The sequence below is a fragment of the Pavona decussata genome, unplaced genomic scaffold (genome assembly GCF_977016875.1).
Source record: "Pavona decussata unplaced genomic scaffold, jaPavDecu1.1 SCAFFOLD_48, whole genome shotgun sequence".
NCBI lineage: Eukaryota > Metazoa > Cnidaria > Anthozoa > Scleractinia > Agariciidae > Pavona > Pavona decussata.
Genome location: NW_028145470.1, coordinates 4,612,521 through 4,756,208, shown reverse-complemented (window position 1 = coordinate 4,756,208; position 143,688 = coordinate 4,612,521). Strand labels below are relative to the sequence as shown.

The window sequence follows — 143,688 nt, the reverse complement described above, 5'->3', positions numbered from 1 at the left end:
TAGGCTCGACATCTAGGCAGGCTCAGCTCCTAGGTTCCAATTTGGCTTGGATACTCCTCTAGCCTGAGAAAATTGAACGCATAAAAACTCAACGAGAGGAGCGAGCCGAACGCGTCGTAAAAAATGGTACAGAGACGGGATGTACCCCGTCCCCTTATCTCTTCCATTCCGCACTCGATTGGCGCCGCTCGATGAGTTTTCGGAACGGAACGCTACGAATCGTACTATTGATCTGCTGCAAAGGCTGCTGTTTCTGGTATACGAGTCGATAACATATCGTAAAAGTCTGAACATCAATGCCCAGGTTATATTCGTTCAAAGAACTTTGTATTAGTAGGGGGCTTTTTCCATTAAATTCGCTTGAATTTTGACCGTTTTATTTGTTAAGTAAAAACCAGTAATTAACTGTGTTTGCAAGCGGTTACCGCGACAAAAAAGAAGTAACGGATCCTATAGTGAAGGATCTAATCAGCAAAAAATTGTAATATACTTCCCTGACCGTGAAATCAGCCTTGCTCTTTTTTTAGATTATTTATTTTATTTGTGTTCCTTTTGCCTTGATGCATACGCATTTTTTCCAATTTCCTTTTCAATGGAGATAAGTTTGTGACAGCACGCAAGTAGGCGAGGGAAAGCGCCTTTTCAGAAGCCAGGCTAGATCTACATTTCTTTACTCCCTTTAATCCCCTTTTGAGATCAGCATCTACTTTCTCCTTACAATATGACTACTTTATCAAGCATACAGGTCATGAGAAGATGGAAAATGATCACCAAAGAAAAATGTCTTGACTGATCAGACAAATTCTTTCGACAAGTTCCACACGAAATATATTTGAGAACAATGTGGAAAACATGCATGTCGATATTAGGGTTTCAAGGATTAAAGAAGCTAGCAACAATTTGCACCCTTAGCAGATGCTGGAGCACTATGATATCTAAGTTATTCTGCATCAAATTAAACGCACCGTCTTACTCTTAGCTTTGATATACACACATGGGAATTAAATAATTTCGGATGACTTTGTTTAAACCTGATATCTTTTCGGTACAGCTCTCTCTCTCTTTTTTTTTTTTTTTAATTTCTTTTTATTTAATTGCCTTTTACAATTCTTTACAAAGAACAACATTAAACAGAAAAAAAAGACTTATCGATAATTGACAAACCAGACGATTAAAGATAAATAGATGCCTAAAATATATAATGGTAATTGAACTGAGTGGAGTGCAATTTGGTCTGAAATCATACGTGTGATTTCAAATCGAACAAGCGCGCAGCGCGAGTTCGATTTGAAATCATAAGTATGATTTCAGACTAAAATTGCACGACACAAAGTTTAATTAGCACTTTATTACACCTATTTTGAAATCACACAGTTTTTTGTCAATGTTAGTATTCTATTTCTATTATTTCATTTTCATTTTGAAAGGATGTGATTTAGAGCAAAAAATAGTGCGATTCGTGAATAAATCGCACTGCCGAGAGTCAATCAGATTGAAACGATCGCCACTGATTTCAAAATGGGTTTAATAAATGCTGTAATAGTTTACAAACAAGACATAATGGAATTATCGATACTTGACTGTTATGACAAGCTGTGCAATATACAGCTGCCGTTTTGGGTTGTTGGTGTAGAGTTTTTCAGGTCAAACCAAATAACGCCCTCCAGTTTCACCCGAAAACAATTTGTACAAAATTTAATAACAAATTGTACACGTTCCAGACCGTTTTGAGACTGTAATTAAAATTCTAAAGATAATCAGCGGGTGGACTATTAAAAATTTAAAAGTTATTTCCTCTGGGCAAGTTTAATTTCCAGAAAAATGTCCATGTTTTTTTTTAAATAAAATAACCCTAAGGACAGAGAAACTGTCTCTATTTTTCACTGCTTGGGTTTCCTGGTTTGAAATTTTGATAACATACAACTCACAAGAGAGAATTTCTTCTTCAATATTTAGTAGTTTCGGTGACTTTTGTAAACCAGTCCTTGTTATCTGAGTTATTTATTAGACAGAAAGTTAAAACTCATCATGAAAAATGTAAGTATAAAATTTTCAAATTTTTAATTTGCCAGGCCTTTTGCCATAAATAAATTAATACCAACGTCACTTTAAAAGCCAAAAACGTTTTATCAGAGCTAATAGATGAAGGCGAATAAACTTATTAAATAATCTGCAGAAAATATCACGTATTCTCTCCAACGTAAAGTATTAACCAGATTTCAGCATTCCTCTCATAGTATCCAGCTTTCTCCGTCAAGCTGATCATTACTTAGTTACTATGCTAATTCCGAAAAGATCTCTTACAAGTTATTTCATTAACAATAAATAAACTGCGCTGGAAACGTTTCCAAGAAACACTATTAAAAATTCAGTAAGCTCTCTCTTTACCGGCACGTTCAACTGAACAAAGTGCAAGGACCGTTTCTCGCTCTTTTGACATGCAAAGTAATGGCAGAATAAAACTGAAGAGATCGAGAATCGATGAGACTTCTATTTCTTACATTCGTTTGAATTTACCTAAATAGTTATGACAATCGTTCGTTGTGCTTATCCCTCGGCGTGTTTGACATAACTTACCTAGACTCACTTGGAGAATTCACTCAGCACCACTTACGGAATTTGAAACAGCGGTTTTCTTGAGAATCAGTTTCGCAGGAGTTCAAATATTGCTTTTAACTGACTACCAGTAACAATAGGTGGTACACTTTACCACTTATTGGTACTCGTAGTCAATTGAAAGCCACCGATTCTCTTCCATAGTATTTGAACTCAGTCTCCCTGCTTGCCGGCTTATAAAGATGTGTAAATTGTATTAGATATGAATATATTCTTAAGATAAAGATTCAGTGTCACGAGATACCTTTGCGTGGTTTATTAGTTTTTCTTTTAAGCTTACCAACATTTAAAATGCTAATATACACTTAAGGATGTGAGAGAAAATTCTCCTTTTAGTCAGTTTGACGCCTCCATGCACTTCTTCCTTGAACAAAAACTTGGGACTGTGTCAGAGTTCACCTGATCACTTTTGGAGCGCAAACGATAAATTTATCCGTCCAGCATAAAAAATCGACATTGAAAATATCGAAAACATAGACAGCATTTCTGAAACGTTCTGCTCACTGAATAGCTTTCATTTCAATAATTATACATTAAGATTACTTCCACAGACTCCAACCCACCTCGCCTTTGTACAGCATTATAAACTACACCACAGGAAAGTACTACTCAATAACTTTCATTTGAATGGTCACAATTTAGGATTTCATCCACAAACTCAAAATTGAGTACCACCTTGTACAGCATAATAAACAGCACCACAGGAAAGTACTGCTCAGTAGCTTTTATTTGAATGGTCACACTTTAGGATTTCATCAGTCCACAAACTCAAAATTGAATACCACCTTGTACAGCATAATAAACAGCACCACAAGAAAGTACTGCTCAGTAGCTTTCATTTGAATAAATTTCATCCATAGACTCAAAAGTGAGAACAACGTTGTAGCCAGCACGACAATCCGGCCGAAAAGCACTGAAATTGCTGAAATCGCTTTCATTTGAATATTCATACTTGTAAACGGACTTCATCCACAGAACTTTAAAAGCCTTTAACGCATCTTCAGTTCATGATCTCCAGAACTTCTCCTGAAGCCAAAAGAGATTACTAAATCAAATCCTTTTACGCTTTCAAACTGAAGTTATTGTAAACACATTGCCGTTCATAGCTTCTATCTCCGGTGTAGTTTGCCCAGTCTCTATATTTGGCGAAGGAGTAGTAAGCATTCTTTCCCGAACTTGGGGAGATAAAGTTCCGTCGTTTGATCGGCCGAAAATTTTCGCAATGCTGCCACGACTGAGTTCAAACGATTGATTCCGCTGAAATGAGCTTCGTAGGCGGCGATTCAACTGCCTTGCAAGAATTCTATCGTTCGAAACGCTCTTTTCTCGTACGGAAATCCGCTCAAAAATTTTTCTGACGGGCCTAATATCGTCGTCCGTTACACGGCAACATTTGGTTATGTAGGCCTTGAAAGCCAAGCGAAATTCCTCTATACATATGCTATAGACGATTGGGTTGGTGCAGCTGTTGGCATATATGAGCATTTCTCCCCATACAAGGACTTTTCGCCCAGACTCGAAGTCGTTGGTAAAGTCACTCAAGACCCAAAGGATATGGTTCGGTAGCATACAAACTGCGAAAAGTAAAACCACAATGGCCATCATTCGTACGACTTTCGCCACGTCTCGGTCTTGGACTCTATGTGCTGCGGTTAGATTCTTTCGATTCTCGCGAAGTTGCACCGCGATTTTTACATACACCAGCGTGATTATCGACAGAGGTATAACATATTGAAAAACGAATATAAAAACTGTGTAGATGCGACTGTGAAGCTTCGACCAAGTCTCTTCGCACCTTGAGTTTCTTTTTGTTAAAACTATAATGTAGGGGAGAACGAATATTAACGAAACAACCCAGATTACGGCGATTGTTATTTTGGCGCGTTTTCTTCCCGCTGGCATCCGCATCGGGCGCGAAATGGCTGAGTACCTGTTATAGGCTATCGCTGTAAGAGTTCCAACGGATGCAAAAGTACACATGGTCATTATAGGGTAAATAATGTGACATAGAAACTTTCCGAACGGCCAAATATAGCTGTTTTCCTGCACCGCAACGTCGAATGGTATACACAGTATTGTGACAGCGAGATCCGCTACGGCCAAGTTCATGATGTAAAAGTTTGTCGATGTGCGGAGCTTTTGTTGCCGACAAACGACCAAACAGACCAGCACATTACCAATTATGCCAGTAACGAAGATCACAGCGTACAATGTGAGTTTTACTGCTCTTATCGCTTCATTTTCTTTCAGCGAACCGGCCGAGGCTAGACTATCTTTGGTGTTGTTTTCCTCCATTACTTCTAAACAGACCCGATAACCATATGTTGTTCAGTTCTAAAACTCAGCGTGATATAACATGGCACAGATCCACTCCACTCAGCGGAGCAGGTGGCGATAAAAACAACTCAGACAACTCGAAAATGTCGGACGAGACAGTGAGCTCTGAATAATAAACCTTTTCCCGCGACTGAGAATGTCCTCTATTAATTGCGAGTTGATCCGCTCATTATATAGACCCAACGTTTTCTATCTTCTTTGAACTGCCTGCATGAAAGCCAGTATAAATCTTTTCCATTACAACAGAAGCGCCAATCAATCACACATCATCTACACGCAAACCTTGAGGCACTTTTTCGCTGGTCTAAAGACAGTTATAAAGTCCTTAGAGCTTTCCGAGGTTCAAAAGCTTGAAAATAAAAATCTCCTAAGGGCGTAAGGCTGTAATTAGAAAAGCCAAGAAATTTTTAAAACCTCTTGGAAAAGTAGCAATTTTATGGTTTTTGGTTGATTTATGAGCTAAATTGACACCTACCACTAATATTAAAACAGGGTTAAAATGTAAACATGACGCGTCTGAGTAAGAAGAGCGTCTGCTAAAGCAGTAGGAGAAATTCAAGGCATAATTGTTCGAAAAAAAGCTATAACAATAGTGCTGAGATTGACAATTCTGATAAGCATGACCTCGTTCGTCCTTTCCTCCATATGCCGATCTTTAAAGATAAGGTTTAAAAATTTTAATCTGCAAATTATTCAGGGGGTCAAAACCCTCAATTCAAAAGAACAAATTTATTTTGCCTTAAGAGTGAAAGGCCTCCAAAATGTTAAATCCCTGAGGTGGTCTGAAAATTAAAGCGTAAGTGATTTTCTTCCAAATTTCAAAACAGGTGGAAAATAAGTTCTCCAACCGCAGACCAATCCTGAGTCAATGAATCTGTCCACATTTAGGTTTTATTTTGTGAATAATGACTATTTACCTATTTTTAGTCAATATCCCGTTGATTTAATAACAGATATATCTCCAGTTCCAGGTATAAAAGCATGATTGTTTCATTCTGCCCTCCTTTGTGGGTTGTCTTAAAAAATTGATTATTATTCTCGATTTCGCATCCTTTGAAATCAAAATGTGGCGCTGAGTTTTAACGGAAATTGATTCGGTGTTGTTTTTAGGTTGCATGTTGCAAACACTTGTTAACTATAATAGGTAGGAAAAATATCTCGAAGAAACGAGAAAGAAATGTATTGAGATTTTGTAAAACTCTTTAATTCCCATCGCTTAATCTTCCTTAGTTACATATTACGTATTATGTGGTTCTAACTTTTTAGTCTTAGCGTGGAAGAAATCCTTAACTATGAACGTCCAAAGGAAAGTCGGCTATTGAGCAGTACCTGTCTGTTTATAATGCTGACTACATGTTTGTTTTTGTTAAACGTTTGATCTGTAAGTGAAACTGATTCTAATTGTGACCATTCAAATGAAAGCTACTAAGCAGTACTTTCCTGTGGTGCTGTTTATGATGCTGTACAAAGGTGATTCTAACGTTTGAGTCCATGGACGAAATCTTTACGTGTGGTCATTCAAATGAAAGTTGTTTGTGAATGGTGATCTCCTTAACATATGGTGCTCTCTATTGTTCAGTATTGGTGAAACGAAATTCGGGATATTTCTTTAGTGTTGATCGTTGACATTAATTGAGGAAAAAGGCGGAATAAAACAGAAAACTCTAGACGCCGCTTTGATGTCATAAATCCGTTACATGGAATGTATGCCACCCCGGGAGTTGAAATGAAAACGGCATGAAATAATTACAATAATGAGAGAAAAGGAGAAAAGGACACCTGCTTCTACTGAATGACACGGAACGCGACAAGAGCGCGATTAATACGTCCAAAGAGGTTTTACTGAGATGCCGCCAATTGCGTGCAAACTACAGACTACAAATGCGCCGCGTGTCACACGAAGAGAAGGGCCAAAATAAATGAGCGCGTTTTGTGTACTTGTTATTTTTCATTCTAAATCGTTGTACACACAAAATATCAGATATTTTTTTTAATTTAATGGAGCTGGACTAAGGTTATCAGTTTTCAGATCAATTTGAAGAGAGAAAGAGGAAAGACTAAAGCAGTTTATATCTTCAGTTCCTGTAAAGAGTAGAAAGCAGATGAATGAGTCTCCATTGTATTGTTAAAAGCGCCCTTTTGGCAAAGATGAGAACTGCCTTAGAACCATAAATATTTTAGTCTTATATTCTGGGAGGGGTTTTAAAAAGTATTTCCCCAAAGCAATACATGAATATTATATTTTCTTCATTTAATTGTCATGTATGATTTAAACATTGTAAACATGGCGAGAATTCCGGCCGATTTACAAACTTTCGGTAAAAGAAAATTAAAAATTGGTTACCACAGTGAGAGGAAGCTTTAACTCAGTGAGATTCTTCGATTTAAAAAAACGCAAAACACGTTACTTTTTTTTTTGCAGTTTGTTTTGTTTGTGGAAACGCATTTCGTTCAGTCGCGTTTAAGGTTGCAGGCCGAACAGGAAGGAAATACGAGCATCCGTCAGGTAAAGTGCAAGTACAAGATATACACAATTAATTAATAACCATTAAATGGGTCACGAAAGGAAGAAAAGCTTACATTAAAACGGTTTATCAGAAAACATTTGACCCCTACGAATAGGCTTATGCCCAAAATTGCTAACTTAAGCGACGTATTAATGAACAATTTTCCCTATTTCGCTTGTTCTGTGTTCCTTATCTTGGGATTCAAATTGACGCATGTTCAGGGCCGTAGGCAGGCTTTCAGAAGAGGCGTCCCCCGAAAATTTGAAATCTAGAAGCTCTGAAGTGCATTTATTTTTAGTACTTTTTCATTAATATCTCTTAAAAATATAAGCCTCGTCCAAGTGTAAAATGGTAGCCTTTTTATTGCTTACAAGTCAACATTATTTATATGCGCTCCTTGACCGTGTGATACTCGAACCACAGTCGTTTTTGCGGGAGTCGAATTATCCTCCTTCCCACGACTTCCTTGAAAACGACTGTGTGGGAGGCTACTGTTGCTAAGGCTCAGTCGTTTGGTGGAGGTGCATTCAGATATGGTTCAGTAAACTGCTCAAACAAGCAGTATCAACTCGAAATTCATCAGGTAAACTTGCTATAGAGCGGTTTCCAATTGAGTGTCGTAAAACCAAAACCAAAACCAAAGTAATTACTCTGGCCAATCGCAACAGATGTAAACAACCCAACGAGCCAATCAGAATTCGAGGCAAATACATGTAACTGGCGCCAAGCGCGGGAAAACGCTTGCGGCGAAAACACGATTGGTTTTGGTTTGGATTCCCATTGGTTGAGAAAGTGGCGCGAGTTTTGGTAATGCAAAACCAAAGCAAACAAGAAATTACTTTTGACACTCAATTGGAAACTGCTCTAATTAAATGTACGCAAGAAGCTATATTGGTCGAAAGACGGTGGGGAAAAGTGGCCAACATGGAGAAGTTGTAGCCTGTGAGAGCAGAAGCCTTCTCCAGTGTTTGTTTTCACCTTCCGCTCTTTTTGCAGGCCTCTCACCTTTTTTAATTAACCACGGCTTTAACAGGGCCGGGATCAGATGTCTGCGAAGTCACTATTCGAACATGTCTACGTTGCCGCATCGTTTCAGTCGCATTTTCGGAGAATGCAGCTTATTGACACACATTTAATTTTGAACAAATTGCCTTAGGGAATCATCTGAATTTTTTCCCCTAAATTTGCTCACCTTACGGCGATTAAGCTTTCAGGGCGCAATTGTAAACTTCATTTCGGAATTTTTTTTTTCAACTAACAATATATATATTTTTTAATTTCGGGATAAACTTTAGACGAAACAATTTTTAAAAAGTAATTCCCCAAAGCAATACATATAAATAATATATTTCTTCCTTTGAATGTCGTATAGTAATGACGATAAATATTTTCAACAAGACGAGAATTCCTGCCGATTTTTGAACATCTGGTAAAAGAAAATTAAATATTAGTGATCGCAGCCAGAGCAGGTTTTAACTCAGTGAGATTCTTCACTTTAAAAAAACGCGAAAAGCTAGTATTTTTGTTTTGTTTTGTTTTGTATGTGCAAATGTACTATCTTGGGTTTCCGAGCAGGAAGGAAATTTGAACATCCGTCAGGTGAAGTGCAGGTTCAAGATATACAGTTAATTAATGACCATTACATGGGTCATGGAAAGAGGAAAAGCTTACATTAAAACGGTTTATCACAAAACATTTAACCCCTACGAGTGGGCCTTTCGTCCTTTGCCAAACTGCTGACTTGGGCGACATAAGGATCGTTACGTTCGCTTGTTCTGTATTCCTCATCTCAGGATTTAGGTGAACGCATGTTGTACACTGACCAAGAGCTTCAGTGAAACCCTAAACCTATTGCAGGCCAATATATTGATTTTTCATACTCTGTTTCATTAGACTTGATTACTAATATCCTTACCGCTTTTCAGACAAAACCGGCTCTAAAATCAAGACCTCAGGATGTTTATAATCCCTTTTTAAAAATTCAGTTAGTAGACAAAACGTTATTAAGCGTTCAAAAAGAAAGTGGTTCTACTATTTTCCCAATATTAAGTCTCCGAACGGCTAAAAAAAACCATTTCCTTGGAATTTTTCCGAAGATCGGCGAATACTTTCAAAGATTACTGAGGAATTTCCGAAAACTGTTTTGACTATACTCCAAATACATTTCGTGCTCACCCATGCAACACTCAACAAACGCACCAGGAAATAACTGTGAATACAACCCGTGGGATACCACAGAATATGAAACGGCTTTCTTCTTTCTGTTCGGCTGTATTCTCCATGGAATGGGGAAAAGAATTGAAAAAGGATCGTACCTAGACGAATGGTAAGGGCTGAATTTGGACGAACCCGCGTCATGCCATTGACTTTGACCCAGTGCCTTTCACCTGGGTCCAGTTGAAAGTGACCGGTTAAAATCGTTAAAATGAACTACCTAGAGCTGGGCTGAACGATGAAATATTATCTTCCAGCATATACGGGAAAGAAAATGTCACATTTCGGCTTATGTTGGATTTAAATGGTTCATCGGCTCTTACATAAAATGCTCAAACAAAAAAATTGAGAAAACCAAACTGTTTGAATTTATTGGATTTGCATTTACTCATCATACAGTAATAGGCGAGGATAAGGATAACGATAAACGAGGCTCATTAGTTTCGGGACCATAAGTCTTTACACCAGGGAGGGGGGGGGGGGGGTAAAGTCACCTACGATGACAGCAAATGTATGCACCTGGGTGAAGAGAGACAATGTGGAGCAATTGTTTCATGCCCAAGGAAACAAAACGACGACGGAAGCTACTCTAGGCTAGATCCCCGGGAGGTGGGGTACTCAAGACAGTTTTATACGAGGAGGCTCAGACAAGAAATGTAACCCTTTCATATACCTTCCATAGGAAATCAGGAAATGGTAGCCCTTTCACTTACATACAGTAAGAAACACTCTATCTTTTTTCGTTGGGCCTTGTTCCAGCTATTTCTAACTCCCCTTTAAAAAATGATAGTTTTCACCACCCAAACGTTCTATTTGATTGTATTGGTATTTGGTTGCGAATAATATTTGGAAAATCGACCGTACATTGGAGCTTGGAACCAATGGAACGAATTGAAATTTTAGGAAAAAATCCGCTGTCCTATCCAGGTTTCCGATCCGCTCCCAATATTGCACAGAATTGCACAGAACCTCCAAAATGGAGGACAGCCATTTTGTGTTGGTTCGGGATGTGTCGTTGTCTTGTGCCGTTATTTTGCTTGCTTGGTTAATTGTTAAAGTCTTAGTAACAATACTTTCGCGTAAAAGGTAAGAAATTATTCACCTAAATAATCCGGTAACATTAACTTAAGAAAAGAAACGTTTACAAGTGAGGTGACAAAAGCATGACCGATGTATGCATGATCGCATGATACGTACACAATGTTTAATTTGTATCGTAATGAAGTAAGCAGTGTAAGCCATTGCAAATAAAAGGCTTAAAATTTTCAAACTTCAACTGGATTCGAACTATGACTGATTTTAGAATGGTCTTGGCAGATTCGATCTGGCAGATTTCCTGAAGTTCACTTCTCTTCGATATTCCTCATTCATGTTTAATACAGCTTTTATTCTCCCTTTGTTAGGTCAATGCCCCCTGGTCCTACACCTAATTGGCTCTTTGGGAACACAGCTGTTTTCCGTACCAATGTAGAAGAAAGGCATGTGCGACTCCTGGAACTGCACAAGAAATATGGCAAGGTGGTTCGGATTCAAATGGGAAGACCTCCATTATACGGAAGAGATATCTTCTCTATTGCTGATCCTGCCTTGTGTGAAGAAATCCTGAAATCTAAGAGCTATGCAATCTCAAAACTCACACAAGCTCGTTTTCAAATGCTTCTCGGCAAGTATGGCCTCAATGGCTTGGAAGGTGAAATGTGGAAGAAGCACAGAAAACTTATCATGCCATTGTTTCATTCTGGTTTTCTGAGTTATGCTTTAGACGTCATCAGTGACAAAGCTCAAATTGTAATTGAGAAATGGAAAAAGGTGCCCACTGGATCATCAATAGAAGTTTTCTCGTTTGTTAAAAATCTTGGTCTTGATATCATCAGCAAGGCGGCATTTGGTTATGATTTGAAAGTGCAGGAAAAACCTGATGACAGGCTAGTCAAGGTTTGTTTAGCTAGGGGTATCTTCTTTTCATAGGGGTGGGATTGGGAGGGGTGGTGGTGGGGGAGCTGAGGTTCTGCCCTAAGGTCCAAACCCTTACCCTTTTATATACCATTTTTGGCACACAAGGGAATAACCCTTTCACATACTTTCCATGGAAAATGGTACCCCTTTCACAGACCTATAGTAAAAAAACTGCATCCTTTTTTGTTCGGTCTTTTTGATAAAATTTTGAAAAGGCCCTTTTAAATACCCGAGTGACACTTTTCCAACCCTTTTCTATACTCCATCTCATAAAATCCCTATCTTTATTTATATCTCCAGCCTGACAAGGTACCCTTTCAAGCAAAGGCTCCTTGTATAGTCCATTATAGCGAGTACCCGTCAGGTTTCTTTTATCTGTTTTTTGTTTTGTTTGTTTGTTTGATCTTTCCATTTTTAGGGGAGACGTATTACTCTCCTCCCTCCTTGCGACTCCCCTACAAATAACTCTGTGGGAGGCTGGCCAAAGTAGAGAGAATGCGGAGAAATTTTGATTCCAAGGTCAAATTGTCACTTGTATCCCACATTTTCCACTGAACTCTTCAATATTATTATGGTATGTGCATAATAATGTTTATGAGATCAATCATTTTCTTTTCAGGCTGTGAATTCTTTTCTGAGACATGCTGGTGACATTGCATTCTTGGCACTTCCAAGGCTGTGGTCTTGGATGCATCCTTTCAAAGCAATTCATGTCCATCAACACCAAAGTGTCCTGGACAACCTTGTAAGACAGATAATTAAGCAGCGCCAGGGTGAGGACGATGGCGATGATAAAAGAGATTTGTTGACGTTGTTGTTGAGAGCGCAAGATCCAGAGTCCAAATACAAACTTACAGATGTGGAAGTACATGATGAAATCCTGGCCTTTTTGTTTGCTGGGTTTGAGACTACTACGTCACAACTGTGCTGGATTTTATACCACCTAGGTGAGTACAGAAGCACAGTGTAGACACAGATGAATAATAATAGGTCAACGTTAAGTGTACTCCCGCCACAGGCACCCCCACACAGCCTGTGCATAATTTTAGCTTCTATAGCACAAACTGAAAGCAACCAGAAGTATTTCTTCCCCCGCCCCCCCCCCCCCCCCCTCCTAGATGGGATGTCACTGAATATCCACTCCCCAGCCACCATCAAACGGATGCTACTCCAGCATGGTGTACCCAGCATGAAGTGACAAGTGGCTAGAAGTACTGCTACTCTTTGCTGGGTGAAAATTATGCTAGTCCATCACAGAATACCCAGCATGAAATGCTACTTACTCTCCCTCTCCCCCAAAGGAATGCTGGCTAGTGCATCACAAAGTTGCCTCCAGTATTGCTGTTAGGCTTCATTGATGGCTTTTATATACCTAAGGAAACAACATGGTAACTAGCCTTGAAACACCGACCCTTTGATCTTATGATCGAAAGTCAGATCAATGGTAATAGCCTGCAAACAAGTTCTCTGATTGCAGTCTCTCACAAGATCTGTTTGGGGTGTGACAGGGTTTGTACGGGTCATGGAAAACCTGGAAAGTCATGGAATTTTAGAATTTCGTTTTCCAGGCCTGGAAAGTCTTGGAATTTAGGTGTGGGTCCTGGAAAGTCATGGAAAATGATGTTTATTAAAAAGAACAAAATAAATTGGTTTTTTTGCGAAGAAAATAGTAGAAACAAACCCAAAATGAAAGATGATTTCCAAGAAAATGGTCAAATTTAGGTCATGGAAAACTTGGAGAAGTCATGGAAAAGGTCATGGAAAGTCATGGAATTTCAAAAGCTCAAAAGAGTACGAACCCTGTGTGAGCAGCAGGCAAGATGAAAGCGGCAGGAGGATTTACAAGTAGTTGCTCATATTTCTCCTTCTGCCCCGTCCCCAACCCTGCTGTAATCCTCTTGCAGCTTGCTTCACTTGCCACTAGTGCCCCAAATAAGTCTTGTGTGAGACCAATATATAGCATGTTCCCAGGCTAATCAAATGTCTTACACACCAACCACCACAACTGACACCACGTCTCCACTTATGATGCAGATGTAGATGTCAAAAGACTTGTGGGCTCTGACAAAAAAAACCTGTTTTCCTTCTTTGAATACATAACAAATCCCCTTGAATCTTATTTTCTTGTGATGTTCTTGTCATGTTGTGTTCTGATTTGTCTTGGTTGTATGGTTCATTCCCAGCTCAGCACCCTGAAATTCAGGCTTTGGCTCAAGAAGAAGTTGACCGAGTACTTGGGGACTCAGATGTGGTGACTTCAGAGATGGAAAAGGAACTCAGATACGTAGCAAATTGTATAAAGGAGTCTCAGCGACTTATTCCTGTAATAACTGGCTTCAGCAGAGGAGCTGTTGAAGATACTGAGTTAGCAGGTAAGGTTCATTTAATATTTTGTACCAAAGATGAAGAATGCTCTTACTCAATTTTCATTGCTCTGGGCAGAGCATATAAAAAGGAAATACTTCTGTTCAATTCATAGGGATTTTCCTTTTTGGACATTGTTGCCTGAGAAGGGGACTCTCATGTACAGGTGTTAAGGATGATTGCTGGTCGGAACCTATACCAAACTGGGGAACTTATACCAAAATCGTATATGTTTGTGTGTCTTGAATTCTTTTACATCTCAAAGAGGTACTAATATCCTTTCTGGCAAGTAGTTTCCTGGCTTGATCCCTGAAAGATATTGAGGTAACTTTAAGTAGTGGTCTTTTTAAACTCTTAAAGAAGGAATCAGTGCCTGAAATTAAATGTGGAAAGTCAGAGCCTACAAAATGCTATTTTAAGTTACCAAGCTTCACTGGTCCCCAAATCAAGAAGTTTTCAAGCTTGTATTAATTCTTTATTGCGTGTATATCGATTCTAGAAAATAAAGATTCTGTGAATTTAGTGTATCGAAGTACTAGCAAAAAGAATCCACCATGTGCTCTCGGTATCACTGCATGTCACATGGGTAAACAAACTCCCACCAATAGCGTAGCTCCACTGCTCACTATACAAACACAAACAACCCTCAATTTCTTGATTCGCTCTGACGAAGGGCCAACGCTCGAAACGTCAGCGCTCGAATCTCTTTACGGTGGCCAATTTACCTTTAGTTATCAACTCTGTTGATAAACCAAACATTCGTTTCTACTCCCCACCGACGCAGCACCACAGTTTCTTTAGAAACTAACCCCCTTAAACAAACTCCAGACCACCGCCTGGTAGAAAACTCCGAGTCTTTGCCACATTTGTGTTAAGGCTTCTGTCTTTGTGTTTGCTTTCTTTTTGGGAAGGATTTCACATACCCAAAGGCTCTGTACTTTTTCTGGATTCATACGTCCTGCACCATTTGGAAGATTTGTGGGATAATCCAGAAGAGTTTGATCCAACGCGTTGGGATGACAAGATGGCTGTTCACACCTTCTCGTTTCTTCCTTTTGGTGGTGGAAGCAGGCGTTGCGCCGGTCAGCCTTTTGCTGTGGTGGAAATGAAGGCTGTGGTTGCATTGATTTTGAGAAACTTCACACTGAAGTTGGACGAAAGCAAGCCTATTTCCACTGAAGTGAAAATTGCGCTTGGACCGCGGGAAATCCATTTCTTTGTCAGTAGGAGGAGATGACTTTGTGAAAGCAGTTGGTTTCAAAAGTAGTCAGGGAGTTAGCGGAGTTAGTGCTGACTGTGTGTGTCAAGTATAGAGTGGATGGTGTACTCAAGGGTCTGTCCAGGGGACGGGATCAAATCCTAGTGGTATGAACGATGTTTGTCCCATGAACCTAGTTTAATAGCTCCCACGAGTCTCCTGTAGCTCAGTGGTGGAGCATCCGAACTAGTAATCGGAAGGTTTTAGGTTCGACTCCTGATAGGAGAACTCAGATTTCCTTTTGCCGAGTATGTCTGTGTCACTCACTGAATAAAACATCATTGTCAAGGTTGCTCTTTTCGCTCAAGGATAGTCTATTGAGAAGAACACGCGAAAGCACGCGAAAATCCCCAGCCGCGGGAAACGTGACGTGTGCGTGGGCGTCTTTTGCGCGCGCTCGCATGTTTACCCCGCTCTGCATTCCCCGAGCGAAAAGAGGGACTGCTTGTAGTTTTACTGGGCCGGGTGAGGACAGTCCTGAAAGAGATTGTTGTTATTGACTGACATTTGAAAAACCCTAACGGGAGTTATTCTCCGTGCCCACTGGAAATCCGAAACGTTGTTTAGTCTCTCTGCTGGTCGTTGACTTGATTGGACATTAAGTCATAATGGATGTTATTGGCCTTAAAGACTCAAAGAGTGATCTGTCTGTTTTGGTAAATTTCAATCTTGTTTTTTTTTTAGGTCGAATTGTTTTTGTTTATTTCATTTGTCGAGGTAAAGAAGGGGTACTTTTTAGAGGAGCATTTGGGTGGCGCGAGTTTTGCTCCTCGCATGCGTTCTTGTCCAGCCAATGCGCGTTGTATGTCAAAATCGTACTCATATCGCCCTAGATCCCCGTGAAATTGTTGCAAAACTCGTAGGTAGTTTACACGACCAATTTGAAATCACACTTAAAATTATTGCTAAAATTGTTTCAAAACCCGCATTTGTAAACGGTCGCTAGATTTGTGGTATCCGCGTGATAGTCTCAGGTAATAGGACATTGTCTTTGTTGCAACCCGATATCGACGAAAGGAGACCACCAGAGTGTAGAACACTGCTCTATTGTAAACAGTCTTTTTCAGGACTACCCCCCCCCCCCCTCCACGGAAGATCGCATTAGGGAAAATAACACACACATACTAAAAATCTTAGGTCACATTTTCGATCACTGAAGTTAAAATATAGCTGTTGTATGACAAAGCAGGAGGCGATTAACTACTGTGCATGTAGTTAGTGATGCTTAGTATAGCGCAGTTTCAGTTGAAGAGGTTCTCATTTTAATATACGTAGTTGTAGTGTATTAACCAATGATGGTGAAAAGTAAAGGGGAGGAGAAGGGTGTGAAGGTGCTGATGCGGAGCGGACGTGTTTTGCTGTGCTCCCGCAAAAGATGAAATTTTGTCTCAAAAAATAGCTATAATCGTTATCTTTTCAAGTTACTATATTTATTATTTGTGTGTAGCTCTACTAGTTATCGAAATTTGCAAATTATGGTAAGAAAAAGTCATTCGAAGCAGCCCAAACACCTCGTGGCAGCTCATGGCGCTGAACAAGCTCACCAAAGCGACGAAGCTTTTCAAGGCGACGAAGCTCAAGCATCTGTGGATACAGAAGAGTTTGTCTCTTTACGATCAGTTCAAGAAATGCTGAAAGTACAAGAATCGATGCTACGAGCGTTGTTTGATTCAGTCGTGAAATCACTGACGGCGAGAGTGGATGGTGTGGTTGAGTCGGTTAATTCCCTCAAAGCAAGTTTGGAGTTTTCCCAAAAAGACATCGAGGAACTTAAGCCCTTTGCGTCTAAGCTTGAGGAAGCCAAGGACGAGATTGATCAGTTAAATTCAGACCTGGCTCAACAAGAGCTAAAAGCGGAGTATCTAGAAAACCAATCGAGGAGAAATAATATCCGTATTAAAGGAATTGCCGAAGGTGAAAAGGAGAATTGGGATGAAGTTGAATCGAAAGTTAAACATGCCATCAAAGCTAAACTTGATTTGGATGTCGACATTGAGAGAGCTCATCGTGTGGAGCGACGGAAGAAGAGAGGCAGTGCCAACGCAAATGAGCCACGCACAATAGTGTGCCGTCTTCGCGACTGGAAGCAACGTGAGCAAGTTCTAAGGAAAGCTCGGAAAGAAAAGCCCGTTGGATTACACATCAGTGAGGATATCGCGTTCGCAACTCTGAAAAAGCGGGAGGCTCACCTTGAGAAGTTTAAAGCTGCTAAACAGGCGGGTAAAATTGCATATTTTGTACTCGATCGCTTAGTCATTCGAGATAAATCATATGACTAGTTTATCATCCATGCCATTTTATAATTTGGACGATGATGAATTTCGGCTAACTCTCATTGAATTTATGAATGGCGGTACCATCAATTTTGATCCTGATAGATTAGCTCAGTTAAAGTTTAATCCTTTGTTATGTGAATCCTATAAAAATTTCAGTCTTTGTAAAGACAATGATCCAGATATGAATTTTTATTTAAAAAACAATAGCTGTGAATACTATACTGAAGATAGCTTCAAAAACATGTTAGCCGAAAACGAAAGTCGCCTAAATTTAAAATGCAGTACCCTTGAATCTAGCCTTTCGTTCCTCCATATGAACATTCGTAGTTTAAATAATAAATTTGATAAGCTTACAAATTTTCTAGGCCAACTTGTAGTGAAATTTCCTATCATTGGGATTTCTGAGACTTGGCTTGATGATTGTTATCATTTTTCCGATATAGCGGGTTACAATTTTTTGCATAAACCTAGAGTTGATCGCATTGGTGGAGGTGTTGGCCTTTACATTTGTGAGCATTTAAATTACAAAGAACGTCATGATCTAGGCTTCCCTGGGGACAAATCTGCTGAATCCTTGTTTGTTGAAATTAATAGGACAAAAGTAAAGAACATAATTGTCGGCATTATCTATCGACCACCCGACTCGAAGTTACATGAATTTCTGTCTGACTTGGATCTAGTACTTGGGAAAATTTCCAAGGAAAATAAGCTTGTATTTTTAATGGGTGACTGGAATTTAAATCTAATTAACCATCATTGTCATAAAGCGACAAGTGATTTCTTAGATTTGTTGTACTCTAGGATGTTTTTTCCACTAACAACACGTCCCACTAGAATTACGGCGAACAAAGCTTCGTTAATAGATAATATTTTCACGAACGATCCACTTCGTCCCTCAATAAGCGGTCTTTTTCTCAATGACATATCTGACCATTTACCGATATTTTCACTTATCATGTATAATAATACTACCAGTGATAAGAATAAATGCGTATTTTTTCGTGAAAAAAATGCGCATAATCTAAGTGTATTTAAAGACGAGTTAGGAAGATAAACTGGACTGAAATGCCTGGTTTAAATGATCCTTCCTGCGCTTATGAACTCTTTGTTGGAAAGTATACTACAGTTTATGATTAATGTTTTCCACTCAAAAAAATGAAAGCGAAACGGTTCAATCTTCGTAAGCCTTGGTTTACTAAAGGACTGGCTAAATCCATAAGGAAGAAAAATATGTTATATCAGTCTTTTCTTAATAACCCTAACTCTTCCAATGAAAATGCATATAAGTCGTACAAAAACAAACTTACTCATTCTCTTCGAGTTGCTAAACGTTTATATTATGAAAAACAAATTGAAAAATTAAAATCAAATGTCAAGGCTACCTGGAAAGTTCTAAATGAAATCCTTAATAGAAATAAAGGAAAGCGTAGCTTGCCATCTATATTTAGGGCAGATTCTCGAGAAATTTCCAATCCAAAAGATATAGCTAATTTCTTTTGTAAATATTTTACTAATATTGGCCCCAATTTAGCTAGCAAAATTCCTGTATCAGAAAAGTCGCACAATTCTTTTTTACCTCCAAAACTAGTTAATTCAATATTTCTAGATGCTGTAAATGAGCAAGAAATTATTGAAATATGTAGCACTTGTCGTTCAGGTACTGCTGTAGGTTATGACAACATTTCTATGAACCTAATTAAAGAATCTATCGATTTAATTATTTCACCTCTTACATGCATAATTAACTTATCCATCACTTCTGGAATTGTACCAAAACAATTAAAAATTGCTCGAGTTATTCCTTTATTTAAATCTGGTGAGCAGGATATATTTACGAACTACCGACCGGTGTCTGTTTTACCAGCATTCTCTAAAATCCTAGAGAGAGTAATGTACAATCGTCTTTTAATGTTTCTTAATAATCATAACATTCTCTCTGACAATCAGTATGGTTTTCGCAAGCATCACTCCACCGCTTATGCTCTTGCTTGTTTATATGACAAAATCTCTTCCGCCATTGACAATAAGGAATGCACAGTTGGTATTTTTATAGACTTGTCCAAGGCCTTTGACACCGTTGATCATAACATTTTGATTTCAAAATTAGAGCATTATGGTGTTCGTGGCACTCCACTTAGATGGTTCGAAAGCTATCTAAGCAATAGACAACAATATGTGGAATTTAATGGCGTTAGGTCGGAGTCTTGCGAAATTAAGTGCGGGGTGCCTCAGGGTTCTATACTAGGTCCCCTACTTTTCCTACTCTATATAAATGATCTGTGTAACGTGTCGAAGGTCGTGGACTTCATTCTTTTTGCAGATGATACAAACATATTTTTCTCCCACAAAGATTTTAACTTGCTTCCTGGAATCTTGAATTCTGAATTGCTTAAATTAACTCATTGGTGTCGAGCAAACAAACTGTCCATTAACTTTAAAAAATCAAATTTTATGGTTTTTAGACCACCCCAAAGGAGGCAAACACTTGATATATCTATTCAAATTGACAACAATGCAATTAAACGTGTGAAAGAAACAGTATTTTTAGGTGTTATCCTTGATGAGCATTTGTCATGGAAGCCTCACATTCTTAGTGTTTCTAGAAAAATATCAAAATCAATAGGTATTATTTATAAGTCTAGTTTTTGCCTCCCCAAAACCTCCTTACGTTCCTTGTACTATAGTCTAGTTTACCCTTACTTAATTTATTGTGTTTCTGTGTGGGGATCGACGTATCAGTCTAATTTAAATCGGATTATTGTTCTGCAAAAGAAGATAATTAGAATAATATCAAAAGTTTCTTTTGATGCTCATACCGGTGTTCTTTTTAAAGAACAGGAGATTTTAAAATTCTCTGACATTTATTTATACCAAATAGGTAAATGTATGTATCTTTTTAAAAGAAGCTTACTTCCAAATTATTTTCGTGATATGTTTACTGTTGCAAGTCAAATACATTCTTATAAAACAAGAAATTCCAACCTTTTCTATATACCTTATTGTCGAACTAATCTTCGAAAATTCTCAATTCGGTTTCAAGGTCCTTCGTTTTTCAACTCGCTAAGTCGTGAAATTCAAAACAGTGAAACTATCAGTTTGTTTGGCAAAAGACTTAAAAAATTCCTTCTATCTAAGTTAAATTGACTCTTTGTTGAGCTACACACCTTTTCTTTACCTTTTCTTTCTTTTCTTCCTTTCCTTTTTTTTTTTTTTTTCCTTTTCTTCTTTTAAAAAAAAAAAATTTAATTGGAAATTTCAATCAGTACCCTTAACTTCAATGGTTTATCCAATAGTTCTAGGAAGCCTATAGTTAATAAGCCCCCGGCTTCTATATAGGCTTCCTAGCCTTTAACACATTTAATATTGTAAATAGTCAAGTATGAATATTGTAATAGTAAGAATATTGTGTGTCGTCTATAATGTATTTATGTTGTATTTTTTTTGTTAATGGCAAATAAATTGAATTGAATTGAATTGAATTGAGGGAAAGGGGGATGAAAAGAGAAATTATTTTAGTCGTCGAGGCATACAGTGTTCAGACTTAAACTTGCCTCAATTGACCTTAATGAAGCGGTTTGAAGAAACAGATTCTCTTGCGATTGGAAATCGCCTTTATTGTAACATAGCGGTGTGTTAAACTTACACAAGTTATAGAAAATAAGCTGTGACGTTATTTATAAGTATGAAATTGTAAAAACGCCGTTAAAATATTTTTACAAGTTACAGTTGTATATAGGGCTTTCCTTTAGAATTTCCAGTAAACAAATCTATTTTACTCGTTCATTAACACGCTCCCATCTGGCCTTGGAGGTCACATGATACAGCAGTGGATGACTCGCATCGCTCTGCATCTGGGTGTTCTTGGTTTCGTCATCCTCGCATACTCAGGGCCAGATAATTGAGATGGGAGAAATATTTTTAAGACGAAATCGGTGCGAAGAATTCCCAGTAAAGTGTTAAAAGTAGAGTAGTGGAGGCAGGGGCTCTTCCATAACTGTTTCATCAGTAGGGAGTTTAAGAAGCTACTACGGCGACGGCAACGAGAACGTCACAAAACAATAGGATATAATGAGAAAAACAAAGGCCCGGCACGTACGTTATAAATTTTGCTACATTTCTCCACCTTGCTCGGCCAAACAAGAACGTGAAATAACCAAATTCAAAGTTTTGTGGAGAACGTGAGCACTTGACGGTAATTTTTTTTGATCTCTGTCTCAACTTGAACGCCGTTTCCACCTGTTCTGTTACTGGATAGTTCGGCCACATTGTACAAGTTGAACGAATTGGAATAATTGCGAAGTAGTTAAAGTAACGCGAACTTATATTTTCAAGCGACGTTTACGTTGTGGTTTCTTAAAGTCCCTAATATTACCTTTGCATGCAGCACAAAAAAGATTTCCAAAATAGTAGAGATAGTAGTAGGTAGGAGTAGAGATTGAGGGCCCAAGAAAAAGAGGAAAAACGTGGCAAAGCTAGGCTCGTTGTAAAACTCAGCAAGCCGTTCCATTTCTTTTCGAAATAACTTTAAGCGAGGGATTGCGTTTCTTTCACGAAAAAGTGCTCGTAAGAACGATAACAACAATAAATTATAAACAGTAAGTCCCAATGTCAACTTGCATAATCTCTTCACTGTTTTCTTTGTATTTCTTTTGGTACTAGTTGGGAGAATTTGTTTACACATCAAGACATTTCATCTTTGGTGATCATTGTATTTATTCTCATGACCTGGAGATTTGACTGTGTTGCGATCTTGTAAAGAGAAGTTAGATGTTGATCACTATATATTGCGGCTTAAAGGGGAAGTATCATGTGAATTCGATGTCATTTCAGAACCCCCAAAATGTTTGTTTGTTAACTGAAAAATAATTGTCTAGTTTTGTTATAAATTATCACCCCAGTGCAATGAGTTGTTGATTAGTGCCTCTGGCCAGAGATAGTAGGTTGGAGTGGATTGAAACTTGAAGAATGGATTGAAACTTGAAAAACATAAGGCTAATGTTTTTCAATTTCTCGCATTTTTGCTTCCAAAATGCGCTAGAACAGATCATGAGTTGTTCCTTTCAAGAATTGAGTTTATCTCTTTCCTCTCCAGCATTTTTAACAAAAGATACCAAAAACCCCATGATACTTCCCTTTTAATAGACCATTCTCCAAAATGGCGGCAACAGATTCGAATGAGTCAAAATTGAACTGAATGAAAAACTGTTACCAGCACTGGAAAGAGCACCTTTACTTTAGTAACCTTGCAAAGTTTCAGCATATTAGGTATTACATCAGCTTAGGAAATGTAAGATGAAATTTGACAAATTTACAGACGTTTGTATGACTTGGGGTATACGCCATATCCCCAGTCAAACAAACGTCTGTAAATTTTTCATTTTTCAACTTACATTTTCTCAGCTGATATTACACCTGATATGCTGAAACTTTGCAGGGTTACTAAAGTAAACGTGCTCTTTCCAGTGCTAGTATACGATTTTAATTTGAGCTTATTTGAATTTCGCCTTGAGCACTATTTGCGGTTTGTCCGTCACAACAAGCCGCGATACATTATAACGTAACGAGTTTTTGGTCTCAGGTTAAACACTTTCTTACGCTGGAATATTTTTCAAGGACATCAACAGGGTGAGCCTCAAAGGTATTGTGGCAAAAATAATTTCCTGTTGACAACTATGGTAAACCTTAAAAGATAGTTTAAGGCACCTGTTTTTTTGATGATTTAGCGATGAAAATACCAGTCACTTAAATTGACTCGCTTCCAAAGTGTGGAATTCACTCTAAGAACTCGAGTTTTCTTTACGAAGAAGCGGCAAGTGTACTAGTGCTTCGTTCAGATGGAGTATAGCTTAGTTAAAAAGGGAAAGGTAAAATATAGTTCTCGAAGACGAGTGTTCAGTGCCAATATGTAGAAATTATTCCAGACGTTTCGGGCTTAGCCCTTCATCAGTGGAAAATCTTTTTCCACTGATGAAGGGCTAAGCCCGAAACGTCTGGAATAATTTCTACATATTGGCACTGAACACTCGTCTTCGAGAACTATATTTTACCTTTCCCTTTTTATAAGTACAAGTGCCACGCAGCTAACGGAAATTTTCCCGTTAAACTTTTATCATATAGCTTAGTTAGTTGGTATTTAAAGGAATCTAGGATGATGCGCCACGCTGTACTCAGATCTCGAATACATTATAATGCATATTACGTTATGTAATATAATGTATTTATATTATATGGCTTAACTGGTCAATGATGAAAAAGAGCGTCCTGATTGGTTCACTTTGGGGTTAGTATTTTGCAATACTGTGTTTAGTGGAAACTATTTAAAAGGGTTCCGTTGAATTCGGGAACATTCTCCCGTAATCTTTGGCTTATAATTTTGGCAGAGTTTATTCGAAAAAGGCATGCAAAGGTTATGTGGAGGATTCTTAGTCGAATGCGTTTGCCGATAATGATGTACTGTGATGCACTACAACCACTATTGTGAAAAGTATATTAATTAAGGTGGCTCACAATGGTTTCCAGCACTTTCCTTCAGTAATAATTTGATCGTCCTTTATCAGTGGATACTACAATAATGGCATCAAACAAATGCCTAAACTTTGGTTAACAAGTTATGGTCATTTTTCGACGTAATATGTTACCATAGCCGCAATGCAACCTGTTAAAAACAGCCCTAATTTTAGTTTTAGGTAAATATATCTCAAAACCGAGCTTGGTGACCCCCATATTTGTTTTACTATCGAATTGTTATCAGTAATGTCAAGACGCTACTTTTTACAAATAAAAGAAATTGTATGAAGGGGTTCAGAACCACCTTAACTTTTTGAATTTGAATCATTTGGCTTTTAAGAAGGAAGAGCAACTAAACGACTCTCAGAAAACCCCATATAACAAAGATGAAGACCAACAACTGAAAAACTCCACCCACGTATCACATGCTCCGGAATGCGACACGTTGCTGAAAGGCGAGTGCTCTCCTTCCCTGAAGTCCTCCTTATACTGGTTCAGTTGTATGTTATTCGCGCTTACGGGAGCTGGCCGGTCTATTAACGATTTCGTTAAAACCTACTTGGCGACTCGTACGCACAAAAAGAGCTGCTTTGACTTAAACAAGCTTTTACAGTATTTCGTTGGCGATTCAGTTTAGTTATGCAATTAAAGTATCGATTCATTTTTTTGCCGAAGCTGTGCAGTTGGTGGTTTATTTAATCACTTTTTCTTTCTTCTTTTTTCTTTTTTTTTTTTTATAAATATTTCTCGTAGTCTAGTGGCTTTGAAATAAATTCAAGCCTTAGAAACTTGCTGAAATCGAATTAAAATCAACCCAACAATGACTAAACGAACAGCAGGTACTGGTGTATGTTGCATTTTAAATTGCATTGAAAGATGAAAAATATGTTGAAGTAGACAAAGTGCACTCGTGCCACAGGTAACCCATTCGATCGGTTTCGTTTAGTGATCACAGGCCTACCATGAAAAGTTTTCTGTTGATATTCAATTATACACTTGGGTAGAGACAATGTGGAGAAAAGTTTCTTGTCTTAGAAAGCAACACGGATTCAGAAACCATACTTAAAGCACCAACCTTAAAATTGAAAAGCTGGCACGCTAAACAAAAGACTACCGCGCGTCTATCACTTTTCCTTTGATGCGCTAAAAATGCGACCTAAACGCGTCCTAAATGCGACTTGTAAATCAAGTGTCTGATTTCTAAGGGATATGTAACGACACATCAGAATGAATTAACGGTACGTGCTTGCTTTGTTAAATTTGACTCTGCCTACTTTAAATTCTATGGCAACTAGTGAGTTCCATTCTCTGTTTATTCATCGTTCTATTAAAACCTTGTAAATTATGAATGATGTTTTGCAGTCTGGAATCCATGATTGGCTCAGGGAGGCTTATTGAAATAGATCGTTTCTTTAGAAAGCGGGGTGAATTACTAGGGAACTGACGTCTGTGTAGCTAAACATGAAATTTGCCTGAAGATCTAGAAATCGTATGAATCGCAGTGAAAAATGTTATTGCAAAACCAAACTGGATTGTGTTGGGTACCTTAGCAGTTTGAGTTGCCGAATTGGAAGTGTAATTTCTTAAAAAAAGTCTCCAAGATGTGTTGTAATTTTTTCAGTTGATGTTCGTTTCAAGTTCTTTAGAAATAACTGATTATGCCGAAACGTATCAGCAAGAAGCGCCACTCGGTGCATAAAGACAAATTCAGCTATATTGGACCAGATCCTGGCAAACGTAAGTAAGACTATGTCAGGTATTTCTCTAAAGCCAATTACTTTTATTCTTGTGTTTATTAATACATAGCAATTTGCATTTAAAGAGTTAAAGTAGTGTTTCTAGCGGTTTTGTGCAAAGAATTTGCCTTACAATGGTTTGGGGGATTCTTCACCGTACCGTAAACGTAAATACGTTAATTGAAAAAGGAGCTCTATTGGCAAATTCTTTTCTTTCTTTCTTCACTAAGTTGCGTCTCTACTCGAAAACATTAAGACTCACAGATATAGTTCTTTACATAGCAATTGACGGTTTGTAAATGTTAAAGTTTGCAAGTTAAATTGAAAAACACATCAGCTGTATTGAAAATCAGCATAATAATATAGACTGATATCACACATCACTTACTGACTCTTGTCGATATCGATAAATTATTTACAACGCGCAGGTATATCTCTTTTCACAGTAAGATAAGTTTTAGTCTTGTTGAATTTGTTTATAAGTTACTAAATTATTTCTCGGCAAACCACTACAACCCCCAAAGGAGCAAAGAAATTACGTTTTAAATGTAAACTGTAAGAGAAACATTTTTGCGTAACGGCCGTCAGGCGGAGAATTCAGAGTAGATGAAGGCAAATATGGCGGTGACGTTATTTCACGGTAAGCCAATGTTGATTCTATACTTATAAGCGTGAAAGTGGAGCACCAAACTAAGGCAATGGCTTAATACATACATACTGCAAAAATTGTTTACTCTTCCATAACTCTTTCCAAAAAGTTGAATGTATTGTAAACAGATAGTATTTCTTTACGTCGCTTATATTTTACAACGCCCATATTGACATCAAATTTATCGTATCTTAAGATCACTGAGAGATGTTAGGAAACTGAATCTCATTCTTCGAGTTTGTGATACCCTCCATGATGCAATAGGCTTCTTTCGATATATTAAAATTCAACTTTATAATGAGGATTAGAAGAAACAAACAAAGGAAACTGAGTAATCATGTTTATTCACTTTTGTTGTTTGTGTCCTTAATATTTCGAAAGGACCCTATTACCCAAGTTGTGAAATTATTTGAATCTTAATCTGAATATGGTTGAATATGGAAAATCTTCCGATCGGAAATTTTACAGATAAATAGAAAAAAAAAATAATAATAAAAATAGAATCGATCGTCTTGAATGATTCGAGCATGTTGGTAGTAATAATCCGTTGGGAGGCCTCGTTAAGCGGCGGTGTTTGAAATGTTTCCTAAAATTAAGAGAAAGACAGTAGCTATCCAGACGAGATCTGTGATTGGAGAACGAAACAATAGGTCATTGGTTGGGAACAATGGATCCCCCACAAAAAACAATGGGAGCTACAGTACTAGGGGACCAATGAAATAAGAGGTCTGGAAGAGGTACTGTACTATCCAAAATTAATTGTGATTTGGAGGTTTTCCATAATTATAATTTGCGGCATACGTGCGCTGTTGGAAACACAACAGGTGTTATCAGGGTCATCTTTTATGGTCATGTTATACCATCATGTTACATTTAGGGCCATTTAATATGGAGTAAAGTGGCAAATTAAAGAAAACATTGAGAATGATGTATTATTCAGTAATGACACAGGCAAACTCGAAAAAAATCTAAGTGCTCCCATCAGAAGTCGAACCTAAGACCTTCTGATTACTAGTTCGGATGCTCTTCCACTGAGCTACAGGAGACTCGTGCGAGCTAAGGTCATTAAACTAGGTTTATGGGACAAACATCCTGCATACTGCTAGGATTGAAATGTCAATGAGTGGCATATGCGCAATGAAAGGAAATGTGATGTATCATTTTAATCCCGGTGAAGAAAACATTGGTCTGCCTCAGTTCTAATGATTGACGAGCCGGGCCACGAAATCTAGCCACCCCAATGCAAGCACTTAATATCCAATAATCCTCCCCCCGCCTTGAGGAGCCAAACCTAACGCTGGGCACGTGGTTAGCACGTGGGATAAGATCATAGTGTCAGTGGTTCAAGGCTAAGTTGCTCTCTCCATTGACGTATTGCGGTTTTCTTAGTAACAAACTTTAGTCCACATTGGCCGTTTTTAATGTAGAGACGTTAAGCCGTCTAAGACGATAATGTGGTCTTGAGTCGACATTAACGTCTGCTATGAAAACGGAAAATAAGTGAGTCGCATTTATCGTCTGATGGTTAAGTGCGCCGTTAAACCTGAGGCCATTTTGATTTTGAAAGTAGTGATTTGCGAACTTTTTTGGGTTAAGCTTTCTGTGAACTTTTTTGGGTGCGAAGTTTCAGGAGGAATCCTTTTAAGGGTTGTTAAAAAGTGTAACTGATAAATGACGAAATATATAAATGACTTTATTTAGTGCCAAAGCATTTAGCACTGTAGCGCCAATTGAGGCAAATAAACAAACTGAACATAACGTTTGTTAAGAATCCCAACTGATAGGAGACAAACCAGTTGGCTATTTTTAAAGCGTGGCCTTGGATTTGAAAACTGGGATAATCGTGACATAAACAAGCGGTCATAGTACGGATTACAAGTCAGCACCCTAACCACTAGGACATGCCGCCTCCCTTATCCTAAGTTCCTAGACTTTTGTTAAACTAAATGAATAATTATATTACGTATATTTCCTTGTTGTGAGAGAAACGTGATGTTTTGTTTTAAAATTAGCTTTTAACGACACTTTTAATGAGCAAGATAAAAACCTTGGTTAATTGTTAATTAGGGATTAGCGTTAATCGGCCTTCGAACAACTGGGCACTGGTCAGCCTGGGTCTGATTACATCAAGCACCTTCTAGTGGAATTTTTCTGTTACCACTGCGTTCCAGAGAATTACTTCGCGCTCTCTTTGAGTTCCTGTTACTTTGGTTTTGGTTTTACGACACTCAATTGAAAACCACTCTAGATATTGCTTTTCGCTGAAACCTTTAATACTAGGAAAGGATTGGCAGGCTTTGACTTATAGTTTCTTCTTTGATAAGAATGGAAAGCTGGCTAGGACGTCAGCTCTTGGTTTTTGACCCCCGATAGCGCGTTAGAAAATCTTCCTCCCTCACATGAAAAGACAAGAGAGACCAACTACTCCAAGAGGACTGGGTGCCATTCACCGACCAGATGCCTCGGTCCCGCGGTCAGTACCGCGAAAATATTTTGACAACACAATGCATTAATAGCGGCTGGCCTGTTATTCGACGTCTTCAATATTCTGTAATTATTGAATTTAGAAGGGATCCTGAAGATGCCATGGTCGACTGGAGTTCTTTGTTGTTAGATAACAGATCAGCGAGGAGTATTTGTATTTGCTAGTGAAGCGTGATGAGATTAGCAACAAGAACTGCGCTCGACTTGTTCAAAGTTGTATACTATAGCTACGGCGGAATTAGAGATAATTTATCTCGAAGATAGTTCCCAGCTGCTTGATGACCCGGAATTAGGAAAATCAAATCTTCTACGTAGTTTGCTAGCTTAAACGTTTTAATCATGGTTGGCCGTGGGTTTTCGTTTAGCCGTGAAGAACAGTTGTACGGTAAGAAAGCGTTAAGACTTGCATGGAACGCTGCACTTAATCTAAACTGTTTATATTAAGTTGTTATTATTGATTTTCAAAGTCCGTTTTCAACTTTACTTTGTCGTAATATCTTCTTAAATTAGCCATGATGGGCAAGAAAGCTGACAGCCTAAAGGAACTCACCGCACCAGACGAGTGGGAATTAGTGGAGAGTATTGGAGAGGGAACTTATGGCGAGGTCTACAAAGCAAGGAACAAGATCACCCGCGAAATAGCGGCTGCGAAGGTTATTGATTCCATCCACGAGAAAATCGAAGAAGTTCTACCCGAGCTGGATATTCTAAAGAAGTATTCTACTCATCCCAATATAGCTGGTTTTCACGGGGCTTTTATCAACGTGGACACCAAAAGACATGATCAACTTTGGCTTGTTATGGAGGTGGGTGTTTATCTTTTGAAAACTTTGCTCGTTTGCTTGATGTTGAAGTCAGATAAAGAGGAAAATAAATTTCTGCAAAATGTGAAAAATGGGGCTGTTTTCGATCGTTTAAAGTGGGACAAATATAACGTGATCTGCCCGCTACCATTAAAGTGAGAAAAAAGAAGTTAGGTCCTTAATTAACACAATTAACAATGAATTTGAAATTCATTGTTAATTGGGAATTCAGTTCCAACGAACCATTACATTTGTTTGCATTTTTAATAGATAAGTTGAATGTGCTCAGCAGACCTGCACTTTTCACAATGTACTTGCCAGGTTGGGGGGAAGGGTGGGGGCCTGCCTCTTGAATCCCTTCGTTATTTCAGACCAAAAATTAATATGTGATTACCCCTTCCCATTTTCAGACTAAAATACGTAATTTTCACCGCTCATTTTCAGAACTGTCCCCTAGATAGATGGTAGAATATCCATTGACAGACCTGGGCCCAGTTGTTCAAAGCCCAATTAAGCTAATTTTGGATATTTAACGCAAACTTTGACTTGAGTTTAATTGCTAATCAATAAAGACTCTTCCAAAAGATTTTTCTCCCTCAGTTTTTACTTAGACTTTTCTTTACCTTTAGCTCTAAATTAGCCTTTAAAGCCATTTTTAACAAGGGCAATGAAAACCTTGGTTAACTTTTAATCGTGGATTAGTGTTAATTGACTTTTGAACAAGCCGACCCTGGGGCCCATTTCTCGAAAGTCCTGGTAACTTACCGGGCCCAATAAGTGATTTTGGTGATAAATGTTTCTTAGCAGAAGTCAATTTTTGTTAGCTTTGAATACTAAATTTTAAAATCTTATAATTTTATGAAAAAATATTGGCTAAGTACCATGTCTGTAATCACTCCGTAATTGACCAAGAAAACATTCAAAAATATACTTATCGGGCCTAGTAACTTACTGGCCTGGCTTTCCGGGACTTTAGAGAAATGGGTCCCTGTCCCCTAGACAGATGGTTGAATACTCATTAACAGATGAAGACCCATTTTCTCAATAAATGGGACCACAAATATATATCCTGAGAATCTTTACCCTGATAGGTGAATAATTTTCAGTCTGCAATCTGAGTTCTGCCAACAGGAGTTGAACCTATGACTTTTCGATTATTAGTTTGGATGCTCTACCATCCCACTGAGCTACAAGAGACCCTGCATGGACATTATTGAGGTCACCTCTCCCCCTATTTGAAGTTGAATGAATATCAATAATTGCGTCGTAACAACTAAAGGGGCCAGAGGTCAGAAATGTTAGAGAAACCGTCTCAACTATTTTATTAAATGTTTGTAGCAATTTTATTAATAATTTAATACTATATCCTCAGCTCTGTCGTGGTGGATCAGTGACAAATCTTGTGAAGAGCCTGCGGAAAAAAGGAAAATACCTGGATGAAGACCTGATTGCTTACATCCTTTATGAGACACTAAAGGTAAATATTACATGTTTTGAAATGCTTTTCTTAGTAAGAGTTTAATGCTGGGTACTGTTGACTAAATAAACAAAATGTTTGCTTTTATATCAAGGACTTGTTATTCAGTGGGCATTACTGTATAGGTAGTGATTTTTTAATAAACCTGCAAGATTTTGTGGAATAATGTTGAAGAGCTGTAAGCTAAATGTTCTATTTTTGTTTTATTTTTAGGGAATTGAGCATCTGCATAGGCATAATGTGATGCACAGAGACATCAAGGGACCTAATGTCATGTTAACAAACAGCGCAGAAATCAGATTAATTGACTTTGGTAAGTACAGTTGTTGTGCCCAGAAATTGACACTAGTTACAGTCAGTCAGTCAGTCAGTCAGTCAGTCAGTCAGTCAGTCAGTCAGTCATCAAGAAGGTATCAATTAAACAATTAATCATTGATCAATGACCAATCAACTAACCAATCGACCAACCAACCGTCAGTCAGTCAGTCAGTCATGCAGTCAGAGGTGGTCAGTCAGCCAGCCAGCCAGCCAGCCAGCCAGCCAGCCAGCCAGTCAGTCAGTCAGTCAGTCAGTCAGTCAGTCAGTCAGTCAGTCAGTCAGTCAGTCAGTCAGTCAGTCAGTCAGTCAGCCAGCCAGCCAGCCAGCCAGCCAGCCAGCCAGCCAGCCAGCCAGTCAGTGAGTCAGTCAGTCAGCCAATCAATACATAAACAATTATTATCAGTTATCACTGACAGTTTTTCTGTCAGGATTCTAATCAACAACTGGTAAAAGCTGTCCAAGTTAGGAAAAGTAACTGAGAAGATTTACAATAAATGAACCATTCTGTACCGCATTTTCTTGATGGTAGGTGTGTCAGCAGAACTGTCCAACATTCTAATGCGGCGGAACTCATCAGTAGGCACTCCATTTTGGATGGCCCCAGAGGTGATAGCATGTGAACAACAGCTTGATTACAGTTACGATGTTCGGTGTGACATTTGGTCGCTGGGAATCACAGCGATTGAACTTGCTGATGGTGTCACACCACTTTCAGATCAACATCCAATGAGAGCTCTGTTTAAAATTCCCAGGTAAGGGCATCTTGCTTTGATATGGGAGATATAATGAAAGATACCAATATTATTACACTGTTAGCACAGCCAGATATGTGTGGTGTGTTGGTGGCTGTATTAATGTTCTAAAATTTACCTGACTGCTCTGAACTCACACAAAATGAAAACTGTTGTAAGGCAGACATTTCTCTAAGGCAACACCAACTGAAGAGGTGCCTGGAAAAAAGTCCCAAGTGACTTCTGATAAATTGCTAGATTCTCCTTCCAAATTGCCTGGTATTTGCTTGTGAAACAAAAAGGAGAATTTAGCCTAGGGCCTTATTCCCACATCCCTTCAACTGGTTGGCTTGCCAAATTAAAGCCAAATTTTACTTGTTTGTCTACAGGTAACTAAACTTCATTTAAGACAGACTCCTTTCTAAGGTGGACATATAGAATTGAGCACAATGGTTTTTGTCCAAGAGAGGCTTGGGGTTACAGTGTATTTACATAACATTACCTAAATTTGCATGCATTAGCAAAAGCAACATGTTAAAAAAAAAGTTTAGGACTCTGCATGTTGTTTTAATCAGTTGTAACACTGATTTAGATAATAGAATGTGCAACATGTACTTAAGAAAAAAACAAATTATTGTTTTAGGAGTAAGCCACCATCTATGAAGAATCCAGAAAGGTGGTCCCATGAATACAGAGATTTTATTGCCAAGTAAGTCATTAAAGTACTGGTAAATTATCAATAAGTACAGTAGTCAGAATATTCCATATAAGTATATTAAGTCTGTACCCTGTATTCTAGTGCTATTAAGGTTAATAATTGTTCTCATTGTAAAATAATGTAAATCGTGGATGCTTTTACAGTCAAAACTCCACTTTATTTGACACTTGTTGTGCAGACAGTGACTGAGTATCTTGGCTCGAAGCTTAGTACATGTATTTGAACCTGGAACAAATCATATAAAACCCAAACACCAGGCATTAACTGTTGGCATCATTCATTAGAGTAGTGTCAGATTCTGACTGGCCTGAGGTCAGTTTTTTCCCCCATGTGATTTTAATTCCCTTGACAAAGGTTGTCTCCAAACAACTATCTCTCTCGACCCAGGTGTAGCTATATGCCATTTGAGAGATTTAGAATTGTGTTTACGGTAAATGGCAGAGACGACGACGTGATCATGTTTACCCTATATTTGCCGCTCGCTGTTTTTATTTTCTCAGTAAAATTGAGTAGTTTTGCATTAGCATGAAAGGTCAGAATTATTTTACACTATTCTTATCTATGCACTAACTTTTTCAAGAAAACATAAATGCAAATTTCACGTTTGCCGTTTGCCGTGAACGCGATTCTAAATCTCCTTATTTTTGAGTTAAGCCCTTAAGCCACGTATTTTCTTACAGTTCTCTTCATATTTCTTTATAATGCTACTACTCGGGACAGTTTGTTTAAACATCAAAGCATTTTCTCTTTGGCGATCATTTAGTTTATTCTCATGACCTGTTTGTTTGATCAAGCAGTGATATTTTAAGGAGAAATTTGATGTTGGTCACTATAATTTATTGGACTTGAAGGGTTAATCTACAGTATATACCTTAACACTCTGGGCCCAGTTGCTTGAAAGCCAATTAATGCTAATCCACAACTTAAATTTAACAGAACTTTTCATCTTCCTTGTTGCAAATGTTTGTAAAAGCTACTTTTAAGATAAAGTGAAAGAAAAGTCAAATTCAAAACTGAAGGGCAGAAACATTTTGGAGAAAGCTTTATTGATTAGTAATTAAACTGGAATCAAAAGTTCACACTAAGCCTGTGTTAGCCTTTATATCATGCTTTGAACAACTGGGCCCTGATGTATTGTTACATGTACAAACATAATTGAAGGGGTGCCTGGAAAAAAGCCCTAAGTGACTTCTGATAAATAGCTAGATTCTCCTTCCAAATTTCATTGTATTTGCTTGTGAAATAAAAGGAGAATTTGACCTTACATCTAAAGTCACTTAGGGCCTTATTTCACGCACCCCTTCAATTGATAAAACTTTAATCAAAGCTGTTGATGTTGATGCTGCAAGTTGCTGTACGCATCTTCAAGAAGTGTATTAAATCAGCTGATTTACCTTAACTGATTGACGATACTTGTAGAGACTTTTCTCTGGAACAACTAATTCCGTATTTTTTTTTTAAAGTTTTTATCAGTTTAATTAATAATTTTTAGTATTTTTGATCGATCATTATGTATACACTGTACTTTATCATGTGCAGTAGTTAGCTGTCTTTTAACAGATTGTATAATAGTATTGATCAATCGTATGTATATTTTATGATGTAAAGTAGTTAGGTGTCCCCAATTAGCGTACATTCTAGTATGCTAAGAAGCTACAACAAATTAATAAGGTTTTCGTTTTTGATTTTTTCTTTTTTTTTTTTAATTAAGATACATGTAGTCTTGTCTGAAAGTGTCATTTCTTATGTGTTGTTTTTAGATGCCTGATAAAAGATTTTGAGACAAGGCCTCATGCAAGTGAACTGTCAAACCATGTATTTGTTCGTTGGGTTGAGGGAAAGAGAGAAACTGTAAGTTAACTGACTGTTTGTATAATTAAATATTATTAAATGTTCTCTTAAAACTTGTTAATAATTCATACAGGAGATACAAAAGAAAGAAGTAGTTTGATGAATTGGTTGTACATTTCACCCTGATTTAATACACCGTCAACTTTTTAAGCTTTCCTGTGATTTATTTCCTTCTGATAATTTGTGTTGTCTGGTTGGGTGTTTTTCCACTGAGATATTGAGCACTGGTGGTGAGCAAGGGGAGGTTAAGTAGAGGACGGTTGAGTAGAGTAGAGTTCTGAGGGCCCAGTTGTTTAAAGCCTGATTAAGCTACCGGTAATCCTGGGTTAATGTGATCTTTGGTTCGTGTTTAATCACTTATTTTGATAAAGATTTTGCCAAAGATTTTTGTCGCTCAGTTTTGAGGAAGACTTTCTTTACCATTAGTTTAAAATTACCTTTTAAGAACATCCTTCTTAAGCAAGCTGAAAACCTCAGTTAAATTTTAGTTGTGGATTAACGTTAATCTGTTGACTTGCGATCAACTGGGACCAGTTGAGTCAAGTTGAACAGTCAGTTAACTTGAGCACTTGGCACAATAAAAGCAAACAACAGTGAAACCTCAATTTTACGATATGGCAAGGGGACAGCAAAATCATATTGTTAAATCGGGATATCATTGTCAACGAACTCCCGATTTAGAAATAACTTTTGTCAGGACACAGAATGTTGATCGTTAAATCGAGAATTTCGTTAGATCAACGATCATAAAATTGGGGTTCCACTGAAATAAAAAAATAACATAATACTGTAAAAAACAAAACAAAACGAAACAAAGATATATGCAATGGCATTTACCAAGTATCATTTACTGCCAGCTGACTGATCATGGAAATTGTGTGTAACATTACTTACAGTGTACCCGAGTGTATTATTTTTTAAGTGTTGAATTCAATCAATAAAATATACAATGTAGCATTCACCTTAATATCAATAGTGGTGAAATTATTCTTCTATACAATAGTTTATAATCAAAAGCGTATGTTTTTCACATCAGTTATAAACAGTTTATAATTGAAGGTCTGAGGGCATAACCGACTTATGTCGAATTTTAGCGCGGCTTTCAATTTCGCACGGATTTGTCCAAATTTTGGCTCTCCCTGGTTTGGAAAACATTTCGCGGTTTTACAATCGTGGACAAAACTCCTTGACAAAACCAAACACGAACAGAACAAAAACCACTTGCTTACTAATCTCCCTCACACCCCCTCCCCCTATGCAACGAGAACCGAACACAGACAGCCAAAAAACCACTCACTTACTGTTTCTCCCTTCATAATTCTACAACAGTTACTTCTCCCTTCCCCCCTCCCCCTTATGCAATGTTGATGTGGGAAGTGATGCTTGCCAGGAAACTGTTCGTGACCCAAAAGACAACATTGAGTCAGGGGGAGGGGGAGGGGGATTTGGTAGTTTGCTTGTCTACAAGTGAACGCGCTTGGAAGGCAAATTTTTGATAGGTTTTGTCCACGTCAGACTCGTTTTCCAAATTATCGGTAGGCTAAAAGTTTCCACTGTCCACGAGCCGTGTTTAGTCGCACCAGTTGTTGTTTCTATAAGTAACGTTTGAGATGATATCATGGTTTGCTTTTGCGGGTTGTAACAAGCCCAAAATAGATCAAGGCAGTCGGGATAAACAACTTGCGTATCGTACTGGCTAGTTGGTTTCGCTTTTGTTTGGTGAAGTTTGTAAACGCACCGACATCTATGGATCTTTTGAAAAGTTATGAAATTGAGGAATGCAGTTCACAGGAACTGGTGGAAATGTTGTCCAAAGAATCCCTCCTTGGTAGTGATGACTGTGCCGTGATGAATTCTTCAATTCGATTATCAAATCCCGCGGGAGCATCAGAGACAAATCCCGCCATGTGCAAGGTGTTTTGCAAGCCTTAGTTGTGGTTTGCCAGGCTTGAAATTCGGTATGTAACGATTAACTTGACAATTTCAAGGCAATGATTCAATAAAAGTACGATTAACATAGATTTTCAACGGTTAACACCGACTGCTGGTAAAAAAGAATAGATAGTCTTTACCTTTTAATAGTACTGCCGTTAATCGTTGTTAATCGTTGAAATGGCTACATGTCTTCCTGTTAATCGTGTAGAATGCTAGTATTTTGCGTTATGAAGAGTAATATGTCGACAAATGGGACAAAGCTGGATTTTACGCCAGGAAATGGACACATTTTCTCTTGGAGGATGTAACTGTTTACATTTCGGACATTCCTGTCACGTACGTAGTAGTTTGTAACAGAATCAAATAAAAGCGTGACAGCATTCTTTTCGTTGCTCCCGCGAAAAACACCGCTTTCGTGTGCCGTGTTTCAAAGACAACGAGTGTATATTGAATACAAGTATTTAATCCTCAGTGCATTGTCCCTTTGGTCATCCAGTGTCTATAATGTTACCGATTGTATCTTTACAAGATGGTAAAATTTCTCAATGGCATTAATACGAAACACAAAGCGGCGTGAAAAAATACTGGACAATGGTTTTCAATCGAATTGCGGTTCACATGCAAAAGTTTGCACAAATCCGAGCTACATCGAAAAACGGGCTGAAATTCAACATAAGTCGGTTATGCCCCCAGCCCTTCAATTGAATGTTATTATACTGGAGTGACCTTAAATAATATATCCTCAATTATTTTGTTTCTACGCGTATCCATGCTTTCTAATTTAGACATAATATTATTCACTTGACACTGGCTACTTTAATTTATCACTATGTCTAACTTAATAGTGATGTCAATTTTTCATTAATATTGAATGAAAAACGTTTATTGTACCTTAGTGAAAATAATGACAGGGTTGTGCTGTTTGAAAGATATATTTGCGAGGAAAAGGGAAGATGCATTTGTTGCTATTGAAGCAGTGTCATGAAAATTTGCTTTACGCTTATCTTGTGAAGTGGATGTCAACCGATGATTATGTGTTGGCATTTTTGTTGTGGAGTGCTTTAAATCCTTATTAATTGTGTCGAGTGATAACTTGATGCGCAGACTAGTGGTGGACAGGAACACTAAACAATATCTAATATATTATCTTAACTAATGACCAGTGTAAAAATGTTGCAGCTTCGTCAAAAGTTGATGAATTTAATGGACAAACAGTACCAGGGAAGAGATGGGATAATGGACGAGGCAAACAATGAAAAGGAAGAGAAATCACCAAGGTTTGTCAAAGATGAATTTCACATGAGGTTTATGTTAGGTTAAACTCATGAATTAATAATGTAAAATGACTATATTGAAATTAAACCAAAAAACATTCATTATGAAATCCAGACAGGGTATGATTCAATCATATGCACCTTTTAAAAACAAATCCCATGTAGGTTGTATATTAAATTTTTGTTTTCCAGTTGCTCAATATTTTTCATTTTATTGTAGAATAATACATGAACTTAAAGCACAGTAATACTTTAGTTAAGAGGAAATGATACTTAAATAGCTATTGTAACATGTATATAGTTGAATATCATTCTATGGAAATTGCCAAATTAAATAAAGTGTTCAGTAGCAATTTGTGTAAAAATAATATGTACAAGTTGGTCCATTTGTTTTGGGTAGTTAATCTCTGCTAAATTCATTGTTTTTTCTTAAATTAATTTTCAGTTTTTGTTTGCCATTCTTTATGGCAATCTTAAGTCTTAAAAATGTTCATCATCAATTTTTAGATATCGTTTATACTATTTTCCTCACTTTTACATGAGTTTTATGTTTGCTCATGCAAAAGAAAATTCAAAGGTACTAATTTCTAAATAATGTCCTAACACAAAATTTGATGTAGGATGAATGCAACAGTGATATTAAGAACTTATGATTATAATTTTGGTTCTTGTTATGGTTGAGTTGTTAACAATAAACCTTATTTTGGATCAGCTGTTTACTCATTTTTTTACAACTTCACATTCACTGTATAATTTGTAAACATTTTACTGTTCAATTTTGCATTATTCTAAACCTTCCGAAAATAAAAGAAACCATTCCCAGGGTGATTAATCATCATGGATTGTTTTCTTTTTATTTACAATACATTGTCAGAACTTTCAATGGAACTCTTTGAAAATAAAATAATTATTGTGCAAGTTGGCTCTTAGTTTGAATAAGGAAGTAATAAAATTATTTTTAAAATTATTTTAAAATTATCCTTTAAGTTCTATAGTAAGACCTCTAGTCATGCATGTAAATGTGGTTCTAACTTTTGAGTCTGAGGATAAATCCTTTAGTGTGACTATTCAAATGAATGTTACTGATGAGTAATTTCGTGTGCATGTGGTGCTGTTTGTTTTTTCAGTTTCTTAGAAAATGAATTTTATTAACGAAGTTTGATCTTAGGTATTACCGGGAGTGAAAGGATTTTTTAACACTGTATTTTTTTTCACTTTTGTAATATTTATTGTAGTCCTTTACCTGTGCAAAACAAACCTCCAGTTCAACATAACAGTCAGATGCTTAAGGTGGACAATTTAGCAGAGCTTGGAAGTCTCACAGAGGTTTGTTATTATAAGCTTTGAATCACTGTTGGCAGCAAGCAAATTAATTAATTCACCTAATGGTTTGTTTCAATTGATATTCTGTTCAGAGAATTGATTAAGCTTTTTCAGTATTTGAAGTGGTTTGGAGCATGCCAAAGTTTATGGCCACAACTGTTTGTATACTGTGTTAAGGAAGTTTATTGAAAATTGGTCCTTTTGTTTGTGTCACTTAAATAAAATGGATCTTTTACCAAGGTTTACTTAATTAATAGCTCACATCATAATAACCTTACTTATACTGTTTGGTGATGTACAAATAAGACGCCAACTGAAACTCATTGTCTGTAAAAGGTTTTGTTAAAATTATTTTAAAGCTTTAAGAAAAACATCACATTATACCTAATGTTAATATTATGAAAACATCATGTCTCATCTTTGAGATGATTTTGTTTTGTTTGAGTCTGTGGATGTTTGCTATAATTTGCCTGAAAACATCATATTACCTAGCTAGAGAATAGATTTTTAAACCATTTTAACTTTATTTGCCTTTTATTCAGATATGTTAACATAATATGGAACAAAGAAAATTAAAATAATTATATAACATTTTTTTGTGAGGTCCAACAAGTCCAGACAATTAATATTTACTAGTAGTATTCAAAGATTAGGGAGTGTGTTTGAGGATCTCGATTCCAGGCTGTCTCTCCTTTGCCAAGTTGATGTCATCCACCCCTGCAAAATCTGCAGGGATGCCAGATACGCGTCCCAAGATCCGTTGAATCATTCATTGATTGTCCCACACAATCTCAACTCCAAACGCAATTAGTAGTGCGTTCTTACTACGTCAAATACAATAATGATTTTTACCGCAACTGTTTCTAATCTTGCAATCTGATTGGCTAATTTTCGGCTGTCGATAAGAGTCTAGACAACGCTGCTTGCGTCAATCAGCGCGCGGAAATTTTGACAGTTATTGTAAAAATTTTCTTTGACGTTGATATTGTTGTAAAAAACAAATTGAATATGGTTTAGCGTTGTCTGCACTCTTATCGACAACGATATTCGTCATCACGGTGGTCAAAATTTGTTGTGGACTCACGAGGCGCACAACATTTTGACCACTGTGATGACGAATATTGTTGTCGGCTGCGCCTGGTGAGTCCACAACAAATTTTGACCACCGTGATGACGAATATCGTTGTCGATAAGAGTACAGATAACGCCAAACCATATTCGATTTATTAAATAGACTGTGACATGTTTTGTTTTTCTGTTGACAGGACATTATTCTGAGTCACCTGCTTGGAAGATACCTAAATGACCAAATCTATACTTACATTGGTGATATTCTGATTGCCATTAATCCACTCAAGACTTTGACTTTGTATGCCCCGGAAGTAAGTTTGAAAGCCTTTTTTTTAACTAAAAACTAATTTTTCAATTTATTTAATTTACAGACTGATTCAGATTATCATGCAGGACGTTTCTGTAGTCGAATAATATAGACAGGAAAGGCATTTCATGACAGCTCAAGACAAATGATTATACTTCAACATTCCTTTTTTATGTTAACCAGGGTTTGTTCTTTCTTTCCTCTTACCTTCCTTTCTTTATGCAGCAAGCAAGCAAATACAAGAACTCCCAAAAGAGTGCCTTACCACCACATATTTACATGATAGCGGACATGACTCATCAGGCAATGGTTCATAACAAGAACCCTCAGGTAAGGAATTGTGTAGGTTAATAACTCATCAATGTCACTGGCAAGAGCTGGAAAAATCTGCTAGCTAAATCAGTGACCTGAAATAACAATTAGCTTGGTAAATTGTCACAAGATCCCCTTTTTCTTGGTACAGCCCAAGATATGTAACGCAGCTGAGCTATATACATCTGTATAATCTTCCTTTCGTTACACGACCTTAACTACTACTACCTGTAGTAAAGCTGTTTCAAATAACGCTAGTTCTGTTCAATTAGCAGCCATAATGTTGTAATTTGGGATTTTCAATTTTCATGAAACTTTGTTGTGACTAATTAATGCACTAATAATAAGATTGTTTTCAAAGATTAAACTACTATGGTTGTCAATTTCTGTTTGGAAGGTTAGACCATGAACCCCATTTAAGTAAGTCTCCAGCGATGGTCTAGCAATTTTCCATCTTTTTGTATGCTGGTTCCCCCGTCCCTTGGTTCAATGTTCCTCTGCAGACAATAGTGCATAGAAATTCAACATTGAAACTCAACATTAAAACAAGGGAGGGGAGTGACTCCCAAGAGAATTGACAAGGATTGTAGAGTAGTCTTACGTTAAGTCAAAGGTTGATTGGAATAATTTTTCCTTTACCATGCCCATCCCTCACGTTATTTTTCCATTTTCTTTGTACCATTCTTTTCCCGGAAATGAACACTTTAAATTCATGAAAGAGCTGTTGAGAAGCATCTGCCAAATTTCTTCTCTAAAGTGGTTAACATGTACAATGTAGGGTGTAGATAACAATATTGTACTTTGCCTTGATCATTTCCACAAATCTTTAGTGCTGCTTGATTAGTGGAGAAAGTGGAGCTGGGAAAACAGTGTCAGCCGATTACTTAGTGCGGCATTTGGCTGAACTTGGAAAGGTATGTTCATTGTTCATGCACTACACTCAGGCTCTGAGAAATCCACAAACCAACATCCATGGGAGTAGGGAAATTTGTGGGCTAGCAAGTTAAGTCACTATCTTACTATTCCACTGGTCTAGAATATGTTAATTCAATTAAACCTGAATATTAGGTACTTGAGAGAACTGTTATGGAAATCTTGCAAAAATGCATATTAAGAGTACACATAACATCCAGTTGGGGTGGAGGTGGCGGTAGTAATACCCTGGTTGTGCAGAAACAAAATGCCTGCTATACTGGCATTACGCGTGGTGCTGGGGCTGATTCATTTATTCCAACTGTATGCTTCGCCGATTGATAAAACTATCCTTGCTAATGGAATAGTTTAAGTCACGACGACCGCGTTACATTGTTTCCCTTGTGTTACACGACTCAGACTATCACCGGAAATTTTAGCCTCCCACGCAGACGTTCTTAGGGCAGGAACGCGTGACGAACCCCTAAGAACGTCTTCGTGGGAGGCTACGGAAATTCCATTACGATAACGTAAGCTTCTCAATGACCTCTTTTCAGTCTCGCGTCGTGGTCTAAGACTGTCAAACAAAGCACGATTCCTTCGCCAGGAACTCACCAATTTCCACCGTTTTAAATGTCGGGTGCTTCTTAGAAGTTATTCTTTCGATTTACCGCTTCAAAATGGTGAAATTTTCGTTTGAAAACAGCACACTTGAGTCCACAACATGTTAACAATATGGCGCGACAATTTAATCCGTCTTTAATAAATATATCAAATGATGCGTTGACGTCACACAGGTAGGGGTGAGTGGGTCCCCTCCCTCGTGATCAAAGGGACAAGAATGGATGTTGATTGGCCTGCTGTTGTTGAAGACAATCAGAACAATGCATCCCGAGTAGGAGAGGGGAGAGTTTAATGAATAAATTAATGTACCGATTTGTGGCTATGACGAAGAAAAAAAAAAAAAAGAAATCGAACCGTTTTTAGACACGGTATGCCCCCTCAGGGCATCCCGCGTAATAAAGGCCTAGATTTCAAGCAGAATGGAATTGCTTATTCTGACAAAACTTGAAAAGAAGAGATTGTTTGGTAATACTATGCCTCATAACGGAATGAGAGGATTACTTTTTGTCTCGTAATGTTTTTTACAGGCTGGAAACAGAACACTGGAGGAGAAGATTCTTCAGGTAAGTGACTTCGAAACATTAGAGAAAGAGATTTAGAATTGAGTTTACGGCAAATGGCAAACGTGAGATTTGAGTTTCTGTCTTGAAAGGATTGGTACATAGATGCAAATAGTACAAAATAATTCTGGCTTTTGATACTAATGCAAAACTACTAAATTTTAGCGAGAAACTGGAAACAGTGGCCAGCAATATAAGGTAAACATTCGCATGGTCATTTCAGCTGTTTGCCGTTTGCTGTAAACATAGTTCTAAATCTCTCTATTGCTTTTTAAAAACCTTGGGTACTTTTTTCCTATGAAATAATTTAAAGAAAAAAATTGATAAATTTCCTGAAAATGCCAGAGGAAAGAACTGCTCACTTGCTTTAATTTCATGGTAACACTTAAGGCTTCATCCAAAGTTAGATATAATATCCACCTGATACAGTGCAATAAACATTACTATAGGAAAGTATTTACAATATGTGCCTTAAGCACTCAATATTCATTTGGACTTTTATACATTGATCCACGGATTTATAATTAACTGAGAAAAATACTGAATGATATATTGTTTGGCTATCAAGGAGGAAAAATACTTAGGTATGTCCAGGTTAGATGTAGAGTACCCAGTTGTTTTTCCTGTGAGGTTTGTTTATGATTAGATGACATTATATTTATTTAATTTAGTTAATATTTTGCTTGGCAGGTCAATCCTCTGATGGAAGCACTTGGAAATGCTCAGACAGTGATTAATGACAACTCCAGTAGATTTGGAAAATATTTAGAACTTCATTTCACACCAAATGGTGCCCTTACAGGAGGTAAGGCCAGGCACTCAGTTGAGGATTGTTCTTCAGCCAACTGACTGGCAGCCAGCAATCAAACTGTGGGTCAGTTGCTTGGTTGGCCTGTACATGTAGGTCTGTTAGCACTCATTCAGTAAATCTGGCATCCAGACAGCCTGTCAATATTAGTTTGTGGCCAGCCAAAGGAGTGTAGCCATCTAGTCTGCCTGCCAGCCAGCCAGCCAGCCAGCCAGCCAGCCAGCCAGCCAGCCAGCCAGCCAGCCAGCCAGCCAGCCAGCCAGCCAGCCAGCCAGCCAGCCAGCCAGCCAGCCAGCCAGCCAGCCAGCCAGCCAGTCAGTCAGTCAGTCAGTCAGTCAGTCAGTCAGTCAGTCAGTCAGTCAGTCTGTCAGTCAGTCAGTCAGTCAGTCAGTCAGTCAGTCAGTCAGTCAGTCAGTCAGTCAGTCAGTCAGTCAGTCAGTCAGTCAGCCAGCCAGCCAGCCAACCAGCCAGCCAGCCAGCCAGTCCGCTAGTTGCATGGTTATCTATATGATTGTCTTTTGTGTGTTTGAACATGAAATGCTCCATCCCTTTGTAATTTTTATTTTTAATTAATAATTCTCAGTTTGTCACAAGTCAGTCAATGAAGCTCAACACTCCATCAGGTTTAAATGTGCTAACAAGAACCTCTTGATATTATTAGCCTGCCAAATAGTCAGTTAATTAATATATGTTATTCAAATAACAAAAGTTTTACACTAGTTTTGTTAATAATATTGTGCTGATTTTTGTTGCTTTCGTTGTTCAAGGGATACTATCAGAATACTTACTGGAGAAATCCAGAGTTGTTTCACAGTCTCAGTGAGTCATATTACTACTTTATTCACTTTACTGTTAACATTTATTGCTTTCCCATTTTCTGAAAGATATCTTGCAACAGTTTTAACTCAGCTCTATTATAAGTTATGCTAGTCTGTCAAATCTGATGTTTTTTATTCTTGTAACTCTTTGTCATTTGCTGAGTGACAAAACTGCCATCAATAACTGGCACCAAATGGTGAAGTGGAAGGCCAAGCCTGAACACCAACTAGGGTCTTAAATAGCTGAGGAGGAGGTGCTGCCTTTAATGTGACATTGGCAATTAGAATCTTTACTGTGTGGCTCTGATATTCATCCAGAATTGGATCAAATCCCTTGTCTAGTTTGCAGGTGTAAAAGGACTAGTTTGGGTGCCGATGGCATCCTAGTGCCAACTTGTGGCTGGCTAGGTAACTAGGAGTCTTCCAATAATGGAAGTTCAGCATGTATTACAAGCAGTACATAGTAAAATGTAAATTTAATAGAAGTTGTCCAAGTGCTGAAAATAGAGAAGGAGAAAGAACAAGTTGAATTAGCGTACGCTTCTTAGACTGATTGGCATAAAAGACACACTTCCAGTAATGTTAATCAAGGCTTTTTTGTTTGTTCATCATCAGAGGAGAGAGGAATTTCCACATATTTTATTACATGATTGCCGGTCTGGCTTACAACAAAAAACTGGAGAAATACTCCTTCAAGTTATATTCACAACACAAGTAAGGCATATTGATAATGGAAATTTACTAGAACTTGCAGGGAAGTAGAGGGTTTACAGTGTAGTTTTTTTTTGTCAACACGAAGTACCTCCTTCTACAAATGTAATTAATCCACCTCTGGAGCACCTTGTAAAGATATTTTTGCTACATCAAAATCTTAAGTTACTCCACCAGTAATTGACTGTGACATCTAAAGTTGGGAACAAGAGGCTCCCTTATCCTATATATAGGCCCCATTTCTTGAAAGTACATGTAGCAAGGCTCTCTAAGACCCTCCCACTACAGGACCCACTGGGTCCTCACTAGCCAATGTATAGAATAATAATATTTCCTATATAATATGGCAAGTTTTAAGAATTCAGACATTCTGTGAGTCCAAGATTCTCCTTTGACTTTAGTTATAAATACCAAGTTTTCAACACTTGGTTTAAATGACTGACCACTCAACACCCAAGATGTTGGATGCTTTGATAAGTTGATGGCTCATTCTTTTCTCTTATCCAGCTACCTCCAAACAGGTGGGAGGAACCTACAAGATTTGGTTTGTACCCTGGGCAACAGACGCAAGTTTGAAGAAGTTCAAAGATGTTTTGATATCATTGGTTTCAGTCACGAGGTAAGAAGCAATATTAAAGCAAAATTGGCACCATTTAAAGTAAATAGTGTTTAAATTACTACATGTATTATATTTAAACCAAACCTTCAAATGGTGGTTTGAATAAATGGAAATTCTTCAGATAAGTAAAGATGGTTAGAATAGCGAAAACTTGTTTTGAAACTAGCTTTGTGTCTGATACTTAGTTCACTTTAACTGTCTGTGAGTTTTTTCTCCTTAAGTTAAGGAAGGAAACGTTTTGGTGGAATGAGATGAGTCAAGTTTAAAGACTTACGCCCCTCCTCTTCCCGGCAGGAAACATTTTACCCTGCACTACTGCTTAAGCTACCATTCTGTAGGTTAAAAATATCAAGTGGATATGGGGATTAGTTTCTTAAGAAACAGTGGTGCTTCATTGGTGGGGAATAGAAACGAAAGATTGGTTTTATCAACAGAGTTGATAACTAAAAGTAATTTGGCCATCGTAAAGAGATTCGAGTGCAGATGTTTTGAGTGTAACCCCTTTGTCATTCGCTCTAATGAAGGGCTAACGCTCAAAACGTCAGCACTTGAATCTCTTTATGGTGGCCAGCGTACCTTTAGTTATCTTAAAAATGTCAAGGCCCCTAACCAGGTCACTTGGTAAGTAACATTATCAATCTGATTCAAATGACAGGAAGTATCTCAGCTGTTCTCAATCCTTGCTGCTGTGATTCATCTTGGAGACATTCATTTCACAGAAGATGAGTCAGTTTCACATTTGAGTGACAAGAGTATGGTCAGCAATCCACAGGTTCTACTTATAGGTTTGTACAGAATGTGAAATACCAGATACTTATACTTTCAAAATACTGGGCTTGTTTACAACACTTCCTGGATTGTGTTGTTCCAGGAAATATCCCTACCCCTCCCATGGAAGACTTTTTAGTTTGGACCCCACACCCCTCCGGAAATTCAAATTTTAGCCTCATACTTTCCCTAAAAAATTTTGGCGTTGGAGAGTGCCCTCCCCGTGGAATGTCCAATAATGTTCCATGGTAGAGGTATGGATATTTTCTGGAACCACACATATTTCCAGTTTTCATTACTCCCTGGGGTTTGAGCATGGCCAGGTTATTTTCCACTATAATTGTTGCTGATTGACAAGAATCCCCCTACCATTCTGCCATGACCACAAAATTTTTTCCTGATCATTAGTTTTACTCTACATGCATGCTGTATCCCCACCCCCCCTCCAAAAAAAAAAAAAAAAAAAAGTATACCTGGTCAATGCTTTCTCAGAAGTTCCCAGAGAAATGAACCCTTTCACTGAAATACGCTTACCCTTGTGCAAACTGCCCCACCCTGGCATTTTTACATGTATAGATAAAAAAAAAGCCTGTATTCATAATAGACTCATAAAATATATGCCTGATATAGGTACAACCTTGTTTGGTATCATTACTGATTTTTATGAAACGACATGATTTCCCCCAATATGTTCTCTGTTTGCCTTTTGGATACTGCTACTCTTTGAAAACCAATCCATTTTATAGAAGAATTTATGATGAAGAGTTAATTACAAAATTAATAACAAAGAAAGCTTATTTTTTGTGAAGCATGGTGAAACAAGAGCAGAAAAACGTTTCCTTTCTCTTACCTTTTAATGCCCTTCACTCCATCATACCTGTTTGCTTATTATGCTAGGCCTATTAAGTCATTGTGGACCTAATATTCTAACTTCAGTGAAACTGATACTGCCCATTGGCATATTTGTTTCATGATTTCAAATTTACTCACCATTTTGTTTCAGTTTCCTCACTTTTGGGTATCAATGCAGTGGAACTCAGAGATGCATTGACAACAAACAGCAATGTAACAAGAGGTATGGGCAATATTACAAAATTATTTTATTATCATGATTGTCGATCTTTATTTAATCAAAATTTCCTTTTTAGAGTGAAAACACTTAATTCACTTATTGCAATCTTATTTGTCATGAGTAGAGTGTTTATTTGTTTTAATTCTAGGAGAAACCATAGTACGGAACAACTCTGTAGATCAAGCTATAGATGGCCGTGATGGAATGGCTAAGGTATGAAGTTTTTACGAACAAAAAAAAAATGAACAATGTGCGCAAAAAAACGTTTTCAGGCTCGGTAAAGGTAATGGAAGTTTGAGAAACAGGGCCCTGACCTCTAACATTCTATGCTTTAAATGAATGTAAATATATGAAAAATATATTTTGAACTGCAGATGAAAGATCAAATAGAAGAAAGATCCTCGCAGTTAGTGTGCAACTTAATCAGTCGCGAAAAGAAAGCCTAAAAAAAAATTCAGGCTTGAACGGGATTCAAACCCATGACCTCTCGATGCTGGTGCAGTGCTCTACCAACTGAGCTATCAAGCCAACTGGGACGTGGTCATTTGTACAAATACTGGTGGGCTTTGTGTTAGAATTTTGAGGTACTATATTGACCAGACTGACAAAGTATGTTATATTTACAGGCACTCTATGGCAAGCTGTTTAGTTGGATTGTTCACAGGATAAATGCTTTACTAAGGACTGACCGAGGACGTTTGACAGTGTATGTATATTGATGTTTTTGTGGCAGAGTAAATTGTCCGCTAATGATCACATTTGTTAGGTGGGCACCTTGCATTTTGCTTCTTAGAAGTTGTTGCCAAAACGTGCAATATAAATACAGTTTGAAAGTGATTATTTGTTCTAGCTGGCTCATCCAGGGGAAGTTGTAATGGGAAAAGGATACAGTTACAAAGTAGTTCCACGTTCTGAAAAAAAAAAATCATTTTTTTTATACACAAGTCTGTTTTTGTTTTGCAGCGATAATGATTACAGAATCGGTATCCTGGACATTTTTGGGTTTGAAAATTTCAAGCGCAATTCGTTTGAGCAGCTTTGCATAAACATCGCCAATGAACAGATCCAGTTCTACTTCAACCAACAGATTTTCTCTTGGGAATTGGTGAGTTTGCTTTCAATTTCTGCATAAGTGTTGTTGTACTTTTTTTTTACCTTCTAATTGAAGGCTCGCATAACAGACCTACGTCGCATTTCAGATCACTTCTTGTTTTTTTTGGTCAGATTCACCGGAGTTTTTGCATGTGGCCTTGAATTCCTTCAGGAAACATTGCTCCAAAATGTTGCGCTTCCTTTTGTGATAAAAACAGAAATATCAAATAGAAGAAAGATCCTCGCAGTTACTACGCAACTTAAGCAGTTGCAAAAAGAAAGCCTGAAAAAATTCAGGCTTGAACGAGATTCGAACCCATGACCTCTGAGATGCCGGTGTCGTGCTCTACCAACTGAGCTATCAAGCCAACTGGGAGCTGGTCATATTGTGAGCTCCCAGTTGGCTTGATAGCTCAGTTGGTAGAGTACTACACCGGTATCTCAGAGGTCATGGGTTCGAATCTCGTTCAAGCCTGAATTTTTTCAGGCTTTCTTTTTGCAACTGCTTAAGTTGCGTAGTAACTGCGAGGATCTTTCTTCTATTTGATCTTTCATCCGCAGTTCAAAATATATGCTTCATATATTTACAGTTATTTAAAAACAGAAATCTTGCTCATTATCATAGTTTTTTATTGCAAACGAAGCGCAAAGCAGCGGATAAATCAATCGAGCAACGTTTCCTGAAGGAATTAAAGGCCACATGCAAAAACTCCGGTGAATCTGAGCTAAAACAACAAAAAGAAATGGGACATATGTTATATATAGGTTATAGGTTATGATTATGCTCTGAGCTGTTCAATTATAATCGTGTTAAGGATAACAATATTTCAGAATCAGTTTCATAATTGCATGGGTTGTGCTTCTTTTGTAGTTAGATTTCTCTTTAACAATTAGATTATGAGCTCGAGATTTCTATCGCGTGATAGCTGATGAGGGTGCAGCCCGAATCAGCTATCACGCATAGAAATCGAGAGCGAATAATCTAATTGTTTAAGTATAAATCTACTAGTCGGTCAAAACTAAACAAGTAAATTATCTATTTCCTCATCGCAGACACTTCGAAAACGCGACGAAGCGGCCGCCATTTTGTTGAAAACCGCTACTCACTATCTATCACAGAATAGATAGTGAGTAGCGTAGCCAATCAGAGAACGGCATTCGTGATAGAACACTAGTAGATTTATACTAATATCTCTTAGATCTTGTCCTATTTTGGAATATGAATGCACAGAACAATCAATTTCAAATCCTTTAAATCGGGAATTTAGACACATTAAAATGCAAAATGTTGCTTAAATTTCGTGTGTTGACAAGAATTATAGTGATACATACAGCAGTTGAAACACGCCTCTAAAAATCTATATCCCAAGACTACACTGCTTACTGATATTTTGGAATACCGCCAATCGAACACATTTTTAGTTACCGAGAAAAGGATCATAATTTCCTTGATCTTTCCTTGTTACCATTACTTCCTGTCTTCTTCTTCAGTTTTTAATTTTTTTTGTAGGAAGAGTACCGTTCCGAGGGGATTTCTCTTCAAGAAATCACCTTCACGGACAACAGGCCCGTGTTGGATATGTTTCTGCAGGTAGGGGTCAGTGTAGCCTGCAAATACAGCTGCCTCTTGTCCTTCTGGTCAATAGTGGCGTTCTGTCTGCCATAAAAGCGTTTTGCAGTCTGAATTTTAGTAATTGTCTACTTTTTCACTACTTTTGATAATGAGGGTTTCAGTTTCTATCAACCATCAGACCATTTGTATGTAGAATAAATTCAGGCTCTTAACCTAACTGTGAATTTCTGACTTAGTTTGCAACTCAAATTGTCAAAGTCAGTCACCAGCTAGCCTATATAAAGAACCACTCTTTTTCTAACTTTTGTTACTCCTGGATTCAAACCATCACGAAACAGCAATCTTTTTAACTAAACAACTGTATTTTTTGAGAACTATTATACTCCCACTGATGATCACACTAGACATACTACTGAGATTGCTGTGTCAAACCATTTTTTTATGATTAGGAAAAAGAGGAAGCTAACAGACACCAATACTGTAATGATGCAATTACTGATTTGTGTTTTTGCACTAGAAACCCATCGGTGTACTTGCTCTGTTAGACGAGGAAAGTCGTTTTCCTAAAGCAACAGATTTCACCCTTATAGGTATGTATAGTATCAAACAAAATACAGATAAAGTCACCTTTATAATACTACTCTACATTGAGTGGTCAGGTTTTCAAGTCATACAAAGTTCTACAACAGCAACAAACAAAAAAAAAAGTCTTTATAAAGAAACAACGAAAATCAAACAAAACATACGTAACCAACGCAATGAACCAATCAGAAATCGAAGCTAATCATGTAACCGGTGCTTAGCGCGGGAAAATGCGTGCGAGCGAGGCACGATTGGTTTTGGTTTTGGTTCTCATTGGTTGAGAAAGTGGTGTGAGTTTTTCTAACCAATCAGAATGCAGTGAATCGAAAGCCAAAGCAAACGCGAATTACCTCGACACTCAATTGAAGACTGCTCTAAATGTCTTGCTATAGCTGGCTTATTTTATTTAATTTCTAGATCATGATAGTGGTTTTTTAGTTGTATCTAAAACGTTTCAGATTGAAGAGATACACCAGTAATAACGATGTCAAACTCTGTATTTTGTCAGTGTGTGTGAATTCCACCAAAACCTATTAACATCACTGGCAATATTAATTACTTGTTTGCAGAAAAATTTCACAAGAACATCGAAGGCCCATATTACGAACAACCTAAAGAAAACGATGTGTACCCATCATTCGTCATTGTACACTATGCAGGACGGGTATGTACTGGCTTGAATGGATACATACTCTTGTGTATTTGTATTGATCGAAGGACTGTCAATAACAAACTCAAACTTAAAGTAATCACGCTAACCAAACGGAACAGATATAAACAGCGCAATGAACCAATCAGCTCGAAGCAAGTTTATGTAACCTGCGCCAAGCACGAGAAAACGCATGCGTGCAAGTCACAATTGGTTTTGCTAATCAATGACCGAACGAAAGCCGATTAACGCAATTCCCCAATTAAAAGTTAAACAAGATTTTCATTTCGTTCGTTAAAAATGTTTTTAAAACTGATTTTAAGCTAATGGTAAAGAAAGATGTAAGTCAAAACTGGGGGACAACAATCTTCGGAAGAATCTTTATTGATTGGTAGTTAAGCTTAAATCAAACTCCACGTTAACCCAGGATTAGCTTAATCAGGCTTTGAACAACTGGGCCCAGTTTTTATTTTTACAAAAGAACCAACAACAAACTCAACCCAAATAACGATAGACAGGTTTCATCAAACCCTTGCCTTTGGTGTGAAGCTTGAGATTTGATCCTCATGCAGTACTGCTCTCTGGACAGCACTGAGCACAGAGTAGGAGACATCAGCTTGGTTCCTGCGTTCTGCCTATCATTGCTTGTTGAATTCTACTCCATTTTGACTTGGAACCTTTGCAAAATAACAATACTTTAATTTGCTAACTCTATTTAATCTCTTTAGGTGAAGTACGATGCAACAAACTTCCTTGAGAAAAACCGTGACACTCTTTCACCTGACATCATACATGTTCTTAGATCCAGTGGTAAGTGCAAAAGCTGGATTCGTGATCGCAGCTGAGTTATTAGGAATACGTTCTCCTATGTTATTGTCGTTTCTCTCAGAGTATCATGGGCGCCGATTAGTTTTTCAACCCAGATCCTTTCACAGTATAAGTCTTTCGGCTACCAATTATTTGTTTTTAATAATTTATGCTTCTCTCAGCCTACACAGTTTTGGGAAGAAATATTTGTAGTTTCAAATTGTGTTAAAAATCAGTACAAATGTGAAACTGAGTTCGGCCAAAATTTGATTCTTTCTAAGCCAGGGATGGGTATCTGACTGTCAATTTGAAAAGGTAGGTTGAAATGACAGAAGGAAGTTACAAATTATAGAAGTTTTGTTATGTACCAGCTGATATTCTAAGGGGGATATCAATAATAGTTCTCTGATTCGTCAAATTAAATAGATTCAGAAAATCTTTGATCCTTTGTACAAAGATTGGCCAAAACAGCTCTTGGAACGTTATGACCTCAGTTTGTTTTGTTTTTGTCAGAGATTCTTGTTGTGTTAACTCTGTGTCCCTGTTGTTTGATTTTTTTTTAACAGATAATCGTCTTGTCAGAACACTTATGCAGCATCCCTTGTCCAGATCAGGTTGGTTTTTGGAGTTATGCCCCCTTTTAGATTGAGGGGTGTTAAGTAATGTTTAACACACGAGCAGCAGTGTTTAATCGGGATTTAAAACCACGAGGCGCAGCCCCGATAAAACACGTGCTTTGAGTTTTTTTGAACGGCCTCAAAAACATTCCTGGGAAAGCGTGTGTAAAGAGAGTCATAACAAAGATGCTTTTGTCAACGTTGGAAATTAGCATACGAGAAAAACATTAAACACCGTATACTAATAAGGAGGAGGTTTTATCGGGTTTTAAAACCACTGCGCGTGATGTTTTATCGAGCATTTGATAGGTCAATGGGCTTATGAATTATTAATGAGTTTTTGAAGGCTTATGCTCTAGGGCTTCCCTCGAACAAACACCTTCTACCTTGTTCATTCCCAAGATGTTTTCATTCCCTTCCTTTTCCTCTTTTTACTGGACTGCACATCCTCTCTTTCCAATTTGTTGCATAAATGAGTACCGGAGATCCTTTCTAAGGAAAATGTGAAACCTAACAAATGAAATACTTTAGAGCAACCTCGTAATGAAACACCATCCAATCCAGGAGGTAGTGGCAATGCCTTTTGTTGCTTCACACTGTAGAAACCAAAGCTATACATTGGCATTGTAGAACCTTCTTCTTCATTTAACCCAGTAGATTTATCAGACTTTACTTTACCTCACTTTAATTCACCCTATCTTACGTTCATGTACCTTTCTTTTGCTTATCTAAACCTTTATTTCTTTTGCAAGTGTGTTGTTTGCAATCTCGTCTTTACAGACTTCTCCTCTGTGTACTCTCTTTTTTTCTCTCTATCTTGTACTCAGATCGCTCTGATTACGTCACTGATGACGACACTCGCACAACTGATCCCCACTGGTGGAGGGTGAACAAACCCCTCCCAGAGGCCAGCGAGGCCTTGTTAAACTACAGACCTAAAGAAAACTGGCTGAAAGGAGTTCTTCGGAAGAGAAAGAGTTACGGTGAGAAGGCATGGCTCCTCACAAATTTCTTTACCTTCCTCTTGATCATCTTTTCATCTTTCAGCAAGAATCTCTCGTCTCATGTAGTTTTACCAGAATCTCGCGTCTGATGTCAAGGCTGTTATTTGCATCTCCTTTCCCACTTATCTCATCCATTTTCAAGAGAGTGTTGTGTTTCACAGTAACCTGCATCTTTCAAAAGCCCTATTTCCACTGGACCCTTATAACCTGGAGCTGCATTGGTTTTTAGGGTTGGGAGCATTGTTCTGTTTTTCGTTCTTTTGGCCTCTCGACCAACCTTATAAGACGTTGCAAACGGTGCAAATCGCCCTGTTTGTCAAGATGATTTCTTTTCTCCTTTTAGAAACCTTTCATCTTATTCTGCATTAATCTTCCCTCAATTACTCAAGAATGTCGCCAGTGTCTAAAAACTACAGTCTTCTGTCAAAAACTCTCTATCCCTATTACCTACTCCTTCCTCTGAGGTTACGTCTTGGCTCTTAAAAGCTCACTTGCCTGTATAACAATAGCGAGGTTGGAAATCAATAACTTCTCTATGTGCTTAATCCTCGATTTTCCGGTGATCTCGTGTGATGTGAAAACGATTCTAACGTGTTTAACCCACTCGAGAGTCAAGCTTTGATTCTTTTTGAGTCTGTGGATGAAATCCTAAAGTGTGACCATTCAAATGAAAGCTACTGAGCAGTACTTTCCTGTGGAGTTGATTACTATTCCGTAAAGGTGGTTCCAACTTTTTAATCTGACTTTTTCAAAACCAGTTTGCGCTTGTAGGCTTTTGACTAATGCGTAATTGTGGCTTTTTATGATGACACAACTGAATTGATGGTATGTGATGGGCATTTTTATTAGTTTCGGTGGTGAACCTGAACCTTTTACTTGGAGAAACTGCATCAATAGTTTTCTACATCTCACCTACAAACGAGAGTACATACTGCTTCCTGCCACTGTAGTTTCATTCCGTATACTGCCCTCGGAGATGGTATATTCCTGCATCTCATTTCAATTTTAAGCCTATCAGATGCATCAATTACTTTTGTGTTTTTGGTATTTTTAACTATAGGTGCTGCAGCAAAGAAGAACAGCTCACAACCACCAATGATACAGGCCGAGAAAGAAAGAGTACGAAAGACAGTTCTTGTTTTTGTTTTAGTTCGTTAATACTGGAATAATTATTTAGAGCGGTTTCCAATTGAGTGTCGTAAAACCAAAACCAAAGTAATTACTCTGGCCAATCGCAAGAGATGTAAACAACACAACGAGCCAATCAGAATTCGAAGCAACTGTATGAAGCAAATGTAACTGGCGCCAAGCGCGGGAAGACGCGTGCGGCGAAAACACGATTGGTTTTGGTTTGGATTTTCATTGGTTAAGAAAGTGGCGCGAGTTTTCTTAACCAATCACAGAGCGTAGCAATGCAAAACCAAAGCAAACGCGAAATTACTTTGGACACTCAATTGAAAACCGCTCTAATGTTATGAGATCACTGTGAGAATATATGAGTAAATGAAATAGGGATTAGAAAGAAGCTACAGTAGTTAGTTAACTCCCTCCTTCTAAACCTTTTTAACGCCCCTTTTAATAAGTGCACTCTCTCCCAACCCTATCCTGGAAGCACCCCCACTGCCACCCCCTTAGCTATCAAAGTTCTTTAGCACCCCAGGCTGTAAATCGCGTCATTGCTGTACTCACAGATAAGCTCTCAGTTGCGTATTTTTAATATGCAATACGGTACGATCAGTTAGTTAATGAATGAATAGCCAAAAAAGTAACGGCAGGAAGGCTTAAAAATGAAAGAATGAAATGATGGGACGAAAGGACGCTCTCTTGAAATAGTTGACTGAATCATCAAGCAAGCAAGAAAGTATCAATCAATCAGTCCGTCCGTCAGTCAGAGAGTCAGTCAGTCAGTCAGTCAGTCAGTCAGTCAGTCAGTCAGTCAGTCAGTCAGTCTGTCCGTCCGTCCGTCCGTCCGTCAGTCAGGTCAGTCAGTCAGTCAGTCAGTCAGTCCGTCCGTCCGTCCGTGCGTAAGTCAGTCAGTCAGTCAGTCTACCAACTATTAAATCAAACAAATAAATAACGTGTATGATTATTGAAGGTCACACCATCGATCATTCAGTAGTTCCATCAATCACTTCCTAATAGTCCATAAAGTATTTTTATTTTATTTCTCTAAAACTAAACAATATCAATTCTTTTGTATTTAGCATTTTTACGAAAGTAGTTAGATCTGACATTTGAAAGGCAACCTAAGTTCACCTTGTTTTTCATCTAGAAACGCAACGCTCTTTTGAGTTTACCAGAAACAAAGCAGACTTTAACTGCTGCTTCCACCTCCAGATGGCAACAGACGGTCTCTGTGCATTTCAGGGTAAGTGTTGTTAAAGGCCTTCAGGGCGGGATTGCATAAGGCATCTTAAGGTGGGAGTTTTCTGCATATATTCCCTGCTTTCCAAAGGATATTCTCGCGGGGGAATTGATGTACTCTTTTCTCTTTCCTATAAGTTAGTTCAAAGTGTGTAATTATGTTTGGCCTCAAAGGTTATAGTTTTTGTTGAGTTTGTTTGTTTTAAATAGGGTATAGAGATTTTGATCCGCCTTTTGTCTGAAGTAGGTTAGTTTTTTGTGCGTTTAATAGTTTATATTTTGCATACTGAAACGGTTTGCCCGAGATTGTGGTGCAAAACAAAATACTGTCTACACTGCGCAACAGAACTGCAAATTGAACCTTGAACAGTTTGCTTGGACTTTTATAGCTAGACAATGTCTGCTTACTTCGCCAGTAAATTAAACTGTACTATACAACAGCTTAGCTTTACATGTGTACTTATCAAGTTATGAATGGGGCCTTAATACTTTCGGCCAATGCAAATAAATGTTACAATATGCTAAGGACAAGAAAGCCATAATGTTGTGAGCTAAGCTACAACCAAACAATTGCTTTTGCTGACCTTGGAAGGATGACTACACAGTAGCTCCATTGAGAACAACCCGCCATGAATGGCTCGCTGAGAACGAGTAGCGCACGCGAGTCACGTGCCAAGTTAACAATATTTTACTGATCTGTCAGTAAAATCTAATTTAGTTTCTCACTGTTTTGTTTGTTTTTATTTCGTTTCTTTAGTATTCATTGCGAGATCTTTTGGCGAAGCTGCTGCCGGCAGAACCTCATTTTGTGCGGTAAGTTGGTTAACCGAAAACAGTTTTCTTTCAAAACCTGACAATTTTTCAAATCTTAAATGTTAAACATACACTGGTAAAATGAATCTAAAATAATCATGTCGCTTTTGCTGTTGTTTTATGTCAAAGGTGTATCAGACCAAATGAGCAGATGGTTCCTGGCAAGTTTGACCAGGATAAAGTCCAAACTCAGCTTAAATACACTGGAGTACTGGAAACTACTAGAATACGTCGACAGGTTAGGCATCTGTTAGGGATAGAGCGGTTTCCAATTGAGTGTCGTAAAACCAAAACCAAAGTAATTACTCTGGCCAATCACAACAGATGTAAACAACACAACGAGCCAATCAGAATTCCAAGCAAATACATGTAACTGGCGTCAAGCGCGGGAAAACGCGTGCAGCGAAAACACGATTGGTTTTGGTTTGGATTCCCATTGGTTTAGAAATTGGCGCGAGTTTTGTTAACCAATCACAGAGCGTAGTAATGCAAAACGAAAGCAAACTCGAAATTGCTTTCGACACTGAATTGAAAACCGCTGTATCTCGTACTGCTTAATTAAATAACAGCTGCGTAGTGCTAAACAGTTTTCGGATATACTGAAAAGGTATAGTGTTGTGTGCTATCTAAGTGATGAATAATTTCGTTGCTTTTCAATTTCTTTATAGGGATACTCGGAGAGGATCACATTTGCAGAGTTTATGAAAAGGTCTGTTTATTATTGAGTTTTTTTTTTAGTTTCATAATTCAGTCTTTCTTGTGATCATTTTATGTTTTTGTTTTCCCGTTTTCAAAACGCTTTGTGATTGCCGCTATTTTTATTGGTAATTAGCCTTCTGTTGCATGTTCCTTTGGCCATTTTAATCTTGTTAGCTATCCCATTCTCAAAGTGTCTGTTCTGTTCTTCTGTTATTTTCAAAGCGTTTATTTTGTCGCCAAAGGAAACGGGGGAAGACCACTGTGTGGTTTAAAACATGACATACTAGAGGGGTGTTTGCTATTTGCACAAACCATTCGTTTGGAAATTGTAGTGTAAACGTGAGATGGTTTAATTTCAAGTTACAGAAAACGGAAAAGATAAAAACTGGACCTAGTCCGACGGGAAAGACTTAAAGGAGAAGAAAATGCATCACTCCAGTCGATAGTCCATAAATATGTAAAACTTTTACAACAAAACGATAGTGTGTATGACATTTAGGTTTCCAACCAGAATTTCTTTCTACCCCCCCCCCCCCCCACCCCTCCCCACCTCCTTCTGTTTCTTTTGCCTTTTTCTCTTTTTTCCTCCCTGCATAAATCGTTAACATCCTTGGTAACACGCAGGCAGACCTGCCTTTATCGAATAATCCCATTCTCTTAGATACCAAGTCCTCGCGTATCCACTTCACAAGAAAATCCCGGGTGATCCAGCGTCCTGCAGTGAAATCTTAAAACAGAGCAAGGTAGAGAACTGGGTGATGGGAAGAACCAAGGTCTTTCTCAAGTATTATCACGTGGAAGAACTGGCCCGGCTTCTGGAAATGTACAGAAGGAAGGTCGTCACTTTGCAGACAGGTTGGTTTTTGATTGACAAGGTTGTTTTGTTACCTTAGTAACGACGTTAACGAAGGCGAGTAGATGACATCATAAGTAGACTGATAGCGGTAGCCAGTGGCGTTCTTGGACGTTGACGTCCGATGTCGTTCTAAACATGCTTTGGTGTTTTGTTGTTGGTTCTCGTCCTTGCTCTAAGAGGTTTTTCTCCGGGTTCTCCGGTTTTCCCCTCTCCTCAAAATCCAACATTTCCAATTTCCAATTCGATCTGGAATCTGAGGGCCACAGGTTTGTCGGTCGTAACAGACTGTTAAGTGTCCCCTCATGAAACAAATTTGGTTTTTTTTTATTTGTTTCATTGTATTTGGTACAAAAACAGACGTGTTATTTGTTGTTTATTGACAATTGCTATTGACAATACTGGTATGTTTAATACATCCCATTTTCTATATTGCTCTTTCGACGCTACACTAAATTCTTCTTCACTTATGAAGTAAACAGTATTGACCTGTTTGAAAAAGTAGCCTCTACTCTTTTCTCTCTTCATTAGCCGTCAGAGGCTGGATTGTACGGAGACGGTACGAAAAACTAAAGAGGGAAAGATATCACGCCGCAACTGTCATTCAGAAACGTAAGTTTGTTTCTCCAAGTAAAAAAGGTCAAAGTTTTCACTGTAGCGAGCCACAGTCAAAATTGAGTTTTTTTCCATCTGTATAGAATTTCGTACGTCATACCTTCTACGACATAACAAGAGAAACCACAGGAAAGTGCCGCTCAATAGTTTTCATTTGAATGGTCACACTTTAGGGCTTCATACACAAAGTAAGAATCAACTCTTGCGGCATAATAAACAGCCACCACAGGATTTAAGACCGGCCAATAGGTCAGGTTTGAATAATCATACTTTAAGCATTTCGTTCTCAGATTCAAGTCAGCACTATGTCGTGTCAGCGTAACTAACATGCTTGCTGTTTTGTGGGTTGCCTGGCAGATTGGCATGGTTACCAAGCCCGAAAATATTATCAACAGCAAATGAAGAGAAGAAGGACAGCTGCTGTGGTGATTCAAAGTGGTGAGTCCCTGTCTTAGAGAAAACATAGCTTTCTCCCTACTTTTTAGCCGCAAATTCGTGTAGTATGATATGCTGAAATAATAAGCGTAGCAAGAAGTTTTTTATAGCCCTCAAGGGGTAAAAGATGACTACAAACTGCAAGTCGAATTTAGGCCCCAAAGTACGTTCCACACACTGTGATAGAGCTGTTCAAATGACTCTCGCAACTATCCCCTCCGTCCCTCTACCCCCCCCTGGTGGGAGTATTCCTCCAGGTTTATCGGTATGTGCCACCCCAAAGGCAATGGGTTTAACTTGTGTTGGTCTGAAATTGCGTCAAAAATTTTGTCATTTTGATCTGTTTGGGTGTGATTTTGCGTTCTGGATGAGATTAAGTATCTTTTTATCTTCAGACGAAAAAAAATAACTGACGGAAACAAGTCGCCAATAAATATCATTTGACACGGTAAAGTGCGCTTTTGCACTTCAAATACACTTTATTACTGAGTGGTTAACTTGTACGTTTGACAGCTTACCGCCGTCTTATTCAGCGAAGAAAGTACTTGTGGTGGTTGAAATGGTATCACATTCAACAGAAAAGAAGAAGGAAGAATGCGATCAAAATTCAAGCAGGTAAGATTAATCATGGGTGTACTTTTAAAAGGTGAAAGCGCCTTCGTAAGTAATTGTCTTAAATTCTCTCTTCATCCTACATATACCGAAGAAACACGATTTAGTTTGCCGGTTACCTACACTACTACACCGCCGTTGGGATCAGTCTGCCGTCAGTATTTTGTACCTACACTACTGCCTACCACCCACCCACCCACCTACCTACCTGCCTACCTACCTGGCTACCTACCTGGCTACCTACCTGCCTGCCTGCCTACCTACCCACCCACGCACCCACCCACCCACCCACCCACACACCAACCAACCAACCTACCTATCTACCTACCTACCTTCCTACCTACCCAACAAGCAGCCCATCCACCAGTGTATCTAGCTACCCAACCACCTATATTTGCTTCAGGTTTGAGTCGTTCTAAGGTGAGCTATGTAGTTGAAAAGAACAAACCAAGGAGCAAACGAAAGAGCACAGATCAATGATACTGTCTTTTGAACGAGTGACTCGGCACAGGCTTGGTGCTTTGCCTCGAGTTTTGCCGGATCAGGTGCTTGGTGCTTTGCCTCGAGTTTTGCCGGATCAGGTGCTTGGTCAGTTTTCTAGCAGTCAGTAGACAATTGCTCTTATGCAACACAGCTTTTATGCGAGAATGCAATTATAGTTAATTAAGTGTGACTTGGGAATCTGCCTTTTCTTGCAGTGGTGCGTTGTTATCTTGCAAAGAAGCGTTTTCTGCGTCTTCTTCATCTTAGACACAAGAGCGCCACCAAAATTCAAGCAGGTGAGTCATCACTAACACGCGATCAAAATGAGACCTTATCAGGCATTTGAAGCGGAGCAAACGCTGTGTTAGACACAAATTTACACAATACGTTTTTGCCTACAACAACTGAATTCGCCGTTAAGCTCGGAAAATGCCAAACTGCGGTGAGCAAGTTCATAACTGAGCTGCTTTCAGAGCGCCCGTATCATTTTCATGTCATAACTTGCACCGATTCGTGTTATCTATCTATTACGGCACTTAATGTTTACACCTCGAACGTTTGTTATGAACACCTACTGGAAATTAATTCCCCATTTTTGTTTTGGAGCGAAAAAATGCGGTCGTTTTGCGTGGAAAAAAAGTCCAGTTTTTATGTTTAGAAAGACCACAAGAGTTCGTGAATTCTGGGAATATGATTCCGTTAAAGTGTTCAAGCACAGAATGAATACGACATGACCAAACTGTGTTTGGAAAAGCAGAAAAACAGTCTCCATAAATTTCCTTATTTGAGGTCAACTGTGAAATGCTTCTTTCCCACATAGCAGATTTAAAACATTTTCTTTGTAGAACGAAATTAATAAACGGGGATCTTGTTTATTAAAGACATTTTTTAGTTAATAAACAGACAGACAGATACCTTCTATAACTAGGATCGTACCTTTATTTTAGATTTGTCGCTGTGATAGGAATTGCGTGAGGAGTTGGAAGAATGTTTTTATGACGCATTCTGATTTTTTTTTGCAGCTTATCGTGGATACGACGTCAGACGAAATTTTTCATCCATCGAAAGGGAACACCAAATGTCACAAGAGAAAGAAAGTAAGATATGAAAGAACAACGGTATTAAAATCGTATTTTAAATGTCGCTTTTTGTTAGGGTTAAGACAGAAGCCTGTTTAGAACAGGTTATTCCAATCCGGCGTTTACTTTGGAGGAGCTGGGGCGAGTGACGTAAAACTGTGGAATTACTTCAATTTCGGGCAATTTACACATGACCGTTTCGGGAGAAGTCAGTTGTTTGTTGTAATACATGTATATCGATTTTTTTGTGCTAAATTGTATTTTTTCAGTCAGCGACACAGGTTTACTCGGAAAAAGAAAATCTGAGTTCTCCCAACAGGAGTCGAACCTAAGACCTTCCGGTTACTTGTTCGGATGCTCTACCACTGAGCTACAGGAGACTCGTGGGAGCTAAGGCCATTAAACTAGGTTTATGTGGCAACCATCCTGCATGTTGCTAGGATTTGAATTTTGATGCGTGGTATATGTGAAACAAACGTGATCTTAGACATCACATTTCTGTAATTTTTTTGTTTCAACAGAGGCTAAGGAAGGAGCAGCAGTTCAAATTCAGTCAGGTAAGAAAAACAGTCAGTCAGTTGGTCATTCAGGCGGTCGGTCAGTCAGTCAGTCAGTGAGGGAGGGGGTCAGTCATTCAGTCAGTCAGTCGGTCATTCAGTCAGTTAGTTAGTCAGTCAGTCAGTCGGTCAGTCAGTCAGTCAGTCAGTCAGTCGGTCATTCATTCAGTCAGTCAGTCAGTCAGTCAGTCAGTCAGTCAGTCGGCCAGCTAGTCAGTCAGTCGGTCATTTTATCTCAAGTCACAAACACCTTACAGTTATTAGAGAATGGAATATTTAGTAACTCATATTGTGTTTGTACCTGTCTAATATTTCCAGCTTATCGTGGCTACAAGGACCGCAAGGATGTTTCTAAGCTCAAAGTGAAGGCAGAAAAAAATGAAACACAAATGATTTACTTCTTGCAACAGGTAAATAGTAGATTAATTTTGAAGAAAACTTCTCGATAAATGGCAGACTGAAATAGTTTATAGGAAGTGAGGAAGGTTCATGATAGCGAGAATTAATAATGGCTTATGACATAGCCCCCTAAGCAGCCGCTCTTTGGGCTTGTCACACAATCTCTCCTTGTTCTTAGAGGGGTGAGGGATTGCGTGACTAGCCTAAAGAACGTCTTCGCAAGAGGCTAATTGCAATATTGACAAAATGGTAAATGAACTTTAAAGTATACCTCAATAGAACATTGGAAAGTGCAGCAATAAATCCCTTGATTTTGTATAACACTCAATAGTACTCGACAAGTGGCAGAAACCCAGTATGACGTAAGTAGGCTAACGCTGGTGTGTGCGAAAACGTATTCCACTGGGTATGGAATAACAGATGAAATATTGTCCAGTAACGCGTTTTCAATGGAAAGTTTGTCGATTAACCCAACTTAGGACTTTATCTGCTCGACTTGTAAGCCCGACGAAACTACTCGAACTGTTCGGTAATCGAACTTAAGCGAACTCAATCGAACCTAATCGAACTATTAGGTTCCATTGAGTTCGGCAATCGAACACAACCGAACCAAACTTAATCGAACGTTGTAAACCATCAGTGGAAATAGACAAGAATTTTGAAAAATCTTTAGCATGCAAGAACAACAAAGAATAAGGTGAAACGAACAATAGATTGATGTAGCTTTACTGAAACATCATTTTATGATCCACTACTGTTATCATTTTTAATCGAATGTATAGCAACTTCGGCCATCGAACCTAATCGAACTCAATCAAAGTTCGATTGGGATCGATTGCTCCGATTTTTTTGTGAGAGTTCAATTGTGTTTGATTTGCGAACTCAATCGAACCCAATCGTTCGATTAAGTTCGATTGAGTTCGAGAAATGAAACGTTCGATTTGGTTCGAGTAGTTGCGTTGGGTTATAAGTTAACAACTTTGTAAATTTGTTTTTAGGTTGAAGATTCATCAGACGCATTGCTCAGAGCACAGAAAGGACACAAAAATGTACGATATTGGATACATTTTTTTTATTCTTACAGACAGCAAATAGGCCATTTCCGAGTCGCTGTGAACCTCACTATGAAAGCGAGGCTAGGTGCGAAGCTTTTCATATGAAAATTAATTTTGTTTGCGTAATGAGGCTCAAAGCAACTCCGAAATGGCCTGTTCATCGAGAGGAGAATAAAAGATGAAATTAGCGGATAAAGAGATATAGAATAATGTTTAGGCGTCATAGCATCACACGATATTGATGATATCCTTTTCGTTGTCGTATCAGGAGGTAATGGTATTTCTTTGTAGTAACAATCGTTCATCTATAGGAGCTCTTCCGCTTATTTTCATGTGTTTCAGCCGCTAAATGTCCGTGGTTGGACATAGGCCTTCCCCATTGACCTCCACTGGACTACGTTTTGCGCGACACAGTACCAGTGCTTTACGAATCTATCTAAGTCGTCCCTCCATCTCGTCCTTGGTGTTCCTCGGTTCCTTGTGTGTCCCAGGGGCGTCCAGAACGTAATGCGGGTTGTCCAACGGTTATCTGTTCTTCTCGCTACATGACCAGTCCAATTCCAGCCCAATTTCACGCGGTCGTTAATAAAACTTTTGTAAATAGCACAGCAAAAAGAAAGAAGAAATAAAATGACGTAAATCGGACGTTTTTTCAAAAGCAATCACTATATTTAAAGCGATGTTTCAGTTGACGTTAGAATTTAGGGCATTTTAGTTTTCTTCTTAAATTATCAATCAGTGGAACAGCTCAAAGTTAGGAAAAAGGCATGATTGACAGTTGAGTTCTTTCAATCGGTACAGTGAGAAATGTGTTGTGATAATTTAGGAGAATTTCAATGTTAATATTGCAGGTGGATCTCGAAATGGATCGTGTTGTAATCCGAGGTTTGTTGACACCTTTTTTTCAAATCTAACTTACTTTTCCCTGCTGTAGACACGGGGTAAAATGTTCCTCTGTTAAGATGCTCTAATAGCTTGTTTCTACTGAGTATCTTAAGGACGGTGCCTACTAATAAAAAAGTATTTTTGTGTGGTTTATGACTATGCGGGGAAAGCAGATCTTAGCAAGGGCTATTGGAATCCAAAAAGAAAATTGGGGGTAACCACGCATTTCCCTGTATTAGTAAGCATCACCCATAGGAAACCCAAGTGTCTCGAGATGCACAGAACGTATGCGTATTAACAAAAGTAGGCGCCGTCCTTAAGGCCAAATCCAAAATCATCACTATTATCAACACAGGAATGCGAATGGCGCAGGAATGGCGAAGTGGTGAGAGCACTCGCCTCCCACCAATGTGGCCCGGGTTCTATTCCCATACTCGCCGTCATATGTATAGGTTGAGTTTGTCGTTGGTTCTCGTGCTTACTCCGAGAGGTTTTTCTCCGGGTACTCCGGTTTTCCCCTCTCCTCAAAAGCCGACGTTTCGAAATTCCAATTCAATCTGGATTATTGCCAAGCACTTCATGAGCCTCTGGCTCGGGAGATTGTGCAAGCACTCCCGTGTTATTGACATTAAATAAATTACTTTACTATACTTATACTTAAAAACTAGAACGCACGTTAGCTGTTTTCAATGCCAAGTGTAATTGATTTTTCTGAGTAATGATTTTTGTTTTCTGTGGCAGAAGGAAGACGCCATGAGCCTGATGACTTCTGGTCAAAAACAACACAGGAAGCTAGTAAAGATGACGAAGCGGCAGCCTCACAGCAAGAAACACAAATGGTTTACTTTATTCAGCAGGTGGGCAAATATCTTTTTAAACTAGGAATTATCAAAGATAAGGGAGTGCGTTCGATGATCTCGATCCCAGTCTCTCTCTCCTTTGGCAATTTGCTGATGACGTCATCAGCCCCTGCAAAATCTGCGGGGATGCCAGATACACGTCCCAAGATCCATTCATTCAATCAACGTTGCCCCATACAATCTCGACTCGAACGCAAAAACATTCTTTTAAACTGTGAGATTTGTGAAAGAAAAATTCAAAAATTTAAAAGTAATGACTAAACCCGCTCATGAAGAAGTCTTTCTGCGACAGGGTCTAAGAGTAGTAGATTAGTAACCGTTTGCCACTCGAAAGTTCTAAAATGCAAAGGGATAATACTTGAGAAACAAAAAGAACCACGGGCAAGTTCTTGGTTAATTATTTCATTTGAATGGTCATACCTTAGAATTTCAACTGCAGACTCAAGGGTTATAACAACCTTGTAAAGCACATGTACATTGCATTTGAACGTCACACTTTACGATTTTCGTAATTTTGTGAATTCGTAATACACCCATACCTCCTCTGAATTTGCTTAATGCAGAATCCGCATAGTGCCACCAGAGTACAGGTGTTTCCAAGGGATCCTACAGGAAAAGAACCTCAACAAGATAAGACCCCAGCTAGTAAAGTGCCACGGAGTGCTGAGAGAAACCTTGAAGTTCGACTAAGTAAGTTTACCTAGAGAATGATGTATTAATCAGTAAATGACAGAGGCATACTCGGGGTCATAGTCTGAGTCAAACCTAAGAGACAAAAATCATTTGGAAGAAACTTTATTGATTAGTAATTGAGCTGAAATCAAAGTTCAGGTTAACCCTTGAACAACTGGGCCCTGGATTTGTCTCGCTAATGTTTAGTTATACAATCTCTCCACAGACGAAGTTGTTTTGGCCGAGATTCGCAATAGAGATTCCCCTCGAAGAGACCGTACTTACAGGTTTGTACCGAACGTTCAGTGATGTTTTGAGTAACATTTTATCTCTTCAGGCATTTTTGGAGTCTCTTGTAATAACACTGTTGTATTTCACAGGAAGGAAATCTGGTCTGCTGGGGATGAAACGTACTTAAAACATTTCACGGTGAGTTGATGTTTTAGTTTAGTCAAACTGTGTCAATGTATGATGTTGATGTGATATATCAAACACAAGGAAGAGTGTTTCCTCCGATTTCCAAACACTGTGAAGTGGGCTGGGAAAACGAGGCGCAGCCGAGTTTTTTTTAACCAACTTCGAGGTGTTTGGAAATTCGACGAAACACTCTTTCGAGTGTTTGATATAGCTTCTCAAACCATTAATAATTCTTGGAGAAATTCTAAGCAAAAGTTCACCAAATTTTATGATAATTAAGATCACTTTTCCAAACCTCCTTGGCTTCATTTTAGACGAATTTCAAAGGCGCGCTATCCGTCTGAGGTGAATTAGTTTTCTCAGTCAAGTCCGTCTTCACATTCGGACTGATAACTCGTCCTACGGATTACCCGTGTAGACGAGTTTGCCTTTTCTAAATGTGAAAACAGTCATTGTATGATTCCGAATACGGGATTCAAACCCGGGTTACATTGGTGGGAGGCGAGTGCTCTCACTTCTGCGTTATCCATGCTCATCCTGTATCGTCCCCAGTCTCAAGTGATCTATTCCACAAGAGAACGCGGGGGAGGGGGGAGGGATGATGGGAAAGGATGTTCCTTCCCATCAACCCCCGCGTCTTACGTTTGAATAATAAGAGAGACCACTAGGGACGAGTCAGGTTTGCTCCCCTGTTTTTGAGACAACGCTTAATTCTTAGACTAAGTGTTTGTTTGTATTTGCAGGATGCTGACAGAGTGAAAAGGGAATCAAAAGGTAAGGCATTTTTTAAATTATGTAGCTTTTAGTTGTGATACAGTGGATAGACAATTTTTTAGTCGTTGTTTCGGTGGTCGCTACAAACGTGTTAAGCTTCAAGTTTAAACTTAAAATTCTTACAAATAATTATGCTATTGTGTACTTTTGCAGATCAGGAAAAGCGTATCCGTGATATGCTGTCTATTGTTGAAGGGAATCCATCTGATTCTGATGAATTTAAGAATCCCACAAAAGAAAAGGAAAAATCGCCAACTTCAGTGGCTAAGACAAGGTACGAATGACGTGACATGCTACATTATTGGTAGTGTACCCTCTTACGCAGACGCTCTTTGGGCTCGTCACGCATTCCTCTCCTACGTGGGGGAGGAATGCGTGACGAGCCCAAAGAGCGTCTTCGTGGGAGGCTATTGGTAGTGATGAAACACAGTTTTCATTAAATTATAATTTCAGTCAGTGTAGCTGCAAGTTTCGTGGAGGGCTTGGAATACTGATTCAGCAATTGACCTTGTGCACCTGCCATGGCTTTGAATTTCGTGTTCATAACGAGCATAAAAAACAAACTGCCTGGAAACCATACCCTGTGCATGTGTGGGTGGATGCCCTTGTTAAAGCCAATAGACCCTTCTCCAAAATGGCGGCAACAGATTTGAATGAGTTAAAATTGAACTGAATGAAAAACTGATACCAGCACTGGAAAGAACACCTTTACTTAAGTAACCTTGCAGAGTTTCAGCATATTAGGTGTTATATCAGCTTAGGAAATGTAAGATGAAATTTGACAAATTTACAGACGTTTGTATGACTGGGGCTATACGTCATACAAACAACTGTAAATTTTTCATTTTTCAACTTACATTTTCTCAGCTGATATTACACCTAATATGCTGAAACTTTGCAGGGTTACTAAAGTAAAAGTGCTCTTTCTAGTGCTGGTATACGTTTTCAATTTTAACTTATTTGAATTTTCGGCCGCCATTTTGGAGAAGGGTCTATCAAGGGAGTACCCTTACCTGCCTTCCCCGGGACTGTGGTAAAAACTGCGAAAAGTTTGAATGAGATAGTAGCGAGAGATTCGCGATGGGGGGGTCTACGGGTAATTTGAAAGTGTTGAAGGCTTTAGACAGATTAGAATCAACTGAATTTTTTTTCTTATGAGTTACGTGGAATTTATTTCTCCGCAGAAGTGTTTTTGAGAGTCAAGAACAACCATCAAAACCAAAGCCAGCATTGGAAAGAAAAAAGAGCAGCGAATGGAAACCCAAACCACTACCACAGGAAACTCTTAAGATTCCACCACCGATTTTATCTCCGAAACCTGTTCGACCCAAACAACAAGAGCCTCAAAATCAGGCTGATCTGGTTAGACAGGCTATTCTGGCTCAGCAGGTTACCGGACCGGTAAAACCGGAACCTGTCACGAAACCACGCTCACACTCCGAACCTCCGGCAGCGGTAAGAGACAAGAAGTGGCTTACAAATAAGATAAGGAGATAGGATCGCCTAACAGTGATAAGTTTTTAATGTCTTTATTATAATAGACACAACAGAATTGTGGCTTTACAATGATCAGAATCATACAAAAAATATCTTAAAGAACGAGAAATCTACAAAAACGCGGAGTAACTTAAGCGTATGAAAATTGGAATCTATTTAGTGGAGGTTGCATGGAATGGCTCCAGAAAATCAGGACTATTCAAAGTGACCGCTCGCGGAGCTATTTACCCATTTTGACAGAGGAGTATTCCGCTATTATTGGCGCGAATCAAAGCAGTTTGAGTGTTCAGAGAAGGCTTGATGTCCTTTATGAAGAGCAGGTAGACTAGTTAAAACACTGACTTTTAAATGAACGTCCTTCTCTTTCAGCCGTACATCCCCCCACCAGACTACAAACTTCCTCCTGAGAAGCGCGGCTATTTACGTCACGTGCCTCCATCGCCCAAGCACGTGCGACCAGAAAACTTCCACGTGGAAAACGTGCATCTGAGACACCGCTCACAGAGACACAACAATCGGACTACGTCAGAACAGCCGCGCTACTCACACTTACTGCGCAAGACTGGACGGAGAGGGGAACTGGGGATAGAAGAGGATGATGATAGTGACGTCACGCGGATATCGTTCAATGTGCCCTTGGTTGGTGTGTCATGAAAACGTTTTCACTGGGTTATACAGTCAACTCTCGCCTTGCTGACACCCCGATAATACGGACAGCAGCTAAATCACCGACAAAAATAAATTATAGACGTTTGACTGACATAAATTCCCGCTATTACGGACTCTCGCTATCAAGGACTCTAACTCGCGGTCATGAGGATAAATGCAATGATCACCAAAGATGAAAGGTCTTGTTCGTGAAAGAAATTCTCCCAACTTTTACCGTAAGTATCGTATGGAGAACAGTGGAGAGAATTAATATGCATCTTGATGTTGGGGCTTAAAGGCTTTTTCAACACATTTTCTTTTTTTCCTGTAAAGCTTTCGATTGGCCGCCAATTTCAAAGCGAAGCGACGGAAAAAGAAAGTACTAATCGCCTATCAGGAGCCCAGCCTTTCTACGTTTGCTCCTCTAAACCGCGTTTTTGTAGCATAGTTTGGTCAGGCCGGTCCTGGTCAGTTTACAGTCTTTCATTGTGGGTTTATGATAAGTTGGGGTGGGGTGAGTGGGGACTCCACTATAATTCTGCAACGACGACGGCGACGACGACGACAACGCCACAAAACAATAGGTTTAATGAGCAAAAACAATCGCTCTGCACGTGCGTTTTATATTTTGGTACATTTTCTTGCCGTCCTCTGCAAAACAACAACATGAAATGACCAAATTCTAGGGTGTTTGGGGACACTCCTACCAGTTTGGTTCCTGGATAGTTCGCCATTTGTGTAAAAGTTGAGCGAGTTGAAATAATCGCGAAGTAGCACAAATGAACTGAGTAAAGTTATATTTTCATGTGACGATTTCGTTGCCGTTGCCGTCGTCGCTGCTAAAGCTCCCTATTAATGTTGTACGGACGTCTGTGTTTAATTATTTGACGTGAGAAAATACCTGGAGACATTTGCTTGGCTTTAAATATGTGAATTATACTTCAAATTGAAAGATAATGCGCCGTTCAGACTAGGTGCCCGTGCCTGGTTCTCGGGCACGGGCTCTGGTCTGAACATAGCTTTTTATAAGTTTAGTCAGGTCTTAATCAATAGTGGCTGTAATAATAGAGCGGTTTTCAATTGAGTGTCGAAAGTAATTTCGCGTTTGGTTTGGTTTTGCATTACCACGCTTTGTGATTGGTTAACAAAACTCGCGCCACTTTCTCAACCAATGGGAATCCAAACCAAAACCAATCGTGTTTTGGCCGCACGCGTTTTCCCGCGCTTGACGCCAGTTATAAGTATTTGCTTCGAATTCTGATTGGCTTGTTGTGTTGTTTGTGTCTGTTGCGATTGGCCAGAGTAATTACTTTGGTTTTGGTTTAACGGCACTCAAATGGCAACCGCTTTAATAGTAGGAATTTGAGAGGCAATCAAATACTAAATCCTTTAGTTGTGGATACAGATAACAGACAATACTCACTTATCAAATTAGCAATATATATTTCGTGCAAGTTCTGCCCGCTCTCGAAAGCGGGGTGATGTGTTGTTGAAAGATATGTTGAGAGGGGTGGCAACACTAGGTAACGCTCAAGATATTTGCTACAATTTTTCGTTTTCCATTGCGATTTTTGCAGTCGCAGGAAACTGTCATTGTGAAAAGTCGTGTACCATGCTCCTAGCCAATTAGAGCAAACTTTTTTGTTTTCCAATCAGAAAAAAGGTCAATTTGTACAAAATTGTAAAGGTTTATAAGGGTCACTGATATTTAAATTTACTTTTTGTACTGCTAAGTAAATAGCCTTTCGTAAGTCTTATTTATACATAATTGTAAGAAACATACTTATTTAATAAGGTTGCAGTCAAAGAAAACAAAGTTTTCGAACTATTTACCGTCCTATAGACGAGTAAACTAAGTTATTTAATGTAGCTGGTTGCTACAAATGTCTATTTATGAATTTAGGTTTCATTCTAAGACAGAAGAACCTAACTTACGCCAGCAACATACAAACAATACATCTTTAATCTCTCGTAAGTGAAATTTACTCCTATCCATTCATTTGAATACTATGGTCCAAAGCGTGTCCATAGCAGTTTAAAGTGGTATGTCATGTTTTGTAGTGAAAGTTGAACAAGCATTTTAAATGCTTTGTGAAAACGTACCATTAAAGATGGAAATTTTATTCAGACTTACGTGGATTCTCTCTTGTTATAGTTAAGGGTTTCAGTTCCGCTTGTTGAGCTCTGATTGGTAAGGAAATTTAGTAAGGTGTGCTTCTATCAGCAAAAGTAAGCAGTTTTTTTTTTCAACCAATTAGGAGCACTGAAATAACAGTAACGTGACTTGATCAGCGCCCCTCTACCCGGAGATAAGCTCGGTTGCTTATTTTCCCGGGACTGTATCGGGTACGTGTTTGTGCTGCCAGCCCGTTGCGTTTCTTTCCCTCATTTGCGATTTGACTGGGGTGATCAGAAACGCCCCAGTGCAAACCTAACAGATGTCTAGTGTCAAACGTACAATTTAGTGTCAGCCGTCTCTTCAGCTCTGCATCCCCCACCCCCACCACATATTAATCCGAAACAGTTCTAAGGTACAAGCCCACGAAAACAACTGATTATAGTCTTCGTTGGTCCAAATGTTTTCAGTTTGCGAGAGCACTCAGCATTTGCAGTGGTAGCTTGCCCCAGACTCTATCGAGGGGGGAGGGGGAGAGGGAGCTCATTTCCTCCTCTCCTCTTTAATCCCTCCGGCCACAGAAATATCACAAATTGGCCATTTGGACATTACTCTCACTTACGAAAATGTCGTGGGGCCTTTTGCCCAGATTCCCATCAGTCCCCACTGATTTGTTGCAGAAAAAAAATGTTTTTGAAAATTTTCCAAAATTTGCTTGCCCTTTCGAAGCAAATAGCTGGGAGTCTTGACTGGACAAGTTTACAGATGTTGCAAAAGACTTACGGAATCATAGCCGTCAAATTTAGAGCTTGATTGCATCGATTGAAAGAAAGGCGATGTTTCCATCTTCCAATTCGCTCTCCACAGAATGAAAGCCTGGAAAAGGCTACCATCGAATTTGATCAGAAAACTAATGAAAAGGCTGCCAAAAGTATGGAACCGGTTTAACCTGTTTGTATGTAGTCTTGTAATGCATGACGGGACTGCGCCCCGCGGCCGCGACTTTTGAGCGGGAAAAATTTGAAGAAAATTTCAAAATTTCCTCGGAAAAAAGTATAAAGCAGGTAATTTCCTAATCTAAATCTTTCTAAAGGTATTTATTATGTTCTATCTATCTTTTATATACAATTTATTGTCTTAAACGATGGTGTTTTATTAATTTTAGAGATGTTTATGAGTTTCCCGAAGCCCCACGTGTGTAAACTGCGTTCATGGCGTCGACGCTCGTCTTTCGTGAAATCCAAGACCAGCCTATTTGCGGAATGAAACAGAACAAAGTTTTTGACTGTTTTTCTGAGAAAACAGCTTCGCCATGATGGTTAAAGAGGACTAGCTGGCCTATAAAGTATGAAGAATTGCAGCATGGCAGGTAAAACTCGGAAATTGTTCTTGTCGAAGGTTTGCAGAACAAACCTAGTCTAAATTTAAGCTTACCTTCGTCATCGTTCGCAGTCCGTCGCAGTCTTTCGTTCGCTTAAAGTGTTGACCATCTTATGCTATCATGGTTTAGTGTCACTTAGTTGGTGTTTTGTCGTCAAAACAGGCTATTATTTCGACGTTGAACTGTTAAATTCCCGTTCTCTTATTTGCACCTAATTGAATAACAATGGCGTGCATTGCTGTGACTGTTTTGTGACAACTTTACCGGTTTGACGTATTTAAATTTCTAAGAACTAAATTAATATATAGAGTCTTCTGTAATTAATTATTTTGAGGTTATTTATTAATTTTTAAGCTTTTTTCCGTGAAAAATACCCCAGAAAAAGCGGCGTCATACACTATCCATGCAACTTAGGGAAGAAAGTGACCCCGCGGGGGAAGGGACTTTCACATGAAAGGAGCGGGGATGTAAATTTTGGATGTTGATCGTTACTTAGGGTGTTCTGGGCAAAATACCATTATATTTAGCCATGAAGGTCTCGTTTAGGGTTGCACGTGGAGAAATGTGTCTTAAAATGGTCTCTTTTAGGGGTCAAAAAAAGCTTGGGCCATTGGTCTCCTTTAGGGGTTTAATTCAAAATTTCCAACGAGCTTCCCTACCCCTTTCATATGAGAGTCTCCCACACCCCCCCCTCCACCCGCGGGAAAGCAATATAAAAATAGGAAAGGGGATACTCGGATTTTAAAAGTGATGAACTCAAAAAATAGGACACAAGACAAACAGCTTCCGCACCCCCCACCCTACTGAAAAAAAAATTGAATTATTCCAAAAAGTCTATTGTGCCAGTCTTCATCTGCATCAAAGGGGGAAAATTCAGGTATCCCACAATGCCTCGCTTCCAACTATATTATCAACTCGATGTTGATACGCGATCTCGCATTTGCGATGGGGCTTCTCGGAGTGATCGCTGATCTGCCCTCTCCGTCGCCATTGCTTTACGTGAATTGCTTAGATTTAGACAGTCAGAGTTATGTCAGTTCGTCAAACTTAGCCTGTTGTCGGTTTCTAACGGTCATGGGACACGTTAGTTTTCCAAAAGACTTGCGAGAGTGGCTTCTTTGCTTGTTTGTGCGATCAGAAACATTGAACGGCCGCTTGCCACTCGACTCCTCTTCGACTTCTTCCATGCATTTACTGTTTGCTTGAATATCGACTTAAAAGGAAGCATTTATGTCACCACTTGATGTCCTTACACGAATAGAACCGAACAGAATCGTGCTTAAAGTACTGTTCATTTCGACCGGGAAAACGAGTGATCGTTCAAAGGCAGCATTATGCAGTTGTTCACATGTTTGGCGCCAATTTAGGCAAACTTCAACGAACACAAATTCCTTCAAAACATGTGGACTTAAGGGGACCTTGAATAAAATTCAAAGGAGATACTATTCGAGCAACAACAGGCAAGATTTCACGCTAATGTACCCAGGATTGAACTCGCTAGGGTCAAATTTGGGTCAAGCATTTGAGAGCCGCGATCGAACAAAGCGAGTCGATCATGCATACCACTCCAAACAATTGTATGTTTTTCTTTATTCTTAGGAAAATTAGCTGCAAAATTGTAGTGCAAGCATGAACTTAATTGCCAAAGCAACACACTAAACGATTTAACTTACATTCTCAGATCCTGAATAAGGAAAAATAGCCACTTGAAATTCAGTCGTTTTCGGACTGCGTGCTCGCCTTCGCATCGATACTTGACACCTTCTAGTCGATAATTTTTCACGGAGACTCATGGGATACCTGATTTCTCCTCCATTATCTGCATCAGTTTTGCACCCACCCCCTGGGGTCTGTTTTTTCTAATAAGTTACAAACTCTGTGTTTCTAAAAAAAAGTTACTGTGTTTACTTAGAGGGCACAAAGTGGCACAAATGTGACCTCTCACGCAAAAACCATAAAAATGGATATCCATTTGAACGGTAAAACGCATGGCTACTGAACGGATGACAAACGGGTGGCTGAGCCGTTTGAAATGGCTACCATGAGCGGCTGAACGGCTGAGGAAAAAATTTGAAGGAATGAAGTTGAACTGCTGAACGGCAGAAGAAAAATTTCGAAAGGCTCGTGTTGAATGGCAGAAGAAAAAATTATCTTCCAACAGCTGGCGGTAAACCACTAAAACGACTATCGATACGTACAGGACATCACAATCAGAGACGCAAAGGGATATAAGGACGAAGAAAATAAGTTGACCGACAGGCAAATGATAAGATGTCAATATCGGGAAGTTTAGTAATATGCCCACGAAAGAACTTATTCAAATTTTAAAGAAGACAAAATAATAGCCGGTGTGGCAAACACTCAAACTAAAGCGGTCTAAAAAAGATTGGAGACCAGAGTTTTCTGACAGCAAACGTCCAAAACAAAATGATTTTTTTGCTTCATTTATTCTCGCTGACAGAAAAAGCAGGGTTCGTATGGGTCATGGAAAACCTGGAAAGTAATGGAATTTTAGAATTTCATTTCCAGGCCTGGAAAGTCATGGAATTTAGGTTTAACTGCCAAACATCGTCACAAACAAGCGGTTAGGTTATTTTTTTTTTAATTTATTAGCTTATATGTACAGCCAAAACAAACCTACAGAAATAAGCATTCTAAACTTATTTTCATTTATAATATTGCTCTAGACTTTTAAGAAAACAGAGAGACGAATTGAGTCTTCTACTGCTGAGACTGCTGTCTTCTAGCTGGTAGCAGATGAACAGTCACAGTGACATGATTGAGCTACTGTGCGTTGTACTAGTTATCTTTTTCTTTCTCAATTCCACTTGTATAGTTTCCAGAGTAAGGTTTGCAAGAAGAATGGATCATTCCTAAAAAATAAAGCTTCTTGAATGTATCTTCTTGAATGTATCGGGGATGAGAGCGATCGAACTACTTCAAAAGTTTCATAATTTTCAACACAAATAAAAATTATACAATACTCAGTTATAAATATGTTCTGCCAATAGTTTTCCATACAGATCCAAGTACGGCATGAATAATAATATTGAATTCGCTTCAAATGGACAACTGACCGCATGATTATCCTCTCCTCAAAACGAAAGCAATGTATCTTTTTCTTAAAAAAAAAAACCCCTTTTTTTTATGGAAAGAGACAGTTCCAAATCATTCATCAAAGAAGGAAAACCTGGAAATGTATCTGTATGGAAACACAAGAAAGAGTTGAATGCTTACCTATTGCAAGGATACCATCGGATGCCCGGGGAAAGAAAACGCATGCGTTGCATTCACGCATCCAACACAAATTTTATACTTGTTACATTTCTTTATTCATGTTAAGCCTAATATAAAAACATCACAACAGAAACATCATATTTTCTTCAATGCAGTCCTTCAAAAATGTTTTCCAGGAAAAAAGGGAAAGGATTCTGTGGAGATATTTCCATCCAGTGAATATTGAATGAACATTGCAGTTGAAATTTGATCTGGCACTGAATGGAAAACTTTCCCGATGTATGCAAATTTCGTTTGAGATTAAATTCTGTCGGACATAAAATAGTAATGTTTATTTGATAAAAATCTGACTTAAAAAATGTTGACAACAGAAACTTGTTTTCTTTCTCAAATTCATTACATTCAAGACCAGTACAGAGACAACTTAAATTAAGTGCCAAGACGTGACAATATCAACATAAGAGAATAAAGAATATATTCCATAAACTATTTCAGCTTACTAATGAGCAGAATGTTTCCTGCATAATAAGCAGATTATGTTTGAAGTTTTGATTATTAGCCAAAACTGTCACCAAATCACCCAGCTAGCAGAGCAGCTTTCTTGTGCATGCAGCCAGTTTTCAACTAGGTCCTTCAAATTCTGTGATAAATTTGAATCCAGCAGTGATGCGGTTTCTTTATGGTAAATTAGCATACGTTTTTCTGCGGAGATTATTACAAAAATATTACAAAAGAACACAAAAAGAATGTATAGTGTACAAGATAACGATAATAAAATGTGTGTAAACCAAGGTAATGTTAATTACTTTTAAGCATGATAAAGCTGGGAATTTGCAAAGGCGAAAATGAAAACTAGGAAATTTCTGAGGGGATAGGGGTCTTTAAGGACAGTGCCTACTTTTGCTACTGCGCATCTCTTGATGGTGCGAGAAAGTTGGGTTTCTTAATAGTGGTGCCTGCTAAAACAGATATTTTTGTGTGGTTTATAACTACACGGGAAAAGCAGATCTTGGCAAGGGTCATTGGACTCTGAAAAGAAAATTAGGGGTAACCATGCATTTTTCAGAGATAATTAAGCTTCAATTTGGGAGAAAATTTGATACATTGTTTTGTATTTTAGTGCTTTTATGAATTAGTAATTATCTATAAAAAATATGCGGTTACCCTCAATTTTCTTTTAGGATTCCAATAGCCCTTGCTAAGATCTGCGTTTCCCGCATAGTCATAAACCATGCAAAAATACTAGTAATAGTAGGCACCGTCCTTAAAGAACCCCCCAGAATGGAAATTCCAGGGGGTCTTAAGTGAAAAACCATCCAATTTGGAGGGAAGGGGTATGGATTTTTTCTGGAACCACACAATATGGTTGCTACTAATTGAATTCCTGGACAATCTGACCTGTACAAGTTAAATTGGTTGGAATTGTCATGAAGTAGACCAGATAAGGTGACTTTTAATAATGACTTGTTTTGCTGTTGCCATCTCATGGTTGTGTGAGGTCCTTATTGAGTGTTGCACATGCCCATGCCAAGTTAAACAAAACAATGAGGAACCTGTGTTTGGTGACTAAATGGTGTTAATCTAGGCTTGATCAAACTGGGTGGAAGTTACTGCCACCCAAACAGAGCTGTAAGTTGACACAAGTTCCAATTTAGATTGACTTGTGTCCCTGTTTAGTAAGGGCTTAAGGGTCAGCGAATTAAAAATTCTAAAGTCATGGCAAGGTTTATCCAGACAGTGCCTCTGATTGGATTCCAGGTTGACAAATGTTCTGTGCCTTTCAAAATCAGGCTGTATTGTTCAAACAAAGTCAGGTTGAATTATAATAATTCTGTCAGTAGATGATTCCAGAGTTTTCTGCTCATTAGTTTTTAAATTAGAATCTCCTCAAAGCAGGTGAACAGTTTGTAATAATTTGCTGGAGCTAATTTACTCCAGAAAATACTGTAACTTATGTCAGTGAGTGTATACTTGAAATATAAAATAAACATAATGCATGTTTACCTTTACATCTTATATTAATTATTACAGACTTGCAAAAATGTTTACCGTGGAATGCCAACATATGCCTCTGCCTTAAAACAGCACAACAAGCGGGATTGGACACAACAACAGCACAGCACAACAAGTTGGACTCCAAAGGTAATATTACCTTCCGCTATTTCATCTTTGCAAATGCACTAAAACTGTTATTTTGGGAGAACATGTTGCCATGCACTGTGACCTACAGTAGGAAATAGTGTCTGGAACAATTTTAGTCCTTGACTGATGAATAAATTTTCGGGGTTGCCGGGGACAGGGAAAAGTCAGGGAAAGACGGATTTTTTCAAGTCAGGGAAAACTCAGGGAATTTGCATGTACATGTATGTAGCTTCAAGTGACAAAAATTCTAAATTATATGTGTTTAGTCATTGAAAAGTCAGGGAATTTTATTTTTGTGTATCCACGAGAATTTCCTTGTTCACAAAAGTATCCAATGTCATTTCAAGAATGATTTTTGAAGGAATTTATTTATGCGGCTTTATGGCCAAAGAATTTGTTTTGGATTGGGTCCGTGAAGATTGGTTTGTGGTCAGCTAAAAGTCAGGAAAAGGTCGGGGAAATTTTTTTACCCTGATGAATGGCAACCTTGAATTTTGTTTTCCTGTGCCAGAGGATAACTATTGTTTGTAGTTTTCATTCCAGAACAAGGAATGATCGTTTAAGCTTTCAAAACAAGCATTTAAGTTATACAGGGAATGTCATGTTGGGGGAGATGCAAAGGGTTTTGCCAGGAAACGGGAAAAAGGTCTTGCCAGTTAGACTCTAGAACAAGATCTACAGATTCAGTGTTTTCTATCCTTCCTAAGAAATAAATAAATTAATTTTGTAGGACCATGGGCTATAGGAACAACAACAACAACAATACTTTATTCCACCCCATTATAGGAAAAATGCAGTCCAACTAAAATAAAGTCAATTTAAACTTACAGCTGTGAAGTGGTGTTGTGTCTTTTCTTGCCACTTCTACCCCTGCATTTAGTAAACAAAGCTAAAAAAAAAGCACTGTCCTTTCAGAATAGTCTCTATCTGAGTACCAACATAGCTACTTCAATGACCCAAGAGATTTGTAATTGAACATTTTCCTGGAAAAAAGGGCACAAGTGAGAAATTTGACTGTTAGATCTAGATTTCTTCAAACATGCTCTACTTTGGCCTATAGACTGTTAATTATCACTTTAGAAACTGTAGTTCTGTCTTAGATGTTAATTTCTATTGCATAAACTTGAATTTGACAAATTATCTAAAGGCCTGCAAGCAATACAGACATTATTTTCTTGGCAACTTGTTGCACAGCAAAATTTATGTGCCATTGCAAGTTGTGGTTGTTTGTTGTTGCTCATAAATTACCACCTCCATGTGCAAAAATCTTTCATGTCACGGAAAGTAGAAACCCCTTAATTCAAACTCCTCAATAACATGCCCTATAGTAACACAAGTGCTTGTTACAGTACGTGTGTTTAGACTAAGACACCCTTAATTGATGAAACCTTCAGCCTGAGTAAACAGACAATGTTTTGCGGTGCCACCACTGGACTCCCTGCAAAAGCAATGTCTGAGTAATGACTCCAAAAATTCCATACTGATTAATAATATTTTTACCAAGACCTGGGCAGAAATTCTGAGTGAGTATCACAAGTGTTTGTGATTTTCAAGATTATGGAAAGGAAATCCACCGTGGTTTTCTGTTGTGTCTTGCTGAAGATTTTTTGGATTAAATAACTACTAGAAGTAATATAAACTGAAGAACAAAATAAATAAAAATCCTCCAATTTACTGAATAAGACTGTGGGAACGTACATTTGGGCGTTGTTGTATTAGGCGTATTTGACTGTGCCGTAAGTTCAGTCTTTGATGACAGGTGAACAATAAAAGACTTGCTGTGAGTTTAAGGCTTTGTATTTAATTTGTGATAAAAGAGATATAGTTCAACTAGAAATGCCATGCAAGGGATAAATAAACAAAATAACACATTACTAAACATGTTGGGTTTTACAACCATGAGTGTATCTAAGAAAATGATGAATTTTTGACAACAAAAGATCATTTTTGCAAATGCCTTTCCACACAAATACCATTATTTTCTAGGCTTTCTGACAGATGTTGGAGCTTTTTCACTGGTTTTCTACTGGTCGCCAATCACGTTGAAACACACACCTGTGAAATCCAACACGATTATTATTTTTGCTAAAAAAAAACTACACTTTACGAGATCTCAATTCAATTACGCTTATTTTCATTGGAACGCCATTTTCCTTTCACAGACTCGGTACAGTTACCTTCATAGTTTTCTCTGCCAATCACTACAATCATCAAACACAATTACAACAGACACCTTCTTACATATCATAACATATTACCTGCAAAGTTTATGAATATTATTGCTATGCACCCATTTCATTAAACAGAACAACAACTTAAACTTTGTCACGTTCATGATCCATCAACAAATACAGTAACAGTCCCAATCTTGCCTCACACTTAGCACAGGCGCATTAATTCCTGATTGCACTTTTGAAGAAAACCAAATTTAATACTTGGGCTCCACAGGATGCCCAAGTAATTAATTGTGTCGGTCATTTGGTGGCGTGTCAATCTTTTTGTTTACAATGGAAAGCCCAACTGACTCAAAAACTAAGTATGTTTTACAGATCTGTTTGAGGAGAGTTGAATTTTATTCTTGACAATTGAAAGGTTCAGATCAACGAGAAGCTTTCTGTAGGTGAAAGAATAGCATCTCTAGTCCTTTGAAAGTAAACAGCTACAGTAGAAATAATAATTATTGAAAGTAAACAGCTACAGTACAGTTCAAGGATAATGTCTGGGTCAATTCCAAAAGCGATCATCCCCCCCCCCCCCCCCGGGCAAACCCCCGGGCATTTGACTTTTTTAAAAATGCCTGATCAAATTCCCCTCTATATGGGCCGATTTCTAGGTCAAATGCCCCACTGGTTGGGGCTGAAAAGCCATCGTGTTGGTTTTTTTTTTTTTTTGTATTCGCTAGCTCTGTTTATATAAAAATCAACGAAATTCATACATTAATAAATTTAAAACAATTTATTATTAAAGATAATGCATAACATCACATATGAAACACAACTAACAGAGAGTTTAGCGATATATGTACCGATACTCGCTTTTCTTTTATATTAAATGTACATGAAGTTTGCTAATACGTGTGATAACAAGAACAATGATAATAAACACTATGTTATGAAACCTAGACATGCCAACAAGTCGAGCTTCGAACGCCGAGCAAAGGGAGAACGAAGCTTGAGGGAACTTGGACATACCACTGAAAATGAGAAGCGAAGGGCAATATGTAACCCCGTTATGCCAAAAACAATCTCAGATATATTTGTTGGAACGCTTCTCTATGGTAGTATTAAATGGCTTACTACATTAAAAACTGTTTGACGCAAAATATACGTGTCAATTCTGGCTGTGAATAAAGCATTCCGACAATTTATGCGACCGCTGACCAGCATTTTTTCGACGGGTCAAATGCCCGATGGGTCGGGTTTCTATTCGCGTCAAATGCCCCACTATGTGGAGCCGAACAGGGGTCAAATGCCCGGGGGTTGCCCGGGGGGGGATGATCGCGCTTGGAATTGACTGATACAAAAGCGAACTACACATACAAGTACCATACGCACATAGTTTGCTTTTGTTGTCATACCCTTATAAATACGAGCACATACCCATAAGTCCTCCTTGTATGTGCTTTTGTTATATTGTGCAGTTCCAGAAAATATCCATACTCCCCCCACGGAAGGTTTTTTTTATTTTAACCCCCCACCCCCTCGGAATTTCCTTCCAGAGGGTTTATGATGACCCCCCGCCCCCACCCCTCCGGAATTTCCCTTCTCCCTGAACCCCTCAGAAGTTCAAAATCCATTTAGACTAAGAAAATTGACGACGCACACTATTACGATCAATTTTTTTTTATTATTGAAGCAACTACTCTTAAACTAGTTCAGCTATTTACAACACTTCGCTAAGTTACTTGTTTATCCTTTTACTAAAATTATAGGATCTTGTGTTTTATAGGGGGCCTCGATCGATGGTAACGGTCGATATGGTCGACACACGGTCGACTGACGGTCGATATCTCGGTCGCTACTCGGTCGATAATTGGGGATGACTCGGTCGATGTTTTACCGCTATGGCGGTCGTCGTATCGACCGAGGTGGCTGTCGGCTGATATAGATAGCAATACACCGACACATCACCGATACTTCATTGATATTTCACCGCTTATCGGCCGTTATATCGGTCAATATTCTATCAATATGTGTTTTTGACACTTCGTCCTTATCTCGATCGAAATTCGTGTACATAACGCACCGCTATATCGGTCGTCATATCAGTTGATGGCCAATAAAATAACGACTGATAGTCGGTTGATAGTCTCTCGTTATCTCATTTTATTCTTCCACTATTGCATCATTTTACCATATTAGGTCAAGAGAACGCGCAAAAATATGCCAGCGTAATACACCGTAGTGTCACGGTTTAAGGTGGCCGAATACAGTTTTTTAGTGTACAGGTGTTAGAAGGCGTTATTTGGATACTATGTACTTCTGGGCGCCCAAAATTGGTATGGTGTAAGACTAACTAAGAAAGAATGGATTTTTGTACGTCTTGTCGAGCTAAGTACCGTTTCCATGGCAACGCAGCGAACTATTAAACGTCCATATATTGTAGGTTTCCTTTATTTTTAGAAAATGTACTCATTAGATTTTTTCCATTTTTTGTATCCAGATAAACACACAAAACACTGACACAGTTGCACTATTTTCATGTAATTTTAACAGACAGATCTCCTGTAAATATTGATTTTGCATTTTAATGTTTTGTGAAGATATCCTCTGTTAGATTTAGGTTTCTCTTTGTAGGCGAGTTACGCTTTTAGGGAACTATTTTCATGCCAAATTTTACGAAATTCTAATGAGCAGTTCCTTAGAAAACAGTTCATTTCCACGAAAACAACCAGTCGCAATATTTTGGTCAAATGCGCATGCGTGGCTTTAATTGGGTTTCATGGCAAAGTTGAAAAGCATGCAAAAGGTCTCGGTGAATGACTTTTTTGCTCGGAAAGAAAAGAAAAAGAGTCCAGAAACAGGAAACTTAGTTATTTAGGATCAAAAGTTACCTTTATTATTCATTTCATGTGAAATTGAGGGATCACTTTATCGACCGCCGTATTTACGTACCACAACCCTAGTGCGCGCTTAATAGCATCACTAACAGAATCTGTAAAGCGCGCGCAAACTGTGTTCAGCCACCTTAACCGGATTAGAACAAAGCAAAATCCTCGTTCCTTTTTTGCGTCGACCGAGTATCGGCCGATGCATCGACCGATACTTGACCGACGGTTCACCGATATATTGCCGACACACTGCCGATGCTATCCCGACCGACTGTCGGTCGATCTCTCGACCGAAGGTGATCCAATGATCGGTCGATACATCGCCTATGTAGCGGCCGATGCTCGATCGACGCTCGCCCGCTACTCGACCGGCAATCGATACCAATCGATATCAATTAATCGATTGATATTGATAATCGATGACCAATCAATGGCGAAGATTCGTGTGGTTATCGATTGGTACCTATTATCAATACCAATCGATAGATAAATTGGTATCGATTGGTTGCAGATTGACGGAACCGGAATCGACACATAAAAAACACAACTTTGTACGCAGTAGTTATAAACATTTCATTTTAATGTTAACAGGAGAACAATACTCTCTTCATTTTCTTTAACGCGACGTTAATCCCCCGTCCACAGGAATCCGGGTGTTTTTTGACAAATTAAAAGTTTGTTCCGTGAGCCAATCTATAGATTTCATAATAACGGAAAGTGGTTGCATCGTGCCTTCATAGAAAAATTCTGGTAACAGAAGTTGTACTTTTCCAAACAATGAAATTACCAACAGCAGCATGAGTTGTTGCAAAATGATGAGTAAAGCGGCAATACCTAGTCTTATAATAACGAACCTAATCGTGCTTAAAACAAAGACTGATCACATACATACAAACTAAAAAATCTATGAAGGTGCCAATTGTTTCTAAAAGAATTAAAATATGCAGCAAAAGATAAAAAAGACGTTCCTTGTTTTCATCATAGTAGTAAGCGTTGAGCCATTTTAGTTTTGGTGTTTGGTGTATGGTCGGAATTTTGTTCTACCAATTTCGTCCCCAGGGCCTCCTAAAAATGGCAGGTGATCGGACAGGTAGCGTGCGTGATGTTTGTTCAAGGTTGCTGAGGCAATCGATAGCAATCGATGAACGGTTTTTGTGTGGTTATCGATTGGCCGATACCAATCGATACCAATCAACTAATTTTATCGATTGATCAATTGAATTTTCGATCATCGGTTTCCATCGATTGGATACTCCGGGCTTTTAGACACAAGATCCAAATTATATCCGGAAAAATTGGAAAAAAAACTCTAAAATGTATATAAATCAATGATAAATAAACGTTGAATTACCTTATCTGTGGTATATAGTCATCCATTTACCTCAAAAGCGGTTTTTTGAGCAATTTTGAAGGAGTTTGAGTTCGCCGTTGACTGACAAGGGAGGAATCCTTGTTTTGAAAGGGTTCCGGCGCCGGAGCGATTTTCCCCAAAAAAAACGCATCGTTCCGCTTTCAAACTTCACAGCATAAAGGTCAAAAGATTCACGATTCTTCTCGTACCTTCCAATCGAAAATCCATCCAAACGGCCCGGAGCTAGTCCTCGAAGAAAATTAAAATCCCACAGTATTTGAGCGACTAGAATGCGTAGCATATCCATATACGTGCCAGCCCAACCGTCCCGCTGATTGCCCCTTTCTGATTGGACGACGTTAGACAATCACCTATTAAAAAAAATAAATAAATGGGAATTTCAGTGGAATCCACGGAGTGGCTCTTCTCTCCACTGTTTCCAGGTCGAATTGGAATTTGAAAATGTTGGTTTTTGTGGAGGGAGGAAAACCGGAGTACCCGGAGAAAAACCCTCGGAGCAGGGACAAGAACCAACAACAAACTCAACCCACATATGACGTCGAGTCCGGGAATCGAACCCGGGCCACAGTGGTGGGAGGCTAGTGCTCTCACCACTGCGCCATCCCTGCTCCCCTATTCAAAATACCTAACGAGGGCTGGGAACCACTAGCCTCCCACGCAGTCGTTATTAGGGGAGGAGGTAATACGAGTCCCCTAAAAACGACTGCGTGGGAGGCTAGGGAACCACAGGCATTTTAGTGACCCTTCAACTGTCTACTCACCAGACTCGGGTCGTGTGTCTTGACGGTCACCGGAAGCCACTTACATTTCCGATCATTGTTCGCGTCCGCCAATGAATGAACAGGGGAACAGATTAAGATGGGAAATCTTAATGGCGGTGAAAGATACGCTTCAGAACTACTATTGTCTAATTGACCAATGAGGTGTTGCCGTTGCTGATGCAACGGGCCTTTTGAACGCGAGACGGTGAGAAGCTGTTACAGTCCCCCTATTTTTTCGCTTCCCCTCCCTCGTTATACTAACACCCACTCCCGCTCCCCTCGGTAGTTTAGAAACTCTCCCCAGGTCGCGTTCGCTTTTACAAACCAAGATGGCGGCAGTTCCATCGAAACGTACCAGTCTCGAGAATCCCACGGAAAAATAGGGGGACTGTGAACAGTCTATTCCCAGCTGATTGGTTTATTTGAATGCGAAGAAAATGTTGTCCACGCTGAAAGCGAACGACGAGGGAAACATCATCAAAAAGAGGAAAATTGGAACGAATTTTGACCAAATATTAGTGTCTCTTAAAGTCTTGTAAGTTACACTTTATCCCAAAGTCAGAATTGTACCATTGCACTGAATTGTATCGGTGATTGAAATTGATTTATCGCTATCGGTTCATTCTAGGCTGATTCAAAACTACAAGGTAGAAAATGAAGCCTTCTCGTATAGTCAGGATATCTACGACTTTATCGAAATGGAAAAGGAGAAGATTTCGGCCGATGATGTCCCTGTACGCCTTATTACTAAGGCCATAAAAGAACTTTGGGTGAACAGCGGAGAGGTTGTAATATCTCAACGTAGAAGATCCAAAGGAGGGGTACGAGAGCGTGGATATCTAAATTTAAAGAGGAAGTTGGAATGTTCTGCAACAACATCAAACCAATGTGAATGGAACGAATTGCCAAAAATCACATTTGCGGGCTGGCAGTCAGCTGCAAACAGCGATCGCTCGCTAAGCTTCTTGCGTGTAGAACACGTACTCCACGACGACCACAGGGTGGTAACGGAAGTGATCCTGCAATATTCCGAGGAAAGGGAGCTTAAAGTGTGGTTGAAGTCCCACGAACATACAATAAATCTATGCGATTTCCCAGGCTTTGAGTCTTTGTTGAAAAAAGGAAGGCTGACAGAGAAAGTAAAATTTGTTTTACATTTTGTTGAAAAGTCTAGCTTTTGCCGAGGTTTCAAGTTCGATTTACCTGCTGACACCCCCATCTCACCAGATTTATATATCAAGCATGAAGTGCGTGATCTTCGAAAGGAACTTGAGGCATCTGAGGCGAGGGTGTTCTCATCCAAGTGCCTTGTCCTGACAAATAACGCACATGGAGAGAGTTGTGTGAATTGCGTTCAAGCGAAACATCAGCTAGGGAGAATTAAAAGTAGGCGTGAGTCGTCTGGTGCACTAAATCCAAGATGCAACAATCGTTATCTATCCAGAACAGAAATTCTAGACAAGCTAACTGAGGAGAAAAGAAAGACAATTAACCATGAAAAGGTCAACGGCGAACTCAAACTCCTTCAAAATCGCTCAAAAAACCACTTTTGAGGTAAAAGGACGACTATATACCACAGATAAGGTAATTCAACGTTTATTTATCATTGATTTATATACATACAGTCAAACCTGTATATAACGGCCACCCTCGGGACTTCAGTAACTGGCCGCTTAATACAGGTGGCTGCTTAATACAGGATCACTAAAAATACTCACTGGGCATGGTCTAATGTCAATTTTAATGGCGTATCATACAAAAACACTTCATGCAAGGAAACAATAGGACAATCAACACTCTTTCAAGTGATCAATACTTTAAAGAAAGTTCAATGCCAACTTAAAACGGTATAATATACGTAACATTGTGTAAAGTACTATACAATAAATTGTCCTCTACTCTCCTACGGTATACAGTGCTCTATTTCTATGACTTACAGTTCACAACAAAATATCTCATTCCGTCATTTCATAGTTGTAACGCTCAATGTTCAATGTCACATGGCTGAAGAACAAGTTAATTAAAGAGGAATTTCTTGCTAAAGAGTGAAGCATATTCAAAACAAACTTTTTTTAGCGTTCGTAATATGGTATTGTACTTCAGCACATTGCGGACATCTGAAAACCGTTAACTATATTAAACGGCCGAGTATCAGCTTACATTAGCTTTGTACATGTTATTTCTTTATAGTGATGCTGGATCGCATTTTAAACACAATAAAATACGGCATAAAATAACATATGGCTTGGTTTCCATTCAAGGGTGGCCGCTTAATACAGGTAAAAATAAGAAAGAAAGACAAACATGAGACTGCTACAGGGTAGCCGCGGCCACTTAATAGAGGTGGCCGCCTAATACAGGTATCAAATACAGCGTTTCTATGAGCAAACAATCGGGACTTTGAAAACTGGCCGCTTAATACAGGGGCGTTATATACAGGTTCGACTGTAGTTAGCGATATATCGCTATAGGTGAAGCAAACTGTAAATCCAGTGCATTTACTATATAATAACAATCGGCTACACAGACACATTGTGTGGGCCCCCTGTCTTGAAAGTGTTCACAAAGGCGGCTTTCAATTCTTGTGCATGCAGCCAGTTTTCGACTGGGTTTTCAAAGTTCTTCAAAATTCTACTTGATAAATTAAAATCCAGCATCGTATATTCAATGTGCAACTTATATTCATAGCGGTTTCTTCGCGGTAATAGTAAACGTTTTTTCTGCGTAGGTCATAACGAAAATGGAATTTGCAAAGGCTGGTCGTTTTTACAGTAGGTGAAAAAGAAAAGTTGTATTTTATTGTAACGTGATAGAGATAACTTCTTAAGCGCTCGAGAAAGTTATAAACGTAAACTATGCAACAGCAAAGAATTAAGCCATGTTTTATTCGTCTCCCAACCCCCGTCCCCCTCAGAATTTCCATTGACCTTCTGGGGGGGGGGGGGGGTATGGATATTTTCTGGAACTGCACATTCATTGCCATACCTTTGCTTTATGTGGCATAGTCACAACAATATAAAAATATCAAGTGGTTCCCTCTAAATATGAGGCTTATCATTTAGGCAACATTTTAATGAGGAGATTTGGGCAATACTTGATACTCATACACTTAAAATAATGCTTGACAGTGGTCTATAAACAAACACAGCTGGAAGAAACACAAGACGATCCATGGACATTCAGTGCAGCTTGACCATCAGTTTTACTGCAATATTGCAATGCACATTGAAATCAACAATAACCTTTCCACAATAGAAAAGACATAGAGGATATTACATGGCCGCGCGGAGATACGAAATTTCTCTTCGAGTGTTGAAATATTTTTCAACACAAGTAAAAATAACGTGTTATCTTCATGTGTGAAGATATCACGTTTTCGCGCAAAAGTTAAAAATAAGCTAACTCATACTTACACTGTATGATACAAAAGCATATAAGTATATGCGCATATGTCAATACTAGAACATGAGTGCAGCTCAAAGATGAGCAAACTTCGCATACGCGTACCATACGCAAGTGCTCCGCAAATTTTGCGAGATTGTTTCGAATTGAGCAAGTGAAGGCCTCGAGAAAAGTTTAGCAAGAACTGTTTACAAACAAAAAAAAGAAGAAACCAAAGCGAAAGTGTTCTTGTCTATTTGAAAATGCCTAAACTGGAACAAATCTTCAAAACCTTTTTTCACTATGAAAAGGCTCACAGTTTTGAAAATATTTACTCGATTATTCTGCTTTGAGCAAGCGAATTATAGGCCTCGGAGAAAAATTAGAGGAAGCTGTTTATAAGTACGATAAAGAAGAAAAATGCCTGAACTGGCACAAATCAAACAGTCAAGCGCTACGAGGCAAGTTTGTCGTGTTTCCCTTCTGTTGTGATAAGAACATCAGTGACACTTTTTTGTTCTTACCACATTTTGTTGTCACCTGTGATCTATTACTAAACAGACACACGGCAACTTGGAATCTATTTGTTAAATACGCGTATGCGTGTATGTCAATACTATAGTTTGCGTATATACGAATATGTGTTTTACGTGTAAATTGGAGGATATTTCATTAGTTCCAATCTTTGGAGTATATTTCTTCCAGCAGTTCTTTAATGCAAAAGCCATGGTGTATATTAATGTGATCTTGAAAACCACAAACACCTGTGATAAACATGTGCTGCATCTGAAATATGTTTCAACCAATATCTGGGTAGAAATGATGTCATCAGTACAGACTTTTTGCAGTCATACTCTGACATCACTTTGGCGAGGACACCAGTGGTGGCACTGCAAAACATTGTCTGTTTACCCAGGCTGGATATCCATGCAAATGATGGGGTGCCTGGTAAAGGCCTTTTTGTTTTTGCTTGGCTAGAACACAGTTATTATTAATTCATTTCCAACTCAATTGCCAATGGAAAAAAATCAATGTTCGTGACTACAGTGTCTCTAAAATTGAAAATGGAGATCTATAGAAGTTGTCAACCCACCCAAAGAGAGATAAAAACTTATTAAGCAACTCATTTCCTTTGGAAGGCCTTTACTTTTATGTTATAAAACTTAAACTTTCTTTCTTTAAATTAAAAATTCTATTCCTTTTTTCCTCAGGCATGAATGCGATGAAGATTCACACAACGTCAGGCCTTCTGTGGACTTTGGAGAGTATAGACTGGAAGACAAGGACAAGACATTGGATGGTATCTTATGAGCACTGGCTGGGTTTGTGTGTTATTTAGATGATAATTAAGTTCATAATAGTTAGAGATTTTAATGAAATTAAGAGTTTCTAGGATGGCATCATTGTTCAGTCATATTTTTTTTCCAAACCTAAGTAAAATTAAGTAAAGACTGAAGTAGATAGATATTCACTGACCCAGCCCGGGAGGTCTTTGAATGTGGGGTACAGCTGGCCCGGGGTTTTCCTCCTAGGAGCAAGTGGACGTACGGGGAGGTTTTTCACCCAGCTGTTGTTCCACAACCCCCATTCAAATTCAAGTTAATTTTTGCTTAATTTGACTGACTGTTTTTTTTTTAGTTTTAGTGTCATTGCCAGGTGCTATTTAGCCAGCTACCAATAATTATTGAAAAATTGTTTGGATTTTATTATTTCATATGCAAGTAGTTAAAGTTTCTATTTATCTGTTTATTTCAAGTGTTCAGAAATTTAATTTCAAGGTGCTAGAAAAAAATGTACAGCTTGATGAAACCAAATTTCAATTTACCAGTTTTCCTCCTGGCCTCTGTAGCTGGTTAAATAGTTATTGCCATGAACAAAAAAACATGTTTGTCAACCATACCGGTTCATACAGGAAATTAAAGTTGTTTGTTTTTGGTTTCTCTTTTCCTGTAAACACTTTTGAATACAAGCACTCTGGACAGCAATTGAAAAATACTACAAATGAAGGGAGGTTTATGATTCCTCAAATTGTCAGCATTCAGATACTGCAATAAGATATGTTTTGGTCATTTCATAATTCACTAACGTTATGGTGACAAGTATATTATTTCCTTTGCGAGTCTGCCGTCACCAAGTGTACAAACAAGTGTCATGTCCATTATTTTTTGCAATATTTCAAGTGCCAAGATATTCAGTTTTCTTTTATTAACAGTTTATCCTTTCTAATAACATTTCTTTGAAACAAATCTGAGACGTAGAAATCAATGAATATTATTATTGGAAAGAACTCCAAAAGGCTATGATATGAATTCAAAACAAAAAGAATTCATCTCGTCAACAGCAACAGCCAAACATTTATAACCCAGGTAACCAGAACCAAAGTATTCTTTCACTGACCTTACAGAAAGTAGAAAATTCTAAATTCCTAGCACTAAGTGAAGAGGTGTGTTCTTTATTAAGTGCCTTAGGGAAGCTACAGTGTAATCGGAAACACTACTTACAGGGTTTTTTTCCATACATCCCTTCAGTTAGTTCATTTACTTATTTTTACAATTTGCAATTTACAGTGTAATGTGTCTTTGATATTTCTTGCTTTTTGTTATGCTGATTTCCATTCTTGATTTGCAATATTATTGACACTTGTTTGTACCCAGTTGGGGGAATAGGAAATATCTCATTTTAGAAAGAATCCTGATTAAATCTGTGATTGTTGCTAAGCAACACAATTTTTCCATTTGGCACCATATTTGCAAAAATAAAGTCAAATTTGTTGATTCAAAACATATGGATTACATACGGAGAATTGTCTATGTATGCATTCTTTTGGGGTTACTCAAGAATAAGAATAGGCAATTGATACTGTTTCGGATAGAATACCTTTCTATTTATTCAGAATGGGCAGGATTTAGTGTACTCAGCAAATTATAGTGTTTGTGTTCTTTTGGGAGAGTTTTAGTTTCAATTGAAATAGCTAAAATTTTGCTTCCTTTTTGTCGTATACCAAAACAAGCGAAGTGAAAATACTGTATATTGAAAAGAATGCACCTGTAAATTTTCTACAGTCTTGTTCCCCCAACTGCACTAGCTGGTATTCATAATCATCCTATAGTATAATATTCTTTCAAAACAGTGATGAAATCATTGGAAGAAACCTTAATAGTTTTACTACAATACATAAATTGAATTTTTTTATAAATATAGAAATTTGCTTTTGGTTTGATGAAGGGGAACCAGTGACCAACTCTCAACTTACCAAATTGTTCACAGATTTCTACATGGAAAAGGTGTGATTAAATTTGATGATTAAATGATTAAATTTCGTTCCTAAATATCCATCACTGATTTGAGGGAACTTATAAGTTTTCTAATTTTCAATCATAATCATGTCGAGCAATCAGATTTTGTTAAAAGTCATAACATTTACCTAACTACAAAAGAATATTATATTTCGATAATTTTTAATTCAAATTCTATTGATAGTGTTTATGCAGCTTAACAAGAGAAAATGGGCAGCCTTTAAATCAACTGCGCCATTACTCTGTTAAAGAAGGACTGGCGATGATAGGTTCATTTAAAGGCTCACAAGTCCTTTGCAGAGGAATGCAGTGCAGTGAAAGCTCGACATGAAAATGATTTGAACTTGATCAGGTCTTTTTTCATCTAATTTTCTTCAAAACAAAAGGAAGCAGCCTATAAGTAATTATCAGTAAGGAGTCAGTCAATTTTTGTTTTGTACAAACCAACATTATATGTATAGGACTCTGTCCTGTATGTGTAATGTATGGTCTCTGACACAAATAACAGTAACAGCAATTTTTCGTTTTAGTTTTCCTTTTTCCTTCGTTTTCTTTTTTCATTTTCAATTTTCCAATTCCTCTTTTAGTGCAAAAGAATCGACTGCTTGGCTGCTTCCTTTGGTTTGGAAAACAAGCTCATTGACACTGACTATTTTAGCTATAATAGATCAGGTTTAGAAGTAGAGATGTTTTCATTAGACAGATCAAATCTTTCAGCCACTTTTTGTACGAACATTAGATCATTAAATTTTAGTTCAATTGTAAAATTTTGTTTTCCTGAATGTCACCTAAAAAAATCATGATTTAAGAATCTTTCAGGATTAAGGGCTTGTGTGGCTGAAAGAATTGTTCTTGTCTTTATTCCAGTGTCATTGACCTTGATTTGTTGTCATCATTTACCAAGTTTTATTACCAGGTAACACTAACTGGCGGCACACTCACAATCTAGCCAATCACCTCTCTGCTGGGTGGCGGAAACTCTGGCTCTGAGAGGGTCTGTGTTTCTGGCGTCCTCTGCAGTATTCCAACGGAGAGATCCTGGAGAGTTCCATGTGGTCGACCGATTCCTGAGGGAGTAATGTGGATACTGGAAGATTCCCTGGTGATTTGCAAGTGGATTTGACTGCATGGAGGGAGGTGAGGATTTGTTCCTTTTGTCTTCTGGGTTTAATTCAACTTTGTCAGAATACCACAACACCAAATTTATGGCAAGAACTATTTGGGTCCAAGTTGCTTGTTTCGCTTCCACTGTCATGGGTGGAAAAGCGGGTGTTTTAGTAAGAGGGTTGTGTCAAGCCAGCTCTGATGGATGGTGATAGGGGGGACTTAAGAGGCTGGGAATCCTGCTCGCCCCGCTCTGTTGTCTAACTTATAGCAAATCAGATTGAGCTTGAGTCATGTTGAGGGGGTTCTTTGCCTTATAGCCATGTAGTCTGTGAGCAGGGTGGGGGTTGCCCCACCCTCTCTTGCAGGCTATATGCTGTGTTGCTGCCATTTTCGGTTTTTAACTCATCACTAGGATTTTCAAAGCTCGCAATATCCTTGTTCTCTTAAATTATAACTTCCAAGCCAAAATTTTAATTTCCTCTTAACATTTAAGCTCTAGGGAAAAAAAATCAATAATCTTTAAAAATAAACATTCTTTCAACAGGTCATATTTGTATTCTCATGGTTCAGCTATAACTAGCTTGCAGTGGAGGCTGATGTGGCCCTTCCACAAGCCTTTCTGGAAGCTTGTTCCAGTTAAACCTTGAGTTTGCAAATATGGTCTTTTATATAATCCAAACCAAATTTTATTTTATCACTTTAGCTATTTTCTGTGATTCCATAAATCTAAAACCATAGGACTATTACAAACCTAATTTGCTCTCAGTATCAATTTATAAAAATAATTTTTTCTCAGTTTCCTATTTAAACTAACCTTAGTTAATAGTTTCCAATCAAAATTTTCGTCCAAATTAGATTACAGGCCAACCAAAGTTGATGTCATCATTTTCGGTCGATTTATAAAAATAAGTGTTTCTCAGTTTTCTATCTAAACTAACTTGTAATAGTTTCCAATCCAAATTAGATCACAGGCCAACCAAAGTTGATGCCAACCGGGGACCACACAATAATGGATTCCCTAGTTACTCCCAAAAGTAACTAAACATCTTTCAGTTTCCTATTCACACTAACCATTAGTTAATGCCAACAAAATTTTCTTCCCAAAATAAATTAGTTCACAGACGCACTAAGCTCACGCATTTGTTCTTTTGCCTGTCACACAATCTTCATTTGTCATGGGCACGAAAGAATGTGCATCAAGCAGAAAAGAACGGCTACGTGGGTGTGGTGCGTTTTTATTTTGCACAAACATTAAATTCCTAAAACAGTTTTAACAACTAGCAAATTGCAGATAGCTGTTTTTCTTTTGGTTAGCATAGGAGTAGGATTTGAAAAAATAAATAAAATGAATAAATTTCACGTGCAACCCGAACTTAATTATGCATGTATACAATCTCCATGCATGCTTCATGTAAGAAGTTTTTATGCATACAAATTAAGGACGTGGTTGTGCAAGCGTTACAGTATAAACCTTTACCACAATTCTTAGGTTTAAAATATCAAAGGATTTCATTCAGATATAAGCTAACTTGAATACAATTTCTCTAACCAGTTTGGATTCACCAATTGTTCCATCGGCGCAAATTAGCATGTAATAATTTCACGTGCTCCACGCTTCAGCGTTTTTCTTGATATTTTCATTTTTAAATCTTATAATCTTTAAATACCGCTTTTGACTCCATGTGTTTTCTTGGCTGTTTCACGCTTTCTTTCTTTCTTTTTCCTTTTCGGTTGCATGAAACAACAGACAGAAAAACTCATGTCGTCTCGAGCTGTAAAACTAAACGACTTTCAATATTTTCCTTTATTTACTTAAATAATAGCGCAAAATAATCCAACAAATATTTTCGTCTAAATAAAATCGAAAACACTTCATTTTTTCAAGCAGAGATTTTGCGAGTAAAATTAAAAATCGTGGCGACTTATTCGGGCTATGGCAGCTTCACGGGAAGAACTTCTCTCCATGAGCTTAGTGCTCTTTGGTTTGCTGTTTGTTTACAGGCAGCAGGGGTCATGGTAGACGGCACGTGAACCGGTCTCGTCCTCCTCCTCCTATGATGAAAAGGCCGACCGTACCCTTTGAACGGACTTTCACTTTTTAGTCCGGGCTGTGGAAGATTTTAAAAAATCCAACATTGATTTTGGAGAAAATTAATTTAACTTACCCGCCAAATTATGAAACAAGCAGTTTCCAAGAGCCGAAACAAATTAAACTTAATTTTGAGAAATGTGGTATTCCGACACGGTTGGAGTGGACTCGGGAGACAGAGGAACAAATCCTCACTTCCTTTCATGTTGGTCATATCCGCTTGTGGATCACCAGGGAATTTTTCAGTGTCAACATTACTCCGTCAGGAATTGGGAGATCATGTGGAACTTGAAGGGATTTCAAAGTTGGAATATTTAATGAGGACAAATAGACACAACAACTCTGGCCAGAGTGAAAGCAACCCAAATGCAGGGGGGCAGTTGGGTAGATTTTATTTTTTTTAACACTTTTTTCCCTCTTTAATAAAACATTGTTTTACCGCAATGATGTGTGCATTTCTGTCTACAATGAGTGAACCAAGTAAAATGGCCTCTGGCTAATCCTTTACTTAATATCTCTGTGATTTTCAGGAAAGTGTCCCAAATGTGTCTAATTCTGATACTTGTTGACCCTTGAACCTTCTTTTCACCTTCCAAGTTCCTTTTGATAACCATTTGAGTTGCCTGACTGAACTGAGCAAGTTGTGAAATTGCTTACACACAACTGAAAAGGAATGATCCATGGTGCAAAAAAGGGAAGCTTTTGTTGTCAAGTAATGTAGAAATTCATTTCAAATTGATCAGGGAGACTTTTTGTTGCTCTGTCAGAGTTGAAATGGTTCAAGAAGGACTTGGAGGTTGAGGATGTCCTTATTGAGTACCCTGTTTTGACCATATTGATCATACATGAAGTAAAGGATGGAGATTGATCAGTTACAAGGCACTGAATTTTCAGCTACGGCAAGCACTTGAAAGCATTACTGAATACAAAGCTATCTGAAATGCCCAAAATAATCAGAATTTGCATGTTCCCTATTTTGCATTCTCTAGCGTCAAGTTCTCAGCAATGTTTTCAAATGCATGCAGAAACTAAATCTTCAATGCTTCGTAATTGTCACCTCATTCAGTGCTAGCATCCTTAACTTCATGTATGATCAATATGGTAAAAACAGGGTACTCGATTTTAAGGACATCCTCAACCTCCAAGTCCTTCTTGAACCATTTCAACTTTGACAGAGCAACAAAAAGTCTCCCTGATCAATTTGAAATGAATTTCTACATTACTTGACAACAAAAGCTTCCCTTTTTTGCACCATGGATCATTCCTTTTCAGTTGTGTGTAAGCAATTTCACAACTTGCTCAGTCCAGTCAGTCAACTCAAATGGTTATCAAGAAGAACTTGGAAGGTGAAAAGAAGGTTCAAGGGTCAACAAGTATCAGAATTAAACACATTTGGGACACTTACCTCCACATTACAGAGATATTAAGTAAAAGAATTAACCATAGGCCATGTAAACTATTAAAAACCCTGAGACAGGTTACATAAGCATTAATGCTGGGCCAAACTGCTGACATCAGACATGAGGCTAAGTCAAACCAACCACTTCACTGTGTCTTTCAATAGCAGATTAAATTTTAAACTTCAAAACCCCCTACCAAAGATTTTTTCTCTTCTGCCAATCACAATTTAACAGTCTGGTCATGAAATAGAAACAAGCAACACTAATTAAAATCCACCAGCCAGCACACCCTTTTGAAATTATATCTTGATCGGGCAAGGAACTTCAAAGTTCATTTGCTACTGAATACAGTTTACTTCACTTGTGTCTGATGTTACCAGTTAGGTTTAGCATTAATGCTTATACAACCAGTCCCAGTTTCATAAAGAGCAGATTGATAGATTGTATCAGTCGCTAAGAAAACTGTGAACACTATAAATATTTCTGGAATGTCTGGAATGTTTATTATTCTATGACCAATCAGATGCTAGATCAAATTGCATGGAAAAAACAAATAATACCACTGGATGTTGTAGTTTGTTACCTGATCGTTTTTTGTTTCTCAACACATTAACATTCCAGAAATAATCCCAGTGTTCACATTTTTTCTTGCTCAGTGTAACCGTTTCAGTCCCAAGTTTGTATTGTCAAGCACGTTTTTAATTTTGAATTGATCTGAATTTGATGTTTCAAGATAATTTTCCCAGGAAATATCTTCAGTTTATTTTCTTTTGGTCTGAATGCTGACATTATCTCAACAGCATAACGAGAAATTAGTTGTTAAACACTAAGGAATGAAAGGGTTAAGCTGCCACTTGAGCATTTTGTGGATCATTCAACTTGGCAGCTAAAAAAAAAAAAAGGAAAAAAAAAAAGACTGTTGTAAGTACTACCAATGGTTGTACAGTTATGAGAAACATGACTACAACAGATTGCCTGTATGAAAATGCAAACTTGATAGGTATGACTGAGATATCTGTCAAAAAAATATTGTTAAATTTGATGACTGAAATCCTAAGGGAAATACTTCTTTTTGTTTTGCACACTTTTACAGTACTGTTGAAAAAACGTGAATATCCTCAAACTCATTCAACCAGATTTTGATGTCTCAAACCAGATAACGAATTGCAACAAAACTGGAAAAATACTTTGTCACTGTGTCAATTGTATAAGCAAAAGAAACATCAAAAATAAATGACAAATATCTCTCACTGTTACTTTTACACAAAAAACTTAGTTCGAAAGGAAACTTTTGCTGGATTTTGCTACAAGGTTTAAGATTGCCTAAAGAAAAAAAAATGTAATGTAACAGCCTATTTTAATTAATAAGATTCTCATACAGACAATTTTCTAACCATGTTCCTACAACCATGGCAAAATCAAACTTGAACCCAACTGAACAAGACACAAGAACAAAATGGTTAAATTTTCAAATTGAAGATTGTTCTGTAACTTTTCAAATCCCCCAACCAATAGATTATAACCCCATGAAGTCTTATTGGTTGGATAGACGATAATAATTTCAAAAGTCAACAGTGAGACACTTTAGATTTGATTTCCCTATGCTGAGTATTATACTTTGTCGTCGTAGGAGGGGTTGGGTGGTGGAAGTGGGGTGTCTGAACATGCTTTGTGCCAGGGCAACTCTGTTTTTTTATTTGTTGTTGTTGCAGCTTGGTTTGTTAGGATGTAGGATAGCAAAATATGAGACTCATCAAGATGCCAAAATTCCTTTTCTATTAAATCCAAGCAATGAAACCAATTGATTTAATTTCACAAAGTGCTTTTGGTCTAGAGCAAACACTACCCAAGATTGTCATGCTGAAATTAAATTCCTGACAGATGCCATTTTAGACTCAACACATCCAAGACTTTGACTCCAAGTTCCTAATAATGATTCACACAGACCCCAGATTCCAAGATTCTAGTTTTAAATGCTAAGATGTTAAGCCCAGTGAAATTTTCCACACCCCTTTCTTTGCAGGCAAGCCCAGCATTTCATTAGCTTTCCCAAACACCCACCAAGAAAATAGAATGGAGGGCAGAGACAAAGTCTGGGAACACTACCAGAATGTTTGAAGAGAGAGGGGGTTTAACAGAAGGAATCAAAATGATCCAAAATAATAATTATTATTTTGCCCAATTAATTGCTCCAAATCTTTACAATGCCCTGCATGAACCTACAATTCCAATTTCAATAGAAAGTTTGTCCCAGATGTAAGAAGAAAATACTTTGGTCAATTCCTGCTCTCAGTGTTTACCTCAGTAACCAACCCGGGGAGAACCCACTCCTGCTTGTTAGTGTCCAACACTGTCAACTGAAAATTTGAAAATTCCAATTTGTACTAGAAAAACCATTTGCTTAATGGCATATCTTGTTCAGTTTGGGTCAAAATATCAATCTGCTCTTTATCACAGAAGTCAAGTAAAGTTCTGCTCATGCATTAGTTTTCCTGGACTAATCCTCCAATAATGATTTCCTAAAATTTCCTTGCACCTATCACAATTTAAGGAGCAAGTCATTGGCAGAATGACATCATTTATTCTAAATAACGCAACCTATTAATATTTTTTAAGCCCTTATTTCAGCTACTGAAATTTCAATTGAAGGCAATGCAAGTTATGAGGGGACCATAGCATTCAAATGTTGTCTGTGAAAAACACTATTAAAGTGTGCCTGGTGTGATTGGCCAAATGAGAGACTGTCCACAGAAAGGATGGCTTTTGCTGAGCAAAGCAAGGTTATTTACCAGTTGTTGGTTATTGGCCAGACTGGGTCAGATGTTTGGTAATGTGATATCCGCTGGGTATCATGTTCAAAATTTTGCTTAACTATCCAGAGTGACCTGACAATAAATTATATTGAAAGATGTCTGCTACTTAGCTTCATTCCTGTTTTGCTGTGAAACGATGATGGATTCATGTACTAAGTATGTGAGCATTGTGTCTGCCAATAGTATACCCCACTCCCCCCTCAACCAAACCTTGAGACTTAAAATGAACCTGTGGATGAAATAATAAAACCTGACCATTTGAAGGAGAGCTCAATGAGCCACAGATTTCCATAGTAATATAATAATTATGCTGTACACATGGTTCTAACTTTTGAGTCTGTGGACAACATCCTAAAGTGTGACCATTCAAATAAAAGCTACTGGAACAGTGCTATCCTGTGGTGCTGTTTTTTTTTATGCTGTACAGGGTGGTTCTAACTTTTGAGTCCGTGGATGAAATCATAAATTGTGGCCATCCAAAATTAATGAAAAGCTACTGAGCAGCGCTTTCCTGTGGTGCTGTTTATTACCCCGTTTGAGTCTGTGGATGAAGTATGACCATTCAATAATTGAAAGTACTGTGCAGTACTTTCCTGTGGTGCTGCTCATTATACAGTACAAGGTGGTTCTAACTTTTGAGTCTGTGGATGTAATCCCAAAGCTGTGTGACCATTCATGACCTGACAAATACTTTCCCCTGGTACTGTTTGGGAATTTCTTTGAATCTTCAATTTGGAATTTTGAAGGTTGAAAGGGAAAGTCTGTAAAGATGTTCTTAGAAATTGTCTACCTTGTCGGTATATAGTGTTTCAAGTGCCCGTTGTTTAATCCGTGTTTGCCTTATACCCTTTTGTCAAACAACATTCAGTAAATCACAACTGTATGCAGCATTGAAAGCTTTAGCTGACAAAAAAACCTCTCTTGTAAAATTTTAAATTAATGATGTTAACATCCTATTTGATGTTGATTAACAGGGCTAATGGTCTGTCAATTTCCTCTGGAGTTTGCTCTAGCTCAAAAAGCAAGCCAGTGTTTAGCTTCTTTTCTGCTTAGTCTAACCTCGTGATCTCAATGCTGTGTTTAATTCAAGCGTCAATGCATTTTATTGCCTTTCCCAACAATTTTATTTTGGTGCAAAAAATACCAATAATATTGGGAAGTGAAATGATGTCAAATGCCAATACTGCAATTTCTGTCATTTCTAATGATGTCACACAAACTCAAAATCTGTAAAAATCTGCAAAACAATTTTCTCTGGTTTGCAGTTTAGTTACAAAAGCAGAACTTTACTTGGATAAGCAGCTTGGAAGAAAATATCAGATTGCACATCTTCAAGCCTACAACACTATGTCAAAATATAAATTTTTAAAGAGCAAATTTGGCTTTTTTTTTTTTCTCAACCCCACTTGAAAGACCCGTCCAATCAAGATAACAAACTTGGCTTTAAGAGATACTAAGTATCCACAAGACACTTTTCAATTCACAGTGGAGTAGACTTGAATATTTTTTCTGATATTTTCTTTGTCCAAACAGCTGCAAAATCAACATTAATTAAATAAAAGGAGAATTGTCCAGAGCACCGAGTCTTAAAAATTGTGACAGAACCTCACAAATTTGTCACAATAAAAAAAATTCAACATGGTGGTAGTGGTCATTGCAAAAAAAAAAAAAAAAAAAAAAAAAAAAAAAAAAAAAAACAGCAAGTTCCAACCCTACTGTTCAAATTCTACCTTCGTCTGTGAACAAACACTAAATTGGTGGTATTCATTGACTAGGTTAAGCAAGTCACACAAGAACAGCTCATGAGAATTCTCCTTTTGATACTTGGTTCACTAAAGACAGAACAAAACTGATTTACATTATCCGGTAAGTCCTTGCTTTGAAAACTGCTTGCTTCCCTCTTGTTCACCATTCTCATGAACCTGGAAACATTAAACAAATATTATTATACACATTTTTTTTAAAAACAAAAAATGGTGAAATAGTAGAAAACTTTCACAAATATCAAAACTGCCAATGTTCTTAAGTATGCTTGCAAGGGTTTCTAACCTAGTGCCCATGAGTAACCCACCCATGCCATAACTAAGGTGTATGTGTCAGCGTAATAAATCAAAATGTCTATCAAAAGTCGTGCGCGCAGAACACTGGAAGTGGAAAATAATGCAGCATAAAATTGTGCAAACCCAAAATAAAAGCTGCAGAAAAATTTAAGAAGGGCTCAAAGCATAACCGACCTATGTCATATTTCAGATCGCTTTTCATTGTTTTGATTTTGGGCAAGATTTCTGTTTTGATCACAAAACAAAATGCAAAGCAGTAGATAAAACATATTGGAGCAACATTTCCTGGAGGAATTCAAGGCCATATGCAAAAACTCCTGTGAATCTAAGCTAAAACAACAATTAAAAAGTGATCAGAAAGGCGACATAGGTCGGTTATGCTCTGAGCCCTTATTTTGACTTTGTCTCGAAATTTTGCACGCTGACCTATCTTAATTTTTTGCATGCATGGGACATTCAGTATGCCACTTCAAATAGGGACGTTTGGGAGAAATTTATCTAGTAGAAATTTTTGTAGGTTGAAAGAATGCCTTTTTTGAAATATTATAACACAAGATATACTAGATATCTTTTTGTCATATTTCCAAAGGAGTTAACGAATTTAGGGTGCATTCCAACAAAGCAACAAAAACGGTAGGTCACTGATTTAGTTTTTGAGGTATTTTGCAAAAACTGAAAGTTAGAGGTCCTTTTTGTAAAGATGCTCTGTTGCCATGGTAACTACAATGATGTCAGAACTTCCTTAACGTATTACCCAACAACTGAGTAACAAAGATGTTTAGAGTTTGTCCACATGATGAGATGTAATTTTTTGTAATAGTTTCATCATTTCACAAGAACTACAGCAATGAAAAACCCTTATGAGCCTCCTTAAAAGGTAAATAGGCTGGTTGGGACTATTGTTTCACATTTAAAAAGGTACAAATATAAGACAAAAAACAGTGTTTGTTAACTTTCTTAAAAAGGACAAATATTTCACAGAGAACATGGCTTTGATATGCTACTTCATATAGCTTCATGTCACAATCCTGCCATGAATCTTAATTTCTAGAGAGTAACAGTTTTGGAGGATATAAGACAGGAGCCCATTAATGGGCCCCTGGATAAGATTAATCTGGAGAAAAAATTTAATTTTTTCCCTATGCGAGTTTTGGATGCTATGATTAATCTGGTGAAAAAATTTAATTTTTTCCCTACGCGAGTTTTGGATGCTATGATTAATCTGGAGAAAAATTTTAATTTTTTCCCTATCTGAGTGCCTACCACCCCCCTCCCCCACCCCCCACTGCCCAGCAACCCCGCGGCCGACCCCGGTCGTGACAAACCCGCCAAATTCAAACTATCGGTAAACAAACAATTACATTGTTTTTGTTTTTGAATCTTTTAATAGCTTTGAAAAGACTACTGAAATGAGAAAAAAAGTCTGGAGATATTTTAAAGGTTTTTCTAAAAAGAAAAAGTGGAAAGCATGAATTGTTTCACTTGTTTATGAAAGACAAACAACTCGCGCGAGCGAACAAGCGGCGCAAAAATTTCAAAGCAAATTGCTTACGGTGCCGAATGTAGGAGGAGTTTTAAAGAAATTTTTTCCTTTTGTCACGTTTCTCTGTCAAAACGTCGATGGAAAGTGTGATTTATACCTCGCAAATTACTAAAATTCCCGTTATTTAATTCAAGAGAGCTTACCTCAAAGCGCGCGGCTGTTTTCTTTGCAGGTCGAGCTGCATGTTCGTCGCACGTAACTTTCACACTAATTTAGGACGACTGAGTTATCAAGAACCTGCAAAACAGACAAAATATTAGTCCTTACCACATCTGGAACACTTTCAATAGGAATTTCATTGATAAAATGAAGTAAAAAAAGGAATTTTTAAATGCAAAGACATACCTCTGTCCCAATTTTTTTTATCCACGTTGAAGTTGTGATGATCGCAAAGGTTCTTGGGTAAGTAAAATTGGTGACGTTCTGTGATCTGATTGGTCAATAAAACTGACCGGGGCAAGCGCGTCAACATTTTCGCGCCAATTCTCAAACGCGCCGCGCTTGTTGTTGCAATGATTTGAAACCACAAATTCTTAAAAACATACATTTTTAAAGTGTTTGACTGTTTGCCTCTATATCTACTCAAAGTTTTGCGAAAATTTTTGCTTGACAATCTTACGCGTACAACTAACTTATTCGTGTAATACAGCGCAAGCACTGTAGGTACAATTGTCAACAAAACGTAGCGACAGCTTTCTTCTTTTCTCAGAAACTTGAAATCTGCTCAATTTCTTTTCTTCGGAATACGATAGGTGAATATTTATAGCGACAAAGTGATATCTTGGGCAATTCGTGAGTCTTTTTGCTACAAATATTGAGCATGTGCAGTCACGTAGTATGTCACATCGCCGTTAAATTGGGAACGATGTCCAAGGAAATTGAGCACGTGATAAACACGCCTCAAAAGCGTGGGAGAGCAGATTCGGTGTGGTCGAATGGCATGGAATATTGAAATTCTACTTTGCAATTCAGTTGCCTTTAGAACAGCCAAGACACAGCAAGCACGACAAATAAAGCTCAAGGAAGGTTTTATTCTACCGAAGAAGTTACCTTTTCTAAAGCTCTAAGCAGTTGCGTTACTACAGTTGAGTACTATCGTTGTAGTGCGTTACATGGCCATGTTAACAAAGCTTTTAGAGAAGAACACTGAGGTCGAAAATGACCTCCCCGCGTGAGTGAAGCAAAAGCCAATTGATGCTGTAAGTTATATAAGTTTTAGGCCTGATCCTAAGTTAGGAGAGCTTAATTGACCAGTAAATGTTCTGAGACCCATTGCATTCAGTGCGAACTTCAGTGCCCTCTAGCATGAAACCATCCTCGGAGACTCAGGGGTAGTTACTTGTGGCAGGAAGAACTGAATTGGGAAAAAAATTCAAAGGACAAACGTTTTCGAGAACTTTTCACCCGCCGAGTTTTGCCCACTTTAATTCCTCCTCCCTAGTTCCCCGGGATGGCTTGTAAAAAAGCTGGGAAAAGAAAAGTCCGTGACTCTAAGAAAACTGAGTAAATCATATCTTTTGCTTTCACCTAGGGAATTATATTTGAGACATATATTATAATCTTCTTCTTGACAACCCAAGCCTATTTTTAAGAGAACCTTTCTGACTCTAAAAAGGAGTTCCTTGTCTTACTTCACATACCGGTATAGACTATGAACTGACTTGGTACTATTATAATAACACGGTCTATCACGCTAATTCATGCTAATTATGATAATTAAGCTGAAGCCCAGGAAACGCCAATAGGATGAAACTCCTTGCAGTATTGTTGTAATTCAATCAGAGCAGCTATGAATGCATGGGCCCATTCAGCGTGCTTTGGATCCCTGTAAGAAAAGAACAAAACGAATACGAATAATTACAAACGCGAATATAGGAGAATAAGGACGAATGAATACGAAAAGGCACGAATGTAAACGAAAATAAACGAGTTCAAACGAAAAGTAGGTAAATACATACAAAGTTTTACGTTTACCGAGATGTTCAAGCCACGAAACCGAATTGAGACGACCATTAACAACGAAAAGAAACGTAACAAACACAAATGAACAAGATGCCCCCCTAATGGCATTTACACGGAATGCTTAATGTAGCTCAATTTATTCCCCATTGTATGCTTCGCAGATTTTTAAAAACTATCCTCCCTTCGCAATTGAAATGATTGAATGGTTTTATTCAGAGAGACTGCGTGAAATTTTTTATCGTCGTGTTACTGGGAATCATACCGGAAATAACTGTGCGATAACGTCATAACCCCCGCTTGAACTGGTCTTGTTTCCTCCGAGTTGAATTATTCGATCTGCTTGTAAAAGCGTAGTTTCTTCGATGTGAACTCTCCCAATTTCCACTGTTTAAACTGCCGATTACTACTTAGAAGTTATTATTTCGATTTACCGCTTGAAAAACGTTTGCTTTCTTTCTCAAAACGGAAAGATCAGAGTCTTAAATTTATACTTGTGGCCGCCATTGAAAACAACCTTCTAAATGATGATTTGCTTTGACGTCACACATGTAGAGATGAGTGGGTCCCCTCCCTCGTGATATACGCGCCGATGATGGATTTTGATTGGGCCGTTTTTGTTGAAGACAATCAGAACAATAGATCCCTTCTGGGAGAGGGCAGAATTTAATGTAGGTTTAATGAATAAATCAAATGATGATTTGACGTCACACAGGAACGGATGAGTGGGTCCCCTCTCTCGTGGTATGTGCCTAAATAATAGATTTTGATTGGGCCGCTTCTGTTGAAGACAATCAGAACAATACATCCCTACCAGGGGAAGACATATTTTAATGCATAAATTAATGTGCAGATTTGTGGCTACGACGAAGAAGATACCTGACCCAAACCTAGACACGGCCTGCCCTGCGGGCATTCCGTGTAAAAAGAAACAAAATAACAAAAACCAAATACATGTAAATAGAATTGAAAACAAACGAACATTATATGTTGACTGTGAATGATTTAAACCCAGGAGTCATGTCACAAGTACGGGTGAGTGTAGTCCCGACAAGGACTGTTTGAGGTGACATTGACTGACGTTTCGACAAGGAAGTCATCTTCCATGTCGTGTAAATTGTGGAACGTCAGTAGATGGTATAAATGCCTCTGGTTATTGACCTGATCCAGATTGGTCAAAGAAGTTGAGATGTTATTGGTCTTTTGTCACTTAAGCCGTAATGTATGGGTATGTATGGGAGTAAACAAATTCGAGCAAAAACTGACGAACTTGAAAAAGTTTACATTTTCTACTTTTCTCACTTACTTGCTCTTAAACTCCTTAAGAACTCGATTTGTGTAGAAAACAGCACCATCTTTTCGGTCTCTCACAAAAATGTCAGGTTTCCCGGGCTATAAAAAAGAAAAAAAGAAAGAAAGAAAGAAAAACATTCATTTGCTCCTGTTCAAAGAAATGTAAAAGATATCTCTTTGACGTTAAAACCCAATCTGAGTTTAAAATCCATTCCAAGAGAAAACGTTGCGCTCGGTCCGTAGGTGGCCAACTACAGTTTCCTCAGGTGAAACAAAAATACATGATATTTCAAAACTGTCAGCTGCGGAAGCACTGAAATTTTGTAGACACCGTCAAAATGCTTCTTTTTGTACCGTCAGTTATACCTGCGGCATTAACACCTTGTTATCTATGTCAACACTTAGGGGGTGGGGTGGGGAGGGGTGGGGTGAGATCATTCCAATGGCGGATCTAGAACTTCCAGCCTCGTTCCAAGAGAAATGTCCTGGGAACGAGGTTGTAGAACCCAATCCCCAGCTCCGCCACTCCATGTATGGACTGAACAGGCGGCAATGTTCCTTTATATGCTGGCGTCTGATCTCACCCCTCTGGTTTTCTCCCAAATCCAGGTTCTTGTTGTTGGAGGAAAGTGGCGCCAGAATGAATGCAAGAAATAAACGGAACTCATCTTACCGCTCCAACCCATAATAGGGCATCGGTACCTTCACTGACTGCCGACAGATGATTGAAGAAATCGCTCTTACGGTTCCTGTCACGAAAAGCCTTTGAAGAAGAAGAGTGGTTAGTTGAAGAGCAAAAAGATCTTTCTTTATTAAAACGGCTGCCAAAAAGGAGAATTAAAACTGGAACTTCTCTTACCTCTACTTCTTGTCTAAGCTGGGCGGTGGGTTGAATCATTGCTGCAATCGCGTCCTGAAAATATTTCACCATAATAACTGTAACCCTCAACGTTGATGCCGAATTCATAACAAGGCAAAAGTCCCCCACCCTCCCCCAACACATACACCCCCTTCCTTCCATGCTGGGTTGGAGAATGGTGAGGGAGATAAAAAAATTAATACAAAAACACAAAGAAATATTGGGAAGCCACAAAGGATGTCATGAAAATTAAACAAATTGTAAAACGTAAAGCTTGATTTCCCTACCCCTAGGTATCCGAAAAGGGATTTTTGTTTTCTCGCACTCTTGGAGATCTCGCTCGAGGCTAGGGAAAGTCAATGTGCACGCAAGGAAAGCCTCTGGTACCCAGGGTATGGTCGCTATTGACTCAAGAGAAACAGGTTGTGCAAGTTAAGGCAAGCAAGGAGGTGAAAGAGGACATCTCTTGATTTGGAGCATTTTTGTTCCAGGATTTGGTTTGCAACAAATGGTCGTTACTTTCAATACAGATATATTTCTATCTTCTTTGCAATTTTAGGTCGATCAAGAAGCGATACACGCAAGGGTGCGCAAAAATGGCAAATGTTTTGTTTTAGAAACTCGATGCGTTTTCGCGCCAGATCGCCTAGATCGACTATCTCTCGAAATTTTAAGGAATGGATGGGATTTCATTTTTATCATAATTTTGGATTCCACAATATAAAAATTTGAGCAAGAAACGGTGAAAGCTATCGCGTGACATGTTTTAAAACGAGATATGCATCGCGACAACTAGAACGGGCCAATCGCACACGCAGAGAAAATTGATTATAATTAACATTTTAAGAAGTCGTCACCGACCCTTGCATTAAAAACACCACGAGTACCAAATAGGTTTAAACAAGCCTTTTAATTTTTGACAGTTTTGTGTGAACTAGATAAAAGATGTTCTTACTTTTGAGGGCATCTTCGTGCTTGAGGATTTTGCTAAGAATTCCCTCTGCGCTTGAAAGGTTTTCTTTAACAAATCAACCTAAATTGAAATCAACAATATTTTTAAAAATGCCAGAAAAAGAAATGTCACGCAACGTTAGTCTGAAGAATTTCATGCGATATACCTGAGTTTTGACATCGCCTCCCAGTTCATCTGACAACTTGAAAAAGGTACTGATTTTCCCTCGAAGGAACTAAAACAGAGTATTTTCCATATCATTTCTAATTTAATATAAATTGCTATAAATCAATCAATGAAGTTGGCGAATAAACAGACGCGAAGACGGATCGATTTAATTCAATTTTAAAGTGAGCCTACCTCGTCATAAAACTCAACGATTTTTCCAGATCCTAAAACGACAAAGAAAACTTGTTGGTCAACTGTTTTCCTCTTTTCTTTTTTGCTTGTTATTTTAAGTAGTAAACTAAAACCACCCTCCAAAGTGAAAACATATTTACCTGCAGCCCCTGGAGTAGATTGGTGTTCAATTTTATCGGCCACGGCTTCAAGCCTCTCCACCAAGGCTTGAATATCAGCAGCGCTTTGTGCACTTCCCTTCTTGGGCACACTTTCAATACCAAGTTTAGCCGCTACCGTTTCCAATCGAGCCAATATGGCTTCAAGTCTGCCCAGAGTTGCTTGATTCGCTGGCATCCTGAGCTGTTTAATAAAAACAGGTGATCGATAAAAGCGCGACAGCGACGTTTTGGGTCACGCTGATGGAATCTATTAGGCTTGGCAAACTGGACGCGGCCAATTGGCGAGCGCCCAGCACGCGGTGTGCCAAATACAGGTTTTCTGAATTTTAACTTGGAATACACCGAAATTAAAAAAACAGCATCCCAGGAAAGCACTAAGTCACATTCATTTAATTGGTCATACTTCATGTTTCTATCCCTAAATCAAATGTTTATGTTTTGTTCTAAAAGAGAGTCAAAAGCTTCCAAAACATACCTGGATTGTACATGAAGACACAAAAACTTTTACACCTTCCTTACGCGTTGTGTCCATCTTAAATTCCTCAAAATATGCTCGTCATAAATAATTAAGGCAAATCGTCGTTACCTTTGTGTATAATGATCGTAAACCGCAAAAATCCTTTCCTTCTCAAACTATATTGTTTTCTTCTACAGCTTATGCTAATATTGCATGAACACTCTGTGCATGACAACAAAAAGGAGTTTTAAATCACACAACACTGTGTTGCACAAACAGATGAGACACTGGAATTTCTAAAAGTACGAGTCGAACCAAAACTGGAACAAAAAGAAGACAAATATGAAACTTGATACTCACAAGTTCGAGTCAATAAATTAGAAGTGTTCGTTTGTTCCAAGAAGAACTAAGTATGCAAATTTATTTTACTAGAAAATAAACCGGAAAATATTGTTCTAAGAGCCCTTGAATTTAATTCGAGGATTAAAGTTATTTATGTGAAGTAAACGTGCGGTGAAACATTTTTGCCAGAGAATCCTCAAGAAAGACTGGGCACGAGTCTTCATTTGGAGAACTGGGTCGAGAGATCAGCTGTGCTCGTGTCGCAATGATATATGGGAAACATGTGACGTCAAAGGTCTTCCTCTTTGTGTGGCAAAAGACGAGTCATCACAATGGTGAGACGATCTCTGAATTTTAGCGGAAGAAAATCGTGCATTTCTGGCAAAAAATCTATACTTTCATGATACATTCTTAATGAACTTGCCTTATTCTCCATCAGGTTCAATCAGCTTCTTCCACGACCGTCGGATCCGCCAGATCGGGCTCCAAGTCTGTTACCCCTCGTTCGTCCGGTGGCACACAAGTCAAGCAAAGGTAATCGAGAAATAGCATGAAATATCACGAGATCTGGGAAATAAACATACACAGGGTTAAAGCAGTTAAGCTCTTTTAGCTTTTATTATTTCGTTTCTTGGTTTTATTTGTAGTTTTCAAGTTTTGCGTGAGAACAATGACGTGTTGAAATCAAAGTTGTTTTTGAAAGCAACAAATTTTTGTACCGGTCCAATTCCTTAATTTTTCTAGTCCAATCCTGGCCGTAATAAATCTTCAACTGAAAAGTCTTGAAGAAGAATAGTGTCGAGAATTTGTTGTGATTCTTTGAATAAGGATGAGTTTCATGTGTATTAAATGCTTGTAGTATTTCTTACTAAGGTTGTCTATATTGTTGATTTTTCACTGCAGCAGTATCAAGCTAGAGTGCTTGAGAAAATTGAGCATTTTACGATTACTGTGACGCAAATTTATCTTGGGAGTAAATAATACTTATTTTCTCCCAGTTTAAATCTATTTAAATATTTTTATTCAACAGAATGAAAATATAGTGAAGCCTATATTCACTAAAATTAAGTGGTCGGCTCTCAAAATAGTGGAAAATGCTTCCTTATTTGAGTCATCTCTATTAAATGACCACAGTCATTTTATACAATTCCCGACAAGTGTATTTTCACTGTCTTCATCTGCGTTAAAGGTTTACTTCATAAGAGAAGACTAAAAGAACAATCATATACTTGATAAATTTCATATGACAAAACTGGTAAACTCAACAAATGTTGTAAATATGTGATTTCTCTTTATAATGACAAACAGAGGTATAAAACTCTTAATAACCAATTTGTCTTGAACAGGTTTCTTCCTTTGTCAAAGTCTTTTACTGATGATATCTCTTTAGGTTAAGGACGGTGCCTACTAATACCCAAGTATTTTTCCATGGTTTATGATTATGCGGGAAAAACAGATCCTATAATTTGGGCTATTGGAATTCATAAAGAAATTGGGGGTAACCACACATTTTTAAGAGATAATTCTCTAACTCTAAAAAGCCTTAAAATACAAAGCGATGTATGGCATTTTTTCTCCAAATTGAAGCTTTATTATCGCTGAAAAATCCATGGTTACCCCTAGTTTTCATTTTGGATACCAAGAGCACTTGCTGAGTTCTACCTTCTCCACTTAATTTTAAACTGCGCAAAAATACCCTGTATTAGTAGGCACCACCCATAGGAAACCCGAGTATCTCCAGATGTGCAGAACGTATGCGCAGTAGCAAAAGTAGGCACTGTCTCTAAATTGTAGAATACTAGGCCACATATTTACATTTCAGTGTTACTGTTTACTTGCTTCATAATGGGATGAGTTCAACCTGGGAACTGCAAAACAATATTCAATCAATCTGTTCAAGATTGTGTCATTCTTGTCTTCATTACCATTGTCCTTTTGACAAATTTCTTCTTGGGTAGGATGCAGTTCATCTCAGGCGAGATGACTTCATCCCAGAATTTCGTGATGAAACCTCTCATGTAAATTTTAAAAAATTTCATCTTGGGACAACAGCCATCCCAGCTTGAAACCCATCCTTAACAATTATTATTGCTTTGATATAAACAGGCCGTAAAGCTATAAATGAAGTTCTGAGTGGCTGAAATTCTTGTGTTGGTGTTTGGCACATTACTAAATACTTTATAATATTTTTGTCACATTGTGTTATAACAGGAAAGGGGGAAGCAGTGCACCAGCTGCAAGAACTCGAACAGCAGCTAGCAGTAGTGGAATGTGGAGATTCTATACTGAAGATTCACCAGGACTTAAAGTGTAAGTTATGATGCTTTCCTAGGGAGGGGGAGGGGAAGCAGTTGTCTTTCTAGTTTTCCTTTTATCAATAAAGTGAGAGGCTCCACTATAATCTGAGTTTACTGTACTGCAATGTGTATGATGATAAACGTGAAGTCGGCACCAGGTCAGCCAGGGAGACAGAAATATGTTCTAATGGGGAACGCCAGAGAATAACAAAAAAGAATGAATATCACCCCCCCCCCCCCCCAGGGTTGTCATTAGAAGGCGGGACCCGGGTACCAGTACCAGGATACACAAGAGTCAGTACCTGCCTACTTTCAAACTGAACATAAAGAAATTCACTTCAAGAATTTTCTGCCCAGCTACTCTCCTATAGGTGCCCCCCTACTTCAAAACTTTTTTGAAACTCCTGCCCCCCCCCCCCTCTTACTTAAATGAGTTCTGCTGTTTTTATTGTCAAAGCAATTGAATTTTGAAACTCCAATAAGCCCTCCACTAATGTAATCACCCAGAGTGCTTTGAACAAACATAAGCAATATAGGCACTATAGTGTCAGAGTGAGTGTTAACATTGACCTTGATTAGTTTTTGACATCTATCTCCATTTAACTGGCCAATCAGGATGCAAGAAGTGTGGGAAGCAGTTTTGTTGAGTTCCTCATTTCTGCTCCTGTATCAACACCATTTTGTAATCAATTTTGTGCTAAAAGATGTTTTAAAGTTTTCATAGAAAATTCAAGGTGACAATGGTATCACTTGTTTATAGCACCAAAACCCATTTCAATAAAATTTTCTTTTCTCTTCACAGAGGCCCTGTTCCAGTTCTGGTTATGAGTTTGTTGTTTATCGCCTCAGTGTTTATGCTTCACATCTGGGGTAAATACACAAGAGGATAAACAAGCAAATACAATTCAAATTTGTCCTGTACATTCAACTCCTGGACCTTGCTACACAATCACAATGTCCAAATGATACTCAAGAAACTGTAAACCTGTTTTTCCACAAAATGTAGCTGCTTCTAGTAACCTTAAGTAAATTAAAAATATAAAATTTATGATGTATCTCTTGCTGGTCTGTGTTACTTACTACGAATTACTAAATGTAAATTGGCCACTGTAAATAAATTCAAGTGCTGATGTTTCAAGCGTTAGCCCTTTATCACAAATGTCAGCACTCAAATCTCTTTACGGTGGCCAATTTACTTTTAGTGATCAACTCTGTTGATAAACCAAACAGTTGTTTCTACTGCCCACCGATGCGGTACCACAATTTCTATAGAAACTAACTCCTTTATCCATGTGTTACTTGCTAGTTGTCTAATGCCCCATTCACACCAACAAAACATGTTTGATTAAACCAGGTTTAACAAAATGAAAATTGGTAAGAGAAAGCTGAATCATTGGCTTTGACATAGGATTCAAGTAAACTTTAACTTATGCTTTAATTTGGGCTTAATCTGGGATCGACAAAAAACCGAAAGCAGCTTTTATGAAGGAAACAATAATTATTTTAAACTGTGTTTAACTAAACAGCTTTTAAATGTTTTTAAGCCTTGGTGTGAATGGGGCATAAGTGTTATGTAAGGGCCGGTTTGCTCAAAGTTTTTTCTTTGAGCAAACAGATCAATGGTGTGAGCTGCTCTCACAAAACCTGACTCTGACAAGGAAAGAACATGTCTTATTTTCTTTGATTTTTGGTCAAAGATCTTTCAAACATGTGGCTACTGGTGCATACTCAAAAGAAATCTCTTCTCAAGATGAGTCGGTAAATACATTGTATCATGGTTTTCAAGAAAAAAAACCAAGGTCGAAGGGATCTCTGCTTGCATGGTAAACCTATCTACACCTGTACACCAGGAGCAGAACTTTAGGTTATGTTTCTGCTGTGAGCAAACACAGCTCAAAGGGCAGAAATGATTTGAACCATTTTGGGTACATTTTGTTCATTAGAGTGATAACTAGGGCATAGAGTTCTTCCATCAGACCTAAAACGGTTTGTTTTGTCCAAATTAAGCTTTGGCCTTGACACTCCACTTTAAAAAGCCAAGAAGGTAAAACCCCCCAAGATAACAAAGAGACTTAAACAAACTGACTTTTGGACATTATTTACCCCAGTCCCACCTGTGATCAGGCCCTTCCCCTTAGTCCAGACTACAAACAAACAAGAACACATGTATGCAGGCTAAACCTGCCCCTAGGTGGTAGGTAGTGGTGAAGAAATATTGTTATAATGTCAAAATTATATTTTGGATGGGCTGATGTAGGTATCATTCAGTTATGGTATACATGAAGTTACAGTTGTAGTACCAGCATAAAAAAACTTCATCACTCATTTCTTGATGTTTAGTTGACAGTGAAATAAGGGTTGAGAACAATAAATTATTAGAGTAGTCACCCTAAAACTCTCTCTCGTTTTCTCGGAAAATATTCAAATTATTTACAATAAAATATATTATCACTTCCCCCGCTCCCCCAATCCCCTTCTACTACATCCCCTCGTCAAGAAAACCCTTATTCAAGGCCTGATATTAGGCTCTTGTGAGTTCTGGTATTGAAAACAAGAAAACACACCATGTTGGATCATGCTGTTTATTGTCCTACTACTAACAACACCAACCCACGACACATTAATACAGTACCCTAAAGTCTAACACATTCTAAAACTATAAAGAACTACGATTCTGATTTTAAGCCATGATTTCATCACTGGGCTAATGACGAAACTAAAAATTAATATTATTGGCATCTTACAAGCACTTAAAAATACATTGATAGGTGATACCTAACCAAAAACCAAGCTCCTGGAGCAACTTTCTCAATAGAAAAAAAATCATGTTAATATTATTTTGAGCTGCCGGTTAGCTAAGCTTCACACAGCTTTCCCTTTTTGGGAAACTGCCACTTTTAAAATACTACTATGTTATTTTCCTGAGGGAAAATAATACTACTGTCAAATCACTTCTTTTTCTGGTTTCAAAAACAAGACATGTGAATGCACTCTTTTCAGCAGCCGACATCTTTTACAATCCTAGCTTAAGACCTTTAAACAGTGTCGTTGAGCACCACAAGACAATCTCAGGATAATTTCTACTTCTGTGTTTAACCCCAACTTGCAGCCTAGAACAGTTCGTCAAAGTAAGGGAATCACAACACCACAATAATTGCATTGCAGAAACCATTGTTGGCTAACAATATTCTTTTGGTGCATATCTCTTACAATCTTCAATGTCACTTGGTAATTGTAAAACGAAAAAAGATCCTTGCATATTATGATACTACTTAACTGTCCAGCTCATGCAATGCTCCATAACAAAAATGTTCACCAAAAGGCGCTTGGTAGCCAGAAATGATCAGGAGGGCATTTCTATTGAATTGATAGAAATGTCTTTCCATCCCATTTACACTTGAACAAATTGTTTTACAAAGAAACATTTTCAATGGCGAGCAGTCCAACTGGTTGTGTATCTGAAAGTGTTAGCAAAATGTCTTCTTTGTGTTTTGAAGTGTAGTACAAACACTCGTTTGGAGTTTGTACATACAAGGGACTGAAAGAAAATTTAAGTCCTCCAATGCAACAAAGCGCCCCCCTTAGAACAAACCGCTTCACTGTTTTCAACACAAGAGCTTGGTTTTCCAGCTAAGTCTTACTTCACCCATCAACATGTCATTACTTTTAACATTAGACACTTTTTTATTAATTACGCTCGACTGCTATGGCACTTTTCTCATCTAATAAAAGTCAAAGTTTGCACATAAAAAACTCTAAACCATATTGACAATCTATCGAAAATATGTACAAGGGAATTCCCCCTAATGTTTGAATAAATTTCTGTCAAATAACAAGTCACAGTTTGTAAAGACGGTAAAGAAAAAAAGGATGTGTCTTTTATGAATACGACCAACAAAATTAATATTACTAACTATACCTAAATAAAATAATCTTGACCACACTTTGTGACTACAAGCCGTTTTGCGTGACTGCGCCCAATCCGGTTTGGGTTAGCGGTGGGTGAGTAACATATAAAGCAAACTTGTACATTATTTGTATAAATATGTTTTTTAGTACAAAATGACCAAAAAATTTGGAGGATAAAAGGTGCCAATGTACAAACTGAATGAACTACCGCCTAATAAATGACCTGTACAAGGAGCGTGATATGGAAATGAAAGAACAATGGAAAACTTCAAAGTTACCGGTAGGTTTTTTAAGACACATCCTCTTTTTTCACTGTAGTCTCCATGTTGAGTAAACCTTAGATTTTGTCTCAAATCAAGAAATCTCACTAAAGGTATTGACCTGCACAGCTCAACTTAACCCATTATCCTTCCCATTACAAAGATGGAACAACCTATAAACTTCAACAGTTCTTCTCACAGGCTTGCAAGAAATTTACGATTCATCTCAGAATTCTGACCAATAAACTACGATTTTGTTCAGGAGGAGCCATATCCAAGATCTGACATTTACTGGTACTAATTTCATTTTCCGAGAAATAAAAGGTTTGTCTTTTAAAGACAAACTATAATGCAGATGTTTGGATGAACAATACTCCCACTAATTTCTTTGCACTTGGAAATATTGTAATCTTTGGGAGAGAGATAATCAGATTAACGACCACTCAATTTCAGCACTAAATCACTACTTTTTTTTTCAGAGCCAAATAACTATTATCAATAGTACACTCTAGTCCAAAAATCTGAATGGATGAAACTATTTTGATAGTAAACTTTTAATACCCTATTATGAGAAAGCAAACTCTTGCTATTCTCTTTAAATAATGCACAACACTTTTAATGCTATGCCTATTGGCTAAAAGTTCTTGAATGAAACTCCTTTCCATTGGCTTCCCAACAATACAATCATGGAGACTTGGACAATTTGCTACTCTGAGGTCCACTCTAAAGCAGTTCAAATATTCCCTGCTTTGGATCAATTAATGTGATGACAGCTCGAACCGTGCACAACTGATGATGAGCAATCATACCTAGGTGTATTAGTCAGAACTGAAGGGCGGTGATTATAATGCACCATGCAGCTGCATGACAAAAACACCTTGTACCTCGACTTCCACCCTGTTCTGTGGAGACAGCATTCTATGTTAAAACTAGTTTAAGCCTTTTTCACCAGTGCCCAAGTGTAGTATGCTCTTGACTAACTGCAGGTACAGGATTCCCTTGAAATCCAAATCCTGAATGAAAGTCCTCTTGGTAAGGTGGTGATAAAATAGAGGGGTCCATACCATGGTGTTGAAGATGACCTCCATAATTTTGCCCCATCTTCATGTACCCCACCCCACCATCATACTCGAGCGAAGGCAGCGTGTCCTCAAACAGGGGTGGCACTGTAACAGTGTCCCAATTCCTTCCCTGCATATTTGTCGCATATACAGGGTTTTCACTGCCCACGACAGAAGCAGTTCTTTCTCCATGAAAGTTTTGCATTGGATTATGCATTTGTTGTGCTGCTTTCCAGTCATATCCCTGTGGTGGTAAGTTTCTCTGTGGCATTGGTTGTTGCTGTTGGAGATGCTGTTGTTGCCAGGCACCTGGCATGTTCTGTTGCATCCCCCGTGGACTTGTCATCGGGTTAGGAGACTGCCCTGTCACACAGCTTGAGCTGTACATATCAATCTTCTCCATCTTTTTAATTGCAGCTGAAATTTGCGCTGATTTGCTTGGCACCTGCATTGGAGGTTGCGGTGATGGGTTGGTGGGATATGGAGAGTTCGGAGAATATGGAGACTGCTGCGGTGGGCCGTGTGGCGGTGGCTGAGTAGACACTTTCATTTGACCCACCCCCTGCCAGGAGATGTTGACACTGGCTGTTGAAGGATTACGATTCCCAATGGGGGAGGGGTCAGGTGTTGGGAGACCACCAGGTGACATGTGTGATCCTGGATGTCCAGGGGAGGAGTAGGGTGATGCAACCACAGGGGGGTTTGGTGAAAAATGTTCAAGGTTCCCTTTTGGTGGGCTTTGAGATAGCGAGGGATGGCTTCCATCTGGGCTTGTTAACCCACCTGTACTATCACTACATGAACTAAGACAGTCAGCAGCGAGAAGAATGGCTTCCTCGTAAGTTGGTGGGTTAACAGCCAACAGCGACATGGATGAGGCCATTTCATCCAGGCCTTGCATATTTTCCAGCGGTGGGAGATCATCCAGCGTCAAATCTAAAAAAAAAAAAAACAAGAGAAAAATAAAGTTTCAGAAAGACTCTTCCTTCACTGCTAACTTGCAAGTAGAAAACACCCTGCTATTGTTGTTGTTATTGATGGAATAGATTATTCATAACTTCTTGATATACTGAGGAAAACTCTTTTCTATGACAGACATTGGTGGTGTCAGAATCCTTTATTTCCATTAGTGTTGAAAGCTGTTGGATTATATCCTGTTATGATAGTTTGCAAGGGAACAGTCTATTCAAAAGGTTAACTCTCCTCCAAACCCAAAGGCCCACAGGTGCAACAACAATGAACAACTTGGTCCTTAACAAGATGAACTGACCCTCAAAATAATATTTAATGCATTAACCACAGAACCACGTCACTTCCACCACTAGGCAACAATGCCTAAAAAGGGAAGGTGGAGATGCTGTGTAAACAAGGTATCTCTTCTTAAATTAGCTTAGCAAAATTGGAATCCACAAGAAAACTAGGTGCTGAAGAGGAATCTTGACAACCACACAATTGCCAATTAGACTATTTTGGGAAAATAATAATTTGGTTTCCATTCACACCGCAATGTCCATGATAAAACAATTCAATATGACCAACGTTAATGAAAACACATGTAAGAATTACCAACAATGTTGTATGTAAAAGAAGTCATAGTATATGATAAGCTTGACCTTCCACAACCCTGATCATGATTTGAGAAACAAACTAAAGATTCACATTTAACAACAGAGAATATGTTTGTGAATGTTAAGTGCACATTACTCGTCCGTCAGATTATGCATCCACAAAACAAGGTGATTCTTTGCCTTTTCTAGCTTTGTGTTGTGTTATTACAGTTACTGATGACAATAAGTTAATGACAGAAGTGTTTTTTTCTGAGGGAAGATTTACTAAACAGACACATCACAGGTTAAATTGCTACATGTGTGCAAAACACATGCAGTGCTCATGCACTCTGAAAATGCAGTGGAGTGTAAAATATTAGTTAGTAGATCTTGTCAAAGAGAACAGTTGTATTGTTGGTGTGGCTTTGTGAAACAGGCCATCTACGATTTAACCTTGCCTCCTTTTCAAAACAAGTCGATAAAAAAGAAAATTTACATCCACCTCCAATTAAAACAGGACCGCAATAATTATTTGGGGTCCATAATTACAAGAATACACAACAGAAGGAATTTCTTGTCAACAGAGGCATATCCACACTAGCCGTACATCCAAAACAAAGGAGTTGACTGCATAATTACGACAGCAAGTCTTGTTGTCACATACATGTAAGTGAGAATAAACATGACATCATTGTAATGACTTTTGCTTCCAAACTGGGGCAAAATATTATCGGAAATGGCCTGTATGAGCAGTCTTCTAATGACTTTTAACACTTAAAAGCAACAGTCATCACAAACACTAAGCTGGATGCAAACACACAACAACTAAAAACAAAGGCCGCCGGTGTGGGGAAAGCAAGGCTGCTGCCCAAGAAAAATTTCAAGGAGCCCACGGGGCCAAAAGCCAAAACGTTAGGAGCCCACCTGTTCAGCAACAGCCTTGGAAAGCGATGCAAACTATCACAGCAACAACGGATTATTTTCATGCACGAGTAGGTATGACAATGCTGATATGGGCTGGTAAAACATGGCTATCATGGATTGGCTAGAAACATGTATGTCTGCTCTGATTGGTTAGATTACTGGGTGTCAGTTTCTTTAACCAATTAAAAACAGAAATAAAAATTACATTTATTACTTTAATTTAAAAGTTCAGGAAAACTGCTCAATCACAAAGTTTAAATTAATTAAAAAAATTAACCATTTACTACATAACGGAAGTCAAATTACTCAGCGTTAGAAGGCATTAACAAAGCTTTAACTTTTAACTGGGTTTAAGCGATTAACATTCTATGCGACAGAACAGAGTTTGCGATGTGGAGAAAAAAAGAAGCAAAGAGGAGCAGGCAGCAGAGAGGAGAAGGCAAGAGGCTAGAGAGCAACACAAGGTCGCTTCTTACCTTGTGGATCAAGAAGGGTGAAGTCTAGCTCGGAAACATCCTTTTCAAGCTCTGCTTGTATATCATCTACACCCAAGTCCAGCAGGGGTGGAGACAGGGGTGCAGAAGTACAAGAGGTAGAGCTTAAGAGGGCATCAGGAAATGGGGACCCAGGGTGCTGTGGTGAATGGGGCAGGTCTTCTTGCATAGGGGAAGGTGAACCTAACAATGACAGAAAGAAAACCGTTAAGTCCCGGTTTGGTAATTTTGCAAAAAGGTTTTCAGCCACCCCCTAATAATTTACTATAGCAGACAGTACAAGCTGACATAGAAGTTAAATCCTATCATCGCCACACAAGGGAAGTACAATGTGATAATGTTCATTGCCAAGTGAAGGAATTCATGCTGGGTTTCTGTGATTGCATTATAATTAACAAAGGTTACCAAATACTCTCAAAGGCCATGCAACACATGCCAAAATTTCTTCATCAGTAAAGGAGGGTTTTGATAATGAACTTTCAAATTGGCAAAGAAACATTGTATGAAAGATTCAAATGGAAATAAATTTGTCAAGATTTAGTCAGTGCTTCAATTTAACAAGCTATTCCAACTGAATTATGCACAGGCGGCCCAAGCTCAAGCTGTGAGTTGTGGTGATCATATTGCATAATAGCAGTCACGGCGAAATTTAAGAGTTTGTATGGGAATATTTACAATCAGTTTAGGAGGTAAAAATTCCGAAAATTTCTCAATAAAAATGACATGCCTTGTTTATACGGTGTACTGTTTGTTGTTTCTCTGTCTCCTTTTGCTGATTTGAGGTCATTTTAGCGAGTTATCGTTTCCTGGGTTTCCCACTCCTAAGAGAAGGAGGGTCAAATCGACAGGAGACCGTTGTCTCAATCCCTCATTCAACTGATTCAAATTTGCGTCTGTCGATTTGACCCGAGGGCACCCGGGGTTCAAAACAAAAATTGTGTTTTCAACAGTCGTGTGTCGTGGTGAATGTGTACACAGGCATTTACTCTGTTGAGATCTGAGATTATTGGAACTAAAATGCCGCTTAACGTCGGCTGCAGGGCCCCGATTGCGCTGCTAATTATCTGAAATGAAACTGGGACATTTGTGCTGGGATTCTGCGTTGGATTTGTGGCTGCTCGATCATTTTAAGCTGGAATTTTTCGCTTCTCGGAAGAGACGTTCCAAAACGGACTGTGACGCCTTGTCTTTCTCTTAGGAGTGGGAAACCCAGGAAACGATAACTCACTATAATGACCTCAAATCAGCAAAAGGAGACAGAGAAACAACAAACAGTACACCGTATAAACAAGGTATGTCATTTTTATTGAGAAATTTTCGGAATTTTTACCTCCTAAACCCGATTGTAAATATTCCCATACAAACTCTTAAATTTCGCCGTGACTGCTATTACGTAATATGATCACCACAACGTTAACTCACAGCTTGAGCTTGGGCCGCCTGTGAATTATGTGTCATTTTAAGTTAGAGCAATGGTATTCAAGAGCTAGAACTTTACAAAAGTTTGCCCAGAAGACAGCCAAAACGATGACAATAATCAAGAATTGTTCCTCTTTCGACACATTGCAAAGGTAAAATATGTCCGACAAAATCAAATAATAAACAACTCAAACTTAATTTCACTTTGTATTAAACACTTATCGTGGAACAATTTTTTAGAAAAACAGAGCCAGGTTAACATATCACATTAACAAAATCAGTCAATTCTCTTTTCATGCCCAAACAACATGGTGTTTCAAGATTAGCAAAAGTTCCCATTTTAACTTTGCGATGCTAAAGCATTAAAATAAAATTGTTTAAAAGGCATCTTGATGGTATTAGGTAACCCTTGACGCATAGGGGAGACAAAGGACAGGGAAGGGAAGGTGAGCCAGCACCAGCAGCACATCTGATCCCCATTTCGCTGTTAAGAAACAGCGAGACTGGCAACACGTATGAATATTGCAGCACAAAGCAATAACATTTACGCTGGTAGCTTGCTGTGGACAAGAACACCCCTGTGTATTTAACGCACTGGATTTAACAAGACAACAAAATACAAATTAAATTATTCATCAACAGAGCGACATTTTCAGTTTCAAAAATCACTAGAAAAATATAAATTCAATAATAAGGGGATGATCTTTTCTGTCGTCAAATGAAGTCCACAAGAACAGAAAACACAAAACCAAGGCCTTAGTGGTTCTTTGCAAATTAACACTATAACTTTTGCACCCAGGCTTATTAATGTACATGCTTTTTTCCCCACCAAGTAACTCTTGGTATACATTCAATATTATAGCTCAAACTTGTTGCCATTATCACAACAGCTTCAGTTGAAAAGAATTTGCAAAAGAATTGCCATGGTTGAGGAGCTTCATTATGCTTTAGTTATTTCCTGGATTTTGTTTTGCAAACTAAAATAATGAGACTCTTAACATTAAATTCTCCAATTCTTCAAATCTCCTGCAGTTTGCATAAAGTAAAACATAACTTTGTATGTGCATTTTAACAAAGTACAGTTATTTGATTTCATTTCTTATAAAAACAAACAAAAGACAATGCTATCCTTGGCTACTCTTCGATGTGCGGGTTTTCTTCTTTCTTTCTATAATTTTTGTAGTAAAAAAACAACAACAACAACAAAAAAAAACATGAACTACATAACTAAAACCTTCACTCAGCAATTCTATTAGAAATGCAGAGAATTCAAGGCCTGATAGGGCATTCTATAGTGCAGTACCTTACAAACTACATGGATCTACAAGGATGAATTGTCCAACATTTGCTGGAAAACTAGAGCTTCACTCTACAGTGATACAACCATATTTGGGGAAAAAAAACCCACTGGTGACAAAAAAATTAATCTAATGTATTAAACACTTACCACTGCCTGGAGACTTGGCAAGTACATCTTGAATGTGTTGCTGTTTCTTCTTGTTGACTCTACCATTACTTGGGTGGAACTTAAAGCTATTCCTACCAGTGGCAGAGAAACTTTCCCAGGGGATTGCCTGAGGGCTGCCTCCGTTACTATAATTACTAACGCTGGCTGGGCTTCGTGGGCTTCTTGGACTTGGTGATCCACATTCACTTGCTGTGAAGGGTAGAGCTGGGAACTGACCTCTTTGTCTCAAGATTTCTTCACCTTCCTCATCACTACAATTTGAAAATGAAAAGTGTTAGATGTCGAAATAAAAGGATGAAAACAAAATCAACTTTTTGGAATGAGGGTCTGTTCTTTTAGTGAGAAATTCAAATCTGGGCATCCAACAGACATGTCTCCCGTACAAATTTGCAAAGATAAGGTGAAAATTCAATGCATACAGTAAGACCCCCCGTAAGCGACCACCCAAAATGTCAAGCCTAGGTGGTCGCTTACAAAGACACCACAAAAACGTTTTAAACTTTTCAAAATTATATTGCCAAAGAATTTCAGTATCCAAGTTGATGGTTTGCCTGTGATAAATTACCTAATACAGCGAATGGGACAAGTCTATTTCGGGACACCCAGGAGGAGGGAGGGTGCAAAACAACAATCTTCCACGGAGCTGCACAATCTAGGGTGCACATGACGTACCAATAATAAACTGCCAAAAAGTATAATTTATTGCAAAATAAAAATTTTAATTACTGCATTCCCATACCTGAGAGGTCTGTTGGTTGTGATGATGAAGTCAGCCTCGTTTCCCTTGAATACCACCTGCGCGGTTCCCGTCAGCCACTGCCATTTAAGGTTTTTATTGAGCATACGGAAAGTACCTTGGCATTTTCCAGTACTCATCACTATGAATGAATCAAGAAGCAGTTATTCATAAAATGAAGTAATAATTACAATAATGAGAATAGTGTCGGCTAAATGCGGGATGAATTGCTAGAGTATACATTTGTATGGTTGTTCCTCTAGATTCTCCAGAGCCCTTATCAGCAGCCTTGAAGACTTGCATCTTTAGATCTGGAAATGGACAGCCTGTTATTATGGACAACAGACAAAGTCTCAGCAAAGACGATTTACTGAGAATAAGAACCGCTATTAAAGACTAGAGGGCTCTATCATGGACACTTAATTGAAGGGGTGCGTGGAATAAGGCCCTAAGTGACTTTTGATGTAACGTTGAATTCTCCTTTTGTTTCAGAAGTGAATACAAGGCAATTTGGAAGGAGAATCTAGAAATTTATCAGAAGTCACTTAGAGCTTTCTTTCGGGCACCCCTTTAATTGTGGTCTTGAAGATCTCTGTTATGATGGGCATTGGGTGTACCCTGAACAAGGAAACTCATGGAACTCAATTAAAATTGACACCACGGGGAATTCCTCAAAAAGTTGTTAAAAAGTTCTCTAAAATAAGGTAAAAACAAGAACAAGCCTTTGTAGGGTGATAATAGTACTCTACAATGAATTGTAAATAGTTTCACTTACAGTCACTATGAAGTGTTTGGAGCACTGGGATATCGTCAAAATGAATCATGCAGTAACTTGACTGCAGAGCGATATCTCTCTTGTGATATCCAAGTAAAGATCGACCCCTGTAAACAAAATCAAAGGCACAACAGTTAAATAAATCATGTCTATGGTATTTAGCAAACAGTGCTAATTGGGGACACCATCCAGATTGAATTGGAATTTGGAAATGTTGGGTTTTGAGGGGGGGAAAACCAGAGTAACTGGAAAAAACTCTTGAAACAAGGACAAGAACAAACAACAAACTCAGCCCACATTATGCCCAGCCTGGGAATTGAACCTGGACCACAATGGTGGGAGGCGAATACTCTCATGACTGTGCCATCCCTGGCCTGCTCCCCTTAACAGTATTTTCAAAGTTATTTACTACATGTACATGTTTATGCTCCTTACTTTTGATCAATGTCCATAAAACTCAGATCCATTCTGTTCTTGGTGCAGAACAAAGATGTTTTTAATCTGATCTCCAGCATTGATGATGAGACAGTTTCCAGAGGGGTACAGACCATAAACAGACCATACTCCCGCCTCTCGCTGTCAGGGAGTGTCATCTCGCGTAAACGACCGCTACATCTGAAAGGCTGGAGAATAAAACAACAATGTTAAATTCATATCCCATGTAAATTTATGTGATCAAATGTGTACTACAGGTTGTAAGAATGTCTAAAATGAAAGACACGAAAATAAGATGAACACAGCTATTAGTTTGACCTAGATCTTTCTTTACCATTAGCTTCAAAGTAGCTTTTAAAAACATTTTTAATGATCAAGATGAAAACCTCGGTTAATTTCTAATAAGAGATTAGTGTTAACCGGTTTTGAACAACTGGACCAAGATGATTTACCTTGAAAAAGCCAGCACTGGTGTTGAGTATGCATTTCATTCTGCACACAAAAGATCTCTCTGTCTCAACATCACCACCTTTCTTCGAGTCATCTGTTGATTTTAAAATAATATATAAATTACGTGTACATAACATAACTATATGGCTGCTGTAACCAATGCACCTTACCAAGGCCTGCTAAAATGCTTTGTAGTAGCAGGCTGTAAAGCAGAAGTTCCCTCTACTGCTAGGAGGGTTCAATGCCAAGTTACAGAAAACCAATCCATAAAAGTTGACAAAAGGCAGCAAAGTCACTGGTTGCCAGCGTATTTTGAGGACTATTACAATGAAATTCAATCGCACTTTTATACCTGCCAACTTTTTCTGAGTCAAATGCGTGAGATTTTCGTCTCGTCATGACCGGGATTTCCGAAAATGTCCCAGCCACTTCTGAAGATTTCAGACAATTTTCTGAAGACTTCCGAACGTTGCCGAATAATGTCTGAAGATGTTCCGACGACCTTTGAACACTTTGCGATTCAGTTGTAAAACTGTTGGGGTGCTTAGGACACAAAGTCAACATTATACGCATTTTGGGGGGAAATTGAATTGAATTTTGGTAATTAATCATGTGTTTATTGACAACTTGTCCGGATTTGTGAGTCAGGTGTGAGAAATTGTGCTTCACGTGTGACATCAATGTGTCTATATCTCTGTACCTCATAATGACTTCATTAGACAGGGTCCATTTCAACCACTGACATGTTTTTTTCTCTATGGCCCAATATTTGATAGGTTAAAGAAACACTATCGCTTACTAACGTTCAAGCAAATGAGGCGTATCAAATAAAAAAATCCTCTTTTTTACCTCCACTACATCTGCTGTCTGCTTCAGAAGCTGTCCCATCATTCTCGTCATCAAGAATTCTAATTTTCTGTGTAAATAATGTGGACCAAGAAAAGAAATTCAATGTATTTTATTGAACAACAAAGGAATGAAGTTTCATTCCTTGAAAGATGTTCAGATCAACAATAAATGCTGCAAATAATAAGTGAAAATGGCATAAGCTATTGAAAACTGGTTTTAAGCGAATTAACACCATATTACTGAATATCAAAACAGATTATTTTAGATGCAGTAATGTCATGCGATGTAATTCTTATGTCAATACTCAATATTGGGTCAAGTTAAAGAAACCCTAAATTAATACTAGTTCCTTAACTCAACTTGGCCGGAACAACAAAAATGTTGTCAAAATTATGTGACGGAAACAAGGAGAATGAATATTTTTCACTGGGGAACTTTGGCCATGAGGGATAAAAAAACCTAATCATTTAGATAGGAGGAAAGGATCAAATGATTAAATATATCTTATTATATAGTTAATCATTTAATCATTTCCTGTTGTCCTTCGGAGGATAAAAGCTATGCTTTATGACGCAAAAAAACATATTTCTAGTAGAAATTCCTTGAGATCTCCTTGATGTAAGGCATCTTTCATGTCTTAATTTTAACTTTTTTTTTCTTCCCTCTTTCAACAGATTCAAAAATAATTCAAGTGTAAAGCAATTTGTTCCAATATAAGACAACATTCCTGCGACTTTCATTGAAGAAACTATCAAAACACAGTATTGGTTTCTATTCACTGTCAGTAATATTATTAAAATAATCATTTTTAAGATTGAGTTAACAAAGTTCTTGAAAGATACAATCATCACAAAAAAGGTGATCAAGACTGAAATCAAAGTGAAACTCTTTAAAACGCGTCCCTGACAAAAAACAAACTCCAGTTTGTTTATTCCACCCAATATTGGATCATTAAGTAAACACACATTTCCTCTTTTTCTTTAGCCTTCAAGAACATATTTGAATAAAATAATATGTTCTGTGGTATTGAAATCACAGTTTTTTAAAACAGTACTAAATGTTGCCAAAAAATACACTTGTTTGGACTGAATTTTGATTTTTTTTTATAGAATAACATGTTTTCACTAAGATAACAATCAAACTTTTGATGTCAAACTGACAATACCATTAACATCAAAACAATGAGAAAAAAAAATTCCTTGCAGTAACATTCATACTATAATAAATTATAATCAGTGTTCAAATTTGTGCTATTGTTCTAACAAAATTCCTTTTGTAAGAATGGAGACAAACTTGTTGTTAAGTCTTAGTTTGAGTTGCTGATTGAAAAAGTTGGCAAATTTACATTTTCTGACTGGCACCATAAGATGCGTTTACTGTAATCCCCAGTTATTAGTTAACTATTTTTATTTACTGATAACCAGGGTTTTTGGCTCTTGGCTGCACTCCTAAGTTACAAGTACACCACTGTTTCGACAAAGTTTGTCCAAAACGAGCGTAAAAGCGTACGCGACAGTACCAAAGGGAATTTGAAAAATACCCAATAAATTTCAATAAAAGCTCAGAATCCATATTGCCTGCCATCTCAAGTCTTTGCTGTACGGTCGAGTCATTATGGATTCCGGGCTTTTGTTGAAATTTTATGGGTATTTCCTAGACTGCCTTTGGGTATTGTCGCGTACGCTTTTACGCTGTTTTTGGACAACCTTTGTAGAAACAGCGGTATCAGTAGTTTATAACACTGAGCTCAATGATAACCTGTGCTCTGATTTCTTGGATAAGGTGCATTCAATTGGCCATAGAATAAGTTGCTATTACACTGGGCAATTTTTCTTGTAACTTGTCTCGTGATTTTGTTGTGACAAAAAATGCACAAATCATTGCCTAAAATCAATATTTCTCCCAATTTTTTGTTGCCCCAGCTGTTGCGAGAAGTAGAAGTTGGTTTTACCTCGTGCAACGGTGACTGTGACAAAAACGGTGCAAGATACGTGCATTTCAGGGCATATTACACTACGCAATGATCCGTGCAATAATTTTTTATTAGTTTCTCAACAGTGCAAAAAGATTGCAAGATAAGTTACAAGAAAATTGCCCAGTGAAACAGTACCTTAACAATACCTACAGTGATTAAAAAAAATCCCTTGTAAGACATTTTTGGACTTAGCAGTGAGAATACAAAATGGGTAGACCTTGAATATTGTATCCAAGTAAACGTTTGTTTCTACTTTTTCCCAAATTTAGGTCAAACAGGAAATCTATGGCTACTCTGTTTCTTCTATTCTGGAACACAGTCAAGCAAACACAGCCTATAGAATTGATTACATGCTATATTTTTCAATACTTGCTCTGATTGCAGGAGGCTATTATTAAAAATCTATTACACATTGTTCTGATGGCTCTGTACATTCAAATAACTTGTACTTGCAAGCACCAACTACAAACTCAAGTAATTACGCAGACACGCGCATCTGCTTACTTTTTCTTACGATCATTAGTTACAGACGTTTGTTAACGTCAACTCGTTAGGACACATGCAATGTCTATTTTGTGTTAGGCACAGCTGTTCATTAAACTACTTGAATTTGTTAGAACAAATTAATCTCAACAGCTTGTATCTTAACGATTGGTTTCAATGGAAACTACTACACAGAGGTTTCATTAAGATTTTGAACGGTTGGGGAACAAGTAAGTGTATGCACCTGGGCATATGGTCTTTATTAAAAATGTTGGTTGAGGTGTAAAAAAAAGCCAGGCAAAACTGTGTTCACAGATGATCACTTTACCCACAACCCAGCCATTAACAAAACCCCAGACTACACTATTTCAAAAATTTGGCATTCGCTATTTACAAATTTAACTTTACCAATAATAATTATCGTCTAGTCAACAATACAGTGATCATGTGATACTGTGCTGAAAAAACAGTTGACATTGGTCATCAGACATTGTCCAACTAGATATCTACAATGTTTGACCAATTCAAAAATTTGGTTGGACATGGCATCCATACAGAGATGACCAAGATGTTACTGATTTTGCTACTCCAAGAACATGTTTCTCTCGTCTATCAGATAAATTTTCATATTTTAAATACTCTAAGGATTTAAAAATGAAGATAAGAGAACAAAGGAAATCGTCACCAAAGAACAACCGTCTTGATGTTTAAACAAATTCTCTCAACTAGTACCAAAAGGAGTATGTGGAGAACAGTAGGGAGAATACACATGTTGATATAATGTTGGACCTTTTGTTTCTTACCTGTTCCTCTTCCTCTTCTGGGAATGGCTGGAGATTTTTCCTAATAAGATCATGATCATCCACGTGTATGAACCTCAGGAAATCTTGATGAATGACACTGGCCTACAAAAGTAAATTAAAGAGACACCATTAACCCTTAAACTCCTAATATCAAATAATAAATTCTCCTATCTTGTCCCCATACTTTTCTTATAAAAGTACTGGGGTGAAATTATTAAAATATCAAGAAAATTCACTTTGGGTGATCATATCCTTCATTCTCATTACCTTAGGGGTTGAATAAGCATTGATATTACAAGGTGAAATTTGACGCTGATCACCGTTAGGGCTTAAAGGATTAAAACCATGCACCACATTTCCCGATATGTGTGTGATGCTACCGCAACAGAAAGGTGTGATAAGAATGATCATTAACACTTTAAGTCCCAACTTTAAGACCAGCTTCTAATTTCTCCCCACAATATGACTATTTGTTGAAACAGAGAGGCCATGAGAATATTGGAAATGATCACCAAAGAAGAAATATTGACTTGATTAAATAAAGATATTCTTTCAACTAACACCACAAAGGAATAGCTGGAGAAACGTTAGGAGAAAATACATTTCAATATCAAGGCTTGAAGGGTTACCCCATTACTCTGATCTGCCCCTTGAAACTGTAAGTGCAACTTCAAACAAGAGCAGTTCTTATGAACATTCTTGTGGGAATTGTCACGAACGGAATTTCTAACTTATGAGTCTGTGGATGAAATCCTTAAGGATGACTATTGAAATGGAAGCCGAAGGTGTTGATGAGTCAATCCTTTAAGGAAGCTTATTGTACTGTAAAAGGTTGTTATTCAAAACCCAAGTGTGACCCATCAAGTTAAAGCTGGCAAGTCATATTTTCCTGTGTTGCTCTATGATTATTCATAATTTGGGAGTTAAACTTCAGTGCCAGTTTTATGTACAATAAATTTATTGCACGTTGATTCTTGAAAAAACATCTGCACTGTTAAAAACAAGAGGATTAACCAATGTAATCCCTAAGCAAGGAGGATTAATTAATCATATTTAACCTCCAGAACAGCATCAAAGAACTTGTTAACTGACAAGTTTTACAGAGTGAGAATTTAAAACTAAACAAAACCACACATTAACAAGGATGGAACATCATGTGACAAATGTGTGAAAATGTGCCTCAGCAGTTAATTCATGTTTGACAAAGGTCTAGTCACTCTTTAAACCCTAACATCAAAGAACAAAATTTACCTGTGCAAGTCCCAGGTAATCCTGAACTGTTTCCGATGCATAAAACACCTCAAAATCTCTTGTTAGAACAATAACAAAGCCATCTAATGCCTGAAAGAAAGACAGAGAAATGATCAGATCAGAATTTAATCTTTTCTTGGTTACGTAACTAGTAGAGTGAAGCATTCACGTCATAATTTCCTTGCAAAACTTGTGAAGAAATGTCAATAACTTACTTTAAGAAAACAACTTTACTTAAGAAAAGGATCAGACAAGTATGAGATTAAGAGTTTGAAGTACACCTTTTCCAAGGCTGTAACCCTACCTGTAGTGTAATATGCTTTGAAAGGTGCTTCTAACATTTGACTCTGTGAATGAAATTCCTAAAATGTGACCATTCAAATGAAACCTACTGACTAGTACTTTCCTGTGGTGCTGTTTGCTATGCTGTACAAGGTGGTTCTAACATTTGACTCTGTGAATGAAATCCTAAAATGTGACCATTCAAATGAAAGCTACTGAGCAGTACTTTCTGTAGTGTTGTTCATGATACTGTACAAGGTGGTTCTAACTTTGAAGTCTGTGGAAATCATTTTAGCATAAACATTCAAATGACAGCTACCCTTAATTACTTTCATGTACATGTAAACTGTAATACTGTCTTGTTTCTGAAACCCAAATTTGATAATTTTATTTTTGACTTTCACCATCAGCACTGCTTGTGACTGCAATATGTACATGCAATTTGTCAAGAGAAGAAATTGAAATATATTGCCAACAATTACAACACTACATCACAGAAAAATGTGGTCTATGTTTCCCTGAAAATTTGTTAAAACTCCACTATCATGTAAAAGAAAATCAATATTGTGAGATAACTACTGTTTGTATAGCAAATTTTATTTGTAAAACCAATGGAAAGTAAATTATGCTTAATGTGCACTCAAGTGGCCAACCACAGATATATCCATGAGAAAACTCATACACTCGATCTAAATATAATATCAAATTGACGTAAACAAGACTTACATCCAAAAGGAGTTTAGAAAATACTCCATTGCCTTCAAAATCTGTATGCCCATCGACAAGCTTCCCTACTTTGTTGTCATCTGTCCACTGTTGGCCTAAAACAAATAGGGAGATAACGCTGTTTAGCCTTACGTATGGGTTTTGTGTAAGCTGTTTACCGTGTAACAATGTGGTTTGGATGAAGCTTTCAATATCACAGAAGAGCTCTTTAACACAGCACGACATATCTAGAAGCACCAAGATATTGAAATGGTTTGATGTTCAGTTATGGGGAACGTGAAACAAAAAGTAAAACACAGCAACTCATTGCAACTGTATCAAATCTACTGTTTCATCATCAGGTTTGAAGCATGTTTCGACTCGAGCATAATTTTTTTTACCAAAAATTAACTTGCTATAAACCCATTTGATCAATATTTTATTCCAGTTTGTAGGATATCTAATTAAACAAAATTGGACAGGATATCAATAAAAAACGCAAATGAACAGTTTGATTTATGTTCAAGGTGTTTGAACATGTAACTGTGATTTTGGCCACTGATCTGAATCCAGAATATTGCTGTTTTCCTTTTGGCCTGGATGGAGTCTGGATGAAATCCTAAAGTGTGACCATTCAAATGAAAGCTACTGAGCAGTACTTTTCTGTGGTGCTGTTTCTTATGCTGTGCATTAGGTGGCTCTAACTTTTGAGTCTGGATGAAATCCTAAAAAGTGACCATTCAAATGAAAGCTACTGAGCAGTACTTTGCTGTGGTGCTGTTTCTTATGCTGTACAAGGTGGTTCAAACTTTTGAGTCATTGAATGAAATCCTAAAGTGCGGGCATTCAGAAAGAAACTACAGCTTTGGCTGTTTTTAAAAATTTGACCTTTTTTCTTGTCAACTTGCCCAAAATTTAGAGTGAACGAGTAACAGAAAGTTACAGGACATACCTTTGAAGAAATTCTTTGCCCTTAGGTAACTAGCAGAGAGTCTCAAAATTGAGAGTTTGTCCAGTTTCTGGATCACATCGTGAGGAAAAGGAAGTAGCTTTGCAAGGTTGTCCAACTCTATATTGAAGCGATCACGATGTCGTTTGGAGGGGTTCAGGGAACCTTTGAGACTGGAAAATAAAACAAGGGAATAATTATTAGTTTTCATTTACAACAAGACAACACACTGGAAAAATTGAAGTAAAGTAGTACAGTTGAACCTCTTTTTTACACAATACAGACACTAAAAGGACAGGAATAAGTGTCCGTATTACAGGTGTCTGTTTTAGAGAAGTAGGCTGTATATGGATTTTGGTGTCTCGGGGACAAGTAAACTGTCCGTAACAGAGACTCAGGTGTCTGTATTATAGAGGTGACCCTCCATAAGGGGAGATTCCACTAGAGTTGAACACTCAGTAGAAATACAAATGGTTCCAATTGGTGAAAATTCGAGACAGTCTATATTATTATTAATAGCATCCAAGGAAAACAGGTTTTCTACACAAGATAGAAAGAGGTTTGTTATGGCATGCAAGAGGCAAATTAATGTCTAAGAGGATAGAAAGGAAATTGGGTTTTTAGATAATTGACAAGGAGATAACAAAATTCTGCTCCAGAACAACCTGACTAAAATATTATTATTAGAAGTTAAAATTAATATTTTTCATTCTATCACTGACAAAATAAACAGAAACAAAAGGATTCTTGAAGAGAAAAGAATTCATTTTGAAATGGAAAGCAACAGGTCAGGTCATCATAAGGAAATACATTTCAAGCCAAGTTCAAGTTATTATTACAATGTAAATTTTCCATTATATGGACTATTTGCCCCAGGCAAATACTGTCGCAAGGGACATTTAAATACATCTAGCAGACCAAATCAATTTAGGCAGTTAGTTGAGTGAAATCCAGTTTAATGCCAACTGTTTTTTTTTTTTTGTCGTTGTTCTCAAGTGATTTTACAGGCCTTTATTCAAAGCAGAAATGTTGCTCGTCGCATTTCTCTGCGCAGATGTCTGGAGGCGCATATCTAACATAAAACAGTATTTTCTTGAGAAAGCAATGACTGCAAAAAAAAGGAACTCAGAAAGATAGTTACATATTGGTTTTCCACAACAACAAAACATTTGGCAAACAATGAAATTCATAAATGTATCTTCAATGTTACATCATTAAACAGGGCCTCAGGCTATTGAAGAGTGTGCTTGGCAAAAAAAGAAATGAGACGGAAAAAAATGAGTGCCAGACAGCAGTACCTGACAAGTATTCATAAACTTAGAAAAAATGGTGTGAGAGAAAACATTTATGCGGATCTGATAAATGAATTGTTGCATATTTTCAGCATTAGGTCACTTTATCATGCCTTTGATTGCATCCTCCAGCCAGGTTATCACATAACATACTGATAAAAAAAAAATTCTTATCGCAAACAATGAAACTATGTACAGCCAAAAGAAACAATTCAGAGAGTCAGGGTGAGATCAAATACCTTGTGAGGAAAATTAGTAAAGAGAGACAGAGAGTTGTCAAGATTGACAATGCCTCTACAGCAATCCGTCTTAAGCAAAATCAAAATAAAATAAGGGCCAGACAACAGTGGAGGTACAAGGGATTGATCTAAGGTTAAGCTGCTTATTCAAAAGTAACTTGACACACAAAAATATTGTGATTTCGTTTTTCTTGTGTGAATGTGTGTACAAGATGAAAAATTCCAAGAGGAATCCAGCTACCTCGAGAAGGTTGCAATAAGACCTGAAGTTATGCGGTGTTTGGCAAAGGAAATACTATAGTTCAAAAGCACTTGGAAAAGCAATTATTTTTTGGCTGCCAAAGTGAACCTTTGGTTGCATTATTCAAATTCTTTATAACAACCCTCTGAAGTACCTGTCAACACAACTTTTCATACTTAAACATGTCACAAATTAAGTGATGTCGAGATTTCGAACCCACAATACACGCATACTGTTCATGCTGAATGCGTTTCCTATCCGTTTTTCTTTTAGAAAAATGTAGATAAACATCAAACATTGAAGAATACAGAAACAGTTGAAACGTTATGTATGTAAATTCGTATTTTCCCTACGTTAATTGATGGCCCTTGATGCTTGTCTAACGGTTTGCCGGTTTACCATTTCGATGGAAAACAGGAAAGATAGCAGCCCTCAAATCTAACGATCTATAGTGCAGAGATTTTCATTAAATGACAGACACGACTTGCTATTCAATGCTTTGACCTTGAAGGGCAGTAGCGAAACCGCAGTCAGATTTAACAGTCAAACAGACACGGAGATTCATAAACAAGGCAAAAGTGCGTGGTGTTTCTTGGTGATGCAAATAACAAAAGTTGTTTATTTTTCCCTAAAGTGTCAAAGTAGAAAGAGAATTTAAGCCAACGAGCGCGCTAGGGTAGTTCAAACATTGAATAGCTCCCTCCCGGACAACAATCGAGTCGCGATGAAAATTCATCGTGACAGCATCGTAGTAAGGCTATGTCGATTTCACACCTCGCTCACGGAATCCACTTTCCAAAGTTACTGAACCTTGAATATGAAACTTTCATGTTAAATTTGCATAAGAATCGACCGACACACACCAAAGATAAAGGACATGTGTATTAACCCACGGAAAAGAAAATGGAACGAATTATTTGACAGGCCAGCTGAATATGTAAATTGCCTAAAACATTTGAAAAATGTTCAATGAGCTGTGCGTTTACGCGCTTATTTAGGCTTCACAGACCCCCTATCTGAAGAAATTCCGCACTAAAATCGGCCTTTCCAGTTAAAAAAATTCGAGTAGTTCTCGACTGTCAAGCACTGGTCGTTGAGAACCGCAACAAAACGCTTGGAATAATATAGACCGTCTTGAGAATTGTTTTTCTCCGTCGCAAATTAGTACGACCATGGAAGCGAAAGATTCAGGATCTCGATACACGTAAAATATGAAGAAATTAGCCACACAAATGTTATAAAACACTTTTCAAAGCTTCAATGAATCGAAAGACACAAGAATCGTGTTATTTGAACCGGTAGAACGCGAGATAATGATTCCGTGCATCGAAGGAAAAAATTCGACGATCATCTCAACTCGTAAAAGGCAAATATGGCGGGTACAACTACGCCAAACAAAAAGCGCTAGTTCGCCACAGTAGGGGCACAGAATGGAATGAATCACTACCACTACCTTAAAAAAAATGACGATTTGTGAAAACTAAAGAAAGATTCCCTCTACAGCAAACGTGGAGTAAATTTCGGTTCGGTCGCCCATCCCATAGAGTTTTGCTCAAAGAATTAGCTTTCTTTGATCGGCCGCTTTCAAGTCGCACACGGAAGGTATTTTCTTGTTATTTGTCCCCCTGATAAAACATTACACCGTTTCTTTGCACACGAACGCTTATTTCTATCGCATTTTAAGCAGTAAAAGTATGTTGTGCTGTCAAAGGTCACATCACTAGAAAATACACCACTTTTATACGCCGCCACGGAGCATCTAATATAAAGCCAAAACTAAAGAACCAAAAATCCTCGCTAGAAGACAATTCGAGCGTAAAATGAAAAGACCTGTTATTTTTACTTTGAAAGGCGAGATTTCAAAGCAATATAACTTCAATTACAGCAATGGCAACGAACTCAAAGTTGTCAATTTCGCGGGTTTCAGAGCGGGGTCTGTAATAATAGTGTCATTTTGACGAATAGAATGCAAATTCAACATCCAGCCGAGGTTATTTAGCTGGCAGGATCGTAGCAGCGAATTTAACGTATTTGCCGGTTGGTGGTTCTGTTTATACCGTCACAAGAAGAGCTAAAGTCGTGAACTTCGCAGGGAGCAAACATCGAAAGGTTTTTGAAACGCTGGCATTCGGAAATGTACACCGGAAAAAGCTGGGGTACACATTTTACTATCTTCGATTGAGAATGGAAGACTAAATCCGCTCTAGAAAATCGACAGCGAACAGATGAATTAACAAATCGAAAACTGCCTTCAATGGCATTTATCAATTTGGTAACGTAATCGAAAGGAATCTGAGTTTAAGTGGTTTTCGGCCGATCAAGATTTGAAAAGCACAGAAACAACGACAGCCAGTCGAACACAACACTTATTGTCGACATCCATGCACGGACATTCTAATTTCCCTTCCTAAAGCTGCATCGTCTCAAACAAAGCAAAATACGTAACATTAAACCAAAACTTACCTCGAACTACGCTTCTTTCGCTTCGCCGTACTCATGTTTTCGTCTGCGAAGAACAATCACAATTCAACGGGCCGCCATCCGTCTTTGACGGTAATTTTCTTTTCTCCTCGTCCGATGCGCGTTCTGGGTGCGTTTCCAAGCGGTTTACAACTCCCGAAAAGCGTCAAGATTGCCCAAACGAATAATGACTCGACTCGTGTTTGATTATGACACTAAACAGCGCTTATACACAATGACTAAGTCTGGGAATGGCGGCCATGTTCTTCCCTCGCCCTCTCTCGCACGTACATGAGTACAAAAATCGTGCAGCTAAAACATTGAGTACAATAGTCCCTCGCTGATTGGTCAGTGTGGAAACTCGTTACGTGACGTAAAATGTCACAACGGAAATTTACATGTGCACTAAAGCGTTTCGTCGCAAAGTTCAGTCAAAAAATGTGATTTCAATCTGGGAATTGTACAATTGGGCAATTTGGCTTGTAGATATTTTTTTGCCGCGTTTTTAAGTGACGCGCTTGGAAAGGAACGCATTTGACCCCAAACTACACAATCTGGAAGCTCCAGGACTCGCCCCCCTCGGAAGAAAAAAAACAATATTTGTGAACGTTGTCTATTGTGAATCTATTGTTTTTGAAGACAAAAGTAGTCATAGGGAAATCGCTTTGCATTTTATTGAAAAGCAAGAACACTTTAAAATGTTCTTTTGTCAAGAGCTTTACTTGAATCTTGGCATTTTTTAGAGAGCATTTGTGCCAGTAGTTTTTGCTCAATTTGACCAATTACGTGACGATGGTTTGGTTGCGACTCTTTCAAAGCCATTTGTGGGAAAAGACTAATATATCAAACAGCGGGAGAAAATAAAGTGGGTTTATGAAATTCAGCATTGTAACAACAGCCAAGCATTGTGCGTTGTCTGTTGGTTGAATGAACAAAAAATTGGTTCTTAATAGCCAACCGCAGCTAGTCACTGTTTGCGATTAGAAAAATGAACACAGGGGGTAAATTTTTCGCAGCATTTAAAAAACATACGACAACCTTATCCTCAATCGACTACATTTCTTTATTTTTCCCCTATTTTCCGCATTTACAGCAAACCTCGACATTAATATTGTTGTTTTGTAATATTTCAGATTTATCCAGCAGGTGGTCTTTTCAAAAGGTCTCACTTGTACAAGTAATTTTCCTCGTGTTTATATAATATAATTTATTTGATGCTTTTATTATTTTTCGTTCTTATAAATATAAATTTCCCACCTAATGGCTTTATTCTTATCTCTTTCCTTTTTCCAACCACAAGCTTTTTATATTTAGTAGAATGTTTTCAAAAATAACTTCCTAGGCGATAGTTACGGTTATCAAAACGGTTCCCATAAGGTTTTAACCGACGCTGGGTTAAAATGCATTTCGATCCTTTTATATTCTATTTCCGCGCGCATGGAAAAAGGGATTTCCCACTTAATCTCAGCGAATATTTTATATTTTGGAAGTGTATTTCCGACATTTGCCTTCCCTTTGAGTGAGTATGAATGGCATTTCGCAGGAATTTAGGAAATTGTCAACTTTAAAACCAGCACATTTGCAAGTAAAATGGAAAGCAAAGTTTTTCCATCAAGAAAGCACATTCATTTTAATATTACTTTCAAAACCTCGGTAGACTCTTTACCCAACACAAGATATAACTATTAAAGGCGTAAAAACGCTTACTTCACGTGTAAAAAATGTAACAAATTGACATATGTTTGACCGATGTTTGACATGTAAACGAAAACATGGCTAAATCCAAAACAACAAGGCCTTTTTAAACTTTTGTTTCTTCACATTGAACATTTCTCAAATACCTTTTTGTAAAGTACGTAAATGTCCTTCCTTCCTTTCCACCTTTTTGTAAGGTTCTGTTCAGATATTATAAAATCATAATATCGCTAAATCTTGCGCATAGTCGTCTTTCATGATGCTGAAAGAAGTCGATACCTTTCGATATTTTTCGGCTCAGCAAATGGCGCTAATATAAGATGTTTCCTCATCAGAATAGTAGGACTCAGAAATATGTCCCCAAAACTAAAATCCAGAGCTTCCAAGATCGACTGGTCATTAAAAGGCTTTGTGTTTTTACGCCATAGACTGAATTTAATTTAATATTTTTTAACCGATCTATTCGCTGAATTATTTCACTCGGACGTTTTCAATGTGAATTTTTTTTATCTATTGACTTTGTAGCGGCTAGATTTGTATTCAATCCGCTGTGAAAAAGAAACGCCTTTTGCAATGTGCGCTAATTTGAAGGTCAAGAGCTCACCGCCCATATCATTTGTGTATTTACTTTTTTTATTTCGTGGTATAATAGTTTAAAATTTCAGTTTTCAGACTGTACACCACAGCAAACAAAAGCCACTATCTTTCATGTCTAGCAGACGGACATCCACTCTTGTCACTACGTTGTTTACATTTAATTTGGCGGGAATTGAAGCACCTGTCACTCAAGCGCGCGCCACGCACCCAAAATTTAAAGTGGGTCATTTGGCAAGAGTTGCTAAGCAACGTGCGTATGCACGAGTTTTGGTGGTTTGATTTCTGCAGATTTCAACAGTATTTTTTAAGCCAAAGCGGTAATTAAACAACTGTGGGTAATCGGCCTGCCGGTGGCAAAACCGAACAGGAAAAAAAACCGTACCAATTTGTCAGGAGCCCAGGTAACATGACGGGTCTCACAATAAATTAAAAAATATTAACTTGAATTAATTTTGTGAAGGCGGCTTGACACGGAAAACTCGCGTTTGATAAATACAACTTGGAACATCACAGCAACAGCTTGTTAAAAACATTGTGTTCGAACAAATTGTTTTTTGGCCACTTCATCCTAAAAGAAACGAAATTGAAAATGCAAGGGCCAACACAATGAGTCGTGTAAGAAAACATCAAAACGACACAGCTGGCTGTAAAGATAATCCATTTTACATTATTTAAACATGCAATTAACTTCGTTGAATTGCGAAACAATCCCTTCAGTTGAATGTGGTCAACCATTATAAATGTCTGTACTTAAAATGCAATAGAACTGAATAAATGGTTCCTTAGGGGGGCTTGGTCGGACCAGATCATACAACTGCACTGTAATTAAATCGAGATTACCAAAATCTGTCCTGGCTTATCCTAGTTAAGTATACACAGGTTCCCAACATTACACTCGGCTTAAAAACGATCTGACGCGTCTCAGTTTCAAATAAAAAGTTGTAAAGTTATTTCTTGTTTGCAGTACTCAAAATTATCATTTCAGGGAGCCTTTTCGAGCGTAACACATGGTGGCAACAGTTACGAAAAACTGAAAAGGGAATATTACAGCCAAAAAAATGCGAGGCACGGACTGATCTCTTTAAAGTGTATACGTAACGCCGATTGTGCAAAATAACCTTATCAATACCTTTTAAGCAGAAATTTTGCCTACTAGTTTCTCGCATTTGTCAGGATTTTACAAAGCGGATTGATCGGCCCATACACACTTTAGGCTTTTCGCGTCTCATATGTACACTGGTACTCCGAAATTTGAAGGAAACGACTCGAACTTGACGTTAATGCAATAATGAAATGTTATCGTTTGCCTGATAATGTAAATGTTAAAATGTAAATGCTTTGTCTATAGTAGAAGCATACTTAGCTACACCGTCCAGCTGACTGATTTAGAGGCACTCTACTAAAAAAAATCGGAAACACACTAAGTATTAAACAGCGTGCTGTACTAGGGCACTCCGCCCGAAAAATATGCGTTTTTCATCCTCGTAGTATGTGAAAGGGCAGCGAAATTTTAAATTTCAGCATTTTTAAGGCTTGTAGAAACAGACTGTGAACCGAAAGGATGGCAGTTTAATGCCGAAGAATTCAGAAAGGGTTGCAAAAATTAAGCAGACATTCCTGGCATGCAGAAATATAGTCATGCTGCGCCAATAACAGGTAGAGGATATACTTCTGCTTTGCTTATCTTTGAGGTATGAAGAAAGGGGTACATTTTTTGTTTAATGTACCTGAAAGAAGTTTCCGGTACTGAAAAATTGGTATGTGAAACGGTTAAGGGTGCCGGGGGAGTCTCTCCGCGTGAAACTTTACTCAGTCAGGAGCTTAGGTGACTCAGTACAATAAAATTTGAGCGTATGTCTACCCCATACACTGCTCCATGATCCATTGTTCTATCGGCAACAATGGCGTAGCATTGAATTTCTGCAGTGGATCACATCATTCACATGCCATTGCGCTCCAACGTTGATGCAAATCGCCGGTTTCGGCCGCCTTTTTCCTATTTTAGAACCCTGAAAATGTAATTAATTATATTTCAGCTTTCATGGCCTATTTCAGATTAAAACAAGAGACCCTTTCATCCTCTCTTGGATGAAAACCCTAAAAAACATTTGCACCCCTTTGGGGATGGGGTACTTACTACTTTCTTGGGACGTAGTCTATATTCCTCTAACCTGCGACAGGCCTGCGATCAGGCGATCTTTTTTTTCGGGGGAGCGCGAAAGTGTGGCGCGAGAGTCGGCGGTCGGGAGAACACACTTTCGCCAAACTTTCGAGCCACACTTTCGCGCTCCTCCGAAAAAAAGAACGCCTGATCGCAGGCTAATCTTCCTTGAGGGGTGGGGGTTGGGATTGCCATAGCACCGAGTTGATCAGATAGGTCAAGGTAAATCTAATCCAGGATTAAACCAATTTTTATAACCTAAAGTAGATTGCTGAATAAACAATCTCTATTAGAACTGCGTTTTCAGTGACACTGAGTTCTTTTACTGAGATACTGTAACTTTTGAACCAAGGAAACAAGCCGATTAAAGTTTTAAAATCGGCTTTCTAACAAACGACACCTGTGCGGGTAGACACAACATGAATAAATAGATGCGAGAAGACATGATTTTCGCGCTCGCTTGCTTTTATACTATCCCTAAGACTAAGGGATTGCAATAAGTGAAGGGAAAAAACTTGAGAGCAGACTCCGACCTTCCGATTTGATAAACTGCCAAAAGCTACAATTGAGAATGTCATTTGAGATTGTGAAAGCTTGGCTAATTATATGTGTTGACAGATAACTAAAAAGTTGCCGGATTTGGGTCAACCGATGACAGGCAAGTCGCTATTCAGGTAGCAATACGTCACGTTTACATGTTGCAGAAGTAATTTTCTGCTTTTACAGTTGAAGTTGAAGGTAAAATTTCAAAAAACCGAAAACAAGGGATAAAGTTAATAAGGTGCTGTATACAGCAGGGAAAAGTATATAGAGTTGATAACTAAGGCAATTTGGCCACCATAAAGAGATTCGCTTTGACGAAGGGCTAATGGTCGAAACGTCTGCACTCAAATCTCTTTACGGTAGCCAAATTACCTTCACAACTCTGCTGACAAAACCAAACATTCGTTTCTACTGCACATCGACGCAGTACCCACCACAGTTTGTTTAGGGAACGATAAGAAATGATTTTGTCGTCTTTCGTTGTCATGGCAACTGATGATTGTACCGCATGCATGGATGACAGACCCGCATTTCTATTTGAAGCAAATTAACCAAATAATTTTTTTGCCAAATAAAATGCCAGGGTAACAAATTCCAGGCCTTGAACCAGTCGACCTTTGAAACTGCCAAAATGATTATCAATCACTTGTTTGTCATTTTTTAACTAATACCAGTAAAACCTGAGATAACTCTCATGTTATCTGAGTTAAGGGAAGTTTGTGTTAACAGATTACCGAGAAATGGCCGGAACAGCTGACGATTTGCATGTTACAAATGAAATACAAAGTGATTTTTATGGCTTTTACAGTACAAGAAAATATGCCTGCAATTTCCTGAATTTTATTTATTCGATAAGGTTAATGACTTCAGTCCGTTGGGCTACGAGGTGAGTACACATTGGCGGAAATGCTTGGAAGTTTTTACCCCACAACACTTATGAAACATAGAAGTGTGGCTCCAAAGGGTACAGTAAATTGCACCGTTCTATTTCAGGATCTCTTGAGCCGTATAATCTTCTGAAATAGGGTCAAGTCTTATGCTTGCGCAGGTGCGGTAGTGTAGTGGTAATAAACAGCGATCGGGACATTGAATCGGAATTTCGGTTGGAAGATCGGAGGGTTGGTGGTTCGGGACTACAATCTTGGACAGAAGAAATTAAACCCCCTTCCCCCCAAATCAGTGATAATTCAAGCGCAAAGCAAAACGCGAACGCGCTATTTTTCCATCACTGAAATTGAAGGGTGGGAGGGGGGGGGGGGGGGGAGTAGTCTTCTTTTTTCATTTGAATTGTCCAAGATTG

General features: G+C 38.1%; 7 protein-coding genes, 1 long non-coding RNA gene and 1 pseudogene across 18 annotated transcripts in view; 5 read left to right on the top strand and 4 right to left on the bottom strand.

Moving 5' to 3' along the window:
• The window catches only part of LOC146481909 (cytochrome P450 4X1-like), a 24,097-nt gene extending 1,957 nt beyond the window's left edge, over positions 1-22,140 (top strand). Inside the window, exons 1-7 of one of the 4 annotated variants that reach the window (XM_085108014.1) lie at positions 10,646-10,760; positions 11,078-11,609; positions 12,250-12,577; positions 13,814-14,002; positions 14,906-16,575; positions 21,019-21,864; positions 21,955-22,140. In XM_085108014.1, coding sequence (XP_084964140.1) covers positions 10,651-10,760; positions 11,078-11,609; positions 12,250-12,577; positions 13,814-14,002; positions 14,906-15,231 — 1,485 coding nt within the window. In that variant the 5' untranslated portion in view covers positions 10,646-10,650 and the 3' untranslated portion in view covers positions 15,232-16,575; positions 21,019-21,864; positions 21,955-22,140. Of the gene's footprint in view, positions 1-7,375; positions 7,460-10,645; positions 10,761-11,077; positions 11,610-12,249; positions 12,578-13,813; positions 14,003-14,905; positions 16,576-21,018 lie in introns of those variants that run through there. The other 3 variants (XM_085108015.1, XM_085108013.1, XM_085108016.1) reach the window with 3 other exon arrangements.
• LOC146481911 (QRFP-like peptide receptor) lies at positions 1,419-5,383 on the bottom strand. The gene is made up of 2 exons (XM_085107616.1): positions 3,402-5,383; positions 1,419-3,291 (listed from the first exon to the last, which is right to left on the bottom strand). Exon 1 carries the CDS (start codon positions 4,909-4,911, stop codon positions 3,685-3,687), a length of 1,227 nt encoding a protein of 408 aa, XP_084963742.1. The 5' UTR covers positions 4,912-5,383; the 3' UTR covers positions 1,419-3,291; positions 3,402-3,684.
• LOC146481910 (uncharacterized) lies at positions 16,699-17,531 on the top strand. The gene has a single exon (XM_085107575.1). The coding sequence runs from the start codon at positions 16,728-16,730 to the stop codon at positions 17,529-17,531; it is 804 nt and encodes a 267-aa protein (XP_084963701.1). The 5' UTR covers positions 16,699-16,727.
• A 3,175-nt stretch (positions 22,141-25,315) lies between the features above and the next one.
• On the top strand, positions 25,316-72,090 carry LOC146481908 (myosin-IIIb-like). 3 transcript variants are annotated; one of them, XM_085107996.1, is made up of 50 exons: positions 25,316-25,772; positions 29,415-29,710; positions 31,080-31,184; positions 31,398-31,497; positions 32,032-32,254; positions 32,877-32,942; positions 34,712-34,802; positions 37,917-38,014; positions 39,247-39,337; positions 40,600-40,716; positions 40,938-41,042; positions 41,855-41,938; positions 43,088-43,123; positions 43,811-43,925; positions 44,696-44,747; positions 45,362-45,460; positions 45,965-46,076; positions 46,732-46,861; positions 47,848-47,919; positions 48,065-48,129; positions 48,543-48,622; positions 48,880-49,021; positions 50,519-50,599; positions 51,099-51,171; positions 51,733-51,827; positions 52,541-52,622; positions 53,186-53,233; positions 55,301-55,359; positions 56,513-56,608; positions 57,362-57,417; positions 57,547-57,655; positions 58,086-58,126; positions 58,778-58,971; positions 59,501-59,581; positions 59,942-60,022; positions 60,533-60,634; positions 61,330-61,410; positions 62,137-62,211; positions 62,715-62,750; positions 63,069-63,160; positions 64,148-64,198; positions 65,056-65,089; positions 65,831-65,946; positions 66,513-66,639; positions 66,848-66,908; positions 67,002-67,050; positions 67,782-67,812; positions 67,966-68,086; positions 68,997-69,267; positions 69,679-72,090. In XM_085107996.1, exons 1-50 carry the CDS (start codon positions 25,694-25,696, stop codon positions 69,961-69,963), a joined length of 4,986 nt encoding a protein of 1,661 aa, XP_084964122.1. In that variant the 5' UTR covers positions 25,316-25,693; the 3' UTR covers positions 69,964-72,090. The 3 variants fall into 3 exon arrangements, with proteins under 3 accessions (XP_084964122.1, XP_084964124.1, XP_084964123.1); XM_085107998.1 differs by lacking the exon at positions 25,316-25,772 and adding an exon at positions 25,956-26,411; XM_085107997.1 differs by lacking the exon at positions 25,316-25,772 and adding an exon at positions 28,886-29,289.
• Positions 72,091-73,070: 980 nt separating this feature from the next.
• Positions 73,071-96,401, top strand: LOC146481907 (uncharacterized). 3 transcript variants are annotated; one of them, XM_085108026.1, is made up of 4 exons: positions 73,071-73,137; positions 73,239-73,442; positions 78,723-78,833; positions 90,609-92,178. In XM_085108026.1, exons 2-4 carry the CDS (start codon positions 73,421-73,423, stop codon positions 90,734-90,736), a joined length of 261 nt encoding a protein of 86 aa, XP_084964152.1. In that variant the 5' UTR covers positions 73,071-73,137; positions 73,239-73,420; the 3' UTR covers positions 90,737-92,178. The 3 variants fall into 3 exon arrangements, 1 of the variants encoding a protein (XP_084964152.1); XR_014864363.1 differs by having other exon boundaries at positions 73,129-73,166; XR_014864362.1 differs by lacking the exons at positions 73,071-73,137; positions 73,239-73,442; positions 78,723-78,833 and adding exons at positions 86,149-86,551; positions 86,645-87,600; positions 94,836-96,401 and having other exon boundaries at positions 90,609-94,709.
• A 2,623-nt stretch (positions 96,402-99,024) lies between these two features.
• LOC146481906 (uncharacterized) lies at positions 99,025-104,053 on the bottom strand. Its single transcript, XR_014864364.1, has 2 exons — positions 103,849-104,053; positions 99,025-102,024 (listed from the first exon to the last, which is right to left on the bottom strand). It is a non-coding gene; the product is annotated as an uncharacterized LOC146481906 (long non-coding RNA).
• Positions 104,054-104,716: 663 nt separating this feature from the next.
• LOC146481905 (adenylyl cyclase-associated protein 1-like) lies at positions 104,717-110,233 on the bottom strand. Of its 2 annotated transcripts, none has more exons than XM_085108032.1 (9): positions 110,107-110,233; positions 109,269-109,470; positions 109,129-109,160; positions 108,935-109,003; positions 108,772-108,849; positions 107,817-107,870; positions 107,631-107,720; positions 106,971-107,056; positions 104,717-105,530 (listed from the first exon to the last, which is right to left on the bottom strand). In XM_085108032.1, exons 2-9 carry the CDS (start codon positions 109,462-109,464, stop codon positions 105,422-105,424), a joined length of 714 nt encoding a protein of 237 aa, XP_084964158.1. In that variant the 5' UTR covers positions 109,465-109,470; positions 110,107-110,233; the 3' UTR covers positions 104,717-105,421. The 2 variants fall into 2 exon arrangements, with proteins under 2 accessions (XP_084964158.1, XP_084964157.1); XM_085108031.1 differs by lacking the exon at positions 110,107-110,233 and adding an exon at positions 109,765-110,053.
• LOC146481904 (protein transport protein Sec61 subunit beta-like) lies at positions 109,887-113,440 on the top strand (annotated as a pseudogene). The gene is made up of 5 exons (XR_014864203.1): positions 109,887-109,892; positions 110,278-110,423; positions 110,528-110,622; positions 112,300-112,398; positions 113,188-113,440. The product of XR_014864203.1 is annotated as a protein transport protein Sec61 subunit beta-like (transcript).
• A 1,513-nt stretch (positions 113,441-114,953) lies between these two features.
• On the bottom strand, positions 114,954-137,695 carry LOC146481903 (uncharacterized). 2 transcript variants are annotated; one of them, XM_085108004.1, is made up of 13 exons: positions 137,396-137,695; positions 133,164-133,333; positions 132,233-132,327; positions 131,225-131,314; positions 129,974-130,075; positions 126,713-126,779; positions 125,866-125,957; positions 125,414-125,601; positions 124,979-125,085; positions 124,207-124,345; positions 123,447-123,718; positions 120,563-120,763; positions 114,954-118,551 (listed from the first exon to the last, which is right to left on the bottom strand). In XM_085108004.1, the coding sequence occupies exons 1-13, from the start codon at positions 137,428-137,430 to the stop codon at positions 117,500-117,502; spliced, it is 2,610 nt and encodes an 869-aa protein (XP_084964130.1). In that variant the 5' UTR covers positions 137,431-137,695; the 3' UTR covers positions 114,954-117,499. The 2 variants fall into 2 exon arrangements, with proteins under 2 accessions (XP_084964130.1, XP_084964131.1); XM_085108005.1 differs by lacking the exon at positions 120,563-120,763.
• Positions 137,696-143,688: the final 5,993 nt, after the last annotated feature.

Excerpts from the sequence above, each read along its gene's own strand:
- LOC146481911 (XM_085107616.1), bottom strand. The coding sequence starts at position 4,911 with ATGGAGGAAAACAACACCAAAGATAGTCTAGCCTCGGCCGGTTCGCTG.
- LOC146481910 (XM_085107575.1), top strand. The coding sequence starts at position 16,728 with ATGGTAAGAAAAAGTCATTCGAAGCAGCCCAAACACCTCGTGGCAGCT.
- LOC146481908 (XM_085107996.1), top strand. The coding sequence starts at position 25,694 with ATGCCGAAACGTATCAGCAAGAAGCGCCACTCGGTGCATAAAGACAAA. Across the intron at positions 41,043-41,854 it reads TTCATAACAAGAACCCTCAG|TGCTGCTTGATTAGTGGAGA; the intron begins GTAAGGAATTGT and ends ACAAATCTTTAG. Across the intron at positions 66,909-67,001 it reads CGAAGAGACCGTACTTACAG|GAAGGAAATCTGGTCTGCTG; the intron begins GTTTGTACCGAA and ends TGTATTTCACAG.
- LOC146481907 (XM_085108026.1), top strand. The coding sequence starts at position 73,421 with ATGAAGAATTGCAGCATGGCAG. Across the intron at positions 73,443-78,722 it reads GAAGAATTGCAGCATGGCAG|ACTTGCAAAAATGTTTACCG; the intron begins GTAAAACTCGGA and ends TAATTATTACAG. Across the intron at positions 78,834-90,608 it reads CAACAAGTTGGACTCCAAAG|GCATGAATGCGATGAAGATT; the intron begins GTAATATTACCT and ends TTTTTTCCTCAG.
- LOC146481905 (XM_085108031.1), bottom strand. The coding sequence starts at position 109,821 with ATGGACACAACGCGTAAGGAAGGTGTAAAAGTTTTTGTGTCTTCATGT. Across the intron at positions 107,057-107,630 it reads CCCTATTATGGGTTGGAGCG|CCCGGGAAACCTGACATTTT; the intron begins GTAAGATGAGTT and ends TCTTTTTTATAG. Across the intron at positions 105,531-106,970 it reads CTTAAGGAGTTTAAGAGCAA|GGATCCAAAGCACGCTGAAT; the intron begins GTAAGTGAGAAA and ends CTTTTCTTACAG.
- LOC146481903 (XM_085108004.1), bottom strand. The coding sequence starts at position 137,430 with ATGAGTACGGCGAAGCGAAAGAAGCGTAGTTCGAG. Across the intron at positions 125,086-125,413 it reads TTTATGGACATTGATCAAAA|GGGTCGATCTTTACTTGGAT; the intron begins GTAAGGAGCATA and ends TTTTGTTTACAG. Across the intron at positions 118,552-120,562 it reads CACCCTTCTTGATCCACAAG|ATTTGACGCTGGATGATCTC; the intron begins GTAAGAAGCGAC and ends TTTTTTTTTTAG.